Source organism: Rhinoderma darwinii, chromosome 3, assembly GCF_050947455.1.
Source record: "Rhinoderma darwinii isolate aRhiDar2 chromosome 3, aRhiDar2.hap1, whole genome shotgun sequence".
Classification (NCBI taxonomy): Eukaryota; Metazoa; Chordata; class Amphibia; order Anura; family Rhinodermatidae; genus Rhinoderma; species Rhinoderma darwinii.
Window position 1 is genome coordinate 384888749 of NC_134689.1, and position 140672 is coordinate 385029420.

At 43.7% G+C, this 140672-nt stretch overlaps 3 protein-coding genes across 4 annotated transcripts in view; 2 read left to right on the forward strand and 1 right to left on the reverse strand.

Moving 5' to 3' along the window:
* Window positions 1-60060: 60060 nt before the first annotated feature.
* CHMP7 (charged multivesicular body protein 7) lies at window positions 60061-83261 on the reverse strand. Its single transcript, XM_075858890.1, has 12 exons — window positions 83001-83261; window positions 81296-81572; window positions 80639-80807; window positions 77860-78045; window positions 76655-76788; window positions 76136-76184; window positions 73685-73804; window positions 73200-73298; window positions 72368-72428; window positions 70696-70818; window positions 69066-69164; window positions 60061-61942 (listed from the first exon to the last, which is right to left on the reverse strand). Exons 2-12 carry the CDS (start codon window positions 81544-81546, stop codon window positions 61905-61907), a joined length of 1329 nt encoding a protein of 442 aa, XP_075715005.1. The 5' UTR covers window positions 81547-81572; window positions 83001-83261; the 3' UTR covers window positions 60061-61904.
* GINS4 (GINS complex subunit 4) lies at window positions 83093-119424 on the forward strand. Of its 2 annotated transcripts, none has more exons than XM_075858892.1 (8): window positions 83093-83379; window positions 87072-87186; window positions 105529-105615; window positions 105698-105811; window positions 106620-106717; window positions 107458-107546; window positions 107630-107720; window positions 118846-119424. In XM_075858892.1, exons 2-8 carry the CDS (start codon window positions 87094-87096, stop codon window positions 118940-118942), a joined length of 669 nt encoding a protein of 222 aa, XP_075715007.1. In that variant the 5' UTR covers window positions 83093-83379; window positions 87072-87093; the 3' UTR covers window positions 118943-119424. The 2 variants fall into 2 exon arrangements, with proteins under 2 accessions (XP_075715007.1, XP_075715006.1); XM_075858891.1 differs by having other exon boundaries at window positions 83094-83386.
* A 19473-nt stretch (window positions 119425-138897) lies between these two features.
* The window catches only part of LOC142748331 (protein phosphatase 1 regulatory subunit 3C-like), a 4109-nt gene continuing 2334 nt past the window's right edge, over window positions 138898-140672 (forward strand). Inside the window, exon 1 of the mRNA XM_075855423.1 lies at window positions 138898-139131. The gene's annotated coding sequence lies outside the window, so the exon portion shown is untranslated. The remainder of the gene's footprint in view (window positions 139132-140672) is intronic.

Below are 140672 nucleotides of genomic sequence, written 5' to 3' on the forward strand. Positions count from 1 at the left end.
CGATAAAGTCTCATTCCATTCTTTCAGAAATTCTTCTGTATATACAAAGCTAGGCATTTTTCGGAGTCGTAACCCTCTAGGGATCATATTCTTTGTGATATAATTTTTAAGTGTGGTAAGATCCCACCAGATTTTTGCTTGTTGAGCTAAGTGTTTTTCAAGTTTGTGAAATAAATCCTCCATGTCTTGGTTGTTTTCTGTGTGGTCGTCATAGTTGCCAAATACTTTTTCGGCCAGTTCTATACGAGTGGATTGAATATCTTGCGTCATGGTTTGAATATACAATAACACATAGGGTAGTGTTGACCAAGGAAATTGTGCAACGTGCAAGTGAATTAAAATCAAAAATAGGTCAAATTCATCAACCAGCTCATTAGAAACAATGTATAGGTACTAATAGTAAACGATATTAGTTTGTTGATCAGTTGTGGCCACTTATATCACAGTAGTTAATGATGTTTTTAGCCTTACTTGTTACAAACTTGCTTATGACAGGACTTGTATGTTTGACATATGTATGGACTTGCTAGTGTTCCTCCTGGAATCACTAGAATGGAGGGAGCTCGAGAGGTAAAGTAGAACGAACTTGCAATACAATAGAAAGTGGGGAGGAGACCTCCAGCTCACCTAACACACTCCGGTGTGTTATGGATGGCACTCGGATCCTCGTGTCGGCACACGGCAGATAAACAACAGGGAAGGAGTAGGATCCAGCGCTACGTCAAGTTTTAAAATGGATTTTCTGTTCCAAGTTTAATGGCAAAGATGTTTAAAAGGAAGTCCAGTTGTGGAGAGTCCTGGGTTGGTAAGAAGTGAAGGTAATGTCCTCGGGGCCTACGCGTTTCGGACGACTGCCGCGTCCTTAAACTTGGCTGTAGTGGTTTTGAATAGCGCGCGCTGTCAGATTTTGTACTGAGTCAGTATGGTCAGCTGATTACTTTCTGCGTGTCATTGTTGGTGACGTGTTGGAACGCAAGCCGGAAGTAGTTATCCGGTCCTGTATTAGGATCGATGAGGCTTACAAGTAGGTATTGTTTTTATTGTTAACAGGCTATTCTTTATCTAGGTATATTTTTACATGTTTAAAACTAGTAAGTCTTAGATTAATTTGGTGTATGTCAGTGTGTTACGACGTTTCAGTTTTTCTTTTAGGGGTATCAGACAACGACCATGGCCGGCCCGGCCAATCACCCGAGCCTAGTATGTCTCCCAAGAAACATCATAAACGTTCAAGTTGAGGTAAGTAAGGACATATACGTTACTGTGTTAATTTTTATTTTTATTTTTATAACCTGTATTTATTAAACTTGTGAATATTCCATAAGACCTCTTGTTGAACTATCACAATGTAAAAATATTGTTAGGACTAGATTTAAGATGGCTGCGGATATTTTAGAATAAATATTTCATATGACTATCGCAATGTTTTTCTATTATTATATGGCGGCGCATTATAATAGAAAACGAGGATCTGGTGGGGAAAGTGCGGATAGGACACAACTGAAACTATATGGGGGTTCGGATACAGTTATTAAGACGAACGAGACTGGGTGGTGTGTGAATTAAAATGTGTGCATAGCAAACAGCAAATATTATGCATGCAACACTGGATACATCTGTATACCTTGGATGATTTGTGTTATGTAATTGGTCATATTTGAATGGATATGTATGTCATGTATAAATCTTGCGTTTTACTCGTGTATGGCTGGTATTGCTACTATGACATTAATATAGATACATTAATTCCTTTCTCAGGTTTAAGCCCTTTGGAAATCTTGTGTTTAATCTATAGATCCAATAGGCTTCACGAAGATGGGTTTTGTGTTTAATATCACCTCCTCTTTTGCATGGATGGATCTTTTCGATAGCATAACATCTAAACGATTTGATTGATCTATTATGTTGGGAGATAAAATGTTTAGATGCGTTTGAAGTGTTCAGAATATTTTCATTTCTCACGTAGCTGAGATGTTCCAGGATTCTTATTTTAAATTTTCGATTGATGCAGCCTACGTATTTTAATTTACATTCTATACACTCAATGATGTAGATGACTGATTCTGAATTGCAGTTGATATAGTTTTGTATATTGAACTTGTCAGTGTATGTGGAATCACTGAAGGTTTTGGTTATTTGGACGTATGAACAAGCTTTACAGGGATGTTGGCCACACTTATAGAAACCTGTGGTTTCTAACCATGTTGTATTTATTTTCTCATTAGCAGTAAATAACGATGGAGACAGAACATTGCCCAGAGAGGCGGCTTTCCTTGCCACTATTTTGCAACCCCCAGCTAGCACCGTGCGCAAAGTGTCGTCCTCCATGAGGATAGGTAAGTAGTTGGTTATTAATTTTTTGATTTGCGTAAACTGGTTACTTTGTTGTAAAATTAACGTGGGTTGGTTGTCGGTAAGCTGGGTGTTCTGTGGTGTGCTTCTTCGTTTATTTTGGTGACTCAAGAGTTGGATTCTGGATTTTTTGGTCATGATGTTACTGGCTCGGTTGAGTGACCATTGGGGATAGCCTCTTTCATGAAGTCTTGTTTTAATAGATTCTTGTTCTACCTCATATTGACTCTGGGATGTGCAGTTCCTTTTGGCACGGTGCATTTCACCTACTGGTATAGCTTTGATGGTGTGCCTGGTGTGATTGCTATTAGCATGTAATATATTATTTGTGGATGTAGGTTTGCGATACGTTTTGGTTGAAATGGTTTGGCCATTCACACCTATTAGCTCCAAATCAAGGAAAACAATGTTGGTGGGATCGGAATGATAAGTAAATTTGAGATTACAATTATTGATGTTGAGAGTTTCCACAAACTTAGAAATCATATCAGTGTCTCCTTTCCAAATAATCAATATGTCATCGATATATCTACCGTACCATTCAACATGCTGGCTGTATGTATTTTCGGTAGAGAAAATGTGAAATTGTTCCCACCATGCCATAACCAAGTTTGCTACTGAGGGGGAAAATTTTGCCCCCATAGACACACCTCTGAGTTGCAAATAATATTTTGTGTCGAATTGAAAGTAATTATTGGTTAAGAGAAACATGAGTACGTCCAGTATGTATGATTGGAATTTTTTGTCATATGTACTGTGTTTAGTCAAATGATAATTGAGAGCGGCATATGCTATGTGGTGTGGAATTGATGTATATAAAGCCACGACATCACATGTGAGCCAACTGTATTTTTTATCCCAAACTTTGTTATGTAACAAGTTTAGGACGTGTTTGGTATCTCTGAGGAAACCGGGTGTTATTTGTGCTAATGGTTGTAACAATGTATCCAGCCATTCTGATAATCTCTCAAGGATTGATCCAATGCCGGATACAATCGGTCTCATCGGAGGAGGGAATATCTGTTTGTGGATCTTGGGGAGTGCGTGAATAATTGGAGTGATTGGTTGGTCAATGTAAATAAAGTCCACTTGTTTTTGGCTAATGAAGCCTCCTTGGTGGCCCTCTTCAAGTAATCTCTTCATTGAATGTTTAATTATTTCTACAGGGTTTTTGTCCAGTTTCTTGTATGTTGTTTCATCCGATAACAAGTCAATGATAGAATGTTGGTAATCCTTTTTGTTCATGACTGTGACATTGCCTCCTTTGTCCGACATTTTTATAATGAGTTGTTTGTTTTCTTGTAGCGATTTTGTTGCTTCGTTAAGTTTTTTTGACATATTTTTTATTGGACGTTGGCCTTTAAGGCTGTCAGCAAGGTGATGGAGTTCTTTTTCCATAACCATTTGGAAACGATCCATTGACTCAGTACGTGAACTTAATGGATAAAATTTAGAATTTGATGTTTTGAAATTGGAAGCTGTGGTCACTATTTGATTTGGAGTTTCACTTCGCAAATGATCCAGACTTACTAAGGTTGTGAGCTCTTCAAATGAAAATTTGGACAGCTGGGAAGCTGTCTCTGGTGATATTGTGTTGATATTTTCTTCAGCTGCAGTTGTAGCTGGTGTCACTGTCTCAGTAACTCCTGGTGCTGTTTCTTCTTTGCGTAAAAAATGCTTTTTGACAGTCAAGTTTCGGATGAACTTGTTGATGTCAAGTATTGTGTTAAACAGATTGAAATTCTTTTTGGGGGCGAAATTGAGGCCTAAGGACAAAACCTCATTTTGTTCTGTAGTGAGGGGTGTAGATGAAAGATTGGTGACATTGGTAGTTAATGCTGCTGAAATTTTCTTGACCGGAGGCGACGGTTTTGTTCTATATTTGTTCGACTTGTGCTTTCTACCGCCCCTCCTTCCCCGTTTTTTGACTGAAATAGAATGTTTTCTGGTCTGTAGCTGGTATGAGGACGTGTTCGAATATTCTCGTCTTCTGATATGCCATCTGCGGAGTCTGGTTCCGTGGAGCTAAAACTTACTCTGTTTGGTAAGTCCCTGTATTGTTTGTAGGGCTGGTTTCTTCTTTTGAGAATAGGTCTTGGTTTATTGTAATTTCTTGTTTTTGAGCTCCAATTATAAACTTCGTTGTTAGTGTAGTCCTTGATGTCCCTTTGAAATTTATTTTTCTTTATATCTGCGATAGCATGGTCCAGCTTATCGGTAGCAGATGACATCCTGGTTTGGAGAAGAGTGAATGAAGGTGAGTTGGAGAAACTTTCTAATGATTTCTTTATGTCCAAGATGTTGGTGTCTAATTCTTTTAATTTGAGTTCTTCCTGTTTCGTGATCAATTTCATTAGACTGATAGAACAATTCGATAAAGTCTCATTCCATTCTTTCAGAAATTCTTCTGTATATACAAAGCTAGGCATTTTTCGGAGTCGTAACCCTCTAGGGATCATATTCTTTGTGATATAATTTTTAAGTGTGGTAAGATCCCACCAGATTTTTGCTTGTTGAGCTAAGTGTTTTTCAAGTTTGTGAAATAAATCCTCCATGTCTTGGTTGTTTTCTGTGTGGTCGTCATAGTTGCCAAATACTTTTTCGGCCAGTTCTATACGAGTGGATTGAATATCTTGCGTCATGGTTTGAATATACAATAACACATAGGGTAGTGTTGACCAAGGAAATTGTGCAACGTGCAAGTGAATTAAAATCAAAAATAGGTCAAATTCATCAACCAGCTCATTAGAAACAATGTATAGGTACTAATAGTAAACGATATTAGTTTGTTGATCAGTTGTGGCCACTTATATCACAGTAGTTAATGATGTTTTTAGCCTTACTTGTTACAAACTTGCTTATGACAGGACTTGTATGTTTGACATATGTATGGACTTGCTAGTGTTCCTCCTGGAATCACTAGAATGGAGGGAGCTCGAGAGGTAAAGTAGAACGAACTTGCAATACAATAGAAAGTGGGGAGGAGACCTCCAGCTCACCTAACACACTCCGGTGTGTTATGGATGGCACTCGGATCCTCGTGTCGGCACACGGCAGATAAACAACAGGGAAGGAGTAGGATCCAGCGCTACGTCAAGTTTTAAAATGGATTTTCTGTTCCAAGTTTAATGGCAAAGATGTTTAAAAGGAAGTCCAGTTGTGGAGAGTCCTGGGTTGGTAAGAAGTGAAGGTAATGTCCTCGGGGCCTACGCGTTTCGGACGACTGCCGCGTCCTTAAACTTGGCTGTAGTGGTTTTGAATAGCGCGCGCTGTCAGATTTTGTACTGAGTCAGTATGGTCAGCTGATTACTTTCTGCGTGTCATTGTTGGTGACGTGTTGGAACGCAAGCCGGAAGTAGTTATCCGGTCCTGTATTAGGATCGATGAGGCTTACAAGTAGGTATTGTTTTTATTGTTAACAGGCTATTCTTTATCTAGGTATATTTTTACATGTTTAAAACTAGTAAGTCTTAGATTAATTTGGTGTATGTCAGTGTGTTACGACGTTTCAGTTTTTCTTTTAGGGGTATCAGACAACGACCATGGCCGGCCCGGCCAATCACCCGAGCCTAGTATGTCTCCCAAGAAACATCATAAACGTTCAAGTTGAGGTAAGTAAGGACATATACGTTACTGTGTTAATTTTTATTTTTATTTTTATAACCTGTATTTATTAAACTTGTGAATATTCCATAAGACCTCTTGTTGAACTATCACAATGTAAAAATATTGTTAGGACTAGATTTAAGATGGCTGCGGATATTTTAGAATAAATATTTCATATGACTATCGCAATGTTTTTCTATTATTATATGGCGGCGCATTATAATAGAAAACGAGGATCTGGTGGGGAAAGTGCGGATAGGACACAACTGAAACTATATGGGGGTTCGGATACAGTTATTAAGACGAACGAGACTGGGTGGTGTGTGAATTAAAATGTGTGCATAGCAAACAGCAAATATTATGCATGCAACACTGGATACATCTGTATACCTTGGATGATTTGTGTTATGTAATTGGTCATATTTGAATGGATATGTATGTCATGTATAAATCTTGCGTTTTACTCGTGTATGGCTGGTATTGCTACTATGACATTAATATAGATACATTAATTCCTTTCTCAGGTTTAAGCCCTTTGGAAATCTTGTGTTTAATCTATAGATCCAATAGGCTTCACGAAGATGGGTTTTGTGTTTAATATCACCTCCTCTTTTGCATGGATGGATCTTTTCGATAGCATAACATCTAAACGATTTGATTGATCTATTATGTTGGGAGATAAAATGTTTAGATGCGTTTGAAGTGTTCAGAATATTTTCATTTCTCACGTAGCTGAGATGTTCCAGGATTCTTATTTTAAATTTTCGATTGATGCAGCCTACGTATTTTAATTTACATTCTATACACTCAATGATGTAGATGACTGATTCTGAATTGCAGTTGATATAGTTTTGTATATTGAACTTGTCAGTGTATGTGGAATCACTGAAGGTTTTGGTTATTTGGACGTATGAACAAGCTTTACAGGGATGTTGGCCACACTTATAGAAACCTGTGGTTTCTAACCATGTTGTATTTATTTTCTCATTAGCAGTAAATAACGATGGAGACAGAACATTGCCCAGAGAGGCGGCTTTCCTTGCCACTATTTTGCAACCCCCAGCTAGCACCGTGCGCAAAGTGTCGTCCTCCATGAGGATAGGTAAGTAGTTGGTTATTAATTTTTTGATTTGCGTAAACTGGTTACTTTGTTGTAAAATTAACGTGGGTTGGTTGTCGGTAAGCTGGGTGTTCTGTGGTGTGCTTCTTCGTTTATTTTGGTGACTCAAGAGTTGGATTCTGGATTTTTTGGTCATGATGTTACTGGCTCGGTTGAGTGACCATTGGGGATAGCCTCTTTCATGAAGTCTTGTTTTAATAGATTCTTGTTCTACCTCATATTGACTCTGGGATGTGCAGTTCCTTTTGGCACGGTGCATTTCACCTACTGGTATAGCTTTGATGGTGTGCCTGGTGTGATTGCTATTAGCATGTAATATATTATTTGTGGATGTAGGTTTGCGATACGTTTTGGTTGAAATGGTTTGGCCATTCACACCTATTAGCTCCAAATCAAGGAAAACAATGTTGGTGGGATCGGAATGATAAGTAAATTTGAGATTACAATTATTGATGTTGAGAGTTTCCACAAACTTAGAAATCATATCAGTGTCTCCTTTCCAAATAATCAATATGTCATCGATATATCTACCGTACCATTCAACATGCTGGCTGTATGTATTTTCGGTAGAGAAAATGTGAAATTGTTCCCACCATGCCATAACCAAGTTTGCTACTGAGGGGGAAAATTTTGCCCCCATAGACACACCTCTGAGTTGCAAATAATATTTTGTGTCGAATTGAAAGTAATTATTGGTTAAGAGAAACATGAGTACGTCCAGTATGTATGATTGGAATTTTTTGTCATATGTACTGTGTTTAGTCAAATGATAATTGAGAGCGGCATATGCTATGTGGTGTGGAATTGATGTATATAAAGCCACGACATCACATGTGAGCCAACTGTATTTTTTATCCCAAACTTTGTTATGTAACAAGTTTAGGACGTGTTTGGTATCTCTGAGGAAACCGGGTGTTATTTGTGCTAATGGTTGTAACAATGTATCCAGCCATTCTGATAATCTCTCAAGGATTGATCCAATGCCGGATACAATCGGTCTCATCGGAGGAGGGAATATCTGTTTGTGGATCTTGGGGAGTGCGTGAATAATTGGAGTGATTGGTTGGTCAATGTAAATAAAGTCCACTTGTTTTTGGCTAATGAAGCCTCCTTGGTGGCCCTCTTCAAGTAATCTCTTCATTGAATGTTTAATTATTTCTACAGGGTTTTTGTCCAGTTTCTTGTATGTTGTTTCATCCGATAACAAGTCAATGATAGAATGTTGGTAATCCTTTTTGTTCATGACTGTGACATTGCCTCCTTTGTCCGACATTTTTATAATGAGTTGTTTGTTTTCTTGTAGCGATTTTGTTGCTTCGTTAAGTTTTTTTGACATATTTTTTATTGGACAAATCATCCAAGGTATACAGATGTATCCAGTGTTGCATGCATAATATTTGCTGTTTGCTATGCACACATTTTAATTCACACACCACCCAGTCTCGTTTGTCTTAATAACTGTATCCGAACCCCCATATAGTTTCAGTTGTGTCCTATCCGCACTTTCCCCACCAGATCCTCGTTTTCTATTATAATGCGCCGCCATATAATAATAGAAAAACATTGCGATAGTCATATGAAATATTTATTCTAAAATATCCGCAGCCATCTTAAATCTAGTCCTAACAATATTTTTACATTGTGATAGTTCAACAAGAGGTCTTATGGAATATTCACAAGTTTAATAAATACAGGTTATAAAAATAAAAATAAAAATTAACACAGTAACGTATATGTCCTTACTTACCTCAACTTGAACGTTTATGATGTTTCTTGGGAGACATACTAGGCTCGGGTGATTGGCCGGGCCGGCCATGGTCGTTGTCTGATACCCCTAAAAGAAAAACTGAAACGTCGTAACACACTGACATACACCAAATTAATCTAAGACTTACTAGTTTTAAACATGTAAAAATATACCTAGATAAAGAATAGCCTGTTAACAATAAAAACAATACCTACTTGTAAGCCTCATCGATCCTAATACAGGACCGGATAACTACTTCCGGCTTGCGTTCCAACACGTCACCAACAATGACACGCAGAAAGTAATCAGCTGACCATACTGACTCAGTACAAAATCTGACAGCGCGCGCTATTCAAAACCACTACAGCCAAGTTTAAGGACGCGGCAGTCGTCCGAAACGCGTAGGCCCCGAGGACATTACCTTCACTTCTTACCAACCCAGGACTCTCCACAACTGGACTTCCTTTTAAACATCTTTGCCATTAAACTTGGAACAGAAAATCCATTTTAAAACTTGACGTAGCGCTGGATCCTACTCCTTCCCTGTTGAAACATTTGTGATTTGATAGCAAGAAAGTGTCTAGAGAAAAGCTTTAATGTTTATTGTAATCACACTTGAAAAGTGTCTATACACAGAACATGACCTGCAGCGGATTTCTGTGTTTCTGATAAACTCCTTACTCATAGCCTATAACAAACTGCGCGCCCCTCCCTTTATAAGACACCTGTATTAATCACCATTTCATACAGAGACATAAGAAAAAACAAATTGGAGATTTTAGAAAATGTAAAAACACACCAGTAATAAAGCGAATAGCAAGAAATGAGATCTTGTCTTAGGTTCAAGTGTTTTTCTTGTCTTGTCTATAGGATAAACATCTTATGAATGTCATCAATACGAATACTATGAACATCGCTGTCTCAGGTGCATGCTGGTGATATCAATGGATTCTCCTTTACTGGCATTGAAAGGGTGTTTAAGCATGTAGGGTAGGAGACTACAAAAGGAAACTTATGAATAGGGAAACTTTCTAGATATTTATTTAAGAGACAAGACAAGAAAAAGGCTTGAACTTATGTACACCTTTGGAAGAATTTTTTTTTTTTATACCAATATGTTATTTTTTTTTAAGCAGCTTTCAAATGTACTTTTTTTTTTACATTTCTTTTACTTTTTATGATACAGTTTCTATTTTTCCTGTATACATAGAAGCTGTATCGTTCCCTCATCCAAATCCGTCAGTTCAGCTGAACTGACGGCTCGGCTGATAACGGGTCCTGCGTGTCTCTGCCACACAGGATTCATCTAGTATCGATCTTATCTAAGATGAAACATTGAAGCTCTTATATTGACACCCCATTGTAGCTTGCTTTTTCATCTTGGCTGCTGTGTCTGTAGGTCCCTCCCTTTAGGTCATCCGTGCACAGGTGAATTGCCTAAGATGCCTGAGTTGATGTGTAGCAGTGAGCTAACTTTTTATTTATTTCTGACGTCATAGTAGCTTACATTACCTGAACAAAACCCACTTGTGGTGTCATAGCAGTGCACCTGAGTGAAACCCAGTTGTGATGTCACAAGAGCATATATGAGTGAGACCAACTTGTGTGTTACAACAGCTGACAGATGTTTACCTGACTAACAAAAATCTACTTGTAAAGTCACAATGGCTTACCTGACTAAAACCCACTTGTGATGTGTCACAATAGCTTACCTGACTCAAACAGTTGCGATGTCAAGGTAGCTTACCTTAACCAAACCAATTTTTGATGTCACAGCGAGGCACCTGAGTGAAACCCACTTGTGATATCACAGTAGCTTACCTGTAAGAAAAAAATGTGTCATCATGTAACAACGGCTTACCCGGGGCAGACATCAATAACATAGCGCAAAAACAGTATGTGTTCTCTATATGGATTACCAACTGCTAATGTGATCACAGCCGCGTACTAGCCATAGAACTCATCATTAAAGGGGTTTTCCCATCAGGGACATTTATGACATATCCACAGGATATGTCATAAATTTCAGATAGATGCGGGTCCCACCTCTGGGACCTGCACTTATCTCTAGAACGGGGCACCCTAAACCCCATTCTACCGCTCTGTGTTCCTGCTAAAGCGTTTGATTTCTGACCATCTTGAAAACAGAGTAACTCTTATAGTAGCGAATGGGAGTTACGGAAGCATGCGAGCTACCCTGTTTTCATAACTGGCATACACTTTTCATCTTACATGGTCGGAAATCACACGCTTCAGCAGGGACACAGAGCGGTAGAATGGGGTTTAGGGGGATCCGTTCTAGAGATAGGTGCAGGTCCCAGAGGTGGGACCCGCATCTATCTGAAATTTATGACATATCCTGTGGATAAATCATAAATGTCTCTATTTGGAAAACCCCTTTAAGTCTGTCCATATAATCCCTCGCCACTGTACCAATCAACTAGTAATTGTGACATATGAATAGGAAGGAGTGTAGCTGTTTACATGTGATCTAATAGAGAGTAGGGACCATTATTAATTTTTTTTGTTTGCGGGACCCACGTGCATCTGTGTAGATTTCTGCATATATCTGCCGCTGGCTGTTGAATCACCTGAATAGTACTAGTGCATGTGATGACATCATAGGGGTGGCCCTTTAAAAAGCCCATAATAGGGGGTGACATTACAGGTGATGCCAAGGGGTGCCCATCGAACCTATAAATTGAATGCAGGGGTGGCCCAAGCCATAGGGGTGGCAATGTCAAAGGGGCCAACATCACTACCTCGGTGACAACCACTTATGACATAATTGTGTGGGTGATCAGAGACATGGAAAGCTAGGCTGCCTGTAGAGCACAAGTGCATGTTATGACATTACTGGGGTGATGACATCATAATGAGCAATATCAATTACACTACCTGACATGTCACTTTTAAGACCCCAGAGCGGGTTGTGATATCATAGATGATGACATCACAGGGTAGCAGGCCTATAAATTGACCACTGGGACACTCAGCTGCTAAACAACCATGGTGGCTGCATCTGGGAGCATGGGTGGCCGTGCATCCCCTTTATGGTTCTTCTGTGGTTGACCCTGCGGGTTTGATGTTAAGAGGCATGTTTTCATTTAGGGAAAGGACTTGTCAGGGACATAGGCTGGTGAATCCCCTGTAGGGTACCAGATGCCAGACAGCGGTGATGGCTGACCCGGCAGTGGCACATGTGGAAGGTCTGATGATGCGGGTGTGTGAATTCACAGCGGTGACGTCACCAAGACAGTGAGGTCGTCCCCTGTGATGTCAAGCCTGCTGTGTTATCACCCGCTGTGAGTGGAAGAGGACAGAGAAAGCATCACATGTCCAGCATGGTCTACCCCTCTTCCGGGTTCACTCTCCATTTCTGATTACAGGTCAAGCTAAGCAGGTCTTCCACAGTAGTTGTGGAGTCAGGGTACAACCCAACCATGTAGACAGGAATAGATATCACCAGTACATTTTGCATTTGTTGGGTCCCAGGACTATTACCTAAGGCTGAAACTTCTCATTTTTTGTAAAAAAAAAAAAAGACTCCTGACTCTATAAGTGGCCTACTAAGACAAAAATCAGCAGGTAAAACACAGTTGTGATGGAGTGTATAACCCATTTCTGGGCCTTGCTATTATTTTTTGCTTTTTCTGGTAGTCAGAGTGGGCATTTAATGCAGGTAATCAGGACTGTAGCTGCAGGGGGTGAAGGGGCAGCAGCTGATCCCAGGCCCTGCTGCCTGAGGGGGCCTAAAGGCACCTTTGCCACATAAGCAGGACAGCATTATAAATGGCTCAATTTAGGCGGGGTTTACTGTGATACAGATTTTGCACTGGGGTTACACTTCTGCAGGCAATCTAATGTTTCTATTTATTGACATAGTTGAAATGCAGTGAATAGCCAGTTCAGGGTCCCAGAGGAGACCCTTATAGTACATTTCCTGTTCCTAAGTGGCAGAAGATCTGGTATATGACAAAATAGTTATGCTACTTTTTCCATTAGGCATTACAGTTTTCTGTCAACAGGTCAGGTCACATTCCTGTCTCTGCTATGCCAGCCCTTGAATCACTTCCGCACCTTAACTATTTTAAAATTGTAATTTAAAGTTTTGATGTTGTAGGTTTCTGATTACATGTGACTCAAAGACTCTACACTATAACTAATACACAAAAAAAAAAAGAGTGTAATCAGTTAGACACAGTGGTCATGGGTTTCTTGGCCCAAAACAAAATTTTTTTTTTCACGTTTTACATACTCTGAGTGCTAGAATAGGCAACTACTAAAGGGAACGCGATTTGTTTTAACCTGGAGAAATGGATCCCTGGCATTGTGAATGACGAAACAATAGTACCAGGTAAAACATGGATATCAAGACATTTATGGCTAACTCCTAATCCCAGAAGAGGAAATGCAAAAATCTGGAAATTATTTTAATGCTGTGTCAAATCACAAAATAAAAATGTAGCGTGCGATAATGTAAAAAGTTAAAGCCGATTTAGTGCTGATATTTATTTATATAGGAACACAGGGCAAACATACGGCCAACTCTGACAGCTATAATGCATAAGTCTAATGTATGAATGGCATCTGTGTGTGACATGTGTCCAGTATATGAGTGATGTGTCCAGTGTGTGACATGTGTCCAGTGTGTGAGTGATGTGTCCAGTGTGTGACATGTGTCCAGTGTGTGAGTGATGTGTCCAGTGTGTGAGTGATGTGTCCAGCGTGTGAGTGATGTGTCCAGTGTGTGAGTGATGTGTCCAGTGTGTGAGTGATGTGTTCAGTGTGTGTGATGTGTCCAGTGTGTGTGATGTGTCCAGTGTGTGAGTGATGTGTTCAGTGTGTGTGATGTGTCCAGTGTGTGAGTGATGTGTCCAGTGTGTGAGTGATGTGTCCAGTGTGTGAGTGATGTGTCCAGTGTGTGAGTGATGTGTTCAGTGTGTGAGTGATGTGTCCAGTGTGTGAGTGATGTGTCCAGTGTGTGGGTGATGTGTCCAGTGTGTGATTGATGTGTCCAGTGTGTGAATGATGTGTCCAGTGTGTGAGTGATGTGTCCAGTGTGTGAGTGATGTGTTCAGTGTGTGTGATGTGTCCAGTGTGTGTGATGTGTCCAGTGTGTGATGTGTCCAGTGTGTGTGATGTGTCCAGTGTGTGAGTGATGTGTTCAGTGTGTGTGATGTGTCCAGTGTGTGAGTGATCTGTCCAGTGTGTGAGTGATGTGTCCAGTGTGTGAGTGATGTGTTCAGTGTGTGAGTGATGTGTCCAGTGTGTGAGTGATGTGTCCAGTGTGTGAGTGATGTGTCCAGTGTGCGAGTGATGTGTCCAGTGTGTGATTGATGTGTCCAGTGTGTGAATGATGTGTCCAGTGTGTGAGTGATGTGTCCAGTGTGTGATTGATGCGTCCAGTGTGTGAATGATGTGTCCAGTGTGTGAGTGATGTGTTCAGTGTGTGAGTGAAGCGTCCAGAGTGTGAGTGATGTGTCCAGTGTGTGAGTGATGTGTCCAGTGTGTGAGTGATGTGTCCAGTGTGTGAGGGATGTGTCCAGTGTGTGAGGGATGTGTCCAGTGTGTAAGTGACATCTGTGCGGAATGTGTCTAGTGTGTAAGTGGTGTGTGAGGCATGCATCCAGTATGTAAGTGGCATCTGTGTGGCATGTGTCTAGTGTGTAAGTGACATGTATGTGGCATGTGTCCAGTGTGTAAGTGGCATTAGGGATCTCAGGCTGTCTAAGCAGGGGAGCCACTGACTGGATGTCAGGTCTCCTTTAAGTATCCCATAAAGCACACTGAGTGGGTTCCTGATATGAGTGGTCGAGGGAATCACATGGGAGGGAGGGTTTACGATTATATAAGTGAGGTTACTTCCTGTAGTGAGCCTCTTTCCCGCTTTCCAGACAGAGTTAAGGAACGCCCGCCCGCCCTTCTTTTTTATTGAGAAGTTAGAAGTATTTATGGCTTTGTGTTGTATGACTTTGTATTGATAAGATTTAGTCTCCATTTGTCACAGCTGGCGTGTTCGGAGGCTCTTGTTCCGTTTCGTTGAAGGGAATGTGTAAGACGGCTCACCTGGCAAAACAACAAAGACATGCCCACCGCGGGGGCGGTGGCACGGCATGCGAGGTGATCGTCATCCAGAACATCAAGTTAATGAATGTCAATGAACGGACAAGGTTTCCTTTTGTTATATTGTTAATAAAAGCTGTGGCCACCCCCACTTTATTCCACAAAGATGACTATGTGTGTTTTTCTATAGTAAGTATTTAAAGGGAATGTGTTGCCAGAAAAACATGTGTTTTTTTTTTTTAATTAAACATTTAGTGTGTGGGTGATTAAACATTGTTCAAATTTTTTTTATTTTTTTCACGAGTCAGGAAATATTATAAATTAATTCTAATTTATAATATTTCCCATTTCTGGTCACTAGATGGAGCTATTCCCAAAATTGCAGCATTGCAAAATTGGGTAAAAAGCCCTCGCTCTAGTGAGCTCTCAGCATCCCCCCCCCCTCCTTTATCCTGGCTAGTGCCGGGATAAACGAGGGGTTTGAACGGTGTAACCTCCTACACTGTGTGTCGCCATTTTTTGAGCTAACACACAGTGTAGTAGGTTTACATACAGTAGTAAACAAACACGAACATACATTGAAATCTCTTACCTGCTCCTGCCGCCGCGGCTCCCTCCGGCCCGTCCGCTCCGTCTGCTGCCGCTGGTCCAAGTGCACAAGTCCGGAAGCCGCGACCGGAAGTAGTAATATTACTGTCCGGCCGCGACTTCCGGTCCACAGGAAAATGGCGCCGGACGGCGCCAATTTCAAATTGGACTGTGTGGGAGCGGCGCATGCGCAGTTCCCACACAGACGCCGTACACACAAGTGAATGGGACGGGAGCCGTTCGCAGTCCCTATGGGACTGTGGCTGCCGTATTCCATGTCTGTATGTGTCGTTAATCGACACATACAGAAATGGAACAAAAAATGGCAGCCCCCATAGGGAAGAAAAAGTGTAAAAATAAGAAAAAGTAAAACACAAACACACAAATAAATATAAACGTTTTTAATAAAGCACTAACATCTTTAACATATAAAAAAATAATTTGTGATGACACTGTTCCTTTAAGTAACACTCAGTAGCACGGGAAGGTACATACAGTCTCTGTGTGGCATGTGTCCAGTGTGTGAAGGGTGGGGAGGTATGTGCATCTTGTGTCTAGTGTGAGTGGCCTGTGTGCAGAACGTTCTGTAGGTACGGTGTATGTCCAATGTGGCATGTATGTACTATGAATTATATATACTGTATATATATTTGTGTATCGTTTTTGACATTGAATGTAGAGTAACTCAGACACACTTCATGCACAAGGGCCCTTTGCTGTCAGCGTCGGCCCCTGGAAGCATAGAACCTCCTAGAATGGGTTGTCTACTTATCCCAGGTTGTCCTGCTGCTGGGTCTCTATATAAATCTCCCTCGTTGTTCTGCAAGAATATGCTCCCTTGAAAAGAGCTGGCTGTTCCCTGACACCGGCCTGTACCCTGTACTAGTAAGATAAACATGTAGCAGAGAGGCCATATCACCATATTCCCTGATAGCAGCTCAAAGTACACAAATGGGCTCTGAGATAAGCGTTGCCCCCACACCCCATTCACACTACATTTTTCTGGTGTAAATAAATTAGCATTTAGGAAAGGGACATCTTAAAAGAGTATATTGAGAGCAAACTTATGGCAAATCCATAGACTGTTCAGAATACCCCTTTAAAATATCTAAAGTTCAACACGTCATCAGAGACCCGAGCAGGGAGGTGCACAGACTCATATACTTTATATGAGTGAGTAGGCCGCTCTGAGCCAAGAAAAGCAATCAGAGCTGATGGCACTCAGCTGAACCCTTCTGCCCCTTCGTTTCAGCAATCTTTGACGGTCTCAGGAAATGTCATAAGTTTTATCAAAGTAAGACAGTTACCCTTTAAGTGATACATTACATGAGTATATATTTTCCTGACATTCTGACCAAACAATGTAAAAAAAATGTGGTGAAAATGCAGCAAAAACACCACGTGTGAACATACCCTAAGAGAGAGACAAGCAGCTAAATGTCATAGAGTTTGTAATTTAACCCTTTCACTATAGGAAATGTGGCTGCTATATTTGCTCAGCTGGTCGGAAAATATTTATGTTTTGCCTTCCCACATACCGACAGGCATAATTTTTTTATTTTGTACACAGACGTAGCTGTATGAGGTCTTGATTTTTGTTAGACAAGTATACATTTTTTTAGGCAACAGTTTGCAATACACCTAGGAAAGCGTTAAGTTTATATGAACTTTTATTATGGGGATAATTCAATTCCGACATTTTTTTTACACTATTTACTGGTCACAATAAATGTATTTATACACAATAAGTCCCTTGAGATACAAGAAAAAAAATCTTAAGCGCCCTATGAGAAATATTAAAACGTAGCTTTTTTTATTATATATATTAAATACTGTCTTTACATTCTTTATTAACTGAATGAAAAATATATTTTTTTAAAACACGGTCTCTGTCTACATATGAAGTAGTTGAAATTCGAACAAAGTCTTAGGCCCTGTGCACAAATTACATTTATGAGCTACGTATATTGTGTACGTCAGGAAAACTCTCGACGCACTCGATAAACATGCCCATAGGGCAGGGCCGGCCAGGTGCTGACGCTGCCAGCATGGCTGCTCCAAGAGTGGAATCTCCGGCCAGAGTGTTGCCAATGGGATTCTGCTTCTAGACAGAGCTCCTGTCTAGGAGGCGCCGTAACTTTGACTGTAGCAGCCGTAGCACCCCTCCCCATATATGGACAGTGATGTCAGGGGCTTCCCCAGAGCCGGAGTACCGGAACAGAGCCTTTACAGCCTCTGCCCGGGTCCTCAGCTCTGCTCCGGAGATCACTATCCATAATTATGGGCAGTAATGTCAAGGAGCAGAGCAGGAGTCCCAGGCAGAGTGCTCCTCCTGGGGCTCCTCCTGAAGCGGAATCCCCGGCCAGAGCGTCGGCAATGCTCTTGTTGGGGATTCCACTCCTAGAAGGAGCCCCAAAGGTGCTACCTACAGGAAGGGAGGCTGTGTGGCACTACCAGGGAGGGGGGGCTGTGTGGCACTACCAGGGTGGGAGGCTGTTTGGCACTACCTGGGAGGGGGCTGTGTGGCACTACCTGGGAGGGGGCTGGGTGACACTACCTGGAAGGGGGCTGTGTGGCACTACCTGGGAGGGGGCTGTGTGGCACTACCAGGGAGGGGGGATGTGTGGCGCAACCTGGGGCAGGGGCTGTGTGGCACTACCTGGGACGGGTCTGTGTGGCACTACCTGGGAAGGGGGCTGTGCGGCACTACCTGTGGGGGCTGTGTGGCACTACCTGGGAGGGGGGTGTAAAAGGGGCTGGAGTAATACCGGGGTCACTGGCATAATCCTAGTGACCCTGATTATAAAGGAGGAAGGAATAGTGGGCGACACTAGCAGGTGAACCCCGGTATTACTCCAGCCCCTTTTACACCCCCCTCCCAGGTAGTGCCACACAGCCCCCCCAGGTAGTGCCGCACAGCCCCCTGCCCAGGTAGTTCCCCTACCTTTTTCCTGTATTAACGTTAGTCTAATTGCTTTTGCTACTAATTAAGGGAATATGATTGTAAGAAAATAAAGGTAATATTTATTAATACAAACAGTAATCACACTTAGATAAAATACACCAAACACAGTTCACCGTAAATAATCACAGTATAGTATCAGTGTATTCCAATACACATAACAACTTAATATGTATTGAATACACTGACACTACACGGCACAGTATAAACAAGCAATGGTGGATTATCATTAGGGCGGTTCGGATGGCCGCCCGAACCGCACATGATCACACGGGCCCCCTCATGCCCGGTGGCGTCGCTAGCACCGGAGGGGGCTCCGGTGCTAGCGACAGTCACATTCATTTGTATCTGAGTCCTCAGGACTTAGATACAAATGAATACTATAGGCTGCGAGTCACATTCGGCTTGCAGCCTATAAGGCGCTGGGAAGGCTCCCTGCACAGGCCGGCATGATGAGGTACTGAATCACGCCGGTCTGCGCATGCGTGTAGTCCGGAGGATTCACATGCGTCCAGCTGGAGCGGCCGCCACGCGGTAAGGTAAGTAAACTGCATATTTTTTTTTAGGTGGGGACTATCGCTGTGTATATATTCAAGGAGGGGGGATTGCTCCATTACACTATATACAAGGGGGAGTGCTGGGTGGCCCTATATACAAGGGGGAGGGTAGCGCTGTGTGGGCCTGTAAACAAAGGGGGGAGTGCTGTGTGGCACTAAATACAAAGTCGGGAGCGCTGTGTGCACTATATACAAGGTGGGAGCGCTATGTGGCCCTATATGCAAGGGGGAGCGCTGTGTGGCCCTATATACAAAGGGGGAGCGCTGTGTGACACTATATACAAAGGGGGGAGCGCTGTGTGACACTATATACAAGGGGGGAGTGCTGTGTGACACTATGTACAAAGGGGGAGGGCTGTGTAGCACTATATACAAGGGGGGGCTGTGTAGCGCTATTCACAGCGGTATGTGTGTGGCGTTCTTTATTGTGGGGGCTTTTTGGCTCTATTTACAAGAGGGGGAGTGCTGTGTGGCGCTCTCTACAGGGGGGCTGTATGGCACTATCTATAGGGGCGGTGTGTAATGCTCCCTACCGGGGGGATGTGTGATATCTACAGGGGGCTGTGTGTGGCGCTATATATGGGGGTGTGTAATATCTACAGGGGCTGTGTGTGGCACTATGTACAGGGGGCTGTGTGTATGTGGTGTTTTACAGTTTGTGGTATTATTATATTCAGTAGCGCAGTGTTTGGTGCTATTCTATTTAGGGGCACAGTATGTGGCACCATGATAACTTTATTTTCGTTTATAGGTGTGGAAATGTTGGAAAAGTGAGGAGCCGAAGACATCTGAGTGGCAAATTCTGCAGAAATGAGTCATGGCCGGGAGAAGTCGTCATGAGCTCTGGAGCGGATGGAGACGAAAAGAGTAAAAAAACTACTAGAATCTGTCGTCACCTGTGAGTCACTAGATTTATAGAGAATCTGTCACCTTCCTGTTTATTATAGGAAATGCTTGTATTTCACAAAAAGTCTTTCTGCAGTCCAGGACTGATAGTCAATTCCCCTTGTCAGGAGGATGTGTCCCAGCACAGTGTGATACTGTCAGTATGTAGGGACACAGCCCTGTGACAAGGGGAATCGTAACACCCTTTTGTTAATGCTTGCCCAAAAAGGTAGTGTTAAAAATAGTTACGGCACGGCAGGGCGGCAATGCGGAAGGGGGACCCAAGTTTTGGTAACAGCCCAGGGCCCATGGTCTACTTAATCCGCCACTGTAAACAAGGTATACAATCCTAATCTATACCACCACCCCAGTGGCGTAGCTAAAGTCTCATGGGCCCCGATGCAAAGGTTCTTCTTGGGCCCCGCCCCCAAACTTCTCATGTCCGATGGCCCGCAGCTTTCAGCAGCATCGCTGGGTCTCCTAAGTGATCCAACAATGCAGACCTAGCAGCCAGGGGTGTCACTAAGGATTTAAAACATCAGGGGGAATAGCCCCAATACATATGTGCCCCCCCCCCCCCCCCCAAAAAAAATGTGTGCGTGTATGAATATGTGCATATATATATATATATGAGACAGCATATCTATAGCACTACGACCCTATAGCTATGGATAGGATTAGCTACAGCGGTTTAGCAGACAGTAGCACACGTTATAGGATTAGATACAGTGTCTCAACAGACAGTATCACACATGATAGGATTAGACACAGTGGCTCAACAGACAGTATCACACATGATAGGATTAGATATAGGGCACAGCAGACAGTATCACACATAATAGGATTAGATACATGGCTCAGCAGACAGTATCATACATGATAGGATTAGATACACTGCTCAACAGACAGTATCACACATGATAGGATTAGATACAGTGGCTCAGCAGACAGTATCACACATGATAGGATTAGATATAGGGCACAGCAGACAGTATCATACATGATAGGATTAGATAAACTGCTAAACAGACAGTATTACACATGATAGGATTAGATATAGGGCCCAGCAGACTGTATCACACGTGATAGGATTAGATACAGTAGCTCAGCAGACAGTAGCACACATTATAGGATTAGATACAGTGGCTCAGCAGACAGTATCACACATGATAGGATTAAATACAGTGGCTCAGCAGACAGTATCACACATGATAGGATTAGATACAGTAGCTGAGGAGACAGTATCACACATGATAGGATTAGATGCAGTGGCCCAACAGACAGTATCACACATGATAGGATTAGATACAGGGCTTAGCAGACAGTATCACACATTATAGGATTGGATACAGTGCCCAGCTCGCTGACATTGCGGCACCAGCGCTGGACCCAGGAAAGGTAAGAATAAGAATTGTTTTGCTTTTTTATGTTTTACTAATAATTTTTGTGGGTGTTTGTGTTATTTTACAGGTTCGGTCGTTGGACTACGTTGGATTCGAGGACTTCAATAACAGCGTTTTTTTTATTCTCAATAAAATGGATGAGGGTTGTGTGTGTTTTTTTTTTTATTTCAATTAAATATTTTTTCGTTGTCCTTGTATTTTTTTAAACTTTATTATTACCGACTTAGTAATGGCCGCTGGCTGATTGACAACCTCCATTACTAAGACGGGGCTTACTGTTAGCAGGTGCAGAGGCTAACACGAACCCCCATTATTACCCCGGTACCCACCCCCACCAGGGGTACTGGGAAGAGCCAGGTACGAACCAGTACCCAACCATCTGTAGTGATGGTCAGGCACTGGGGCAGGCTGGTATTAATAGGCTGGGTAAGGCCAAAAACAGTGGCCCTTCCCACCCTGCTAATGCCAGGCTGCTGCTGCTGCTGCTGCTGCTGTGTTGTATCTGGCTGGTTATGAAAATTGGGGGAGAACCCACATAGTTCTGTAAAGGATCTGCCAGGCACAGCTTCTGTGTCAACGCCCATAGGTAATCAGTCTGCATCTGCTTCTATGTCTGTGAGACTGACTCCATCTTCCACCACTCAGGATGGCAGGCTTAGGAGTGGGAGAGCCTATCACAGCCTGGCCAGACGGAGCTAGCTCCCGCCCTCTGTCTATTTATACCTGCCTTCCCTGTTCCTCCTTGCTTGTGATTCTTCTAATTTGGTTTCCTGGCCCTGCTGCAGCTTCTTGAACTATTTGTCCCTGCTTCTTACTGACCCTGGCTTACTGACTACTCTCCTGCTCTGCGTTTGGTACCTCGTACACTCCTGGTTTGACTCGGCTTGTTCACTACTCTCCTGCTCTGCGTTTGGTAGCTCGTACACTCCTGGTTTGACTCGGCTCGTTCACCACTCTTGTTGCTCACGGTGTTGCCCTTGGCAACTGCCCCATTTCCCTTAGCTTCTTGTACCCTTGTCTGTTTGTCCGTCGTGCACTTATTGAGCGTAGGGACTGTCGCCCAGTTGTGCCCCGTCGCCTAGGGCGGGTCGTTGCAAGTAGGCAGGGACTGAGTGGCGGGTAGATTAGGGCTCACTTGTCTGTTTCCCTACCCCCATCATTACAAGTTCTTTCCATATTTATAATTTTTTTTTTTAAATGACGTGGGGTCCCCCCCCATTTTTTATAAACAGCCAGATACAATAAAGCAGCAGCAGGCTAGCATTACCAGGGGGGGCTATTTCTGGCCTTTCCCAGCCTGATAGTACCCGCCTGCGGCCGCACCATTGCCCGACCATCACTGCAGATTGTCAAGTACTGGATCGTACCCAGCTCTTCCCAGCACCCCTGGTGGCGGTGGGTATCGGTGTAATAATAGGGGTTAGTGTTAGCCTCTGCACCGGCTAGCACTAAGCCCCGCCTTAGTAATGGATGCTGTCAATCAGCCGGCGGCCATTACTAAGGCGGTAGTAATATAGTTTAAAAAAAACAGACATAGAAAAAATATTTTATTGAAATAAAAAGAAATCAAAAACATCCCCCATTAACCATTTTATTGATAATAAAAAAAAAACGTCATCGAAGTAGTCCTGGAATCCGACGTAGTCCAGCGTCCAAACCTGTAATAAAACACAAAAAAACGATTAGTAACACGTGTTAGGCTTAGATACAGGGCCCATATGTGATACTGTCTGTGGGACACTGTATCTAAGCCTACCACAAGGTAGGCTTAGATACAGGGTCCAGCAGACAGTAATATTATACAGTATAAGTATGTGGTAGGCTTAGATACAGGGTCCAACAGACAGTATCACAGGTGAGCCCTGTATCTAAGCTTACCATGTGGTTATGGTAAGATGCTTACATACTTGGCCCCCGCAGACTGTAATATTATACTGTATAAGATTACTGTGTGCTAGGGCCCTGTGTCTAAACCTACTGTGTTATAGGCTTATATACAGGGTCCATCAGACAGGATCACACATAGGCCCTGTATCTAAGCATACCATGTGATTGGCTTAGATACAGGGGCCAGCATCACACAATCTGTGATCCTGTCTCATGGGCCCTCTAAGCCTGCTACATCGTAGGCTTAAAGGGGTTGTCCAGTCCATAACATAGGCCATCAATAGCTGATAGGTCAGGGTCCGACTACCGGACCCCCGCCAATCAGCTGTTTTGAGGGGCCGCATCGCTCGTACGAGAGCTGCTTCACCTTCATTTCATTCACTTACTCACGCTGGGAGTCGCCGACACGGATTCACAGCGTGAGCTAGTGACTGGAATGAAGGGGAAGCAGCTCTCGTACAAGCGCTGCTGCCCCTTCAAAACAGCTGATTGGCGGGGACCCGGGAGTCGGACCCCACCAATCAGCTTCAGCAGACAGGGATATTAATCTTACCCTCCTCTTCAGGCGCAGCGGAGCACCTGTCCTGACTCTATCCAGGGTCACGAACGATGTTTAAGGCGTTAAATTTTCTATTGTAAAAGTTTGTACGTTTTCAGACGTGGCAGTACCCATTGTGTTTATTCTTTACATTAATTTTTAATGGAAAATAAGAAATTTTTTTTTTATATATATTTGTTGTTTTTTATGTACATTACTAAAAACTATATTTAACACGTCATTTTTTGAAATATTTTTTGTACGTTACTAAAAACTTTTTAATTTTCTCCTTACTAGGGAACTTGAACAAGCGGTCATTTAATCGCTGGCACAACGCGCAGAAATTTTTACCAATTACTATTAAGCTCTGCCCCCAGGTTGCTGACAAACATTGGTGCCCCACGATCGCGTAGCTGTGGGGGGGCAATGGGATGACGGATGGGGACCCATCCTCTTTCTAGCGGCTTAGATGCTGCGGTTGCAAAGTTGTTAAATGGCCGGGATCAGAGTTATCTTCCATCCCATCCGTTACAGTGACGTGTCGGCTGTAACAAACTCCCCGTTTCTGACCATGATGTACAGTTACATCAAATGTCGTGTAGCGGTAAAGAAAAATATATAATTCAAGGTTGTTTGAAAATACTATTTGATAAAAGCTGTGGTCGACCGCAGCGACACCCTATCCATTGTCTCCCGCATTTTGTTTATAGTGGTTATGTATAAGGAGTTCAACTACGGGACTACCTCTTATTTCGAAATGTTCTGTATTATGCTGACAGTCTCCTCAAATCTTCAGAATCGAAACCTCCATAGTTTATTTCGTTTCAAAGCCAACCGGGAAAAAAGTAGAATCTGTGAGAACATATATACACGAACAATTTGACATTAACTCACCTGCAGGGCATTTCAGACAAAGGATGTTTTTATTCATATAATACGAGACATTAGTTTTCGTGGTCTGTAGTTGACAGCTTATGCTTGTCATCTGTGAAGGGGGAAATCTAATCATGAACATAGCAAATATGGAATCCCACTGTGTTTTAATTGTTTTTTTAAGGGTTCTATTGGTCACATGTAAGGTTCTCAATAGTTTGCTATTCACTTTTAAAGCGTACCTAACTTTTCAGATGACTTTACAGAATAAGCTGTCATATACGTGTGCATGAAGGAGAACACTATGTATGGACATTATATGAATTGTATTCTGATTTTTTTTTTAGCAGTTTTACCCTCTGCAGGCTCAATCTCTAATTCCCAGTTGCCTCTGAGCTAGTGGCAAGGCCTGACTGCTATTATGTCTGCCATACACTGCACACAGAGAAGAGAACATCCTCTTCTCCTATCCTTATCCATTACATATATAGAAGCTTCCGTAGCATGAAGGAGATTATACAGCAGTAATGAGAAGTGTAGCTGTGTATCCAGCACTGGGGTGAAATATACCTTTGGTACCATTTACATACAGATACTCATGCCTTCTCATATTTCTCAACTTAATATTACTTGTTTTCCGGAATCGATCTGGTATTGATTGATCGAAGGGTACTCCCCCAGGTTCTGGAAGCCAAACACCTGTCACATTTTATCCCTGACGATGCTCCCCTGGTGGCAACTATAGATTGTAAAGATCACTAGCTATATGCTTTTTGGCTAACTCTCTTACTTCCAGCCCCATAATTTTTGATTAAATGGATATGTTAAATGGATATGTTTTTCTCTGATCAGGGCCCAGAAGTCCCTCAGCTGGGACCATTTTAAAGCCCATAAGAGAGGTGTGCTATCACAGGCGATATATTCTCTTAAAAGAGACCCATGTTCTGATTAGATACCCTGGAGCGGCATACTAGGGAGGCTGAGCTGAATTCTATTAGATCCCCCTCTCATTAGACATTAAACAAGACCGGCTCTTGAAAAATAAGAGGTTTGTGCCCTTCTAAGGCTCTGTTCACATCTGCGTTGTGGTCCCATTCTGATGTTCCATCGGAGGTTTCCGTCAGAACGGGACCCTGAGCAGACACAAACTGACACAGACGGAAACCAGAGGTTTCCGTTTCCATCACCATTGATTTCAATGGCGATTGTGCCGGTGCCCGTGGTTTCCGTTTGTCTCTTTTGTGCATTGGATACGTAGTTTTGCCGGAAGCAATAGTGTAGTCGACTACGCTATTGCTTACTGCAAAACGACGGATCTGGTCCGACAAGGCACAGTGTAGACAATTTTCCTTAAGATAAAGGTTTTATGAACACGGGGACAGATGTGCATCTCTAATGGCTCACTGCCTTTTCTGATAAGGCCCCCTAGTAGCCAAAGTACAGTGTATAATAGTGCTGACCAATTACTTAACAACCTTCGCTTGGTCCCCACGGAAATTTGGCATTTTCTCTATAAAACATTATATTCTCCTTCCACGGAGGTTTCCAATCAGAATATCAGGAAATACTAAGTATTATCTCCCTTCCTTCCTTGGATAGTCGCTATAGAGAATACTTATTGGAACCAATATCAGTGGAGGAAGTCGAGGAAACTATATCATCCTTACACAGTTTCAAATGCATACTTTATAAATGTCATATGATTAGGTACATGCTCTGTCATTACGAATCTAATAATGGCCTAAAATCTCTCTAATATCCTTGCTCCTCTTTCCCTCTTATTCCATAAGCCATTACTTTACTCCAGTGACTTACTACATGCTATTTTATGTACCCTTGGACTCTCTTGTTCTCAAATTAGTCTGTTACGAGGTAATTGAATGTTACCTTATAAGAAGTTTGGTGGAAGGACAATTTTATGGAATGGACTTTGTACCCGCTTCATTTCTACCCTGTTTTACCATGTGTACTATGTAATGTATCTCTTTGACTGTTTCTTGTTTGTTTGATACAAAAAGAAGACTGAGACTGAATTTGATTCTCCAAAGTCTAATAAAAGTTTATTGGTTATTTAAAAATAAAATAAAAGAAGTAGATAAATGAAAGATTCTTCATCTGGGATTAATTATCCACAGGTACCTTATGTCCTGGGGGAGTGCAACAGCGAGAGTCGCGTGTTGAGAAGGATCTGGGTTTACTTGTAAATAATAGACTAAATAGCATGCAATGCCAATCAGCTGCTTTTAAGGCCAGCAGAATACTGTTGTGTACTAAAAGAGGTATGGACTCGCGGGACAGGGATATAATATTCCAAATTTACAAAGCATTAGTGTGTCCTTATCTAGAATATGCAGTTCAGTAATAGTTGCGAGTGCATAGAAAGGTTGCCCTGAAGAACGGAAAAGGTACAAATAAGAGCGGCGAAAATAATAAGGGGCATGGAGAATCTTAGTTATGAGGAAAAAATAAAATAATTAAATCTATTTAGTCTTGAAAAGAGATATCTAAGGGGGAAAATTATGAATTTAAAGTATATAAATGGCCCGTAAAAAGATATAGTGAAAAGCGGTTCCAAAAAAGATTTAGGTCTCCAGAGCCAACAAATCTTCTTTACTGTAAAGTGCAGTGAATCTGTGAAAGTCACCACAGGAGCTCGTCTCTGCAGAAACGGTTAAAGGCTTCAAGAAATGTCTAAATCAGGGGTCTCAAGCACGCAGCCCGCGGGCTGCATGCAGCCCCTTGGGCTGTCATCTGCGGCCCGCGGGACACAGAGCCTCTAGTATAGGCTCTGCTCCGAGACTCTGGAATTCCTGGACATCGCTGTCCACATATGAACAGCGATGTCTGGGGCTTCCCATGCAGAGCGCTAGTATAGGCTCTGCTCCGGGACTCTGTGGAATTCCCTGACATCGATGTCCTGTCCATGTATGGACAGTGTGTCAGGGTCTTCCCCAGTGCGGATTCCCGGGCAGAGCACTAGTATCGGCTCTGCTCCGGGACTCTGTGGAATTCCCTGACATCGGTGTCCATATATGGACAGTGTGTCAGGGTCTTCCCCAGAGCGGAGTCCCGGGCAGAGCGCTAGTATCGGCTCTGCTCCGGGACTCTGTGGAATTCCCTGACATCGGTGTTCATGTTTGGACACACGATGTCTGGGGCTTCCCCAGAGCCAGAGTCCTGGGCAAAGCGCTAGTATAGGCTCTGCTCTGGGACTCTGTGGAATTCCCTGACATCGGTATCCATACATCGACAATGATGTCAGGGTCTTCCCCAGAGCAGGAGTCCCAGTGATGTCAGGAGCACAGCTGGAATCCCAGGCAGAGTGCTAGAAGCATGGACACTGATGTTAATGGCTTCCCCAGAGTTTCGGCGCAGAGCCTATACTAGTGCTCTGCTCCGGGACTCCGGCTCTGGGGTTGCCCCTGATATCACATTCCGGTCCAGGAGGATCCCCTGACGTCACTTTGTATGGACAGTGACGTCAGGGGCTCCAACAGTAGAGGAATCCCCAGCCAAAGTGTCGGCAACGCTCTGGCTTGGGATTCCACTCCTTGAGGGAGCCCCAATGGAGCTATCTACTTGGGGTGTGTGTGGCATTATCTGTAAAGGGCACTGTGGCAGCATCTGCGGAGGGCACCGTGGCAGGCAGCATTTGCGGAGAGCACCGTGGCAGCATCTACAGAGGGCACCGTGGCAGCATCTACAGAGGGCACCGTGGCAGCATCTACAGAGGGCACCGTGGCAGCATCTACAGAGGGCACCGTGGCAGCATCTACAGAGGGCACCGTGGCAGCATCTACAGAGGGCACCGTGGCAGCATCTACAGAGGGCACCGTGGCAGCATCTACAGAGGGCACCGTGGCAGCATCTACAGAGTGCACCGTGGCAGCATCTACAGAGGGCACCGTGGCAGCATCTCCAGAGGGCACTGTGGCATTATCTAGGGGTGTGTTGCATTATCTACAGAGGGCACTGTGGCAGCATCTACAGAGGACACCGTGGCAGCATCTACAGAGGACACCGTGGCAGCATCTACAGAGGACACCATGGCAGCATCTACAGAGGACACCGTGGCAGCATCTACAGAGGACACCGTGGCAGCATCTACAGAGGACACCGTGGCAGCATCTACAGAGGACACCGTGGCAGCATCTACAGAGGACACCGTGGCAGCATCTACAGAGGACACCGTGGCAGCATCTACAGAGGACACCGTGGAAGCATCTACAGAGGGCACTGTGGCAGAATCTACAGAGGGCACTGTGGCATTATCTATGGGTGTGTTGCATTATCTACAGAGGGCACTGTGGCATTATCTACAGAGGGCACTGTGGCATTATCTAAGGGTGTGCTGCATTATCTACAGAGGGCACTGTGGCATTATCTACAGAGGGCACTATGGCAGCATCTACAGAGGACTCTGTGGCAGCATCTACAGGGGGCACTGTGGCAGCATCTACAGGGGACACTGTGGCAGCATCTACAGAGGGCACTGTGGCAGCATCTACAGAGGGCACTGTGGCAGCATCTACAGAGGGCACTGTGGCAGCATCTACAGAGGGCACTGTGGCAGCATCTACAGAGGGCACTGTGGCAGCATCTACAGAGGGCACTGTGGCAGCATCTACAGAGGGCACTGTGGCAGCATCTACAGAGGGCACTGTGGCAGCATCTACAGAGGGCACTGTGGCAGCATCTACAGAGGGCACTGTGGCAGCATCTACAGAGGGCACTGTGGCAGCATCTACAGAGGGCACTGTGGCAGCATCTACAGAGGGCACTGTGGCAGCATCTACAGAGGGCACTGTGGCAGCATCTACAGAGGGCACTGTGGCAGCATCTACAGAGGGCACTGTGGCAGCATCTACAGAGGGCACTGTGGCAGCATCTACAGAGGGCACTGTGGCAGCACCTACAGAGGGCACTGTGGCAGCATCTACAGAGGGCACTGTGGCAGCATCTACAGAGGGCACTGTGGCAGCATCTACAGAGGGCACTGTGGCAGCATCTACAGAGGGCACTGTGGCAGCATCTACAGAGGGCACTGTGGCAGCATCTACAGAGGGCAGTGTGGCAGCATCTACAGAGGGCACTGTGGCATTATCTAGGGGTGTGTTGCATTATCTACAGAGGGCACTGTGGCATTATCTACAGAGGGCACTGTGGCATTATCTACAGAGGGCACTGTGGCATTATCTACAGAGGGCACTGTGGCATTATCTACAGAGGGCACTGTGGCAGCATCTACAGAGGGCACTGTGGCAGCATCTACAGAGGGCACTGTGGCAGCATCTACAGAGGGCACTGTGGCAGCATCTACAGAGGGCACTGTGGCAGCATCTACAGAGGGCACTGTGGCAGCATCTACAGAGGGCACTGTGGCAGCATCTACAGAGGGCACTGTGGCAGCATCTACAGAGGGCACTGTGGCAGCATCTACAGAGGGCACTGTGGCAGCATCTACAGAGGGCACTGTGGCAGCATCTACAGAGGGCACTGTGGCAGCATCTACAGAGGGCACTGTGGCAGCATCTACAGAGGGCACTGTGGCAGCATCTACAGAGGGCACTGTGGCAGCATCTACAGAGGGCACTGTGGCAGCATCTACAGAGGGCACTGTGGCAGCATCTACAGAGGGCACTGTGGCAGCATCTACAGAGGGCACTGTGGCAGCATCTACAGAGGGCACTGTGGCAGCATCTACAGAGGGCACTGTGGCAGCATCTACAGAGGGCACTGTGGCAGCATCTACAGAGGGCACTGTGGCAGCATCTACAGAGGGCACTGTGGCAGCATCTACAGAGGGCACTGTGGCAGCATCTACAGAGGGCACTGTGGCAGCATCTACAGAGGGCACTGTGGCAGCATCTACAGAGGGCACTGTGGCAGCATCTACAGAGGGCACTGTGGCAGCATCTACAGAGGGCACTGTGGCAGCATCTACAGAAGACTCTGTGGCAGCATCTACAGAAGACTCTGTGGCAGAATCTACAGAAGACTCTGTGGCAGCATCTACAGAAGACTCTGTGGCAGCATCTACAGAAGACTCTGTGGCAGCATCTACAGAAGACTCTGTGGCAGCATCTACAGAAGACTCTGTGGCAGCATCTACAGAAGACTCTGTGGCAGCATCTACAGAAGACTCTGTGGCAGCATCTACAGAAGACTCTGTGGCAGCATCTACAGAAGACTCTGTGGCAGCATCTACAGAAGACTCTGTGGCAGCATCTACAGAAGACTCTGTGGCAGCATCTACAGAAGACTCTGTGGCAGCATCTACAGAAGACTCTGTGGCAGCATCTACAGAAGACTCTGTGGCAGCATCTACAGAAGACTCTGTGGCAGCATCTACAGAAGACTCTGTGGCAGCATCTACAGAAGACTCTGTGGCAGCATCTACAGAAGACTCTGTGGCAGCATCTACAGAAGACTCTGTGGCAGCATCTACGGAGGACTCTGTGGCAGCATCCACGGAGGACTCTGTGGCAGCATCTACAGAGGGAACTGTGGCAGCATCTACAGAGGGCACTGTGGCAGCATCTACAGAGGGCACTGTGGCAGCATCTACAGAGGGCACTGTGGCAGCAATTCTCAGGACTGTGATACAAATGCGGCAAAGTTGGATAACAACCAACATTGCCGTGATTAAAGATCCCACAGGGAAATCCCTCTGCTTTTCTAAATTCCGCAAATACGAATTTTCCCAGTTTTGCAGTGAAATTGCAGCACGGAATGTATAACTTCATGACATAACACAATGAAGAAGTGCTGGATGACAGACTCTGTTAGAGTCGTAATACAATAAAAAAAACAGTACACTTTGAATGTCCTACTCACCAGACACAGTATAATGGAACATTGGAAGGTCAGTGCGGATCCCTGGTCACATGTCCAGAGATAACTCCTATGGAACTGCATAGTGACATGTGAGCACATACAAGGGTTTGACTTTTGTGTCGTGACTGCCCTTATATATCTATGAACCCGGAAAGCTTTAGGTTACTCACCACAAGGACGTTTTCTGAGAGTAAAAGATGAACGTGCAAAGATAAAAGAAGATCTCTATCAATGACAATAGCAAACAACAAACAGCACTCCAAATCCAGTGCAAACAAAAAAAAGGCCATTGTATTTTAGCAGTATGTGTGACGTTTTAGCTCAGGGGTCTCTCTCAAACCTTGCCTATTGTTTGCTATATTTGGATTTATTAGACACGAGGTCGGGCTCATGAGGTGTGCTATTGTGCGTAGTGCTGCTTTCTTTTGAAATTTTACCAAGCATAATAATAATTTCAAGAGTAAAGATTCTGCCCAAAAAAATATCCTGCATACAGTATATTAATTGTACTGAACCAAATGCCATCAAAATCTCCTTACTTGACATGGGCTAGCCACATCATCAAAAAAAGTGAGTGGTGGGATGGGTGGCTGCATATTTACAAACTCTTGTGTTAGCCATTGTGCACTAATAACAGAGCTAGCAACAGTTCCATCATAACATTCGCCACGTGCAATCGTAGCAAAGGAAGCCACAGTGGTGTCATAACAGAGCCAGGCGCAGTAGAAGAGCCAGTCACCATAATAGAGCAAGCCATAGTGCTACAATAATTGAACTATAGTCAGCTACAGTGTCATCATAACAGAGCCGCCAAGTGTTGTCATAATAGAGTCAGTCGCAGTTGAAGAGCCAGTCACTGTAATAGAATAAAGCAAGCCACAGTGCTGACGTGAGAGAGCCAGCCACAGTGCCGACGTGAGAGAGCCAGCCAGAGTGCCGACGTGAGAGAGCCAGCCACAGTGCCGACGTGAGAGAGCCAGCCACAGTGCCGACGTGAGAGAGCCAGCCACAGTGCCGACGTGAGAGAGCCAGCCACAGTGCCGACGTGAGAGAGCCAGCCACAGTGCCGACGTGAGAGAGCCAGCCACAGTGCCGACGTGAGAGAGCCAGCCACAGTGCTGACGTGACAGATCCAGCCACAGTGCCGACGTGAGAAAGCCAGCCACAGTGCCGACGTGAGAAAGCCAGCCACAGTGCCAATGCGAAAGAGCCAGCCACAGTGCCGACGCGAGAGAGCCAGCCACAGTGCCGACGCGAGAGATACAGCCACAGTGCCGACGCGACAGGGCCAGCCACAGTGCCGACGCGACAGAGATAGCCACAGTGCCGGCGCGACAGGGCCAGCCACAGTGCCGACGCGACAGAGCCAGCCACAGTGCCGACGCGACAGAGCCAGCCACAGTGCCGACGCGACAGAGCCAGCCACAGTGCCGACGCGACAGAGCCAGCCACAGTGCCGACGCGACAGAGCCAGCCACAGTGCCGAAGCGACAGAGCCAGCCACAGTGCCGAAGCGACAGAGCCAGCCACAGTGCCGAAGCGACAGAGCCAGCCACAGTGCCGAAGCGACAGAGCCAGCCACAGTGCCGACTCGACAGAGCCAGCCACAGAGCCGACGTAACAGAGCCAGCCACAGAGCCGACGTAACAGAGCCAGCCACATCTTCTCTATTGTGGAGTCTAGGGCAAAAGGCATGAACTTCTAAACCACCCTAGGCTAAGACAAACCCTCCTGATCTGGTCGGCAAACAGGTCACTATGCTAAAACTCGGAATTTGAAGCATATACTTTTCTATGGGACAATTACTTCCTCTCTGAATGACAACCACTACACAATCGAAAAATATATAATTTCCTTATACAAGAGAAGTGTTGTTTAGTAATTTTGTACGATCTTTTCAACAGCTGAAATCTGAAAGAGATTTAAAAGACTCATAATTTGCCTTACCTTTAACTACGCCATGCTGTTCCGAGGGCCTTCTTGTCATGCCCATGGCCGCGACCCGTCAGGCTCACTCACCTCCTGACGGCCGCAGCCATGGATCTGCGAGAGCTGGCCCCAGTCTCACCCCCAGTCTCACCCACTTCCGCTCACCTCTGCCGGGTCCCGTAAGGTGCACGCGCACGCTCGTGCCCGCTCTTAAAGGGGCTGCGCGCGCACCGGACTTTTATGTTTAATTAGCCCATGAGCACCCTGGACTATAAAAAGGGCCCAGCCCCTTCCTCCCATGCCTGAGCATTGTTGTTGTACTCCAGGTTTGTCTATGCAAATGGTCTCTTAGTGTCTTCCAGTTCCCAGTGTTTCCCGTACCTGTATCCTGTATCCCGTGCTATCCTGGTCAAGTGCCGTGCTGAGCTGTAGTCATGCTGTGATGTATAATACGCCTGTCCTGCTACACCACGCCTGACGTCTGCCTGCTGCCTAGTCCCAGCCGAGCATGCCTTGCTACTGTCCAAGCTGCCACAGGTACCCTATATGAACTATTGACTGTTACCTGCGCCCTGTTGGCCAGCTACCATACCGCCAAGGCGGTACGGCCCAGTGGATCCACGAACACAACGTGATACTTCTTTTATCTCTAATGACTTCTTTATACCCCGCTTTCTCCTTGAATCTCATGGTAGGTTAACAATATATGTTCTATATATACTAGTAGATCCTTGAACGTAAGATGACAGAGAGTAGTATTATTAGCTTGGAAACAATGGGATAGAGATCTAAAAGGAGTGATGGAGGAAGAACAGAAATTGTAGTATATTCAGTCTATGGAAGATGTTCATAAATGTATAAGCCGACTTGGACACATTGAGTGTTTGGGCATACAGTTGGCAAATGCGGTACAATGTGGATAAATGTAAAGTTATTCATCGGGGTACTAATAATCTGTATGCATTATATGTACTAGGGGGAGTTAAACTGGGAGAGTCACTTGTAGATCATAGACTAAATAACCGCATGCAATATCAATCAGCTGCTTCTAAGGCCAGCAGGATATTGTTGTGTATTAAAAGCGGCATGGACTCACATGACAGGGACATGCAATGGCGTTTCATCAGCAGGGTGTTTTGTGCGGCCGTCCGGGGCCCAAGGCTTCAGGGAGGCCCATGGCCGTCCAAAGTAAATTGCAATTTTGTGATGTTTTTGCTATCGCGGCAAAACTGCATTGTGTATGTTCTGTTATAGTATTGTAGTATTATAGTAATGTAGTATTATAGTAATATAATGTAGTATTATTATAGTAACATAGTATTGTTATAGTAATGTAGTATTGTTATAGTATTGTAGTATTATAGTAATGTAGTATTATTATAGTAATGTAATATTGTTATAGTAATGTAGTATTATTATAGTAATGTAGTATTATAGTAATCTAGTATTGTTATAGTATTTCAAATAGCTAATTCATTAACAATAACTTTGTATCGCATCAAATTTGAAAGTAATGCGCCCCGTCAACTTCCCATTTTTTCTATGTGAGGCCCATTTACCCGGCCGAGTTTGAGACCCCTGCTCTAGATCGGTCTGGGCAGTTACCTTTTGCTTTCATCCACATTACCTCCCTTACCCTGGTGAATTTGATGGACATGTTTTTTTTTCTTCAAATGTGTGTAACTATGAGGAATTAAGCAGTTGCCTATCATTTTCCAGGTTGAATTTTGTTTAAAAGCTCCTTTTGAAAATGAAAAAAGGAATCAGATTAGTTGCTATAGGCAATTTCTCCACTTTTTCCACGGTGCCGACATTAAAACTGGTCTGGAGTCTGAATAAATTAAGGAATTTTTTTGGGGTCTGAACTCATTTGAGGGTCTGAATTAAATTTAGTTGTCTGGGGTCCAGATTAATTTAGGGGTCTTATAAGAGGTCAAAATGATTTTAGTGGTCTGCTTTAGGGTATGAATTTATTTAGGGGTCTGGTCTGGGGTCTGCATAAATATAGGTACCTGGTCTGAGGTCTTAATGGATTTAGGTTTCTGGTCTCGCAATTTATTTGAGGGTAGAACCAAGGGGCTGAAGAGGTCCTCATTACTCTAAGGCCAGGTTTAAAAATTTGGGGGCAAGGCCAGGAGTGGATTCTGCAAAGGAAAATTAATAAAAACACCGAAAAAGGCCATACTTACAAATGGACACAGCCAGGTCAGAAACGCTGATGAAAGGGCGAGCAGGTGCTTTAAATAATAATAGCCACTCCCACTAGTCTTGAGGGGAGTGGTGTGTGGTGCATGGGATGTGTAGTAAGAAATAATAAATGAATAGTGTGTGTGCAAGTGTAATACTATAAGTGAAATATAGGGGGCAGTAATGAGTGAAGTGCCTCAATAGAAATAAATGGATAATGGGGTGCAAGTGAGTGAAACATGGAGGGATAGTGTGTACGTCATGAGGCACAACGTGTATAGCCAGGTAGAAGCCTATTTGTGACGCCTTGATAATTCATAGAGCGGGCTACCCTGCTTGCTATGCCAAACAACAACACACCATGCTCTCCCAGCATCAAAGACCCGGCTGTGTCCAAGAGAAGCGAATATACATAATAATGAAAAATACCTGGGGTATTGGTAATCATTTTGGCCAAAAGGACGCAAGCTCGCAATCCACGACAAGGATCCCCAGACTTGCGAGTCCCTAACTCCTAAACTGGAACAGAACGTTCCTGATGCACAAACAGAACCGATAAAAACAAGGGGACATATACAAAAACACCGAAAAAGGCCATACTTACAAATGGACACAGCCAGGTCAGAAACGCTGATGAAAGGGCGAGCAGGTGCTTTAAATAATAATAGCCACTCCCACTAGTCTTGAGGGGAGTGGTGTGTGGTGCATGGGATGTGTAGTAAGAAATAATAAATGAATAGTGTGTGTGCAAGTGTAATACTATAAGTGAAATATAGGGGGCAGTAATGAGTGAAGTGCCTCAATAGAAATAAATGGATAATGGGGTGCAAGTGAGTGAAACATGGAGGGATAGTGTGTACGTCATGAGGCACAACGTGTATAGCCAGGTAGAAGCCTATTTGTGACGCCTTGATAATTCATAGAGCGGGCTACCCTGCTTGCTATGCCAAACAACAACACACCATGCTCTCCCAGCATCAAAGACCCGGCTGTGTCCAAGAGAAGCGAATATACATAATAATGAAAAATACCTGGGGTATTGGTAATCATTTTGGCCAAAAGGACGCAAGCTCGCAATCCACGACAAGGATCCCCAGACTTGCGAGTCCCTAACTCCTAAACTGGAACAGAACGTTCCTGATGCACAAACAGAACCGATAAAAACAAGGGGACATATACAAAAACACCGAAAAAGGCCATACTTACAAATGGACACAGCCAGGTCAGAAACGCTGATGAAAGGGCGAGCAGGTGCTTTAAATAATAATAGCCACTCCCACTAGTCTTGAGGGGAGTGGTGTGTGGTGCATGGGATGTGTAGTAAGAAATAATAAATGAATAGTGTGTGTGCAAGTGTAATACTATAAGTGAAATATAGGGGGCAGTAATGAGTGAAGTGCCTCAATAGAAATAAATGGATAATGGGGTGCAAGTGAGTGAAACATGGAGGGATAGTGTGTACGTCATGAGGCACAACGTGTATAGCCAGGTAGAAGCCTATTTGTGACGCCTTGATAATTCATAGAGCGGGCTACCCTGCTTGCTATGCCAAACAACAACACACCATGCTCTCCCAGCATCAAAGACCCGGCTGTGTCCAAGAGAAGCGAATATACATAATAATGAAAAATACCTGGGGTATTGGTAATCATTTTGGCCAAAAGGACGCAAGCTCGCAATCCACGACAAGGATCCCCAGACTTGCGAGTCCCTAACTCCTAAACTGGAACAGAACGTTCCTGATGCACAAACAGAACCGATAAAAACAAGGGGACATATACAAAAACACCGAAAAAGGCCATACTTACAAATGGACACAGCCAGGTCAGAAACGCTGATGAAAGGGCGAGCAGGTGCTTTAAATAATAATAGCCACTCCCACTAGTCTTGAGGGGAGTGGTGTGTGGTGCATGGGATGTGTAGTAAGAAATAATAAATGAATAGTGTGTGTGCAAGTGTAATACTATAAGTGAAATATAGGGGGCAGTAATGAGTGAAGTGCCTCAATAGAAATAAATGGATAATGGGGTGCAAGTGAGTGAAACATGGAGGGATAGTGTGTACGTCATGAGGCACAACGTGTATAGCCAGGTAGAAGCCTATTTGTGACGCCTTGATAATTCATAGAGCGGGCTACCCTGCTTGCTATGCCAAACAACAACACACCATGCTCTCCCAGCATCAAAGACCCGGCTGTGTCCAAGAGAAGCGAATATACATAATAATGAAAAATACCTGGGGTATTGGTAATCATTTTGGCCAAAAGGACGCAAGCTCGCAATCCACGACAAGGATCCCCAGACTTGCGAGTCCCTAACTCCTAAACTGGAACAGAACGTTCCTGATGCACAAACAGAACCGATAAAAACAAGGGGACATATACAAAAACACCGAAAAAGGCCATACTTACAAATGGACACAGCCAGGTCAGAAACGCTGATGAAAGGGCGAGCAGGTGCTTTAAATAATAATAGCCACTCCCACTAGTCTTGAGGGGAGTGGTGTGTGGTGCATGGGATGTGTAGTAAGAAATAATAAATGAATAGTGTGTGTGCAAGTGTAATACTATAAGTGAAATATAGGGGGCAGTAATGAGTGAAGTGCCTCAATAGAAATAAATGGATAATGGGGTGCAAGTGAGTGAAACATGGAGGGATAGTGTGTACGTCATGAGACACTACGTGTATAGCCAGGTAGAAGCCTATTTGTGACGCCTTGATAATTCATAGAGCGGGCTACCCTGCTTGCTATGCCAAACAACAACACACCATGCTCTCCCAGCATCAAAGACCCGGCTGTGTCCAAGAGAAGCGAATATACATAATAATGAAAAATACCTGGGGTATTGGTAATCATTTTGGCCAAAAGGACGCAAGCTCGCAATCCACGACAAGGATCCCCAGACTTGCGAGTCCCTAACTCCTAAACTGGAACAGAACGTTCCTGATGCACAAACAGAACCGATAAAAACAAGGGGACATATACAAAAACACCGAAAAAGGCCATACTTACAAATGGACACAGCCAGGTCAGAAACGCTGATGAAAGGGCGAGCAGGTGCTTTAAATAATAATAGCCACTCCCACTAGTCTTGAGGGGAGTGGTGTGTGGTGCATGGGATGTGTAGTAAGAAATAATAAATGAATAGTGTGTGTGCAAGTGTAATACTATAAGTGAAATATAGGGGGCAGTAATGAGTGAAGTGCCTCAATAGAAATAAATGGATAATGGGGTGCAAGTGAGTGAAACATGGAGGGATAGTGTGTACGTCATGAGGCACAACGTGTATAGCCAGGTAGAAGCCTATTTGTGACGCCTTGATAATTCATAGAGCGGGCTACCCTGCTTGCTATGCCAAACAACAACACACCATGCTCTCCCAGCATCAAAGACCCGGCTGTGTCCAAGAGAAGCGAATATACATAATAATGAAAAATACCTGGGGTATTGGTAATCATTTTGGCCAAAAGGACGCAAGCTCGCAATCCACGACAAGGATCCCCAGACTTGCGAGTCCCTAACTCCTAAACTGGAACAGAACGTTCCTGATGCACAAACAGAACCGATAAAAACAAGGGGACATATACAAAAACACCGAAAAAGGCCATACTTACAAATGGACACAGCCAGGTCAGAAACGCTGATGAAAGGGCGAGCAGGTGCTTTAAATAATAATAGCCACTCCCACTAGTCTTGAGGGGAGTGGTGTGTGGTGCATGGGATGTGTAGTAAGAAATAATAAATGAATAGTGTGTGTGCAAGTGTAATACTATAAGTGAAATATAGGGGGCAGTAATGAGTGAAGTGCCTCAATAGAAATAAATGGATAATGGGGTGCAAGTGAGTGAAACATGGAGGGATAGTGTGTACGTCATGAGGCACAACGTGTATAGCCAGGTAGAAGCCTATTTGTGACGCCTTGATAATTCATAGAGCGGGCTACCCTGCTTGCTATGCCAAACAACAACACACCATGCTCTCCCAGCATCAAAGACCCGGCTGTGTCCAAGAGAAGCGAATATACATAATAATGAAAAATACCTGGGGTATTGGTAATCATTTTGGCCAAAAGGACGCAAGCTCGCAATCCACGACAAGGATCCCCAGACTTGCGAGTCCCTAACTCCTAAACTGGAACAGAACGTTCCTGATGCACAAACAGAACCGATAAAAACAAGGGGACATATACAAAAACACCGAAAAAGGCCATACTTACAAATGGACACAGCCAGGTCAGAAACGCTGATGAAAGGGCGAGCAGGTGCTTTAAATAATAATAGCCACTCCCACTAGTCTTGAGGGGAGTGGTGTGTGGTGCATGGGATGTGTAGTAAGAAATAATAAATGAATAGTGTGTGTGCAAGTGTAATACTATAAGTGAAATATAGGGGGCAGTAATGAGTGAAGTGCCTCAATAGAAATAAATGGATAATGGGGTGCAAGTGAGTGAAACATGGAGGGATAGTGTGTACGTCATGAGGCACAACGTGTATAGCCAGGTAGAAGCCTATTTGTGACGCCTTGATAATTCATAGAGCGGGCTACCCTGCTTGCTATGCCAAACAACAACACACCATGCTCTCCCAGCATCAAAGACCCGGCTGTGTCCAAGAGAAGCGAATATACATAATAATGAAAAATACCTGGGGTATTGGTAATCATTTTGGCCAAAAGGACGCAAGCTCGCAATCCACGACAAGGATCCCCAGACTTGCGAGTCCCTAACTCCTAAACTGGAACAGAACGTTCCTGATGCACAAACAGAACCGATAAAAACAAGGGGACATATACAAAAACACCGAAAAAGGCCATACTTACAAATGGACACAGCCAGGTCAGAAACGCTGATGAAAGGGCGAGCAGGTGCTTTAAATAATAATAGCCACTCCCACTAGTCTTGAGGGGAGTGGTGTGTGGTGCATGGGATGTGTAGTAAGAAATAATAAATGAATAGTGTGTGTGCAAGTGTAATACTATAAGTGAAATATAGGGGGCAGTAATGAGTGAAGTGCCTCAATAGAAATAAATGGATAATGGGGTGCAAGTGAGTGAAACATGGAGGGATAGTGTGTACGTCATGAGGCACAACGTGTATAGCCAGGTAGAAGCCTATTTGTGACGCCTTGATAATTCATAGAGCGGGCTACCCTGCTTGCTATGCCAAACAACAACACACCATGCTCTCCCAGCATCAAAGACCCGGCTGTGTCCAAGAGAAGCGAATATACATAATAATGAAAAATACCTGGGGTATTGGTAATCATTTTGGCCAAAAGGACGCAAGCTCGCAATCCACGACAAGGATCCCCAGACTTGCGAGTCCCTAACTCCTAAACTGGAACAGAACGTTCCTGATGCACAAACAGAACCGATAAAAACAAGGGGACATATACAAAAACACCGAAAAAGGCCATACTTACAAATGGACACAGCCAGGTCAGAAACGCTGATGAAAGGGCGAGCAGGTGCTTTAAATAATAATAGCCACTCCCACTAGTCTTGAGGGGAGTGGTGTGTGGTGCATGGGATGTGTAGTAAGAAATAATAAATGAATAGTGTGTGTGCAAGTGTAATACTATAAGTGAAATATAGGGGGCAGTAATGAGTGAAGTGCCTCAATAGAAATAAATGGATAATGGGGTGCAAGTGAGTGAAACATGGAGGGATAGTGTGTACGTCATGAGGCACAACGTGTATAGCCAGGTAGAAGCCTATTTGTGACGCCTTGATAATTCATAGAGCGGGCTACCCTGCTTGCTATGCCAAACAACAACACACCATGCTCTCCCAGCATCAAAGACCCGGCTGTGTCCAAGAGAAGCGAATATACATAATAATGAAAAATACCTGGGGTATTGGTAATCATTTTGGCCAAAAGGACGCAAGCTCGCAATCCACGACAAGGATCCCCAGACTTGCGAGTCCCTAACTCCTAAACTGGAACAGAACGTTCCTGATGCACAAACAGAACCGATAAAAACAAGGGGACATATACAAAAACACCGAAAAAGGCCATACTTACAAATGGACACAGCCAGGTCAGAAACGCTGATGAAAGGGCGAGCAGGTGCTTTAAATAATAATAGCCACTCCCACTAGTCTTGAGGGGAGTGGTGTGTGGTGCATGGGATGTGTAGTAAGAAATAATAAATGAATAGTGTGTGTGCAAGTGTAATACTATAAGTGAAATATAGGGGGCAGTAATGAGTGAAGTGCCTCAATAGAAATAAATGGATAATGGGGTGCAAGTGAGTGAAACATGGAGGGATAGTGTGTACGTCATGAGGCACAACGTGTATAGCCAGGTAGAAGCCTATTTGTGACGCCTTGATAATTCATAGAGCGGGCTACCCTGCTTGCTATGCCAAACAACAACACACCATGCTCTCCCAGCATCAAAGACCCGGCTGTGTCCAAGAGAAGCGAATATACATAATAATGAAAAATACCTGGGGTATTGGTAATCATTTTGGCCAAAAGGACGCAAGCTCGCAATCCACGACAAGGATCCCCAGACTTGCGAGTCCCTAACTCCTAAACTGGAACAGAACGTTCCTGATGCACAAACAGAACCGATAAAAACAAGGGGACATATACAAAAACACCGAAAAAGGCCATACTTACAAATGGACACAGCCAGGTCAGAAACGCTGATGAAAGGGCGAGCAGGTGCTTTAAATAATAATAGCCACTCCCACTAGTCTTGAGGGGAGTGGTGTGTGGTGCATGGGATGTGTAGTAAGAAATAATAAATGAATAGTGTGTGTGCAAGTGTAATACTATAAGTGAAATATAGGGGGCAGTAATGAGTGAAGTGCCTCAATAGAAATAAATGGATAATGGGGTGCAAGTGAGTGAAACATGGAGGGATAGTGTGTACGTCATGAGGCACAACGTGTATAGCCAGGTAGAAGCCTATTTGTGACGCCTTGATAATTCATAGAGCGGGCTACCCTGCTTGCTATGCCAAACAACAACACACCATGCTCTCCCAGCATCAAAGACCCGGCTGTGTCCAAGAGAAGCGAATATACATAATAATGAAAAATACCTGGGGTATTGGTAATCATTTTGGCCAAAAGGACGCAAGCTCGCAATCCACGACAAGGATCCCCAGACTTGCGAGTCCCTAACTCCTAAACTGGAACAGAACGTTCCTGATGCACAAACAGAACCGATAAAAACAAGGGGACATATACAAAAACACCGAAAAAGGCCATACTTACAAATGGACACAGCCAGGTCAGAAACGCTGATGAAAGGGCGAGCAGGTGCTTTAAATAATAATAGCCACTCCCACTAGTCTTGAGGGGAGTGGTGTGTGGTGCATGGGATGTGTAGTAAGAAATAATAAATGAATAGTGTGTGTGCAAGTGTAATACTATAAGTGAAATATAGGGGGCAGTAATGAGTGAAGTGCCTCAATAGAAATAAATGGATAATGGGGTGCAAGTGAGTGAAACATGGAGGGATAGTGTGTACGTCATGAGGCACAACGTGTATAGCCAGGTAGAAGCCTATTTGTGACGCCTTGATAATTCATAGAGCGGGCTACCCTGCTTGCTATGCCAAACAACAACACACCATGCTCTCCCAGCATCAAAGACCCGGCTGTGTCCAAGAGAAGCGAATATACATAATAATGAAAAATACCTGGGGTATTGGTAATCATTTTGGCCAAAAGGACGCAAGCTCGCAATCCACGACAAGGATCCCCAGACTTGCGAGTCCCTAACTCCTAAACTGGAACAGAACGTTCCTGATGCACAAACAGAACCGATAAAAACAAGGGGACATATACAAAAACACCGAAAAAGGCCATACTTACAAATGGACACAGCCAGGTCAGAAACGCTGATGAAAGGGCGAGCAGGTGCTTTAAATAATAATAGCCACTCCCACTAGTCTTGAGGGGAGTGGTGTGTGGTGCATGGGATGTGTAGTAAGAAATAATAAATGAATAGTGTGTGTGCAAGTGTAATACTATAAGTGAAATATAGGGGGCAGTAATGAGTGAAGTGCCTCAATAGAAATAAATGGATAATGGGGTGCAAGTGAGTGAAACATGGAGGGATAGTGTGTACGTCATGAGGCACAACGTGTATAGCCAGGTAGAAGCCTATTTGTGACGCCTTGATAATTCATAGAGCGGGCTACCCTGCTTGCTATGCCAAACAACAACACACCATGCTCTCCCAGCATCAAAGACCCGGCTGTGTCCAAGAGAAGCGAATATACATAATAATGAAAAATACCTGGGGTATTGGTAATCATTTTGGCCAAAAGGACGCAAGCTCGCAATCCACGACAAGGATCCCCAGACTTGCGAGTCCCTAACTCCTAAACTGGAACAGAACGTTCCTGATGCACAAACAGAACCGATAAAAACAAGGGGACATATACAAAAACACCGAAAAAGGCCATACTTACAAATGGACACAGCCAGGTCAGAAACGCTGATGAAAGGGCGAGCAGGTGCTTTAAATAATAATAGCCACTCCCACTAGTCTTGAGGGGAGTGGTGTGTGGTGCATGGGATGTGTAGTAAGAAATAATAAATGAATAGTGTGTGTGCAAGTGTAATACTATAAGTGAAATATAGGGGGCAGTAATGAGTGAAGTGCCTCAATAGAAATAAATGGATAATGGGGTGCAAGTGAGTGAAACATGGAGGGATAGTGTGTACGTCATGAGGCACAACGTGTATAGCCAGGTAGAAGCCTATTTGTGACGCCTTGATAATTCATAGAGCGGGCTACCCTGCTTGCTATGCCAAACAACAACACACCATGCTCTCCCAGCATCAAAGACCCGGCTGTGTCCAAGAGAAGCGAATATACATAATAATGAAAAATACCTGGGGTATTGGTAATCATTTTGGCCAAAAGGACGCAAGCTCGCAATCCACGACAAGGATCCCCAGACTTGCGAGTCCCTAACTCCTAAACTGGAACAGAACGTTCCTGATGCACAAACAGAACCGATAAAAACAAGGGGACATATACAAAAACACCGAAAAAGGCCATACTTACAAATGGACACAGCCAGGTCAGAAACGCTGATGAAAGGGCGAGCAGGTGCTTTAAATAATAATAGCCACTCCCACTAGTCTTGAGGGGAGTGGTGTGTGGTGCATGGGATGTGTAGTAAGAAATAATAAATGAATAGTGTGTGTGCAAGTGTAATACTATAAGTGAAATATAGGGGGCAGTAATGAGTGAAGTGCCTCAATAGAAATAAATGGATAATGGGGTGCAAGTGAGTGAAACATGGAGGGATAGTGTGTACGTCATGAGGCACAACGTGTATAGCCAGGTAGAAGCCTATTTGTGACGCCTTGATAATTCATAGAGCGGGCTACCCTGCTTGCTATGCCAAACAACAACACACCATGCTCTCCCAGCATCAAAGACCCGGCTGTGTCCAAGAGAAGCGAATATACATAATAATGAAAAATACCTGGGGTATTGGTAATCATTTTGGCCAAAAGGACGCAAGCTCGCAATCCACGACAAGGATCCCCAGACTTGCGAGTCCCTAACTCCTAAACTGGAACAGAACGTTCCTGATGCACAAACAGAACCGATAAAAACAAGGGGACATATACAAAAACACCGAAAAAGGCCATACTTACAAATGGACACAGCCAGGTCAGAAACGCTGATGAAAGGGCGAGCAGGTGCTTTAAATAATAATAGCCACTCCCACTAGTCTTGAGGGGAGTGGTGTGTGGTGCATGGGATGTGTAGTAAGAAATAATAAATGAATAGTGTGTGTGCAAGTGTAATACTATAAGTGAAATATAGGGGGCAGTAATGAGTGAAGTGCCTCAATAGAAATAAATGGATAATGGGGTGCAAGTGAGTGAAACATGGAGGGATAGTGTGTACGTCATGAGGCACAACGTGTATAGCCAGGTAGAAGCCTATTTGTGACGCCTTGATAATTCATAGAGCGGGCTACCCTGCTTGCTATGCCAAACAACAACACACCATGCTCTCCCAGCATCAAAGACCCGGCTGTGTCCAAGAGAAGCGAATATACATAATAATGAAAAATACCTGGGGTATTGGTAATCATTTTGGCCAAAAGGACGCAAGCTCGCAATCCACGACAAGGATCCCCAGACTTGCGAGTCCCTAACTCCTAAACTGGAACAGAACGTTCCTGATGCACAAACAGAACCGATAAAAACAAGGGGACATATACAAAAACACCGAAAAAGGCCATACTTACAAATGGACACAGCCAGGTCAGAAACGCTGATGAAAGGGCGAGCAGGTGCTTTAAATAATAATAGCCACTCCCACTAGTCTTGAGGGGAGTGGTGTGTGGTGCATGGGATGTGTAGTAAGAAATAATAAATGAATAGTGTGTGTGCAAGTGTAATACTATAAGTGAAATATAGGGGGCAGTAATGAGTGAAGTGCCTCAATAGAAATAAATGGATAATGGGGTGCAAGTGAGTGAAACATGGAGGGATAGTGTGTACGTCATGAGGCACAACGTGTATAGCCAGGTAGAAGCCTATTTGTGACGCCTTGATAATTCATAGAGCGGGCTACCCTGCTTGCTATGCCAAACAACAACACACCATGCTCTCCCAGCATCAAAGACCCGGCTGTGTCCAAGAGAAGCGAATATACATAATAATGAAAAATACCTGGGGTATTGGTAATCATTTTGGCCAAAAGGACGCAAGCTCGCAATCCACGACAAGGATCCCCAGACTTGCGAGTCCCTAACTCCTAAACTGGAACAGAACGTTCCTGATGCACAAACAGAACCGATAAAAACAAGGGGACATATACAAAAACACCGAAAAAGGCCATACTTACAAATGGACACAGCCAGGTCAGAAACGCTGATGAAAGGGCGAGCAGGTGCTTTAAATAATAATAGCCACTCCCACTAGTCTTGAGGGGAGTGGTGTGTGGTGCATGGGATGTGTAGTAAGAAATAATAAATGAATAGTGTGTGTGCAAGTGTAATACTATAAGTGAAATATAGGGGGCAGTAATGAGTGAAGTGCCTCAATAGAAATAAATGGATAATGGGGTGCAAGTGAGTGAAACATGGAGGGATAGTGTGTACGTCATGAGGCACAACGTGTATAGCCAGGTAGAAGCCTATTTGTGACGCCTTGATAATTCATAGAGCGGGCTACCCTGCTTGCTATGCCAAACAACAACACACCATGCTCTCCCAGCATCAAAGACCCGGCTGTGTCCAAGAGAAGCGAATATACATAATAATGAAAAATACCTGGGGTATTGGTAATCATTTTGGCCAAAAGGACGCAAGCTCGCAATCCACGACAAGGATCCCCAGACTTGCGAGTCCCTAACTCCTAAACTGGAACAGAACGTTCCTGATGCACAAACAGAACCGATAAAAACAAGGGGACATATACAAAAACACCGAAAAAGGCCATACTTACAAATGGACACAGCCAGGTCAGAAACGCTGATGAAAGGGCGAGCAGGTGCTTTAAATAATAATAGCCACTCCCACTAGTCTTGAGGGGAGTGGTGTGTGGTGCATGGGATGTGTAGTAAGAAATAATAAATGAATAGTGTGTGTGCAAGTGTAATACTATAAGTGAAATATAGGGGGCAGTAATGAGTGAAGTGCCTCAATAGAAATAAATGGATAATGGGGTGCAAGTGAGTGAAACATGGAGGGATAGTGTGTACGTCATGAGGCACAACGTGTATAGCCAGGTAGAAGCCTATTTGTGACGCCTTGATAATTCATAGAGCGGGCTACCCTGCTTGCTATGCCAAACAACAACACACCATGCTCTCCCAGCATCAAAGACCCGGCTGTGTCCAAGAGAAGCGAATATACATAATAATGAAAAATACCTGGGGTATTGGTAATCATTTTGGCCAAAAGGACGCAAGCTCGCAATCCACGACAAGGATCCCCAGACTTGCGAGTCCCTAACTCCTAAACTGGAACAGAACGTTCCTGATGCACAAACAGAACCGATAAAAACAAGGGGACATATACAAAAACACCGAAAAAGGCCATACTTACAAATGGACACAGCCAGGTCAGAAACGCTGATGAAAGGGCGAGCAGGTGCTTTAAATAATAATAGCCACTCCCACTAGTCTTGAGGGGAGTGGTGTGTGGTGCATGGGATGTGTAGTAAGAAATAATAAATGAATAGTGTGTGTGCAAGTGTAATACTATAAGTGAAATATAGGGGGCAGTAATGAGTGAAGTGCCTCAATAGAAATAAATGGATAATGGGGTGCAAGTGAGTGAAACATGGAGGGATAGTGTGTACGTCATGAGGCACAACGTGTATAGCCAGGTAGAAGCCTATTTGTGACGCCTTGATAATTCATAGAGCGGGCTACCCTGCTTGCTATGCCAAACAACAACACACCATGCTCTCCCAGCATCAAAGACCCGGCTGTGTCCAAGAGAAGCGAATATACATAATAATGAAAAATACCTGGGGTATTGGTAATCATTTTGGCCAAAAGGACGCAAGCTCGCAATCCACGACAAGGATCCCCAGACTTGCGAGTCCCTAACTCCTAAACTGGAACAGAACGTTCCTGATGCACAAACAGAACCGATAAAAACAAGGGGACATATACAAAAACACCGAAAAAGGCCATACTTACAAATGGACACAGCCAGGTCAGAAACGCTGATGAAAGGGCGAGCAGGTGCTTTAAATAATAATAGCCACTCCCACTAGTCTTGAGGGGAGTGGTGTGTGGTGCATGGGATGTGTAGTAAGAAATAATAAATGAATAGTGTGTGTGCAAGTGTAATACTATAAGTGAAATATAGGGGGCAGTAATGAGTGAAGTGCCTCAATAGAAATAAATGGATAATGGGGTGCAAGTGAGTGAAACATGGAGGGATAGTGTGTACGTCATGAGGCACAACGTGTATAGCCAGGTAGAAGCCTATTTGTGACGCCTTGATAATTCATAGAGCGGGCTACCCTGCTTGCTATGCCAAACAACAACACACCATGCTCTCCCAGCATCAAAGACCCGGCTGTGTCCAAGAGAAGCGAATATACATAATAATGAAAAATACCTGGGGTATTGGTAATCATTTTGGCCAAAAGGACGCAAGCTCGCAATCCACGACAAGGATCCCCAGACTTGCGAGTCCCTAACTCCTAAACTGGAACAGAACGTTCCTGATGCACAAACAGAACCGATAAAAACAAGGGGACATATACAAAAACACCGAAAAAGGCCATACTTACAAATGGACACAGCCAGGTCAGAAACGCTGATGAAAGGGCGAGCAGGTGCTTTAAATAATAATAGCCACTCCCACTAGTCTTGAGGGGAGTGGTGTGTGGTGCATGGGATGTGTAGTAAGAAATAATAAATGAATAGTGTGTGTGCAAGTGTAATACTATAAGTGAAATATAGGGGGCAGTAATGAGTGAAGTGCCTCAATAGAAATCAATGGATAATGGGGTGCAAGTGAGTGAAACATGGAGGGATAGTGTGTACGTCATGAGGCACAACGTGTATAGCCAGGTAGAAGCCTATTTGTGACGCCTTGATAATTCATAGAGCGGGCTACCCTGCTTGCTATGCCAAACAACAACACACCATGCTCTCCCAGCATCAAAGACCCGGCTGTGTCCAAGAGAAGCGAATATACATAATAATGAAAAATACCTGGGGTATTGGTAATCATTTTGGCCAAAAGGACGCAAGCTCGCAATCCACGACAAGGATCCCCAGACTTGCGAGTCCCTAACTCCTAAACTGGAACAGAACGTTCCTGATGCACAAACAGAACCGATAAAAACAAGGGGACATATACAAAAACACCGAAAAAGGCCATACTTACAAATGGACACAGCCAGGTCAGAAACGCTGATGAAAGGGCGAGCAGGTGCTTTAAATAATAATAGCCACTCCCACTAGTCTTGAGGGGAGTGGTGTGTGGTGCATGGGATGTGTAGTAAGAAATAATAAATGAATAGTGTGTGTGCAAGTGTAATACTATAAGTGAAATATAGGGGGCAGTAATGAGTGAAGTGCCTCAATAGAAATAAATGGATAATGGGGTGCAAGTGAGTGAAACATGGAGGGATAGTGTGTACGTCATGAGGCACAACGTGTATAGCCAGGTAGAAGCCTATTTGTGACGCCTTGATAATTCATAGAGCGGGCTACCCTGCTTGCTATGCCAAACAACAACACACCATGCTCTCCCAGCATCAAAGACCCGGCTGTGTCCAAGAGAAGCGAATATACATAATAATGAAAAATACCTGGGGTATTGGTAATCATTTTGGCCAAAAGGACGCAAGCTCGCAATCCACGACAAGGATCCCCAGACTTGCGAGTCCCTAACTCCTAAACTGGAACAGAACGTTCCTGATGCACAAACAGAACCGATAAAAACAAGGGGACATATACAAAAACACCGAAAAAGGCCATACTTACAAATGGACACAGCCAGGTCAGAAACGCTGATGAAAGGGCGAGCAGGTGCTTTAAATAATAATAGCCACTCCCACTAGTCTTGAGGGGAGTGGTGTGTGGTGCATGGGATGTGTAGTAAGAAATAATAAATGAATAGTGTGTGTGCAAGTGTAATACTATAAGTGAAATATAGGGGGCAGTAATGAGTGAAGTGCCTCAATAGAAATAAATGGATAATGGGGTGCAAGTGAGTGAAACATGGAGGGATAGTGTGTACGTCATGAGGCACAACGTGTATAGCCAGGTAGAAGCCTATTTGTGACGCCTTGATAATTCATAGAGCGGGCTACCCTGCTTGCTATGCCAAACAACAACACACCATGCTCTCCCAGCATCAAAGACCCGGCTGTGTCCAAGAGAAGCGAATATACATAATAATGAAAAATACCTGGGGTATTGGTAATCATTTTGGCCAAAAGGACGCAAGCTCGCAATCCACGACAAGGATCCCCAGACTTGCGAGTCCCTAACTCCTAAACTGGAACAGAACGTTCCTGATGCACAAACAGAACCGATAAAAACAAGGGGACATATACAAAAACACCGAAAAAGGCCATACTTACAAATGGACACAGCCAGGTCAGAAACGCTGATGAAAGGGCGAGCAGGTGCTTTAAATAATAATAGCCACTCCCACTAGTCTTGAGGGGAGTGGTGTGTGGTGCATGGGATGTGTAGTAAGAAATAATAAATGAATAGTGTGTGTGCAAGTGTAATACTATAAGTGAAATATAGGGGGCAGTAATGAGTGAAGTGCCTCAATAGAAATAAATGGATAATGGGGTGCAAGTGAGTGAAACATGGAGGGATAGTGTGTACGTCATGAGGCACAACGTGTATAGCCAGGTAGAAGCCTATTTGTGACGCCTTGATAATTCATAGAGCGGGCTACCCTGCTTGCTATGCCAAACAACAACACACCATGCTCTCCCAGCATCAAAGACCCGGCTGTGTCCAAGAGAAGCGAATATACATAATAATGAAAAATACCTGGGGTATTGGTAATCATTTTGGCCAAAAGGACGCAAGCTCGCAATCCACGACAAGGATCCCCAGACTTGCGAGTCCCTAACTCCTAAACTGGAACAGAACGTTCCTGATGCACAAACAGAACCGATAAAAACAAGGGGACATATACAAAAACACCGAAAAAGGCCATACTTACAAATGGACACAGCCAGGTCAGAAACGCTGATGAAAGGGCGAGCAGGTGCTTTAAATAATAATAGCCACTCCCACTAGTCTTGAGGGGAGTGGTGTGTGGTGCATGGGATGTGTAGTAAGAAATAATAAATGAATAGTGTGTGTGCAAGTGTAATACTATAAGTGAAATATAGGGGGCAGTAATGAGTGAAGTGCCTCAATAGAAATAAATGGATAATGGGGTGCAAGTGAGTGAAACATGGAGGGATAGTGTGTACGTCATGAGGCACAACGTGTATAGCCAGGTAGAAGCCTATTTGTGACGCCTTGATAATTCATAGAGCGGGCTACCCTGCTTGCTATGCCAAACAACAACACACCATGCTCTCCCAGCATCAAAGACCCGGCTGTGTCCAAGAGAAGCGAATATACATAATAATGAAAAATACCTGGGGTATTGGTAATCATTTTGGCCAAAAGGACGCAAGCTCGCAATCCACGACAAGGATCCCCAGACTTGCGAGTCCCTAACTCCTAAACTGGAACAGAACGTTCCTGATGCACAAACAGAACCGATAAAAACAAGGGGACATATACAAAAACACCGAAAAAGGCCATACTTACAAATGGACACAGCCAGGTCAGAAACGCTGATGAAAGGGCGAGCAGGTGCTTTAAATAATAATAGCCACTCCCACTAGTCTTGAGGGGAGTGGTGTGTGGTGCATGGGATGTGTAGTAAGAAATAATAAATGAATAGTGTGTGTGCAAGTGTAATACTATAAGTGAAATATAGGGGGCAGTAATGAGTGAAGTGCCTCAATAGAAATAAATGGATAATGGGGTGCAAGTGAGTGAAACATGGAGGGATAGTGTGTACGTCATGAGGCACAACGTGTATAGCCAGGTAGAAGCCTATTTGTGACGCCTTGATAATTCATAGAGCGGGCTACCCTGCTTGCTATGCCAAACAACAACACACCATGCTCTCCCAGCATCAAAGACCCGGCTGTGTCCAAGAGAAGCGAATATACATAATAATGAAAAATACCTGGGGTATTGGTAATCATTTTGGCCAAAAGGACGCAAGCTCGCAATCCACGACAAGGATCCCCAGACTTGCGAGTCCCTAACTCCTAAACTGGAACAGAACGTTCCTGATGCACAAACAGAACCGATAAAAACAAGGGGACATATACAAAAACACCGAAAAAGGCCATACTTACAAATGGACACAGCCAGGTCAGAAACGCTGATGAAAGGGCGAGCAGGTGCTTTAAATAATAATAGCCACTCCCACTAGTCTTGAGGGGAGTGGTGTGTGGTGCATGGGATGTGTAGTAAGAAATAATAAATGAATAGTGTGTGTGCAAGTGTAATACTATAAGTGAAATATAGGGGGCAGTAATGAGTGAAGTGCCTCAATAGAAATAAATGGATAATGGGGTGCAAGTGAGTGAAACATGGAGGGATAGTGTGTACGTCATGAGGCACAACGTGTATAGCCAGGTAGAAGCCTATTTGTGACGCCTTGATAATTCATAGAGCGGGCTACCCTGCTTGCTATGCCAAACAACAACACACCATGCTCTCCCAGCATCAAAGACCCGGCTGTGTCCAAGAGAAGCGAATATACATAATAATGAAAAATACCTGGGGTATTGGTAATCATTTTGGCCAAAAGGACGCAAGCTCGCAATCCACGACAAGGATCCCCAGACTTGCGAGTCCCTAACTCCTAAACTGGAACAGAACGTTCCTGATGCACAAACAGAACCGATAAAAACAAGGGGACATATACAAAAACACCGAAAATTAATACGGCACCCATAGAAGTCTACAGGGCCCTACTGTGCCTCAAATTTGGCATGATGCAAATTTGACAATCCACAACATGCCTTTAAATCTGGAGCAGAAAAAAACACGCTATGTTTGAATGGAATTTTAAAAACCCCATTCCCCCTTTCCTGTCCTTTACACGGTTTGGGATTTTAGACGCAGAATACACAGAGAAAATCCCCCAACAAATCCACTACATCCGAATGTGTACTAAAGCACAAATCCTCCTCTAGATAAGAACGGGCCACTTTGTAATAAATCTTAATTACTTAGTCATGTTTTATTACAGGGTGTTTTGCTACTGGCGTACAGAAAGGTGTGCATGCGGACTAAACAGTCTCCTGCATAGTTGGGTTCTAACCATGGGTTCGATCTTCAACCACTTGAGGGACGAACCAATTTTGGCCTGGAGGATAAGATAATTTTTTTGATTTTGCCTCTTTGCAGTCCAACATTTATAACTTTTACAAATTTTTGTTCGACGCAGCTGTAGTAGACTTGTTTTTTTTGCGGGATGTGTTGTACTTTATATCGTGTCTATTTTGGTACATATATATTAGAGTTTAAATGATATTCATTTTTATTTTGGGAAAAAATTCAGAAAGAAAAAGCAATTCAGATCAAGTTTTTACTATTTTATTTTTTACGCCATACACCAATCATAAATGATGTTATCATTGGTTGTACAGGTTGATACAATCGTGAGAATACCAAATATGTTTATATTATTTTATGTCTTTTATTAAAACTTGTATTATTGGAAATAAAATGTAATAATGTAGACTAAATGACAGAGCCCCATTTTTTTTAAATCTGACATGTGTCGCTTTATGTGGTAATAACATTGTAATGCTTTCAGCTAACCAAGCAATTCTGAGATTAAATTTTACCCCTGACAAAAAGTACAATTTGTCACAGAAAAACTGTCCATAATAACTTGTTAGTGTCAGTGTGCGAGAGTAGACACACTGGTAATTAAAGAATTTGTGAATAAAAATATCTTTATTTTCTTTTATTTGTATTACGTAAGATAAAACTGAATAAAAATATATTTGAAACAAAATTACTTCTATAAATTCATTGCTTATTTGTGGAAAAACGCCAAAATTGCAAAAATTTGCATTTTTCTAAATTTGAATGTATCGGCTTTAAAGGCAGATTACTAAATACCACACAAAATAGTTACTAATTACCATTTCCCATATGTCTACTTTATGTTGGCATCATTTTTTTAACATCATTTTATTTTTCTAGGATGTTACGTATAAGTTTAGCAGCAATTTCTCACATATTCAATAAAATTTCAAAAGCCTCTTTTTATAGGGTCCAGTTCAGTTCTAAAGTGACTTTGAGGGGCTTATATTTTGGGAAACCCCCATAAATCACCACATTTTAAAAACTGCACCCCTCATAGTATTCAAAACAGCATTTAGAACGTTTGTTAACCCTTTAGGCGTTTCACAGGAATTGAAGAGATGTGGAGGTGAAATGTACAAATTTATTTTTTTCCAGAAATTCAAATTGAATCCAGTTTTTCTGTCACACAGAAGGTTTTACCAGAGAAACGCAACTCAATATTTATTGCCCAGATTCTGCAGCTTCTAGAAATATCTCAGAAGTTGCCCTAGTGTGCTTATGGACTGAAACACCGGCCTCAGAAGCAAAGGTGCACCTAGTGGACTTTGGGGCCCTCTTTTTATTAGATTACATTTTAGGCACCATGTCAGGTTAAAAGGGGTCTTGTGATGCCAAAACAAAAGGAAACTCCTCAAAAAAAAAAAAACATTTTGGAAACTACACCCCATAAGGAATTCATCTAGGGGTGTAGTGAGCCTTTAGAGGCATATACATAGAAAAAGAGAAAAATAAAATCATAGCGGTAAGCGATCGTGCTGGGCTATATCATAACAGCAGGATACTCTGCATCTATAATTTCAAAATTCTTCAAGAAAACCGTGAATGTTAGTCAGGTGAAAATCAATGCAGCAGTCAATCTAGAACAAAAGGATAGAGCTCCATGAAGCAACTTTAATGTGAAAGCCCCGACGTCTGGAGATCCATTCTTCTATTTTCTTTACATCTCCAACCAAAGCAGCAGTCACTTCCACAACACGAGCAGGATACGCCATTGAGTATGGTATGGTATGTTATTCTCTTGCAGACTTCTATTATTTTCGATGATAGTCGCTCTTTTTCGGAGAAATCCGGGAATATAGACCGTAGAGCATTATCGTAGCTTACATCTTTAGCATGACGGGCCAGCTGAAGGATCTGATCCCTATCTTTGCAATTAAAAGAGTTATTCCCACCTGGCCACATTTTTTTTGGGCCAGCACACATGCATGATCAAAAATAACCCTATTGAACTTATCCATTCAGATTTCCTACCAGGATTTGATCCTCAATCTTCTTCTTTTCCCTGCTGCTCGTGAAGATTTGCGGGCGGTATGCTGTGAGACACATGCTGCAGAAGCAGTGGACTGCGCTATTGATCCCATCAAAACAACGGAACCGTCACAACGGTGACAAACGGAAACCATTAGCAAAGTTTCCGTCACCATTGAGATCAATGGTGATGCAAACGGAAGATAAGGTTTCCATTTGCCTTTCCGTTGAAGGGTTCCCCAGACTGAAACCTCCGAAGGAACCCCCTCAACAGAAAGACAACGCTGATGTGAACAGGCCCTATGACGGCTCCAGGGCTCTTGCGCACGCCCGGGAGCCGTACTATTCACCTTCATTAGAGTAGGAGTGAGGTGGCCGGACTGAGAGCTACTGCGCATGCTCAATGCGCACACCAGAGAACCAGCGTATTAGGGAAATACACAGTAGAAACTGTGCAAGCGCGGCTACCGCTGCAGGACGCTAGCGGTGGCAGTAATTATTAGAAACCAGTTACAAGCAAAAGAGATGGGGTGGACCGGATGGATTATCTTCTGAATGCCACAAAACTTAAAAAAGAAGGTATTTACAAATATGCATATATTTCCATATGCAACAACTTAAAGGGGTATTCCCATCTCAATGATCCTAATTTTAAGGAATCTGGCAGAAGTCCCGGCGGGACTCCAGGCAGTCTGACTGGGACCCTTTCCACCACATAGGCCTTGGAGAAACAGGTATTGGGAAATAATCCCTAATCCACAAGAGTCGGGGTGTTGGCTTTCCGCACGTTCAGGCATACCATGTATCCAAATATTGTTTCGGTGCAGCCCATTTTCAAAGTCATCAGACTTTTGTTGCCAGAGATGAGCGTTGCAATGTAGCAAAGCAAGGTCATCCGACATAGTGTGCGTGCGCTCCTCTAGTTGTGCTATGCAGCATTTCATTTGATGGACATGTTCTCTCAAGGCCTGCATATCCTGCTGGCCTGGGCCACCACCGTATCTGACCTCCTCCATCTTATTGGTGAGAGTAGTATGACAAGCATGGTTGGCATAGAGGAGCTGGTTGGATACCTTTTGAAGTGCAAATTCCTTTTCAGAATCTGTGCGCCATCCCAATAGCGATGCAGAGAGGGAGTGTGATTGCTGCATGGAGGACGTAGCGGCCTCGGTGCTATCTTGTTCTGAGATGCAGCAAAGTCTTTCAGGCACTCTGCCAAGGCTTTGTAAAGAACCATCTCAGCGGCAGGGAGAACAAAGGGGACATTACAATCTAGTGTCGTGAGAGGGGGTAGGAAGATGTGTAAGAGAACAATATCACACAGAAGGGGGACATAGGATGTGTAATATGTACCACAATGCAGTTTGCTGCGATGAGACAATGATCCCACAGCAGGGAATGGGGGAATTTGTGGAACGTATCACTGAATGGGAACGCCTACTCCGATTTTGAGTTTTTAAGAAAGTTGAAGTCAGAGCAACATGAAAAAGATGTAAGCCTACAAAAAACACAAATGTATCTTGTAAAAAGTTAAGGTACTCTAACATATCCAAAAATCAAACACTCAATTTTTCCAAGTGAAATGTTGTGTTAATGAATTTCTTAAAGAGGTTATCCCACCATAACAACTTATCACCAGACCACGGGATAGTTGATATTGTTTGATCGCTGGTGGTCCTACCTAGAGCTCTGGATCAGAAAAACGCTACCAAGATATTAAGAAATTGATCAGCACAGAATTTAGGAAGTGAACGTACGTTTTCATCATTGCGATCCCGCGGATGCGGATCATCGGCATGAGTGAGGCTGTATTAGAGCGGCGATGTCCCAGCCAATTAACCCTTTAAATGACGGTCAATAGCGACATTTAAGTAGTTTGACTCGTCAATGGCCCACGACAGCAGTCCGACAGCATTTGCCATGGCGGCAGTGGAATTAACAAAAGCCACAACCTAATAGATTCCCTTCTGACCGGCAATAACGCTTTGGTATATTGAATATACCAAAAGCAATATAAAAATAACCAAAAGGATCGTATTGTGAAGTCCCTAGTGGGGCTAAAAAAAAAAAAGCAAGGTTTAATAGAGTTTAACAAAAAAATAAATAAATAATAAATTGACAGTAAAAAAAAAAATATTCCATAAAAAGTGGGTTTAAAAAATAAATAAATATATATATATTTATTAAAAGAAATTATACATACAGTGAAAGAAATAAGTATCTGATCCCTTGCTGATTTTGTAAGTTTGCCCACTGTCAAAGACATGAACAGTCTAGAAATTTTAGGATAGGTTAATTTTACCAGTGAGAGATAGATTATATATAAAAAAAAGAAAATCACATAGTCAAAATTATATATATTTATTTGCATTGTGCACAGAGAAATAAGTATTTGATCCCCTACCAACCATTAAGAGTTCAGCCTCCTCCAGACCAGTTACACGCTCCAAATCAACTTGGTGCCTGCATTAAAGACAGCTCTTACATGGTCACCTGTATAAAAGACTCCTGTCCACAGACTCAATGAATCAGTCTGACTCGAACCTCTACAACATGGGCAAGACCAAAGAGCTTTCGAAGGATGTCAGGGACAAGATCATAGACCTGCACAAGGCTGGAATGGGATACAAAACCATAAGTAAGATCCTGGGTGAGAAGGAGACAACTGTTGGTGCAATAGTAAGAAAATGTAAGACATACAAAATGACTGTCAATCGACATCGATCTGGGGCTCCATGCAAAATCTCACCTCGTGGGGTATCCTTGATCCTGAGGAAGGTGAGAGCTCAGCCGAAAACTACACGGGGGGAACTTGTTAATGATCTCAAGGCAGCTGGGACCACAGTCACCAAGAAAACCATTGGTAACACATTACGCCGTAATGGATTAAAATCCTGCAGTGCGCGCAAGGTCCCCCTCCTCAAGAAGGCACATGTACAGGCCCGTCTGAAGTTTGCAAATGAACATCTGGATGATTCTGAGAGTGTTTGGAAGAAGGTGCTGAGGTCAGATGAGACTAAAATTGAGCTCTTTGGCATTAACTCAACTCGCCGTGTTTGGAGGAAGACACCGTCCCCACTGTCAAGCATGGAGGTGGAAACATTATGTTTTGGGGGTGTTTCTCTGCTAAGGGCACAGGACTACTTCACCGCATCAATGGGAAAATGGATGGAGCCATGTACCGTCAAATCCTGAGTGACAACCTCCTTCCCTCCACCAGGACATTAAAAATGGCTCGTGGCTGGGTCTTCCAGCACGACAATGACCCAAAACATACAGCCAAGGCAACAAAGGAGTGGCTCAAAAAGAAGCACATTAAGGTCATGGAGTGGCCTAGCCAGTCTCCAGACCTTAATCCCATCGAAAACTTATGGAGGGAGCTGAAGATCCGAGTTGCCAAGCGACAGCCTCGAAATCTTAATGATTTACAGATGATCTGCAGAGAGGAGTGGGCCAAAATTCCATCTAACATGTGTGCAAACCTCATCATCAACTACAAAAAACGTCTGACTGCTGTGCTTGCCAACAAGGGTTTTGCCACCAAGTATTAAGTCTTGTTTGCCAAAGGGATCAAATACTTATTTCTCTGTGCACAATGCAAATAAATATATATAATTTTGACAATGTGATTTTCAGTTTGTTTTTTTTATATAATCTCTCACTGGTAAAATTAACCTAGCCTAAAAATTCTAGACTGTTCATGACTTGGACAGTGGGCAAACTTACAAAATCAGCACGTGATCAAATACTTATTTCCTTCACTGTATATGTTATTGCCAAAATAATAATGATCCATATAATAAAGTTAACATCAATTTAACCACATGGTGAACCACGTTTAGTAAAAAAAACGCAACACCACAACGGCTTATTTTTCCATTTCTCCACCGAAAACAAAATTCTTAAAAGTAAAACAATAATCTATATGTATCTCTTAATGGATCTATTAAAACATAAAATTCACACACAAAAAACATACGACTCCATTGAGCGAAAATAAAAAGTAATGGCTCACGGAACGGGACAACATAAAAATAGTGTTTTACAACTAAATGTGCTATGATTGTGCAAAGGTAGTAAAACATAAATAAGTCATTGAGCCAATGCTCAACTCACGGATCCCCGTCGTTCCAGCGCCGCTACTGCCGTTCCTCGTCGCTGCTCTGTATGGACATAGCTGTAGCGATGATGTGTTAGTATACCCACATAATCGCTGAAGCCAATCACTGGTCTCAGTGGGTATACGGCACAGGATCGCTAAGGCCACTGCTTTGCACAACGATCACGTTGGTATATGGACACGTCATCGCTGGAGGTATATCAATACAGAGCGGCAGGGAGGAAAGGAGCGGCTGGAACGACTGGGATCTTTGTGGTAAGTAATTGCTCTTAATTTTTTTTTTTTTGGAACCCTGCTGCATTGGCCAATTTTTTTAAATAACTCTGGAAAACCCATTTAAGGCCCAAATAGACTGGGTCCTTTAGGGGTTAAACTAAACATATATCAGCTTATCCTGGAGACTGTTAAAAAAAAAAATTAATATATTTAAATGAGTAGCTGTGCAAACCTGGGGGATGTGAATCTCAGAATAGGCATACATATAATGCAGAATTAAACGATATCATATGCAGCATGTGAACATAAAGATAACCCATGACAACAGACATAAACAAATATCTTTTATTAGAGTATGTCATTACATTGGCCTTATTATAAAAAAAAGTTACAGGGGTTGTATGAGATTAGGAAAAAGGATCTGCCTCCCCCTCCATCCAGAAACCGCGCCATTCACTTAAACAGAGCTGAGCTTTCATACCACAAGACAGGAGTGGCGCTGTTTTTGGAAAAAATAAATCAGACTTTTTATCGTAATCTCATACAACCCCTTTAAGACACATTTTGAAAGATTAAAGTTTAGGCAGCACACCCCTCTAGAAGACCATGCAACTTCGGGTGGTCGCCTTAAAGAGGTTTTAATGCATAATGGCAATTTAAACATTTTTTTTTTTTTATACATGTCCCCCATAGTCTTCATCTTATAAGTCGGACTTGTTCTGGACAGCAGAAAACCTGTCTAAGAGAATGAGAACCATTTTGGCAGCGCAGCACCTAAACTAACTTTTCATTAATAACGGTCACTGCCGTTTATCCTCTAAAGGAGAACTCCACCCCAAATTTAAAACTTGCCAGGGGCCCTGCTTTGGAGATGGGCAGGAACTCTTGCCCCATAGACAGTAAAGGAGGACTGCATATCGGCCTTGCCAGCTGTTAAGGATAGCTGATAGGTATCTGGGGGCCCCACCGCTAGGACCATCATCCATCGTGAGAACAGGGGCCCCAATCACCGTTTCTCCTCATTGCTTCACCGCAGTGAGGAGGATTTTAAAACGGAGCGGCAGTGGAGCACGTGTGCTGCCACTCCAAAGTCTATGAGACTAACTGAAACAGAAGAGAGTGGTACTCAGTTGTATCAGTCAGTCCCATAACACGCCACTCCATTCAGGCTCTTCCTCACTGCAAGGTATGCAGTAAGGAGCAATGGGTGGGGGTCAGGACCCTCATTCTCTTCAATGGTGTGGGTCCCTGCGATCAGACACAAATCACCATGAGGATTTTTTCTTTTCAGGCCAATCCCATTTATACCCAGAATGGTCTGGTAGCAGCTCATACGCGCGCTCTCCAATAGAAGTAACACGCTGGAAGTTATCTAAGGTCTATGTACAGCTTTACAGCTGGCTATCAGATCAGTCCCTGGTGCAGTAGTGGAGACCACCAGAAACTCTATGAAAAGCGGAATCTCTAAAGTTTGGAAGGAGTTCTCCTTTAAAGTAAGTTTTTAACCATGAACTATTAACAGAATAAGTAGATCATAACCCACAAGTACCCCGATTCAACAGTTTGGTAGATAATGATTGAATAACGTTATAACCTAACGTTTAACTCCACGCAAATGATCATAATCCGTAAAATAAAGATTGTAGGGTCAAGTAACAGACCAGGGCCGATAATTCTCTCAATTGCAAGTTTCCAAAGTACTCTGTGCACAATATAGGCAACAGCAACCTCTGCTGCATGTTACTGCGCTGTTCAGTAGATGTAGTCAAAAAAGCCCCCCTACTCTGACATCATTCAGTGCTCTGCAACGATTGGCTGAAGATATTCCAGACTAAATGCCCTCCAGAGAAGTGCAGCCTCAGCCACTAGCTGCAGAGCAATCTCAGAGAGTGGGCGTGGTTTTGGAAGCTTCTGCTGTACCGCCCAGTAACATCCAGCAGAAGTTGTTACTTCCAAGTGTATAGAGCCCTCTGGAAACTTGCATTTGAGGGATCAGAGTGAAAGAATTAATGGCCCTGGTAGATTACATGATACTCGTAGCTCCATTTTTACCAAGAATGAAAATTGGCTGGCGTTTTAAGTTAAGAAGTGGCATTACTTAGTTCTTCAGGGAAACTATAATAAACAGGTGTCCCATTGGATGAGAAAGCCTTCATGTCACCAATCACCCCAAGATCATTGGAAAAGTGCACGATGGGTTTGTAGAGCAGCGTCTGGAGAGCAAAACAAGATTTTTATTATATTAAAATGTAAATAAACAAATTAAAAAGAGAGAAAATACTCAAAAATGTTTTAACCCCTTAATGACCGGGTCGGAAAAGACATTAATGACCAGCTAAATTTTTCTGTTTTTGCCTCTCAGCAGCCATAACTTTTTTTTATTTTTTCATTGACGCGGCTGTATGAGGCCGTGTTTTTTTTACAGCGTGAATATAGGAAAAAGCGATTCTTGGCATGGTTTTTCTTTTTTTATCCCGTTCACGTTTCACGCTAAATAACCCATTAGATTAATTCTTCAGGTTATTACGGTCGGGTTTTTTGTTTTTATTTAGTGTAGGAGCAATAAAATATATTTTATGCTAAATAATGCCGTTTTTGTTATTTTTTTTTTAATCCCGTTAAGGGAGAACTTTTTTTTTTTAATTTGTAATGTATTCAAATACCCCTCTATGCTAATACATTACACTGTGTCACTATGACACAGGCTGCTGATCGGGCAGCACATAGTGTGCCCGAACAGCAGGCAAATTGAACAGAGAGCCTTAGGGTCCTTTCTAGGTCCCTAGGGCTGACTGCAGAGGGATTCCCCGGTGTTTGATCGCATCACCGGAGTTCCGCCGGGGGGGGAACAATTGCCACTCTCTGCTTGGAGTGACAGATCAAGCATCCAATCAAGAGACCGCTAAAGCCATCAGTCAGAGCAGAGGGGCAGGGCCGGCGGTGTTCTCTGAGGAGAGCAAGGAGCACTTGTACATTAACCCCTTCAGGACGCAGCCACTTTTGGACCAAATGACAGAGCCTCATTTTTTAAATCTGACATGTGTCACTTTATGTGGTAATAATTCCAGAATGCTTTTACCTTTGGTTTTCTCGTGACATATTGTACTTTATGTTAGTGAAAAAATTGGTCGATAAATTCAATATTTTTTGTGAAAAACACCAAAATTTGGAGAAAATTTGCAAAATGAAGCATTTTTCTAAATTCAAATGTATCTGCTTGTAAGACAGATAGTAATACCACACAAAATAGTGACTAGTTAACATCCCCCATATGTCTTACTTTAGATTGGCATCATTTTTTGAACATCCTTTTATTTTTCTAGGACGTTACAAGGCTTATAAGTTTAGCAGCAATTTCTCATATTTTCAAGAAAATTTCAAAAGGCTATTTTTTTAGGGACCAGTTCAGATCTGAAGTAGCCTTGAGGGTCTTTATATATTAGAAACCCCCACAAATCACCCCATTTTAAAAACTGCAGCCCTTAAAGTATTCAAAAGTATTAAAGTTGGGGTGGTTTTCAACTAATGGATATAGGGCTTGTGATTATTCTCCTTGATGTGCCGTATGTGGTCTGTGATCGTTGTCAACTGTTGTACATGAATCTGCAAACACACTTAATAGGACGATATTTCATTGCAATATAAAATTATTTTTATCTCAATCAAATATTTATAGATTGTCTATTTTTGTCATTTCCAGATTCCGACAATGGGCTGGATTGTTTTCTCTGGTTTCCGGAGTCCGTATAGAACTGTTCTAATTATTCACGTGTAAGGCCATTCTTATTCATATACATTTTTGGTCCAATATTGACACCCTGTGTGGAGAGCGGTCAGAACAGCATGGGATATTTGTTCATTCTATTTAAGGTTAGCATTTACATTAGCGGGTATACACCATTTTATATGGGGATCAATTGTAGTTTGACATTTATAAGGACACTATCATAGGTCTTATCTATGGATAATTGGAGGCAGAATGCCTTTGATATCTATACATGTAGGCAGGTATATTATACCTATTCATTGTATAGGAGGATCATTACACATACATACAATGGACCCTATACTAAGTGTTCCTAGCTAGTAATTGTAGTTCCCAACGATAGAACCTTTTTTAGACTATTTGTCCTATTGGATCTCGTTCCTGTTAGATAGATTTTCTTCCAGGCAGTAAAATGGGAGTTACACAGTGTAGTATACACTGCGCATGCGCAAAATTAACAGTCGTTTTTTTGCCAAGATGGCCACCACGCTATGCGCGATCTAGTACACATGCGTGGGAATAGCTGCCTGCGATCTCACGGGATTTGGCGATGTATCGCAAGCAGCGATTGCAGTTATCACACATGTGTTATACGTAGTATACACACATGAACAGCTGAGACGAAGGCCTGATTTACACGAGCGTGTGCGTTTTGCGCACGCAAAAAAAAACGCAGCGTTTTGCGTGCGCAAAAGGCACTTGACAGCTCCGTGTCTCATCAGTGTATGATGCGCGGCTGCGTGATTTTCGCGCAGCCGCCATCATAGAGATTAGGCTAGTCGACGTCAGTCACTGTCCGTGGTGCTGAAAGAGTTAACTGATCGGCAGTAACTTTTTCAGCACCCTCGACAGTGAATTCCGATCCCCATATCGAGTAACCTGTTTAAAAAAAAAGGAGGTTCGTACTTACCGAGAACTTCCCGGCCGTTGCCTTGGTGACGCGCCTCTCTTGACATCTGGCCCCACCTCCCTGGATGACGCGGCAGTCCATGTGACCGCTGCAGCCTGTGCTTGGCCTGTGATTGGCTGCAGCGGTCACTTGGACTGAATTGTCATCCCGGGAGGTCAGACTGGAGGAAGAAGCCGAGAGTTATCGGTAAGTCAGAACTTTTTATTTTTTTCCACGTTCACGTATATTGGGATCGGAAGTCACTGTCCAGGGTGCTGAACCAGTTTAACTCTTTCAGCACCCTGGACAGTGACTGTCTCCTGCCGGGTTCGGTCAAAACGAGTTCGGCCGAACCCGGTGAAGTTCGGTTCGCTCATCTCTAAGACACTCCGTTTGGATGTTTGTAAACAGAAAAGCACGTGGTGCTTTTTGGTTTACATTCAGTTTGACAGCTCTTGCGCGAATAACGCAGTTCGCACGGAAGTGCTTCCGTGTGACCTTCGTGGTTTTCACGCACCCATTGACTTCAATGGGTGCGTGATGCGCGAAAAACGCAGAATTTTAGAACATGTCATGAGTTTTTTTCAGCGCACTCACGCTGAGCAAAACTCACGGACTGTCTGCATGCCCCCATAGACTTGTATAGGTCCATGCGACCCGCGTGAAAAGCACGCGAGTCGCACGGACGTATATCACGTTCGTGTAAATGAGGCCTAAGAGGAATGAGCCATTCCAGTTTCTGCAATTGACATTTTTGAACGATTTTTATTATATACAACTGGGTGAGTTATGTCATTAACACTATTGAATCTAGGACTGTTTTCTTCTGTATCAGTCCCTTAACCCCTTAATGACCGCCGATTAGCCTTTTCACGGCGGTCATTAATGGGCTTTATTCTACAGCACCGCTATTCCACTGCGCTGCTGTAGTATAAAGTAAACAGAGCAGGGAGCCGTCAAATCTAACTGCTCTCAGCTGCTAGAGGCAGCTGAGGGCTGGGGGCGTCCCTGCTCTGCCGGGTGAGATCGATATTAGTATAGATCTCACCCGTTTAACCCTTCAGATGCGGTGCTCAATAGCATGCACCGCATCTGAGTGGTTTTGGAGAGAGGGAGGGAGCTCCCTCTCTCTCCCACCGACACCCGGCGATAAAATCGCCGAGTGTCTGTGTCTTCTATGGCAGCCGGGGGTCTAATAAAGGCCCCCAGGTCTGCCTGGAGCGAATGCCTGCTAGATCATGCCGCAGGCATGACCTAGCGGATGCCTATCCGTTTTAAACGGACAGGCAGTAATACACTGCAATACAAAAGTATTGCAGTGTATTATAATAGCGATCGGAGGATAGTGAAGTCCCCTAGTGGGACTAGTATAAAAGTAAAAAAAGTTTAATAAAGTTAATAAAAAAAAAAAAAAAAAAAAAGTGAAAAAAAAAAAAAGAAAAACCCACTTTTTCCCTTTACAAAATGCTTTACTATTAAAAAAAAATACAATAAAGCAAAAAAGTTACACATATTTGGTATCGCCGCGTCCGTAACGACCCCGACTATAAAGCTGTTACATTATTTAACCCGCACTGTGAACGCCGTAAAAAATAAAATAACAAACAATGGAAAAATTGCTGTTTTCTGTTGATCCTGACCTAAAAAAAAAATGTGATAAAGGTGATAAAAAGTCGCAACTACTCTCAAATGGTACCAATAAAAACTGCAAGTCGTCCCGCAAAAAACAAGACCTTATACAGCTATGCCGACGCAAAAATAAAAAAAAGTTACAGCTCTTCGAATGTGACAATGGAAAAATGTAAAAAATGGCTTGGACATTAGGGCCCAGAATGCAAGCAGGGGGAAGGGGTTAACCACCATTATGTATGTTTACATTTTCATGTCTGTATCTTCACATTGCATTTTGTCTTTGTGCAATCAGTTTTATATTGTATTTGGTCTGTTTTATCTTAATTGGGCTTTGTGAGCCTTTATATACTTATGACCTGATGTGTGGTTTTATGCTTGAAAAAAGTCCTGTTGGACTGAAACGTCGCACGGGTGAATAAACTGCTGTTGCCTTTTTGGAAGTGCTGCCTCTGTCCATTTCTTGTTTACTTCCAAATTCTGGCCCCATAAACTTTCCCACACGTGGCAGGAGGCAGGACGGAGACACACTGTGTGCTTCTTGTAACATACCGGTACTGAGCTGCCAGCACAGGACAATAATACTTCAGAGGTCAATGGAAGTCGCTCCGCAGCCACGTGCTGACAGCTTAGTACAAGTGAATAGCAAGCGGCAACTACAGCTAAAATTGTAGTCATCATTTGGAGCCCTGCGTACTGTAACATAGAAGACAGGGAGCAAGAAAGTTTTTACAATTTGAAGCTAGAGAACATGCAAAACAGTATGGGGGGAGATTTAGTAAGAATGGCGTTCCTTACGCCAGTCTTAATATGCAGATCGCTGGAGTAAGATACACCTAATTTATTAAGAGGTAGCCGCATCTCTGGCCATCCGTGCGCCAGTCAAATCTACACCCGTTACGAGCATTTTTTTGGCGTAAATTTGTTGGGCTGAGGGTGGCCCGTCCCTTCAGTTAAACGCTGATGCTACTTTTGCGCCATTTGCGACTCTTCTACGTCAGAAATGTGGTGTAGAAAAGTTATTAAATATCATCCTCTGTGCTAGATGAGGTTTTATTGTTCAGTGTTTTTTTTCCCGTAACCTTCTTACTGCCGGCAGTTATATCTTCACGTCCTAGACTTCCTGGGACCAGACTGCCAGTAGTTGTTTTTTATGACCAGAACTAAAATCCCAACAACTAGGGACTGCAGGGAACATTTAGGACGATCTGAAAGCTTTCTGCAGCCTCTGAATGGAGAAACCGTCTGGTTGGGGTTACGTTATGTCGGTTAATGGTTAATCTTGGAATAGAACATTTTTCTATAATTATATCAGTTTTATGACCAGATACAAGGTCAGGCCTCATGCACACGACCGTATTTTTTCCCACCCGTAAATACTGGCGTAACTATGGGTCCGGTGTCACCCGTATTCCACCCGTATTTACGGGCACGTTTTTGGCGGCAAAATAGCACTGCACTAATCGGCAGCCCCTTCTCTCTATCAGTGCAGGATAGAGAGAAGGGACAGCCTTTTCTGTAATAAAAGTTAAAGAAATTCATACTTACCCGGCCGTTGTCTTGGTGACCCGTCCCTCTCTTCACATCCAGCCCGACATCCCTGGATGACGCGGCAGTCCATGTGACCGCTGCAGCCTGTGATTGACCTGTGATTGGCTGCAGCGATCACATGGCCTGAAACGTCATCCAGGACGTCGGGCCGGATGTCGAGAGGGACGCGTCACCAAGGCAACGGGCCGGAGACCGGACTGGAGGAAGCAGGAAGTTGTCGGTAAGTATGAACGTCTTTGATTTTTATTTTTTACAGGTTTATTCTGATCGGTAGTCACTGTCCAGGGTGCTGAAAGAGTTACTGCCGATCAGTTAACTCTTTCAGCTCCCTGGACAGTGACTATTTACTGACGTTTCTTAGCAACGCTGCCGTAATGACGGGTGCACACATGTAGCCACCCGTCATTACGAGAGCTCCATAGACTTCTATGGACTGTCCGTGCCGTTATTACGGCCTGAAATAGGACATGTTCTATCTTTTTCAACGGCACGGGCACCTTCCCGTGAGAAAACGGGAAGGCACCCGTCGCCAATAGAAGTCTATGAGCCCGTTATTAGGGGTCGTAATTACGACCCGTAATAACGGGAGTTTTTACGGTCGTGTGCATGAGGCCTTAGTCTGGTCCCAAATCAAAGATCAATATGCAAATACAAAGAAGGAAATAACCCCGGTTAGCTCCAGGCAAAAATACTGGTGGCTTAAGTCCATACACATAAGATAGCTGGACGTTCGGCAGGCAGCTCTCTCCCCTGACCTCCCTATATACAAGCACATTCAGCCTGGCCAGGCGTTTTGATAGCCAAGTCTAATGTTTATTAGGTGAAAGACAATCCGCCCCCTACACCTCTGGCAGCACTTATCTCCCGGAGAAACAAAGTATTGGCCATGTCCAAATTCAACATGTCCGTCCCCCCCCCCCCTCCCTGTCTCTGGAGGGATCGTGTTTCACATGCTGGGCAGTGCAGAATATAGCCGCAGAACAGTGCTGTGAGTAATTGCGGTACTATCTTACACCTTGTAAGAGGGGGAAGCAGGCAGCTGTAAATCGAAGAACTGTCGGTTAGAGAAGAGAGGAATCATGGGTACTGTAGTCCTTTACATTGGCAATCCCACCCAGAGCAAGCTCTAGCAAAATGAAAACAATAGTGCTGCACAGAGCTGGGCAAAATCAGGAAAATAAAAAACAAACTACTTCTATGGTACTTTTCAGGTTTTTTTTTTTTTTTTATAAGCCCGAAAAACCCTTTTAAATTTCCTACATAAGAAACTTTACGAACACGGACTATGGAATTTCTTGAGGGCATCAGCTGTTTATTCCATTCATATTCCGTTATATTTGACCTTGATCTGCCATTTTATTCATGAAAGATGAAGAGCAAGAGAATCTTGACAGTAATGCGCTGTGGAATATATTGCAGCTAAAGGAGGATTATGTACAAATAGAAGACACCACAATATACATGTATGTTCAATGACACTCCAGTCTTTGCAAAAACTCACCTCCATTACTTTGCAAGAATCCGGCGTGTACTGGAGAACCAGTGATGGCAGCACTAGGGACGTCTGGGAGGGCAGACAGGAGCCCACTCATGTCCAGAGCTACAAAGAATAGAAACGTTTGTAGGAAAACACTACAGGAGATACATTTTGTTGAATAAAACACATGGGTCACTGATCGCTGAAACTATGGAGACGTATGTGGAGTCATTTACAGAGCAATGCCCGATTCCTACACCCAGTCCCGCACGTATCCTATTTATGGGTCATGGTTTTCTCTACATTTACGAGGATTGACTAGTAGAAGGTACTGTGATATTTAACCCTTTTACTGCCTTGACAATATACACTTTTGACATACACAAATAAAATCAGAATAAAAAAAATAATCACATTATACCCCAGTATCCATATACTCAGTAAAAGTAGACACCTGACACAAAGTAAGAATGCTACCCAGCACTTTACACTCATAGGCGACAACCGGACCCCGAACGGATCAGCTGTCCTGGCTGCCACTGGGCGCCAGAAGCTATGCAGGTGTCGGAAGCAGAAGGCTCTGTACACTGTATAGTGACTGTGCTGCAGCTCTACTCCTATTCAAGTGAATAGCAGCAGAGCTGCAGCATGGTCGCTATACAGGTTATGGAGCCTTCTGTTTCCGGCACCGACCACTGCATAATCAATATGCGCAGAATAGGTGATAAATATCTAATCAGTGGGGGTTTGACCGCTGGGACCCCCACCGAACACGAGTATGGGCTCCTGGGAGCCCTATATGAATAAAGCGTCACTGTGCATATTTGGCTACCACTCCGTTCAATCTTTGGGGCCGTCGAGCGCAATCTTCGTATGGGTCTCCCAGGAAGGGCAAAGTAAGCCCGTTCTCGTGATAGGGGAGGTTGCCTGCGGTCAAACCCTCACCGATCAGAGATTTATAACCGGTCCTGTGGATAGGTGATAAATACGGATGATGGTAAGACCCTCTTTAGTTCCTGGCCCCTCCATAGGAATGGGACCATTGGAAACAGCCAAGCACTTGAATTTGAAATTACAAAAGTTTTAGTCCACAACCATTTACTACCTATATAACTGAAAAGGGATATAGTAGTGATCCCCCGCCAATTGTAGATAATTGATATTATATTGCTATGTACCACTCCTGCTAGAGAGCGGTACATAGCATGTATAAAGGGGTCAGAAATAGGGAATAGAATATCACCCTACTGACCCATAAGCTGCTATGGGAAACGTGATGGACGACCACCCTAATGGGTCAGTAGGGTGATATTCTATTCCCTATTTCTGACCCCTTTATACATGCTTTGTACCGCTCTCTAGCAAGACTTTATATGAAGTCCGTCTTTCTGTGGACCTTTTTTCATGTTCAATAATAAAATATATATTTTTTAGATCTTGATAAAAATTCTCATGCGTCATTGCATCCTTGTTCTTTTTTGGTCTAGAAATCATTTACTAGCTGTAGCGCCTCCGCGTACTCGCCCCAGCCATAACTTACCTTCGCACCAGTAAGAAAGGAATGGTGAGGATGAGGCACTGCATTGCCCTACAGTTTTTATTTTCTCCAGTGTTGGTTTAGGGTTATGCATTACAAATATTAGAAGTTGCTCACCTCCGCTATCAACACGACGACCAGGAGAGGTTATTAATGGGCCGGTGGGAACCTCTGGGAGGTCCACCTTTTCCTTCTGAAGAATCTCATCCAGCTCTCTTTCTAACTCATCCGTGTCAATATCTGGGATGAGGAGAAGAATTTATTAAAAAAAGTCACAATTAACGGTCATGACTTTAAAGGCAATGACCTGTACAGCGTTCACTGGTAGCACATGTCTCATATACATTCGTTTTCATGGTTTTGCATGCAGTACCAGAAAAAAAATAAAAAAATATATGAGCATACACTCACAGCAGTTAAAAGGGTTTTCATTAAAGGAATATTCCAATCTCGGACATTTAAGGTATATCCACAGGAAACGCCACAAATGTCCGATAGATGCGGTCCCACACCTAGCTCTCGTACAGGGCTCCCTGACCCCATCCTACCTTCTAGCACTGTCGTGGGGCTCCGGTTACTGCTATACAAAAGGTAGCCAGGTATTCCGGAAACAGCTAGCTATGCTGTTTACAGAACTCCAAATTCCAGAAAGAGTAGCTCGCGGTGCTATGCTTTTTCCGTTCACGTCTACGGGAGTTCCAGAAACAGCATAGCAAAACGTGTTTGGCTGTTTCCAGAAAACCATGCCACCTTGTAAGGCAGGAGCTGGAACCCAGCAACAGAAGGTAGGTCATGGGTCCCCTTTCTAGAGAAAGGTGCGTGTCCCAGCCCGGAGACCGTGAATCACACATTTATGGCATCTGCCGTGGAGATGCCATAAATGGCCTAGGTGGGAATAAACCTTTAAAGCTCATTCATGGTATAAGAAGTTAATCAACTCTCCAATATACTTTTTGTTTGAATGCTTTACCATTCAGGATCTCTGATTGCGGTCAGTGAATTAAATCATTTGCATTTACACAGATGAAACCTTGTAATTTACAGTATGTTAAAAATACCAAGTATAAACCGTTATTTTTATATAGACGAGTGAGTCTCGGAGTTTAAAGAGACCTGGTCTGCAGACAAAGTCCCACAAGGCATTGCCGGCCTGTGTTATTTCCCTGTCTGTACTCTCCGGGGAAGAAGCTGGGCAAGACAAGTACCGCTTCTACAGTGCTTGCCTAGTAGAATGTGGCCCCCAGCCCACGACAATCATAAACCCTAATCAGGAATATGGACAGGGGTTGTCGTGATGGGAACACACCTGTAAGATAAGGAAGATGAAGGGCTCCTTTTAGGGTTATTAAGTGCACAGTTTGTTACAAGAGAAAGCCTTATGTCAGCTTCTGGATATAAAAGAAGAATATTTCCATTCACTGACAGCAAGCAGAAATCTGAAACATTGTGAAGAACTGAAATGCAAGGTATGTTAGAAGTTTTCTGAACTATATTATTCTATAGTAAATAAGCTTTATTTGCATTAGTCTATGTTCACACCTGCGTTGCGTCGTCCGTTCATAACAGAAGTAGTGTGAAGATAAGGCTATGCACGTTCGGGGTGTACATTTGGCTTTTGCACCGGAAAATGCTCCCAACGCATGTGCTGAATTGGTCCATAGACCCCCTATGGGTCTAACGAATGCCATAAAAACGTACTTTTGGCACCCGCCAGGCTGGTTATATGTTGAAAAAAAAAAAACAAAAAAAAAAACACCCGACCCCTCACAATACCATGCACCTTACTTACCAAGATCACTGGCTCCTACTCCCGACAGGGTCTGGTTGAGGTCATCCTGTAGGTCACAGAACTACAAGAAAATAATCTCTTTATAAAACCAATAAGGACAAAACAGATTTTAGAAACAGAGAAAAAAAAAAAAAAAGGGTAAGCAGCAATGATCCAACAGTACCTAATATAGGCCTTGTTGGGGTTGGACCCAATTATCGAGTCAGAACCTAGGCTCACCAAAGGACCCTCCCTAGACCATTGCTCCTGGCGCTACATTTGGGAACTATGGCGGATATGTGTAGCTGGTAGTGTCTTTTGGGACTATGACAAACATTGGGCAGCATGACTGGCACCATACTTGGGGACGGTGACAGATAATGGGCAGTGTGGCTACATTTGGACACTAAGACCGCTACGGCTGCGCACTGTGGCTGACATTATTAAGCAGTAAATAAGCCATTAACAGGCGTTTTTGCATCCAGTAGCCGAGCAGGACAAGCAGCAGGAAGGAGACAGCAGAAAGACTGTGGTCGCTGGCAAAGAGCTGGCTTCAGATTAAGAAGTTCCTGAACCTGAACGGCTCCTGACTGCAGAACGACTACTAATAGTAAAATCGGTATGTTCTTTAATCCAAATTTAGGTTTTAACATAACGGATTCATTTTGTGTTCCTTTTAATATTATAGTAAGTTCCACAATGTTTGCTCCGACCCGGCGACACCTTGTTCTGGATGGGGAGACCCCAGTATAAAGAGTCCTGCTCTAGTCCTCTGCCTGGACAGTCTGACCCAACTTATATCTGTGAGCAAAATCTTAAACATAAAAGGCCATAAATGAGGTGTTCTTCTTACCTCTTGTATCTGGTCTACTAAACGCTCCGTTTTCTCCAGACTGACGTCTTTCAGGGCTGAACGCAGAGCGGAGACTCCTACCTGGTATGCAGACACCACCTAAAAGTAAACAAAGAATTACATTTCTTTACAAATTAAATTAGAGTATCAAAAATATCAAACGATTATTGAAAACTATTCAAAATAACATATTCCTGGCTGCGCCAGCCCTCGGTTATTCCTCCTGGAAACATATGAAAAAAATTGAAAACTGTTCCGATCGTCAATAGCGTGTCCATACATGCCCTGACACCGTCCAATCAGTGCTCATAGTGTCAGACTGTGTAAAGACACATCCTATTGACAGGGTAATGGCAACACAAAGTGGTCCATTTATTCATACATTTCCAGGAGGAATATCAGAGCAACAGCACAGCATTCTAAAAAAGATGCTCCAATATGGTCATGGAATTTAAATCCATGTCATGTGCTGTGACTACCATCACCTTGCGGTCAGTCTCTGCCATGGATATTCTCTCTAAGATGCTCTGCACGGTGTCCAACTTGCTCTGCAGCGCAGATATTCGTTTTTCTGCAAGTTTCCTGCGACGCAGACATCGTAGTGCCTAGGACACAAAAGAGATTCAAGAACATACGTAGTGAAAGGACAAAACGGAGTAATAAAAGAAATTAAAGTTCGATCATCAGTACATGGGTCTATATAGCGCATGAAACATTAGGTCAATGTATAGAATTCCTGCTTGAATGTTGATCCAGTCTGATCACCACTTGGGATCAAGCAGGACATTTTTCCTTTATAGGGCAGATTGGTTCATGCCTTATGTTTTTTTTTACCTTCCTCTGGATCAATAGGGGTAGAACAAAGTTCTCCCATCCGCCGTAGACCAGTGCCGGGAATTACGGAGCACGTCCTACTTTTCGTTTTTTACTGCCCGTGTTCCCATGCTTTGTAGGGGAGCAGGGCACGAAAATGCGATCCACGGCCGTCGGCTGTGCCCGCAATCGTGGGCCGTGATAGGGGCACGCCGTGTGCATGAGGCCCAGGTAGGCAGGGGAAATACCCTTTTTTTTTCCCCAAAATGTTTTTTTATTAAAGATTTTGACAAGTATGTAAAATAGAAGGAAAATAAACTGACAATTCAATACCTATGTGAGAAATGGCAATGGATAACATATTGGACCATTCGTGACGCTTGCTCGGTTCAGTATTCAAGTCCATATAATTATTAACTGCGCACCCATTATGTGATGCTGAAACGGGTAATGAAGGAATAGAAAGACAGGGGGGAGGGGGAGGGGGGGCATCACAAATCAAAAGGTCAACAAAAACCTCCCAAGTCTAAATTGTGCAAATCGAAGCCAGCCACGCGCTCCATGCTTTCCAATGTATGACCAGCCTCTCGTCATTGTGCATCCCAACACCCCACAGGACTTTAAGAGGCTCTGTCACCAGATTTTGCAACCCCTATCTCCTATTGCAGCAGATAGGCGCTGCAATGTAGATTACAGTAACGTTTTTATTTTTAAAAAACGAGCATTTTTGGCCAAGTTATGACCATTTTTGTAGTTATGCAAATGAGGCTTGCAAAAGTCCAAGTGGGCGTGTTTAAAAGTAAAAGTCCAAGTGGGCGTGTATTATGTGCGTACATCGGGGCGTTTTTACTACTTTTACTAGCTGGGCGTTGTGTATAGAAGTATCATCCACTTCTCTTCCGAACGCCCAGCTTCTGGCAGTGCAGATCTGTGACGTCACTCACAGGTCCTGCATCGTGTCGGCCACATCGGCACCAGAGGCTACAGTTGATTCTGCAGCAGCATCAGCGTTTGCAGGTAAGTAGCTACATGGACTTACCTGCAAACACCGATGCTGCTGCAGAATCATCTGTAGCCTCTGGTGCCGATGTGTCCTCGCTCGTCCGACACGATGCAGGACCTGTGAGTGATGTCACAGCGTGATCTGGCAGAAGCTGGGCGTTCAGAAGAGAAGTGGATGATACTTCTATACACAACGCCCAGCTAGTAAAAGTAGTAAAAACGCCCCGATGTACGCACATAATACACGCCCACTTGGACTTTTACTTTTAAACACGCCCACTTGGACTTTTGCGAGCCTCATTTGCATAACTACAAAAATGGTCATAACTTGGCCAAAAATGCTCGTTTTTTAAAAATAAAAACGTTACTGTAATCTACATTGCAGCGCCGATCTGCTGCAATAGCAGATAGGGGCTGCAAAATCTGGTGACAGAGCCTCTTTTACATTAGAAATGACCAGTAGCTTCGGATTTAAGGGCCTGTGGACCTGCCAACTGGGCTCTAGACAATATCCCCCTAATAGCATTACCTCACTAGTATAATCGTGCAGAATGTTTTAAAGAACTGTCATAACGTCCAGTACGTGTTGAAATACCCATTAAAATGAGTGTCGTCAAAAAAGAAAAAAAGCCAGTGGGTGGCTCTGCACCTACTCCCAAATTTCCATATTAAGCACCCCACTAAGACTGATTGGCCAAGAGAGACCACATGACCGCATCCATGGCATGTATCAGACTAAAAAGCCGTGAATGTCTCCGAATGGCCCCGGATGACATATCAACCCAGCCGTGTACTAAATTTACATAGAGGAAGCGCGCTTTCTAACTATGCCCAAGCGGTCTTCTTTCTATCCTAGCACCGGACTCCGTATAAAGGAGCGCTTTAGAGCTCTGTATAAATAAAAAGGGTTATCCGGGTTCTTGCCCTTTTTTCCTAAGACTAGGTTCACATGGTGCGTTTTGAGCATGCATTTTGGTTGATGAACTCCCATTGAGGGACATGACAGTTTATCTACAAACCCCCCAAAAAAACCTGCTAAAAATGCAACAAAAAAAAAGTACCATGTGAACCGAGCCGAATAGCTGCCACTGACCTGTATTAACAAAACACACAGCTCTCACCTGATTCTTATTTCCGGCCTTATTGAAGCTTTTTGCCTCTTCCGTCAGCCTACAGAGAAAGAAGACCTAACATTTCAGTACGGCCGGATAACAGCATTCGACATACTGGCCATAAATGGGAAAATACGCCCCAGGTCCGACATGTGTCCTGATAGATCTCACTTGCAGGAAGATGGTTGGTAAAGGATATGTATGGTATTGGTTTACTGTTAAGTTGTTAAAGGGTGATTATGGTTTCATCAGTTACTCATTGTATAATGAAAAGTAATGTCATTTTCTGTGTATCGAATGCTCACAATGTTCAAGATCTCTGCTAGCTGTCATTGAATAGAAAGCTTTGTCTACTACCAGAAAATGAATACCTGTCCTATACGAGACAATCACACAGGCGGTATCATTTTTAACAGAATCCATGAAGCTTTCTAGTCAAACGCTGCAAGCACATATATTGAAAACCATAAAGAATTGATACACAAAGTATATCAGAAAATTCCAGGTGCCATCACTTGTGCTACTCACCTATCGGATTCCTCACACGCACTCTGCAGTCTCTCCGATAGCAGCTTTTCACTTTTCTGTAATTCGTAAATGCCCAGATCTGTGTCCCCTATGGGAGTTACTTGACTATTTCCTCCCTGGACAAACTTGACAAGCTGTGGGGTAAGAGAATGATCTGCACAGGGTTAGGGGATTAAAAATGGCAGGGAAACACGAATAAAGTAATTGGGGTGGGGGTTATAAGGACTTTTACTGTGAACAATGGACCTCTATAGTAAAAGAAGGGTATATGGGATATAAGTGTCGGGCTGGAAATCCTTTGGCCCACCAGAAGACAATGATCCTGAGGACCACCCTCCATCCATACAGAACATGAGCACGTCCACTATTAATTACAATCGTTGTGATCATTGTACACAGGGGACATTTCATCAATAGGATATAGACAATATCGGTAATGATTGGCACCAAAGTCCGCTAAACGGGGCTGCCGTCTCCTGGACCTTTAGGGCCCATTATCTGGTACTCTGGTGGGCCAATCCAATCTTGTATGGGGATTATGGGTGATGTGGCAAAAAGGGTATTCCAACAACAGCATCTTCTGATAGGTCAATCACATCCGTGGTGGTCTGGGACACCCCATAGAGGTCTGAAATGTATGGATCCCAGCACCTACATAGTCTGAATCTTACACGGATGCCCAGTAAGCAGACTGATAAGGGCAGCCTGGCATAGATGCTTTCCCTACAGTACCTAGGTATTTAACCAGGCTGGTATAGCTATATCTTCAGGAAAATAAACTAGCTATAGCGGCCTGTTAAAACGTGTAGGGACAGCACTTAATTCGGGCTGCCCATATCAGAGTAGGGTGAGCGGTCAAGGGTGTTTTCTATTGGAGACACATGAAAGCAGTTCGGCTCCGTTCACATTGGCGTCATTGTTCAGTTTCATCAGATTTCCATTACCCCTTACGGGCAGATTAGCAAAGCCTGGCCTGTAGAGCAAAAAAACAGAAACCTGACAAATTTGGAAAGTCAATGGGATCCGGTCAACATCCTAAAAAAGTAAATAGGTAGAAATTGGACCTATGATGCCAGCGTGAACAGGCCTGAAACTTGATCTAGTAGATTGTGAACACCAGTGGATCACACAAATGTCACAAGGCTGCCCTAAAGGAGGCTCTATTGTTACAGGTGAACATCTCCATTCATACTCGGACCACTTACCCTCTCACCGTCTTTCTGTAGAAGACAAATCTTCTTGTCTCTCAGCAGTTGTAAGAGAACCAGCTGAAGGGCCGGCTGACCTGGAATCAGGTCTTTGCAGAGTCCGTGGACATCATCCTCACACAGTAGAGGGACACTGCTCAGAGGGGAGGACTGGTACTTCTGTAACACCACATTGGCCTGATCCTGGGGGGGTGACAGAACACACAGGGCATTAGAATATCAGTGAACACCATCAACACTCGGCAGTTCCTTCTTTTTTAGCTTTATATAACCTGTGGCTCTGTTGCAAAACGACAACTCCCGCCATGTCCTTACTGTGGCTGGCATGCTAGGAGTTGTAGTTTTGAAACAGATGGCAATCAACCGGTGGGAAACCTATGCTGTAAACACAAGACACATCGGACCGGTCACGTTATATTGTTTCTAACCTTTAAAAAAAGTTTTAAAGTTTTACATAAATAATGAGATGATAAAAAAAAAAAAAAAAGTTCTCCAACTTTCTAACATACTTTGGGTTTCAATTCCTCTCCACTTTAAAGACCTTTGCTTGCTTTCAGCAGATGGAGACATTCTTGTTTATATCCTGTGGCGGAAAACGCGTACAGGCATAATATTTCTCACAGCGGAGAGTTTGTTACAGTTGTGTTTAGTCAAATCCTAGATCCCCGCATAGGATCCAATGATCTGTATTGCTCACTAGAAACTATAGAAAAGCGGAGAAGATAGGAGTATTGGTGCGACTGGGAGCAGCACTCTCCATTATAGCCTACGGGACGATGTGGAGACATCAGAGAGAGCACGTTCTTGTGATCATGGGTGTTTGGGTAATCGAACCCTCCGCAGTCAGATATTTATGGCATTACCTATGGATATGCCATAAGTGTCATTTGTCAGAATAGAAACTTTACAGAACAAATCTATCCCATATCCATATAACCCATAAGAAAATATAACCCTCATCTTTACCGTCAAGATCTTCAACATTCACCTCCAATAATCTGATATCAGTCTTTTGTATTAAACCAAACCATGAAAAAGAAGTAGTTAAAGGGGTATTTTTCAGAGGACCTGGAACTCCCCAAATTAAAGGTAAAGCAAATATCTCCAAATAAAGAAGAATCAAAACAGTGGTGAAAAAATAACTACAAAAAAACCAGCAACTACTACTCCAGCATCCAAAGCAATGCATACCCCCATTAGTCAAAGTCAGAGCTCATGACTCCACACACCACAGGATGTGCCTCAGGTATAGGTGAACTGTCCTCGAAAAGGGATATTCCCACCACAAAAAGTGACAGCATATCGCTGAGATAAAGGATAGGATAATGGGTGGGGTTCTGACTGCCGGGGCCACTCCGATCCTGATATAGAGGGGTTGCAGCACTGTAGCAGTAGTGCGGCCCCTTCAATATCAGAAACGTGGTAGTTTCGGCAGTCAGACCCCCCCTGATCATAAAGTGATGTCAAGTGATATGAATAACCCTTTAAGCCTGGTCTGAAGCAAATCTAGCATGTCACAGTAAGATCATCACACTAACCTGATAGAGGTAGCGCCCATCTAGAGCGGTAAGCCGCCCAGTACTCACTATAGCAGCGCTACATACGCATTATATTTTGCACCGATCCAGTCCCCAGCACGGCTCAGTGCCCCGACGAAGGTCTTATCGACCGAAACGTCGACGTCGCACATGTAGCCTCTGGCATCCATCCAATAAAGATATATATTTTTGTAACACAAGCAAGGTGTGCCGACTACAAATTCTTAACCTATACCCGGGTTGGGACCCTACCTCGAGCACCCAAAAGAAACCAGTGCCATCTGAACACAACCACACTGATAGAGGTAGCGTCCGGCTGAGATCACACAATGTTCATTTTTTCCGACACGACTTTCAATGCAAATCTACATGTGGATTTTGATTTTGATTTCCCCCGCAAACGATTTGACATGCTTCGGATTAGAAAGTAAGCTGAATGCTGCACAGATTTTTTTCCGCTACATGTGAATAGGGTTTCCAAAAACTTCCCTGTACTGTAAATTGCTGCGGATTTTCAGTGCAGAATAAATAAAAATCTGCAGCAGTTCGGCATAGTGTGAATTCACCCTTATGCGGTGTGGATGATCTGTTGTCTCTGGATCTGGACAACTTGACATTACTGAAGAAACTAGGATTCCTGCACTGTACTAGAAAACCCTTAACAACTAGGTCTACTTTTGCTACCATTTTATGGATACAATGCATTAAAAATAAATGACACCCCATCTCCAACCGGTTTGTGCTCCTTTGCAGACCTACATTTCGCCATGGTTACAGACTACAAGAAAGCCCTGTGTAGTCTGATCCTGTAGTCCCTAGTTAAGGCCCTTTTACACGGGCCAATTATCGGGCACACGAGTCCATGGAACGCTCGTTGCCGATAATTTCCCTGTGTAAACAGGGCGGCGATCAGCAGATAAACCAGCAAACGCTTGTTCATTTGCTGACCGGATAGTTTTAAAAATTAAAAATATTATCGTTGGCAGCAGCACATCTCGCTGCCAACATGATAATAACGTATGGGGACGAGTGATCGGAGTAACGAATGCTCAACCCCATACATAGCCCCTTGTGAAAGGAGCAAATGAGCGGCGATCAACGAGCTGTCTCATTGATCGGAGCTCGTTACACGGACCAGGACGGGCCGCGTAAGAGAACCTTTACGCCCTCATATCTTGGTGTTCGCCTGCCTCCCCGCAGCAGTGTTGATAAATTGCCCAGCATGCTACTTCACTAACCTTTATTACTTCAGGAACCACAAATGGCTCATCGGGGTTTAACGGTCCACCTAGAACGGAGCCCAGTGTCCAGCGTAGAGGTTTGATGACCAGCTGTCTCACGCCCCACGAAACCCAGCCACTAGTGATACCCGTCACAAAATCCGACTCTCTCTGCAGGGAACCGCGACTGCCAAAAACGAACAGGAAATGTAAAACGGAAATCGTCTCTCCTGTCATCTCAGTAACAGTTGTTAATCCAGAAATATCATTATATAAACGAACGTTACGCAACTTTCTAATATACTTTATCTTACGATTCATGCGTTTTCAACATCTCTGTTTGCTGACAACCAAAGCGGACATTCGCACACTCTGAAAACTTGTCCTGAAAATATGCTGCTCACATAGGTGAAGAGCTGGTTACAGGGTATTAAAAGAAGGTTTACATTCACTGGCAGAAAGCAGAGATCTTGAAAATGGTGAAGAATTAAAACATGGGGTCTATTAGAACGTTGTATAGCTTTTAATTATACAACGAATAAGATTTATTTACAGAACAATGGAAACCCCCTTCTCTGCATAGAAATACCAGCAAGTACCTGCGGTTCACATAAAACGGATTATAGTTTGGGTTTAATTAAACCTACCACAGGAACGTCGTCACCCAGTCCTCACCTCAGCATTTCCTGGATGACTGTTCCCAGACCCAGGGGCATACTGCCCTTGCGGGTAAAGTCTGTTTGCAATTGGCGAAATGTGACGCTTACAAGATCCTGAGCTTTTGCGTATTTTACAATTAAGGGCATCCAGAACGCCATTTTACTGTCCCAATCTACACTGTCCACATCCCGGGATTGTCTGACGGCAGAAAACAAGAAGGACATCCGTTCATCATCATCCCAGTCCGATGGGAAATACCGGGCCATGGTAATACCTAGATCAACGGGTAGACCTGAAATACAGAAGAAATATCATCATCTTTACTTCTGATCAGTGTGTCAGGTAATACTGCACATACTATAATAGGATGGATAGATAGATAGATAGATAGATAGATAGATAGATTTATACAAGTGCGGTGCTTCCCCAACAGAGACGGAACTGCGGAGTAACGCGAAGTATCACCATCATCTTCTAGCGCTCCCATCTTTCTCCATTTCATCAGTCCAAAGCCAACTATGCCATAAATCTACGCCGTATGGCCCAGTGCTGTACATTTACAATGGAGTGGGACTGAATCGTCTATTTCTACAGAACAGGACAGGTGCCCAGACTTCTTAATGAGAACTATGTATTGACTACTGACAGTGGTAACGTCACCTTCTCTACTGAACCTTGTGATCATGTGACCAATTCAATGTACGACCATTTGTCCAGTTTTAAAAACGTAATGATATTTCTTTTGTATGATTAAAAATTAATAAACAATTTTCCAATGTACTTTCTGTATTCATTTCTGGCAGTTTTCAAGATCTCTGTTTGTTGTTATTCAGTAGGAACATTCTTTGTTTACTTCCAGTGGATACAATTCTGTCCATGATCATGTGATGGACACAGGTGCTAGGATCGTTAGAAGACACAGCTTTGATACACATACTGTAACGAGCCGTGCACCTGTGTCCATCATATGACCATGGACAGAATTGTATCCACCGGAAGTAAACAATGAATGTTCCTACTGAATAACAGCAAGCAGAGATCTTGAAAACGGTCAGGAATGAACACAAAGTATATTGGAAAGCTCTATAACTTTTAATTATGTAAAAATTAACATTAAGTTAGTTGTAACCGGACAACCCCTATAATAGAAAATGGCATAAAGGTCAGATCACTGGTGTTTGTCCGGCCATTATACCCAATAATGAATGGGAGATCCCTAGACATCGGACTCGGCTGATATTTCCTACAGATTATAATGGAGATGGACAGAGCATGTGCGGTCATGATTTGGGGTCCAATAATCAGAACCAAATGATCACATCCAGTGGTTTAGAGCTTCCAATAATCAGTCAGTACCAAAGATACCAGCCTATAGGAATCTTTATGCAAATCTTTATACACCCGCCCTGGCTCTGATCATCTTCTTCAAAGGCAATTAATGATTTGTTAATTAATATATTATAAATGACTAATCACAGGGCTGACCGCTATAGCATGCAGGTATTCAGTAAAGGCCATGTCATATTTTGGGGAATTTGGGCACAAGTCGACAACCCACACCCCAGTACTACAGCTAAGTATATAATACAACAAAGGAAAGTGAAGGACAGAAAAGAAAGTAACAGCTATCATTATATATCACATAATGTTCAGTGAAGCGGCAGGCAGCACTTTATAACAGCAGCCAGCGCCATACACAACACACTATGGTAGTACACACCGTAACCCACGACAGCCGGCTGTCACACTAGATTTGGACTTCCTCGGACACCGTCACTGGCTAATCCATAGAGACGATACAATGATAGAGCGTCTCCATCGGGACGTCCCATACATATGCGCGTCTCTTACATGCCACCTGCTGGTAGTTACATGGTATTGCCTCTATAAACCTACAGTGCTCCAGAGTCGGGAATTATACTTTCGTTTTTAATCATTCCGCTCTACACGGTGATTACGAGCGGTATCAGTGTGTGTGAAGGAAACGGGCGAACAAAAGGCGTGTGTATGAGCTCCCGCCCACCCAGTGACGTCATATTGGCGGGAAAAGCGGAATTGAAGTGCAGAAATCGGAGCCTTGTGTCGGGTGACAAGTCTTGGTAAAGTGTACGTGCCTTGTGTGTTATGACACACACACCCACACCACACCACACCACACCACACCACACCACACCACACCACACCACACCACACCACACCACACCACACCACACCACACCACACACACACTCTCTCTCATATCCTGTGGCACTGCTGAGGTGTCATCAATGCTGCGTGGCATGGAGGCGATCAGCCTGTGGCACTGCTGAGGTGTTATCAATGCTGCGTGGCATGGAGGCGGTCAGCCTGTGGCACTGCTGAGGTGTCATCAATGTGGTGTGGCATGGGGGCGATCAGCCTGTGGCACTGCTGAGGTGTCATCAATGCTGCGTGGCATGGAGGCGATCAGCCTGGGGCACTGCTGAGGTTTCATCAATGCTGAGTGGCATGGGGGCGGTCAGCCTGTGGCACTGCTGAGGTGTCATCAATGCGGCGTGGCATGGAGGCAATCAGCCTGTGGCACTGCTGAGGTGTCATCAATGCTGCGTGGCATGGAGGCGGTCAGCCTGTGGCCCTGCTGAGGTGTCATCAATGCTGCGTGGCATGGAGGCGGTCAGCCTGTGGCCCTGCTGAGGTGTCATCAATGCGGTGTGGCATGGAGGCGATCAGCCTGGGGCACTGCTGAGGTTTCATCAATGCTGAGTGGCATGGGGGCGGTCAGCCTGTGGCACTGCTGAGGTGTCATCAATGCGGCGTGGCATGGAGGCAATCAGCCTGTGGCACTGCTGAGGTGTCATCAATGCTGCGTGGCATGGAGGCGGTCAGCCTGTGGCCCTGCTGAGGTGTCATCAATGCTGCGTGGCATGGAGGCGGTCAGCCTGTGGCCCTGCTGAGGTGTCATCAATGCGGTGTGGCATGGAGGCGGTCAGCCTGTGGCACTGCTGAGGTGTCATCAATGCGGTGTGGCATGGAGGCGATCAGCCTGGGGCACTGCTGAGGTTTCATCAATGCGGCGTGGCATGGGGGCGGTCAGCCTGTGGCACTGCTGAGGTGTTATCAATGCTGTGTGGCATGGGGGCGATCAGCCTGTGGCACTGCTGAGGTGTCATCAATGCTGCGTGGCATGGAGGCGATCAGCCTGTGGTCCTGCTGAGGTGTCATCAATGCGGTGTGGCATGGGGGCGGTCAGCCTGTGGCACTGCTGAGGTGTCATCAATGCGGCGTGGCATGGAGGCGATCAGCCTGTGGCACTGCTGAGGTGTTATCAATGCTGCGTGGCATGGAGGCGATCAGCCTGTGGGACTGCTGAGGTGTTATCAATGCTGCGTGGCATGGGGGCGGTCAGCCTGTGGCACTGCTGAGGTGTCATCAATGCTGCGTGGCATGGAGGCGATCAGCCTGTGGCACTGCTGAGGTGTTCTCAATGCTGCGTGGCATGGAGGCGATCAGCCTGTGGCACTGCTGAGGTGTCATCAATGCGGCGTGGCATTGAGGCGGTCAGCCTGTGGCCCTGCTGAGGTGTTATCAATGCTGCGTGGCATGTAGGCGATCAGCCTGTGGCCCTGCTGAGGTGTTATCAATGCGGTGTGGCATGGAGGCGATCAGCCTGTGGCACTGCTGAGGTGTTATCAATGCGGTGTGGCATGGAGGCGATCAGCCTGTGGCACTGCTGAGGTGTCATCAATGCGGTGTGGCATGGGGGCGGTCAGCCTGTGGCACTGCTGAGGTGTCATCAATGCGGCGTGGCATGGAGGCGATCAGCCTGTGGCACTGCTGAGGTGTTATCAATGCTGTGTGGCATGGAGGCGATTAGCCTGTGGCCCTGCTGAGGTGTCATCAATGCGGCGTGGCATGGAGGCGATCAGCCTGTGGCACTGCTGAGGTGTCATCAATGTGGCGTGGCATGGGGGCGATCATCCTGTGGCACTGCTGAGGTGTTATGGAGGCCCGGGTTGCTTTGATAGCGGCCTTCAGCTCGTCTGCATTGTTGGGTCTGGGGTCTCATCTTCCTCATGACAATATCCGGTAGATTCTCTATGGGGTTTAGATCAGGCGAGTTTGCTGGCCAATCAAGCACAGTGATACTGTGGTTATAAAACCAGGTATTGGTACTTTTGGCAGTGCGGCAGGTGCCAAGTCCTGCTGGAAAATGAAATCGGTATTCTCATAAAGCTGTCAGCAGAGGGAAGCATGAAGTGCTGGACAATGTCCTAGACGCTGCGCTGACTCTGGACTTGATATAACACATGAGCTTCACTTTTTGAATTACTGAAATAAATTAACTTTTTGATATTCCAATTCATTGAGAAGGACGTGTGTGTGTGTGTGTGTGTGTGTGTGTGTGTGTGTGTGTGTGTGTGTGTGTGTGTGTGTGTGTGTGTGTGTGTGTGTGTGTGTGTTGGCCATTTTTAGCATATGTTAGTTAAACAGCCATAACTTTTCACTTTTTGGGCTAGTAACGTGATTTTTGTAAACATTTTTTTTAACAATGCCGATTTAATTTCTTAGAATTTTTAGACACTATTTCTGCATTTTTAGGCTTCTAGTTTGAAAGATTAGAACCTATCCACAGAGTATATACATGTGTCATTTTACATAGTCATTTCCCCATGTAACACGACTGTGCTCCTTATATCTATTACACTTAAAAAGAGAACATGGAGTCTATAAGTCAAGAGATAAAACGTAGATTTTATTTCACAAATTCTAAAAAATCAGTACATAAACTGTTTAAAAATAAATAATCACAGATGACAGAAAAGGACTGCCAAAAAATTAGACAATTATCGTGAGAGGGTTCACATAACAATCATATTTCCACATATACGTTGGTATACAATATCATGAAAAAGTGCAAAGTGAATATTTGACCATTTAAATGTCTAGTTGTTGAGATAGAACTGCCCTGTTACCAGCCTCCACAGGAAATCTAATAGAAACCCCCCTACCACTATTCCATTATACTCCATATACTATTTATAAAGTGCTAAGTGCAAAAAAGAGGAGTATACGGAGAGTACACAGGCAGTTGTTAGGACATACCTAAGTATGCCCTAACAGGAAATATGATAAGACAGCCCTGGGGTCCTTCAATGGACCCTGGGCTGTCTGCCCATATATGGTCTGGCCCTCAATCGTGTCACAGGGATTCCTGTGATGCGATCCAAGGGGCATCCCCCCTTCTCACTTCCTCTTGAATGCTGCGTTCAGCTTTGATCGCAGCATTCAGGGGAATAACGGCAGAGATGAGAGGTTTCTCTGATCTCCGCCATTATAGAGCAGGGCTGCAGCTGTGTAATATAACCATTGCCCCGCTCCTGACATTAGACGCGCGCAGTCAGCATGAGGTGATCCGGCCGGCGCTGCACTAATGAGCGGCGGTTCATGCACGGAGGACAGAACATGGCGGTGTTTTGCACAGCGCCCGCCATGTTCTGTCTTCAGTGCCGTCGCTCATTAGTGCAGCGCCAGCCACATCACCTCATCCTGACCGCGCGCACATGTCAGGACTCAGGAGCGGGGCAGTGGCTGAATTACACAGCCGCAGCCCCGCTCTCATACATTCATGTGTTACTATACTGAGCTGGGCGGCCGCACAGCTCCGTATCGAAATACATGAAATAACGGTATCGAACCGTTTGGGGATGCAGAGTAACGAAACAGTATCGACAGTCAGGTTACACTGTCTCAGGGAATGATTTTTTTTTTCATCATGTTTTTAAATTGTCACATTATTTGCTCACATCCTCAGGTGACCGGCTGTGCTGTGCATCATGGAAGACGTGCCAGGACACTCAGACCAGGACTCTGATGCCGGGAGTGAAGAGGTCCTGACTCCTGCAGAGCTCATTAGCAAGCTGGAGGAGGTGAGAATATAGAGAAATATTGGAAGATGAGGGTTAGGATACAAAAGGCGTCCTGGCCACCCTATCGTGCTCGGTCTGTCTTTTCTGCATGCACTGTACGGAGTAATACCATCTGCTTTAGTATAGGTGTGATCTAAAACTACAAACACGCCTCAATCAGGTGAATCTGTAGGAGGGATCACCACTGTAGGTAACGCAATGCAAAAGGCACAACTTCTTGATTCAACTTCTTTACTGTAAATAACACGTACAGGAACTTCTCTTCTGTGGAGCAGACAGGAATTCTTAGGTTGGAGACTTCGATCCCGCTGGAAGTCCCCCAGAGAGAGGTCGTGCCTGAACCCACGTTGCCAGGCTTGGCTACGATCACGCCGCTGTCAGTCACGGTGGGAGCTACCCACTACTGTCAGCCTACCCTTGGGTAAGAGTCACACTCTCGGCCCGTGGGTCGCGTCGTGGGAATCAGTGGACTATCCGTACCTACTGGCACCGCCACGGGTCCTTGCGGAGCTATCCGCTACCTTTCGTGACAAACCCTCTCTCTCCTCAGTCGGCGGTCCGAACGTCGGACACACCTAAGACGCAACTGAACAGGTGAGGTTGACACTACCATTTGCACAAGTCCATTTAATAGGCCAATAAGTCCCGTCAACCCGACCGTTCCTTCTGTCTGCACCTCTTCCAACAATATTCTCCAATAACCGTTCAAAACATTTCTTACAGGTGGTGATTACAGAAGTTATACACTCTTGGGGTAAACGCAGGGACACCGGCACGGGTAATGAGATAGCGTGACTGATCTTGGGCCTAGCTCAGGCTAAGTCGTCTGTCACTTTAACCCCTTCCCAACATTTGCCGTATGGGTACGCCATGGAAAGCCATGACTTACCGCAAATTGCCGTATCCATACGCCAAATGTTTGGAACCGGCTCAGAAGCTGAGCCGGTGCCATCATCGCCGGATCTCAGCGGTATCTTACAGCTGACATCCAGCTGTAATGGCGGGGACCGAAATTAGCTTCGATCCCCGCCATTAACCCCTTAAGTGCAGCGCTCAAACGCGATCGCTGCACTTAAGGTGTTTGCAGCTCATCAGAAGCTTCCGGTGGCTGCAATGGCAACTGGAGGCCTAATACTGGCCTCCCGGTCTGCCTAGCACGGAAGCCGTTCCAGATCCACCCGGCGGCGGAGCCTGATCGGCTTCCGTAGCCGCCAGCAAGATGGCTCAGGAGATGATCCAGCGTCATCCACGGTGGAAGTCAGCTGTATGCTACAGCTGACATCCACCTGTAACGGCAGGAACCGGAGCTAGCTCCGATCCCTGCAATTAACCCCTTCGATGCAGCAATCGAAAGCGATTGCTGCATCTTCGCGGTTGTTAGCAGATCGCCAGCCCTGACAGGCAATCAGGACTGGTGACTGCTGCTATGGCAACAGGAGACACAATGGCCTCCTGCTCTGGCATTACAGAAGCCGATTAGGCCCCGTCGGAAGGCGAAGCCTAATCAGCTTGCTGTCAGTGAATAACTGACAGATCTAATACATTGCACTACGTAGGTAGTGCAATGTATCAGAAAAAACCATCAGACAGCTGGTCCTTCAAGTCCCCTAGTGGGACTTGGAAAAAAGTGTAAAAAAACATAAGTTTGAAAACAATAAAAGTTTCAAGTAATAAAATAAAACACAATCCCCCTTTTTCTCTTATCAAGTCCTTTTTTATACGTATTTGGTATCGCCGCGACCGTAACGACCTGAGGTATCAAAATTGTATATTTATTGCACGCAGTGAACAGCGTAAAAAAAAAAAACTGTAAAAAACTATACCAGAATTTCTGTTTTTTAGTCACTTTGCCCTACAAATATTGGACTAAAAAGTGATCAAAAAGTCGCACGTATCCAAAAATGGTACCTATAAAAACTATAGCTCGTCTCGCAAAAAACAAGCCCTCATACAGCTCCGTGAACGAAAAAATGAAAAAGTTATGGTTCTCACAACTTGGCGACGGAAAAAAATACATTCTTTTTACAAAAGTAATTTTATTGTGCAAAAAGTTGTAAAACTTAAAAAAGTCCTATAAATTAGGTATCGCCGGAATCGTACTGACCCGCAGAATAAAGTTAACATATAATTTATAACGCATGGTGAACGCTGTATAAAAAAAACGAAAAAACCTATGCCAGAATTGCGTTTTTTTGTTTACCTGGCCTCCCAAAAAATAGGATGTAAGGTGAGCAAAAAGTTGCATGTACCCCAAAATGGTACCGATAATTACAACTCGTCCCGCAAAAACCAGCCCTCATACCGCTACGTCTATGAAAAAATAAAATTCGTTATGGCTCCAATAAGTCAGGAAATAAAAAATATGCAGTTGTGCCCGAGGGGAACATTTCTTCTGTTTCAAGAGGCGATTTATCAAGGACCTAAAATTAGGGAACCAGGAAGGGGAGAGCCCAAACATATCCGCTGGAAGCGAGGGTGCCCGTATTATACCAGGACAACAATTTCCCAGCAAAATTCCCCAAACTGCAAAGGTGCGCAGTGTGGACCAAAATGGGGAATAAGGAAGGACCATTTATTAGTGAGACACCGGCCTGTGCAGAAAGGATTCCACATCTATGGATTATTTCTTTTTTTACCCCATTATTATACCACCTGACTATGCCCCTGATATACTCCACCCCGCTTACATGTACCCCCACATTATAAATGGAAACACCAGCAATACTCAAACAAAACTACCAAGCCAAATCCGCTCTCCAAAAGTCAAATGGCGCTCCCTCCGCTCTGAACCCTACAATGTGCACAAACCGCAGTTTCCTTCCAGATATATGGCATCGTGATACCCGGGAGAACCCTTTTAACAATTTTTGGGGTGTGTGTCTCCAGTGGCTTAAGCTGGGCACGACATATTTGCCACTGAAATGGCATATCTGGGGAAAAATAGACATTTTTAATTTGCACCATCCGCAGTGCATTCATTTATGGAAAAGTCCTGTGGGGTGAAAATGCTCACTACACCCCTTAATAAATGCCTTGAGGGGTGCAGTTTCCATAATGGGGTCACTTCTCAGGGGTTTCTTTTATTATTTCACATCTGAGCCTCTGCAGTTGTGAACCAATACTTTGTAAATCGCCAAATTAGGCCTCAATTTTACATGGTACGCTTTCACTCCAGAGCCTGGTCGAATGTCCAGGCAAGAGATTAGTGCCCCATGTAGGGTGATTCTAAAACCGGGAAACACCGCATAATAATTAGATAGCTGTCTTGTTATTGTGGCACAAGCTGGGCACCACATATTGCTATATCTATGGAAAAAAAATCCCATTTTCACTCTGCAACATCGAGTGCACACTAATTTCTACAAAACACCTGTGGGGTTAACATGCTCACTACACCCCTAGGTAAATGCATTGAGGGGTGTAGTTTCCAAAATGGGGTCACTTCTGGGGGGTTTCGACTGTTTTGGTCCCACAGGCGCCCAGAAACCAATCCAGCAACATCTGCACTCCAAATGGCGCTCCTTCCCTTCTGAGCCCTGCCGTGTGCCCAAACAGCTGTTTATGACCACATATGGGGTATTGCCGTACTCGGGAGAAATTGCTTTACAAATGCTGGGGTTCTTTTTTTTTTTTTTTTCCTTTATTTGTGGAGAAAATGAAAAATTTGCGCTAAAGCTACGTCTTATTGAAGAAAAAGGATTGTTTTTATTTTCACTGCCCAATTCTAATAAATTCTATGAAACCTCTATGGGGTCAAAATGCTCACTACACCCCTAGATGAATTCCTCAAGAGGTGTAGTTTCCTAAATGGAGTCCCTTTTTGGGCGTTTTCGTTGTATTGTCCTCTCAGGGGCTTTGCAAATGTGACATGGCCTCCGCAAACCATTCCTGCTAAATGTGATCTCCAAAAGCCAAATAGCGCTCTTTTCCTTCTAAGGCTGGGTTCACACACACTATTTATGGACGTAATTCGGGCGTTTTGTCCCCGAATTACGTGCGAAAATGCGGCTCAAAAGCGTCGGCAAACATCTGTCCATTAATTTGAATGGGTCTTGCGATGTTCTGTGCCGACGGTCATTTTTTTTAAGACGCCCGCGTCAAAGAACTGCCTGTCACTTCTTCAGACTTAAATGGAGCCGTTTTCCATGGAAAAACAGCTCCAATTACGTCCGTAATGGACGCAGCGAAAGACGCCTGCACATGCCATTACGGCTGAAATTACGGAGCTGTTTTCTCCTGAAAACAGCACCGTAATTTCAGCCGTAACGGACGCTGCCGTGTGAACATACCCTAAGCCCTGCCGTATGTCCAAACAGCCGTTTATGACCACATGTGGGGTGTTGTTTTACTCGGGAGAAATTGCTCTACAAATTTTGCGGTGCTTTTTCTCCTTCAGTCCTTGTGGAAATGAGAAAAAAAAACGCTAAATCTACATTTTCTTTGAAAAAATGTAGAATTTAATTTTCACGGCCTACTTCCAATAATTTCTGTAAAAAAACCTGTGCGGTCAAAATGCTCACTACACCCCTAGATAATTTCCTTGAGGTGTGTAGATTCCTAAATGCGGTCACTTTTGGGGGATTTCCACTGTTTTGGCACCGCAAGAGCCCTTCAAAGCTGACATGGTGCCTAAAATATAGTGTAATAAAAATAAGGCCCCAAAATCCTCTAGGGGCTCTTTTGCTTCTGAGGCCGGTGCTTGAGTCCAGTAGCACGCTACGGCCACATGTGGGATATTTCCTAAAACTGCAGAACCTGGGCAATAAATATTGAGTTGCATTTCTCTGGTAAAACTTTCCGTGTTTATAAAGAAAATTGGATAAAAAATTTATTTCTGCAAAAAAATATGAAATTTGTAAATTTCACCTCTACTTTGCTTTAATTCCTGTGAAAAGTCTAAAGGGTTAAGACCTTTTCTAAATACTGTTTTGAATACTTTGAGGGGTGAAGTTTTTAAAATGGGGTGACTTTTTGGGGGTTTCTAATATATAAGGACCTCAAAGCCACTTCACAACTGAACTGGCCCCTGTAAAAATAGCCTTTTGAAATTTTCTTGAAAATGTGAGAAATTGCTGCTAAAGTTCTAAGCCTTGTAACGTCCTAGAAAAATAAAAGGATGTTCAAAAAATGATGGCAATCTAAAGTAGACATATGGGGGATGTTAATTAGCAACATTTTTGTGTGTTATAACTGCCTGTCTTACAAGCAGATACATTTAAGTTGAGAAAAATGCAAATCTTTGCAATTTTTCGCTAAATTTTGGTGTTTTTCACAATTAAATACTGAACATATCGAGCAAATTTTGCCAGTAACATAAAATCCAATGTGTCAAGAGAAAACAATCTCCGAATCGCTTGGATAGGTAAAAGCATTCCGGAGTTATTACCACATAAAGTGACACATGTCAGATTTGAAAAATGAGGCTCTGTCAGGAAGGTCAAAAGTGGCTAAAGGGAGAAGGGATTACGGATTAATCTATGCGCACTGTGGCTGTGTGTAATGAGGGACGTCCCTTCTGGGAAGAGTCACTGGTTATAACAAGGGCACAGGCACTTTCTCTAGGAAGGGATCTAGGATCCTGGTCAGGGGGGTTTATGTTGGCACACTCCGCTCGCGCTCCGGATGGTCCTCTGTCCTTTTGGATGGCTGCGGTGGACACACTCCGCTTCTGTCCTTCTGGGCTGCTATAGGGGCACACATGTTCTGGCAGACTCCTGCTTCACTGTGCATGCCAGCCAGCCCTCACGGTGGACCTCAATCACTTTCCGTCCGGACACCGGCTCTGCTGGCCTCTCTCTTCCCTGTACACTCCTGTGTACACTCTCTGCACAATGCTGCTCGTTCTCTCTCCCTCCAACCTTTCCCGCGCGCCTCTCACTCTTTCTTCCTCTCCGCTCTCACTCTCCCTGACTTCCGGTCCTCCTCCTCCTTTGCCATGTGTCGGCATCTCTTCACTTCCTCCTTCAACTCTCGCATCGCAAGCGTTTTCCTGCTTCCCCGCCAGAGAGCCTGTATCGTGGCTGTCGGCAGAGCAGCCGTTGTCATGACTACCAGGACGCTCCTCCCGGTTCAGGAACCACAGACCGGCCTGTGACCCTGCGTTGTCCCCCGGCAGGCAGGTAAGTCCACCACTTACAAATCACGGAGAACTCCTTAACCCCTTCCCGACCACCCAACGTAGATTAACGGGCTGCAGAGCTGGTCCTTGTGCCTGCAGCCCGTACATCTACGTGTGCGCCTAACAGAGCACACAGGCGCTCCCCGCAGCCCGGCATCTTCCAGTACAGGCTGCTACTAGTAGCCTTAGTACTGGGGAAAAACATTGGGTCGGATCACAGCGGTGATCCGATCCGATTAACCCCTTAATTGCGGCAGTCAATAGTGACCGCCGCATTTAAGTTGTTATAGCAACATCGGCACCCTGCTACGCGATTGCGGGGGCCGATTGCTATGGCAACCGGAAGCCTAACAAAGGCTTCGGGTCTGCCGTCTATTGAAGGCGATTGCGTCCTGCTAGAGGCAGGACCTAATATGCCTACTGTCAGTGTGAAACTGACAGGTATAATACCCTGCAATACATAAGTATTGCAGGGAATTATAACAACGATCCAACAATTGGATCTTCAAGTCCCTAGAAGGACTAAAAAAAAAAAAGTTACAAAAAATTTACAAAAGTAAAATGTCAAAATAATAAAATTTAAAAATTGCCTTTTTTCTCTTTTATAAAGTCTTTTATTATTAGAAAAAAATAAACTATGAATAATTGGTATCGCTGCATCCGTAACGGTGTGAACTATAAACATATAATGTAATTTATCCTGCACGGTGACCGCCATAAAAAAATAATTAAAAACTATACCAGAATCGCTATTTTTAGTCACTTCAGCTCTCAAATAATTTTCATAAATAGGGATCAAACAGTCGCTTGTACCCAAAAATTGTACCAATAGAAACTACAGTTTGTTCCGCAAACAACAAGCCCTCACACAGCTCTCTTGATAGAAAAATAAAAAAGTATTGGCTATTCGAATATGGCGACACAAAAACTAAATCATTTTTTTAAAAACGTGATTTTATCGTGCGAACACCATAAAACATTAAAAAAACCTTTATACATATGGTATCGCCGTAATCACATCGACCCGCAGAATAAATTAAATATGTAATTTATAGCGCACGGTGAACGCCGTAAATAAAAAGAATAAAAAACAATAGAAGTTTTGACGGCCTAATTACACTAAATTCAGCAAAAACCTATGGGATCAAAATGCTCACTATACCCCTAGACAAATTATTTTCAGGGCTGTAGTTTCCCAAATGGGGTCACGTCTGGGGGGTGTCCACTGTCTTGGTCCCTCAGGGGCTTTGCAAATGCGACATGACACCCGTAAACATGAGCTCCAAAAGCCAAATAGCGCTCCTTCGCTTCTGAGCCCTGCTGTGCGTCCAAACAGCCGTTTATTACCACATATGGGGTACTGCCGTAATCAGGAGAAATTGCTTTACAAATCTTGGGGTACTTTTTCTTCTTTATTGCTTGTAAAAATTTATAATTTCTAAGTTTTATTGTAAAAAATTTAGATTTTCATTTTTACGGACTAATTCCACAAAATTCAGCAGAAAAACCTGTGGGGTTAAAATGCTCACTATACCCCTTGATGAATTCTTTGAGGTGTGTAGTTTGCCAAATAGTGTCCTTTTGGGGGTGTTTCCACTGTTTTGGCCCCCCAAGACCTCTTCAAACCTGACAAGGTGCCTAAAATACACTCTAATAAAAAGGAGGCTCCAAAATCCACTAGGTGCTCCTTTGCTTCTGAGGCCGGTGCTTCAGTCCATTACCACACTAGGGCCACATGTTGGATATTTCTAAAAACTGCACAATCCGGGTAATATATATTGAGTTGCGTTTTTCAGGTAAAACCTTTTGTGTTACAGAAAAAAATGGATTAAAATGGATTTTCCGACAAAAAATTTTTTGTAAATGTCCCCTCTACTTTGCTTTAATTCCTGTGAAATACCTAAAGGGTTAAGAAACTTTCTAAATGCTGTATTGAATACTTTGAGGAGTGCAGTTTTTAGAATTGGGTGACTTATGGGGGTTTCTATATATAAAGCCCTCAAAGCTGCTTCAGATCTGAACTGTTCCCTATAAAAATAGGTTTTGGAAATTTTCTTGAAAATGTGAGAAATTGCAGCTAAAGTTCTAAGCCTTGTAACGTCCAAGAAAAATAAAATAATGTTCAAAAAACGATGCAAACATAAAGGAATATGGGAAATAATAACCATTTTGTGTGGTATTACTATCTGTCTTATAAGCAGATAAATTTAAAATTAGAAAAATCATAAATTTTGGTGTTTTTCACAAATAAGAAATGAATTTATTGACCAACTTTTTCCACTAGCCTAAAGTACAATCTCAGAATCGCTTGGATAGGCAAAAGCATTCCCACAAAAGCATTACCACATAAAGTGACACATGTCAGATTTGAAAAAAATGGGGCTGGTCCTGAAGGCCAAAATGAGCTTGGTCCTGAAAGGGTTAAAGGGAATGTGTCTCTAGAAAAACATTTTTTTTTTTAGTTAAACAATTATTTAAGTGATTACACATTGTTACATTGTTTTAATTTTTTCATAAGTCAGGAAATATAAATTAGAATCTAATTTATAATAACATTTCCATGTGCTGGCCACTAGAGGGAGCAGTTCCCAAAATTGCAGCATTGGCATGTGGTAAAGCAACCTCATTGCTTTATGCTGCAAATTTAGGGTAGACACACTCTCTCTAGGGTCCTTACACAATCCCCCCTCCCTTATTCTGGCTAGTGCCAGGAGAAGGAGGGGGTTGAATCTTCAAACCTCCTACACTGTGTGCCGCCATTTTCTGAGCACAGTGTAGGAGGATTAGATAAAGTGCTAATCAGACAGTATAACACGAACATAATGCACACATCACATACACGAACATAAATTACCTTCTGCCGCCTCCGCTCCTATTCCTTGCGCCTTCGCTTCCTTGAACATATGTCCGGAAGCCGCCATCTTACTGTCTGGCAGCGGCTTCCGGGCCACAAGAAAATGGCGCCAGATTTCGCTCTACGAACGAGCTTCGTTTTGGTCTGTGTGGGAGATGCATGCAGAGATGAAAAAAAAATGGCAGCCCCCATAGAGAAGTAAAAGTAAGAACAAAGAAAAAAAGCAATATGATAAAGGGAAGGTGTCATGATTTTTTTTTTTTTTTTTAACCCCTTAATGACCAGCCTATTTTAGACCTTAATGACCAGGCCATTTTTTAAGTTTTTCCATCGTCGCATTCCAAGATCTATAACCTTTTTATTTTTGCGTCGACATAGCTGTATGAGGTCTTTTTTTTTTGCGGGACAAGTTGTACTTTTTAATAGCACCATTTTGGGGGACATATTATTTATTGATTAACTTTTCCGAACTTTTATTTGGGGGGAAATAGAAAAAAACCTGAAATTTCGCCATTCTTTTTCGCATCTTAAATCTACGCCGTTTACCGTGTGATATAAATAACACAATAACTTTATTCAGCGGGTTGTTACGATTGCAATGATACTAAACTTGTATAGATTTTGTATGTTTTACTACTTTTACACAGTAAAAACGCTTTTTTTCAAAATTATTTGTTTTTGGGTCTCCATATTTGAAGAACCGTAACGTTTTTATTTTTTCGCCGATGCGGTTGTATGAGGGCTTTTTTTTTGCGGGACGACTTGTAGTTTTTATTGGTAGAATTTTGGAGTAGATGCGACTTTTTGATCACTTTTTATCACATTTTTTTAAAGTCAGGATTCACAGAAAACAGCAATTTTTCCATAGTTTTTTATTAAATTTTTTACGACGTTCACCGTGCGGGTTAAATAATGTAATAGATTTATAGTCGGGGTCGTTACGGACGCGGCGATACCAAATATGTGTAACTTTTTAACTTTATTTTGTTTTTTTAATAGTAAAGCATTTTGTAAGGGGAAAAAGTGGGTTTTTCATTTTTTCTCACATTTTTTTTTAAATTAACTTTATTAAACTTTTTTTTCACTTTTTTACTAGTCCCACTAGGGGACTATAATATGCGATTCTGCGATCGCATTTATAATACACTGCAATACTTTTGTATTGCAGTGTATTACTGCCTGTCCGTTTAACACGGACAGGCATCTGCTAGGTCATGCCTGCGGCATGATCTAGCAGGCATTCACTCCAGGCAGACCTGGGGGCCTTTATTAGACCCCCGGCTGCCATTGGAGACACAGACACTCGGCGATCGTGTCGGTGGGGGAGAGAGGGAGCTCCCTCCCTCTCTCCAAAACCACTCAGATGCGGTGCACGCTATTGAGCACCGCATCTGAGGGGTTAAACGGGTGAGATCGATACTAATATCGATCTCACCCGGCAGAGCAGGGACGCCCTCAGCTACCTCTGGCAGCTGAGAGCAGGGAGATTTGACAGTTCCCTGCTCTGTTTACTTATTCCGATGCCGCGACGTAAAAAGTCTATGGCATCGGAATAAGGCCCGTTAGTGACCGACGTAGAAACACGATGGGCCGGTCACTAACGGGTTAACCCGACATATGACATACAGTTACGTCATAGCCGGGAAGGGGAAGTATAGAGCGGGCTCACGCAGTAAACCCGCTCCATACGATGCCGGTGTCGGCTGTATGTTACAGCCGACACTTCAGAGTAACTAGCGGCATCGCGCTCGAGCGCGATCCCGCTAGTTTAACTAGTTAAATGCCGCGGTCAATACCGACCGCAGCATTTAAATCGTGAGAACGAGGGGGGCGACCCCCTCTAAAAGCTCATCGCGCCCCCCGCAAGGCAATCGCAGTGGGTGGGGCGATAGTTGCTATGAAGACCCCCAGGTCTTAAAAAAAAAAAATATATATATATTAAAAGTTCAAAAAACCCCCATTTTCCCCCTAGAGCATAGTAAATAAATAAATAAACATAATTGGTATCACCGCGTCCGTAAAAGTCTGAACTATTACAATAAATCATTATTTAACCCGCACGGTGAACACCATAAAAAAAATAATTTGTAAACGCCAGAATGTATATTTTTTGGTCACCTCATCTCCCACAAAAAATGAAATAAAAAGTGATCAAAACGTCACATGTACCCCAAAATGGTATTATTAAAAACTACAGCGTATCCCGCAAAAAATAAGCCCTCATACCACTTCATCGACGGAAAAATAAAAAAGTTGTGGCTCTCGGGAATTTGGCGACGCAAAATAAATTTTCTTTTTACACTTAGGTTTTTACATGTAAAAGTAGTAAAATATAGAAAAAACTCTATATATTTGGTATCGGCGTAATCGTATTGACCCGCAGAATAAAATTAACATGTTTTAATTTCACAGTGAATTCCGTAAAAACAGCGCGCAAAAAACCATGGAGGAATCGCTGTTTTTTTTTCATTTTCTACCCCACAAATAATTTTTTTCCCGTCTCCTAGTACATTATACGGCAAAATAAATGCTACGAAAAACTACAACTCGTCCTGCGAAAATCAAGCCCTCATAGGACTATATCGACGGAAAAATAAAGACGTTATGGTTTCTGGAATGTGGGGAGGAAAAAACGAAAATGAAAATCTGAAAGTTGTTTACGACGGAAAGGGGTTAAAGGGAATGAGTCGCGAATTAAACCTTTTTTTTTTTTTAGTAAGTTACTTATTTTTATTATTTAAGTTTTTTGCTGTATTTTTTCTTTTCTTCCACATGGTGGAAAGTATTCAAAATGAAATTATAATTTGACATGTTATCCTATGTTGGCCACTAGAGGGAGCACTACCCAGAATTACAGCAAGGTGAATAAGGCAAAGCAACCTGACTCACAGCTGCAGTATATGTGGGAGGGAATCTCACCCCCCCCCCCCCCCTACAAACCAGGAAAAGTGTCCGGCTGTCGTTTTGGGAGTGATTTTACAAATGGCAGCTGGCAGAAGCTATAGGACACACCGAAAGGCTAAGGGTATGTTCACACGCTTACTAAACAAAGGGAAAACGGCTCCTGATTTTCAGCCATTTTTTAATCAAACTCGCATTTTTGGCCACGTTTTTTATGGCCGTTTTTGGCCTCGTTTTTCTATTGTCAATGAAAAACGGCTCCAAAAACGGGCCAAGAAGTGACATGCACTTCTTTTTGGCGGGCGTCTTTTTATGTGCTATTTTTGGAAAACGGCCGCATAAAAAACGCCCGGTCGGAACAGAATGGCGTATTTCCCATTGAATCCAATGGCCAGATGTTTGTAGGCGTTCTGCTTCCGATTTTTCAGACATTTTTCGGGACGTTTACGGCCCGAAAAACGTCTGAAAACACTGCGTGTGAACATACCCTTAGAATGATGAAAGTGAAATGAATGACTTTTCAGTTGACCGGTTCACATGGCGTATATTTGACACGTTTTTTGCGCATTTTACGTGCAAAAAACCGCATGAAAAACGCTTGATTACGCTTTTTATTTACATAATTGGTAAAGTGCACGGTTAGTACATACAACGCACTTTTTTACACACACGTTTTTATAAACCACATTGTGTAAATAAAGAAATGTTGAGTCAATTCCTTACACACACGCTCAGCCCTGCTGCGCACAGACGGCAGGGGTCGCGAGGTGGGGGCATCTGTGTGAGAGAGGGACAGACAGAGACACACACACCTTACCTGCAGTGCAGCCGGTCTTCATAATGGTGCCTGCTATCTCCCTACAAATCAGCTTCTCTGCTGGGTGGCTCTGAACTGCGCCTGTGCAGTACAGCGCTAGATGGCAAATGCAATGAACGGCTCCCGTTCATTGTGTCCTATGCACTGTGCTGCCGTATTCCATCTGTGTATGTGTCGTTAAGAGACACACACACAGATGAAATAAAACATGGCAGCCCCTAGTAAAGTAAGAAAGTGTTAATTAAAAAAAACTTTGTATCTGAAAAATTAAAGTCAATATAATATTTTATTTTATAAAAACACAAATTAATTAAAAAAATAAATAAAATCCTGACACTCCCTTTTAAAGGGAGCCTGTGATCTAGGTTGAGGGCAGCATAAGGTAGTGATAGATGCAGATTTCAGCGGTTGTCACTTATGTCCTAATGTAATGTAGGTTTGCAGAGCTCTCACTCTAATCCATTCAGCGCAGTGACTGTCAAAAGCCTAACGTATTTTTGTGGCCATTGAGGACCGAGGGCAAAAACCGCGATCTCTGCCCCCCATTGATGTCAATGGGTGGTCAGAGATTAAGACACATGAGGAAAGGGCGAGTCGCTTCTTTTTCCTGCTTGTGGGGAAAAAAGCGCCTCCACCTCCCATTGAAATCAATGGGAGACGATTTTGGGCTGTTTTTGGCACAGTTTTCGACGCGGTTTCCGTGTCAAACCAAGCCAAAATACTCAGTGTGAACTGGCCCTAAAGGGTATGTACAGTTTTGCCACTAATTTGTATTCTCCCTATGCATCTATATAAATGAAGTAACTTTGGTAATAATCTTGATTAAAAAAATCATGTAAGATGATGATAAAATGTTTATTTTATTTTTTTTTCCCTTCTGTATATCCTGCATCACTGCCAAATAATCAATAGAGAGAACTTGTATCATGTCTTATTTAATGAAATAACGATCACATTATCCTGTGGCAGCGAGCTCCATAGTGTGACTGCTCTTACAGGAACCCTTCCTTCCTCTACACATACTAGATTCCCTTTTGTTATTGTTACAGTCCTGGATATTAGTAGATCATTAGACAGATCTTCTACTGATATTTTATATGTTTATATAGTAGTAATGTCAACCCAAGCCATATTTTCTCTACACTAAATAACCCATTCACTTTGTGTGTGATCCTGGTCTAAGGCCTCATGCACACTTCCGCCACAGTTTTTACGGCCGTTTGTGACGGATCCGTGTGACCGTTTTGTGCACTCCGTGTTTCCGTTTCCGTGCGCAGAGCATGGTACTGTCCAGGGTGCACCTTTCCTGCCATGACTAAGAACGCAGACCGCGTTCGAAACGCGTAGGCTTGGGCATTTACCCCTACTACTCCTACCTTCTGCCTTGGGACTGCGTCTCCCTTCCAATTTTAATATTTTCTGCAATAAATATGGGACCTGCTTTTACCTTTTAAATCAACACCAGCGCTGGATCATTTTCCTCTCCACCCTACTGCTACACACCGCGGGCCGTCGCGGGGATCCGATTGACGCTACCTGAAGACACAGACCGGTGAGCTGGAGGTTTCTCCTTGTTCCTATACTGCTGAAAGAGTTAATGGGCTGCACTGATCGGAGGTAACTCTTTCAGCACCCTGGACAGTACATGTTCGGCGCGCGGAAAATACAATTTTAATGTAATAAAAAAAAATAGGTTCATACTTACTTTCCTCCTGTCCGGCCTCCAGCGATGACGTTTCATCCATGTCAGCCTGTGATTGGCTGCAGCGGTGGTCACGCACATCAGGATGAAGTCAGAAGGCCGGCCTCCAGGGATGACGCTTCATCCCACGTGACCGCCTGTGCAGCCAATCACAGGCTGCAGCGGCCTCTGCAGCCAATCACAGGCTGCCGCGTCATACAGGAAGGTCGGACTGGAGGAAGAAGAGGGACTCGTCACCAAGACAACGACCGGGTACGTATGAACTGATTTTTATTTTATTTTTAATCAGCAGCCTCTTTTCTCTATCAGTGATTGATAGAGACAAGTGGCTGCCGATTAGTGTAATATTTTTGTAATGTTTTTCTGCCCGCCCGTTGCTAGGCAATGGCTCCGTCACACACGGACGCCTTCCGTGTGCCTTCAGTTTTTTTGACGGCCCCATTGACTTGCATGGGCCTCACGGTCACAGATTCTCGGACCAAAGTAGGACATGCTCTACTTTGGATCGGAACGGAATAACGGACCGTCAAAAAAACTGAAGGGTGCATGGCCCCATTGAAATGAATGGGTTCAGGATGCTATCAGTGACAAAAACGGATAGCACCCTCAAGGAAAAAACTGAAGTGTGCATGGGGCCTATGGGTTTATTCAGACCGTGCCTGTAAGGTGCGGTTCTTAGTGCATGGTTAGGAACCAGCATAGCAAAAAAAAAACAATGCACACGGTTTGACACTGAATTACTGTCGTTTTGCCGTTTGCTAAGCTTCACCAGTGCTAATGTGGTTTTTGCTGCACGGCAACAACAATACCGTCTGATTAAAGGGCATTCAGGGTATATTCACATGGCTCAGTTAAGTCACTTTTATTTTTTTCCACAACTGCAATTTTGCTGCGATTTTCAAGGCAGTTGCAGTACAAAAGCGCAGTTTGACCTCGCCTGTCTGAATATTTTCTAAGGGAACATTTACACATGGCGGCAGAAAACCGCACCTAAAAAGCCTAGTGTAACGCATTGCAAAACTACATGCGTTTATTAAATTGCTGCGGCTTTAATAACTGCACTTAATTGTATACATTTTTTTTGTGCCGTTTTTTTTTTTTTTATCACGTTGCAGAAATGCAAAAGGAAAAATAATAAAATAAAAAAACTGCACGTTTAGTGTCTGTCCTTTTACACTTTCTCGCCCTTTTATGATCCACATCTGGTTTTTGCTTCAAAACGTGTGAACACACCCTGTGGGGATAAGGCAGCTATTGTTATATTGCAAATGTCTAATTCCCAATTTAGGAAAAGAGTGAAACCACTTTACAACATGAAGGACTTGGTGAGAACACACAGCGGCAGCGCACGTTTTTACCAGTGCCACTTCAGTTTAACGGCAAAATTGTGCGCCATTCACCACCGCATGTGGGTGCGGATTCAGCCGTGTGCGCTGCTGCTCCTTGTGTTCTCGCCATCAGACCTGAGTACAGGAGCCATCTGAGATCTGCTGCCGGTATCATTCTGTTCTCCTTTGCTAGCAGGTATTTTTTCAGCTTCCAAATCAAGTAGGTCCATGTTTTTTTTTAAAGGGGATTTTTACCCAAAATTTACATTCTTTTTATTAGTCAATCAGAGCAGATAAGTTTGGTAATTGTGTTTTATTTACTTACAAACATATTAGCATTTTTCTATTCAGTTGTGGCGGACAATTTGCAAGAGTGACCACCGTGAATTGGCTCCTGAGAAAATGATGGTAAAACGGTCGTTGTCATCACAAAAGCAACACCGCAACTAAATAGCTTTCTGATGACATCAATTGGGGTTCTCCGGGTTTATATAAATAAAGGAAAGGCTGTGTTCATGTCAGCGTTGCCCTTCCGTTGAGGGGTTCCATCAAAGGTTTCCGTCGGGTTAACCCCTCCATGGAAAGGCAAACTGAAACCTAAGCTTCCGTTTGCATCACCGTTGATATCAATGGTGATGGAAACGTTGCTATAGATTTCCGTTTGTCACCGTCGTGACAGGGCTCCGTTGTTTTGACGGAATCAATAGCGCTATTGATTTAGTCAAGAACAACTGAACCCTGTCCCGACGGAACACCTCATTGGAAGGGCAACGCTGATGTGAACAGGCCCTAAAAGAACCTAGTGTATCTAGGGCTCTGTTTCTTTAACCAGTTCAGGACCGGGCTATTTTGAGCCTTCAGGACCAGACACCATTTAGCCATTTTTAGCACGTGTTCGTTAAACGGCTAGCGACGTGATTTTTGTGATTGTTTGTTTTTTTCGTAGACAATGCAGGTTTCTTTTTTTTTTTTTATCATTTTTATATAAATCCTTTTTGCTATTTTAGAATTTTTATTGTTCAAGTTTGAAAATAATAGTAAAAAAATAAGCTTTTTTTACATTTCAACTATTTTTTATTTTTTTTTGGTAACATAGTTTTACCCTAAAATAGACCTTTTATTTGTGATCGTCATTGTCTACCGTAAATTTAGATAAATTACATGTCCATATTAGGGTAATTGGGTCAGCGCTAGCGTTACAACATTGATTGGCGGGGGGGGGGGGGGGAGTTTTTTTTTTATGTGTTTATTATTAATTTTCTTTGCACTTTACTTTACTTTTATTTTTTTTATTATGGTCTGTCTCCCAAAGATCAAAAAAGACCTTTGGGGAACTTTATGTATTTATTTTTTCTTTGACACCATGTTTCTGCACAGCAGCCCCAGTTACAGGGGAAATCAGCCCTCTCATAGTGACTATTGTCACTAATAGGGCTGTGCTGGGTCTAGTAAGATGCAGCAGCAGTCTGTCAGTAACTGCACCCGACGATCATGTGACCAGTCACATGATCACCGGGAGGTATAGAGACAGCGCCGCTGCTGCTGTCTATTCCTGTACACAGCGTTCATTGAGCGCTGTGTAAAAGAGATCAGAGATGACAGAAGCAGCGAAAGCTGCTTCTATCCTCTCCTCAGTGTCCCCGGCAGTCACTGACAGCCGGAGACCCGACATTCAGCTGCCCGATCGCTCGGGCAGCAAGTTAAAACTCGAGCCGTAAAAAAAAGTCTATGGTGCGGGTTTTAAGGATCCTGACCGCTGGCCGTAAAAATACAGCCAGCGGTCGGGAACCAGTTAAACACTTCCAGTCTAATATACAATACGTTCCATTGCATAGCAGCTTGTGCCCATGTGATCACCTGCGGGGCTGCTGCTGTACTGGCTGGCATCAAAGACTTAACCCATTGAACTTTGCCATTTTATAGCGACATCCTGGGGCCTTCGTAAGGCTGCCAGGGCTGTCCTGTGATAATGGCTGTTAAGGCATACCTTACAGATGCCCGTAATATGTACCGGCATAAAGATTACATTTATAGTTCGTTAAAAAAATAATAATAATTACTAAAGTCCGCTATTGAGGAAAAAGTTATTACTGCCGTGTTTACAACGCCACTTGGCCAGTCTGCACTTTGTGTCCATGGAACGCATGCATGTATCCCATCTATGGAGAGCAGCCCGGTAAATCAATCAACTGCACCGCCTAACCCAGCCATCGCCAACCTTTTATACCCTGCGAGCGGCATTTAATTTAGATTACTGGAGATCGGTCATTGATCCGGGGATTTGTTCTGATTGCCATGTTTTGAGTCAGGAAAGAATAATTTTTCCCTCGTGGGGGGGATTAAGGTCTTCCTCTGGATCAACAACGCAGGCGAATAGGTTTACCTGGATGGACTTATGTCTTTTTTGCAGCCTTACATACATCTATATATATATATATTCTTTGTGAAAACAGAAGGCTGAATGCAATGCAAAGGGTGAAATCCACAGCAAATGTATCCCCATGTTCAGAAGAAATGCTTGCCAGTAGTTTTCCAATATCTGCGGCTCCGTTGCCTACTTCTAGAATGTGATTATCTTTCGGATATGTCAGTCTCCGCACTGTCCTTTTCCTTCCACTGCAGGCCTGGCTGAATGAGAAGTTTGCACCAGAACTGTTGGAGAGTAAATCTGAGATTGTGGAGTGTGTGATGGAGCAGCTGAATCATATGGTGAGCCTACAGATCTGTGATTATTACTGTACACTTCTACATTACTGCTGCGGCATTGATAATTGCCTGTTTATCTCTTCAGGAACAAAACTTGCAGCGAGCTCGACAAGGTGACCTGAAGATAAGTTTCCATCACATGGAGATCGAAAGGGTCAGGTTCATGCTCAGCAGCTACCTGCGCAGTCGCTTGCTCAAGGTACCTATACACAATGCATACCTTTCAAATGTATGAATAAAGTGACACTGGATTTTCAGCATTTGCTCTAAATAGAGGAGCATACTCAAAGTCTCACCTACGTGGTGTTCGCCAATAGGGAGATCCAGGGATGTCTCCTTGCAGGCTTCACCAACTGACTGGTTCCTGTGCAGGTTATGATGGCTGCTGCCTGAAATCTCAGCGTGCATAACTAGTGTTGAAGTAGCATATAATGAGGTTCAGATTTGTAGGACTCTTTCTATATTTAAAGGGGGTCATCCCATGATTAAATATAAAAATTTCACCAGCACTGGGCTCATTAGTTGGACGGTCTGTATATAGACAGTTCAGTAGGGTATGTTTGCTTTATGGCAGCTGCAACGAATGGGAGTTAATTGACAGAAATGTTTCATAAACTATCACAGGCTCCAGGAAGTACAGCCCCCAGAGACAAGCTAGAAATGGGAGACGCTTACAGAGTCACATCTGTGTGTATACTTTTACTCACCTGCTTATTTAGGCCTCCAGCAGTACAAAAAAACTGTCATTAAATACTCTGGCCCCTGCTGACTCTGTCACAGTCTACACAGCAAAGCTAACAAATAAGCTGCAGAAGATTGGTAGTATAAGATTACTGTGTCTGCTCTAATGGCTAGTGTGAAAACCAGAATATTTCAAATTTCTATGGGTAGAAGGCCACGGTTATAATACCATCAAAAGATGTGCAATGTGAACGTGGCCTGATACTGTTTGTAGTTGTAAAAATGTACATGTAGGATGCAAACCAATTCTTCTTTCTTTGTGTCAGATTGAGAAGTTTTTTCCACATGTCTTGGAAAAGGAGAAGTCACGAGGAGAAGGAGAGCCGCCGCACCTGTCGCCAGAGGAGTTTGCCTTTGCCAAAGAGTGAGTTCTGCTGTTTCCTCACATTCTTGTAGCACGGCTTGACCACGTATGATTCAGTAAAGCCCTGTTCACATCTAGTTTTGTTTTCCTTCCTTCGGATTATACGATGGGGAGCAGTAGTGCTACAGATTCGCTGGCCAGGGACACCGTAGTAAAAAGCCCCTGACCTCATTGTCCATATATAGACCAGGACGTCAGGGGCTTCCCCCAGGGCTGGAATCCATGGGCCGAGTGCTACCTGAAGCTCATCCCGGTGATTCCAGCACTGGGAAAGCTCCCCCAGGTTTATGTTTAACAGTGGCATTCGTCACTCCTAGGCTCCCATGAAAAAGAAAATTATACTGCAAGGTATACGTTTTGTGTTTTGTTTTTTTTTTTGCAGGATCCCGTAGTATGAAAAAGCGTAGTATGCTTCGTTATTCCATCCTTCAAAAAAAAAAAGTATACTATACCTGCCCGACCACTCTTTTGGACTCTGTTAGGCTAATGGAGCCCTATGGACATGTTTAGCATGTACGAAGGGAGCTTTCCCAACATGCATGCTAAACGTAGGGCCAAAAACTGAGATTGTGACTGGAGCATTTAGTAAATACCGTTTCGTGTACATGTGTAACCATATGAATGGGCTCCACTGATGTCCCCATTGGATTTCAGTTTTCTAGCCACAATTGATTGTACATGCACATACTTGGTTGAGAAAAAAGTATAATGTAACATGATGTTTTGCTATGTCATTGCAGGTATATGACAAACACAGAGACTTTACTGAAGAGTGTTGCCCTTCGTCACATGCCCCCAAATCTGCAGACAGTGGACCTGCTGAAATGTGGTAAGTAGTGTCACCAGACATTACAGAAAAGACAAACATTTGATGACCTGTATAAGTTTGGTAATATGATATTATTCTTGTAGTCCCCAAACCAAACCTGGACTCGTTCGTGTTCCTGAAGGTAAAACAGGCCCAGGAGAGCATCCTAGTGGAACCAGAGACAGATGATCAGAGGTGAGGAAGAACAATCTGCAGAACTATAATCCTAATACATATCCCTTTATAGTGTACCTATTATTTCATGTAACTTGACAGGTCAAGGAAGTCTGTCAGCAGTTTCAAGCCCTCAAAACTGCTGACCGCACTATATACAGGGTGGTGAGTGTAGCATAACTATACGGTGGTGTCAGTCATGCAAGTTGCATGACTGAGAAATTGACATTTTAATGCTCCCAGTGCTGTGACTGCAGGTACTAGGATGGTGTCCCCTTGTTAAAGTGCGGCATGCTCTCCTCACTAAATGCTGCCAGACCAGTAATGGCTCTAGCGGTCTCCTGATTGTACACTATAGCCGTCACGCAGAAGGGGGAGCCCGGCAGCGTTCAGCGAGGAGAGCCCGGCAGCGCTTTATCAGCACGGTGTAGCAATTTTTGCACACATGGTTGTGTAAAGTGGCTTGATTGGTGCCGAAAAGTTTTTTTTCTGCGACCATAGTGCACTGTTTTTTTGGGGTTTTTTTTAAACATGAATTTCACATTTTTACCAAATATTTAACTATTTGTGGATTCAAGGTTTTTCTGTAATTGACTCCTATAACATCTGATCCAGACCAGTAATAATAGTCAGGTTAGTGAAGATCCACCAGCTGTGATCCCAACTGAACTTTAAATGAGGCCTTGTTCACACACACTGGTTTTTTTTAAGTGGTTTTGCACCACGTGTGTTTTTTGCTGCAATTTTTTTTTTATGTATTTTTTTTATTTAACTGGTTGCCGACACAGGACGAGTATGCTCATCCTGAGCGGCGAGTACTTCGCGCATTAGGACGAGCATTCTCGTCCTGTGTGCCAGCCACGGCCCGCTCTGACAGCGGAGAGGAGAGAAACATCCTCTTTCCGCTGTTAACCCCTTGAACACCGCGATGAAAGCTGATCGCGGCGTTCAAGGAGAGGGGATTGCACATTGATCGCGTCACAGAAAATAACTGTGACGTGATCAAAGCCCACAACTCGTATGGCCAGACAGCCCAGGGTCCATTGATGGACCCCAGGGCTGTCTGAACATATTTCCTGTTGTTAGGGCATACTGAGGTCTGCCCTAATAACTGCCTGTGTACGATCAGTACTGGCATATAGATCTATGCCAGTACATTACAGTTAAAAAAATAAAAATAAAAAATCCCTTTATGGGATTTAAAAAAAAAAAGTTAAATGAATGTAAAAAAAAAATTTATGATAAATAAATAAAAAGTTAAAAAAATACACAAACACACTTTTTATAATTAATAAACTTTTTAAAATATAAGTCCCAAAACATGAAATAATATAGACATATTTGGTATCGCCACAACCGTAACAACCTGTACAACAAAAGTATAACCTTATTTATGATCGGTGTATGGTGTAAAAAAATAAATATTAAAACTGCTGCGGAACTGCTTTTTTTTTTTTTCTGCATTTTCGCCAAAATAAAAATGTATAGAAATTAAACTATAATGTATTTGTACCAAAAAATGGTACCTACATAAAGTACAGCTCGTCCCGCAAAAAACAAAGTCTCATACAACTACGTCGTACAAAAAATAAAAGGGTTATGAGCGTCGGGATGCAAAGAGGGAAATATAAAAAAATTGCTCTGTCCTCAAGGCCAAAATTGGCCGTGTCCTTAACCCCTTCCCGCATTTTCACGTACATGCACGTCGGGGAATGCAGCCTATTCGCGCATTCACACGTGCATGTACGTGATGGAGATCGCGCGAGCACAGAAGCTGTGGCCGCCCGATCGCCGCGGGAGCCCGGCTGTGACTGACAGCTGGGCTACCGCTGCAACTGCCGAGATTGAGGAAATCTTCAATCTCAGCCGTTTAACCCGTTAAATGCCGCAGTCAATAGCGACCACGGCATTTAAATCTATTGACAGAGGGAGGGAGCTCCCTCTGTCACCCATCGGCGGCCCACGAATGCGATCTCAGGCTGCCAACGGGTTGCCATGGCAGCCGGGTGTCTAACAAAGACACCCAGGCCTGCCCTGGCTGCATGCCTATTATGTCGTGCCAGAGGCATAGCATAATAGATTGCCTGTCAGTTTTAGGCCTCATTTACACGAGCGTGTGCGTTTTGCGCACGCAAAAAAATGCAGCGTTTTGCGTGCGCAAAAGGCACTTGACAGCTCCGTGTGTCATCAGTGTATGATGCGCGGCTGCGTGATTTTCGCGCAGCCGCCATCATAGAGATGAGGCTAGTCGACGTCAGTCACTGTCCAGGGTGCTGAAAGAGTTAACTGATCGGCAGTAACTCTTTCAGCACCCTCGACAGTGAATTCCGATCACAATATACACCAACCTGTGAATAAAAAAAAGACGTTCATACTTACCAAGAACTTCCTGCTTCCTCCAGTCCGGTCTCCCGGCCGTTGCCTTGGTGACGCGTCCCTCTCTTAACATCCGGCCCCACCTCCCTGGATGACGCGGCAGTCCATGTGACCGCTGCAGCCTGTGATTGGCTGCAGCCTGTGCTTGGCCTGTGATTGGCTGGAGCTGTCACTTGGACTGAATTGTCATCCCGGGAGGTCAGACTGGAGGAAGAAGCCGGGAGTTTTATCGGTAAGTCAGAACTTCTTTTTTTTTTTTTTACACGTTCATGTATATTGTGGTCGGAAGTCACTGTCCAGGGTGCTGAAACAGTTTAACTCTTTCAGCACAATGGACAGTGACTATCTCCTGACGTCGCGTACCGGTAATTTTTTTGCCGGGTTCGGTCAAAACGAGTTCGGCCGAACCCGGTGAAGTTCGGTGCGCTCATCTCTAAATTCTGACACTCCGTTTGGATGTTTGTAAACAGAAAAGCACGTGGTGCTTTTCTGTTTACATTCAGTTTGACAGCTCTTGCGCGAATCACGCAGTTCGCACGGAAGTGCTTCCGTGCGGCATGCGTGGTTTTCACGCACCCATTGACTTCAATGGGTGCGTGATGCGCGAAAAACGCACGTTTATAGAACATGTCGTGAGTTTTACGCAACGCACTCGCGCTGCGCAAAATTCACGCTTTGTCTGCACTGCCCCATAGAGTAATATAGGTGCGTACGACACGCGTGAAAAGCCTGCGCGTCGCACGCGCGTATATTACGCTCGTGTAAATGAGGCCTTACACTGACAGGCAATAATGCTTCGGTATACTAAGTATACCAAAGCATTATATATGTGATCAACAGATCGCATAGTGAAGTCCCCTGGTGGGACTAAAAAAAAAATGTAAATCAGTTAAATAAAGTTTGTGAAAAAAAAATAAAAAATAAATTACAGTCAAAATCAAATAAAACTACTTTTTTTGCCCAAAAAGTGGTTTTATTTAGTAAAAGTGCCAAAACAAGTCACACATACACATATATGGTATCCCCGCGATCGTAACAACTTGACCAATAAAATGAACACATTAATTAAACCGCCGGATGAACGGCGTCCAAAAAAAACGCAAAAAACAACGGCAAAATTCTCTTCTCCCATTCCCCCCATAAAAAATTAAATAAAAGTTCATCTATAAGTCCTATGTACCCCAAAATAGTACTAATGAAAACTACACATTGTCCCGCAAAAATCAATCCCACGTACGGCCACATCGACGGAAAAATAAAAACGTTACGGCTCTTGGAATGCGGCGATGCAAAAACAAGTAATTTTTTTCTAAAAGGCTTTTTATTGTGCAAACGTAGAAAAAACATATAAAACCTTTACATATTTGGTATCCCCGTAATCGTGCCGACTCATAGAATAAAGGTAACATGTTATTTACGCTGCATAGTAAACGGCGTACATTTATAACGTGAAAATCAATGCTGGAATAGCTGCTTATTTTCAATTCTCTCCTAAAATAAAGTTAATAAAAGTTAATCAATATATTATATGCATCTAAAAATGGTACAATTACAAAATACAACTCGTCCCGCAAAAAACAAGCCCTTATACGGCTATGTCGACGGAATTAAAAAAAAGTTACGACTCTTGGAATGCGACTGTGAAAAAACAAAAATAATCCTTGGTCATTAACGTGCAAAATGGCCCGGTCATTAAGGGGTTAAGCCCTTAACGCTCCATGGCCTACTATTAGGTCATGCTAACTGTAGCGTTCGTAGGTCATGTTCGTAGGTTAGTAGGTCATGGAGTAAACACGGCGCCGTTCGCGCGGGGCGCGTTCATGAGCTGTGATAGCTGCTGTTTCCGACAGCAGCTATCACAGCTCAATGTGCAGGGACCGATCGCGGTTGTTCCCGCAGATTAACCCCTCAGAAGCCGCGTTCAATAGCGATCGCGGCTTCTTAGGGGTTAATCCGCCATCGCCGGCCTGCTACACGATAGCGGCCGGCGATGGTGACTATGGCAACCGGACACCAAACAATGGCGTCCGGCTATGCCATCGACGGAAGCCTAGTGGGTCCTGACCGAGTCAGGACCCACTATGCTTGCTGTCATTGAGTAGCTGACAGTTCTAATACACTGCACTACGCATGTAGTGCAGTGTATTAGAATAGCGATCAAAGCCTCCTGCCCTCAAGTCCCCTAGTGGGACAAAGTAAAAAAGTTGTGTGAAAATAAAAGTTTTAAAAGTAAAAATCACCCCTTTTCCCTTATCAGTCTTTATTATTAAAACAAATAAACTATACATAATTGGTATCGCCGCGTCCGTAACGGCCTGAGCTACAAAATGATTTCGTTATTTATCCCGCACGGTGAACGCCGTAAAAGAAAATAATAATAAACCGAACCACAATCACAATTCTTTGGTCACTTCACCTCCCAAAAAATGGAATAAAAACAGATCAAAAAGTCGCATGTACCGAAAAATGGTACTGATCGAAACTACAGTTCGTTACGCAAAAAATAAGTCCTCGCACGGCTTTATTGATGGAAAAATAAAAAAGTTCTGGCTCTTAGAATATGGCAATACAAAAAGTGAATGATTGTTTACAAAACGTATTTTATTGTGAAAACGCCATAAGACATAAAAAAAAAGCTATAAACATCTGGTATCGCCGTAATCGTATCGCCCCGCAGAATAAAGTGAATATGTCATTTATAGCGCACGGTGAACGCTGTAAAAAAAATAGAATAAAAAACAATAGTAGAATTGCTGTTTATTAGTCACCACGCCACCTAAAAATAGAATAAAAACTGATCAAAAAGCCGCATGCACCCCATGAAAACTACAATGAATTCCTCAAGGGGTCTAGTTTCCAAATTGGGGTCACTTTTGGGGGGTTTCCACTGTTTTGGCACCACAAGACCTCTTCAAACCGGACATGGTGCCTAATAAAAAAGGAGGCCTCAAAATCCACTAGGTGCTCCTTTGCTTCGGAGGCCGGTGCTTCAGTCCATTACAACACTAGGACCACATGTGGGATATTTCTCAAAACTGCAGAATCTGGGCAATACGTATTGAGCTGCGTTTCTCTGATAAATCCTTTTGTTTTACAGAAAAAAGTGTAATAAGGATTTTCTGACAAAAAAAAAGTACATTTCACCTCTGTTGCTCTAAATTCCTGTGAAACACCTAAAGGGTTAATAAACTTTCTAAATGCTGTTGTGAATACTTTGAGGGGTCTATTTTCTAAAATGGGGTATTTGATAGGGGTTTCTAATATATGGGCCCCTCAAAGCAACTTCAGAACTGAACTGGAACCTAAAAAAATAAATAAATGAGGCAATACTTCGCTTCTTACATTATACTGATAATGAGCTGTGCCCACCCCGAGATGACCCCAGTTTTGGCCGTTTGTATAAATGGAGACCCCTATTAGACTGTTTCAGTGTCCGGTTTTCCCAAGCATTCACCCCCGAGAAGTGTATTTCTATTGATGAGTCCCTGGTACATTTTAAACGGAGGGTTCAATTCCGCCAGTACCTGCCGGGTAAGAGGGCAAGGTATGGCGTGAAGATGTATAAGCTGCGAGAGTGCATCAGGGTATACCTACAGGTTTAGGATATGAAGGGAAGGACACCAGTATTCAGCCCCCAGCACCACCTCTACCTGGATAATATTTATACCAGCGTCCCACTCTTCAACTGCCTCGCTTCCAGAAGTCCTGCGGCATGCGGCACTGCTAGAAGAAATCTGAGAGGCCTCCCTAAGACACTGCAGGGCAAACACTCAGAAGGGGTGAGAGCAGGGCACAATCTAGCAGCAACATATTGTGTGTCAAGTACAAGACCAGGGAGATGCCACACCAGTACCCATGTACCTGTACGAGGTACCAGTACAGAGACCCCCAAACCAGACTGCATCTTGGACTACTATAGGTACATGAGAGGGGTGGACTTGTCAGATCAAGTCCTGAAGCCCTACAGCGCCATGCGGTGTGATATAAGAAGCTGGCCGGGCACATCATACCATGAATTTCCCCAAACTGGCAAGAAGGGAAAACGTCAAAAGAGGTGCAAAGTCTGCTATAAGAGGGGGATAAGGGAGGACACAATATATCAATGTGACACGTGTCCCGAATAACCAGAGCTCTGTATGAAAGAGTGTTTTAAAATGTATCATACATCCCTTGATTTTTAATCTACGCCAGTTTCTTACCCTGATGCACTCCGCACAGCTTATCCCCCCTCGTCTTTCCCCTCTGAGCCCTGATGCATGCCTAGGCAGCTGATTACAGCCACATGTAGGGTATTGCAGTACCCAGGTGAACCCACATTACAGTTTATGGGATGTATGTCTCCGGTCAAAATGCTCACTACACCTCTAGATGAATGCCTTAAGGGTGTAGTTTTTAAAATGGGGTCACTTCTTGGGGGTTTCAACTGTACTGGTACCTCAGGGGCTTCTGCATACATGACTTCGCACCATGAAATCCCCAGTAGGCCAAATGGTGGTCCTTTCCTTTTGAGTCCCCCCATGGGTTCAAACGGCAGTTTATCACCACAAATGGGGTATTGCGGTACTCAGAACAAATTGGGCAACAAAATGGGGTATTTTATTCCTTGTGAAAATAATAAATTTTGAGCCAAAACGACATCTTATTGGAAAAAATTACATTTTATTTAATTCACAGCCCAATTCAAATAAATTCTGTGTAGAAACTGTGGGGTCTAAATGGTCACAACACCCATAAATGAATTCCTTGAGGGGTGTAGTTTCCAAAATTGGGTCACTTCTGGTGGCTTTCCATTGCTTTGATACCTCTGGGACTCTGCAAATGCGACATGGCACCCGAAAACCAATCCAGCAAAATCTGAACTCCAAAGAACACATACCGCTCCTTCCCTTCTGAGTCCTCCCATGGGTCCAAACGGCAGTTTATCACCACAAATGGGGTATTGATGCACTCAGGACAAATTGGGCAACAAAATGGGGTATTTTGTTCCCTGTGAAAATAAGAAATGTTGATGAAAAATTACATTTTATTGGAAAAATTTATTTTTTTAATTTCACAGCCCAATTCAAATACGTGCTGAGTAAAAACCATAGGGTCACAATGGTAACAACAACAACCATAAATGAATTCCTTGAGGGGTGTAGTTTCCAAAATGGGGTCACTATTGGGGGATTCCTACTGTTTTGGCATCTCAACGCCTCTTCAAACCTGGCATGCTGCCTAAAATATATTCTAATAAAAAAGAGGACTCAAAATGCACTAGGTGCTTCTTTGCTTCTAGGGCTTGTGTTTTATTCCACGAGCGCACTAGAGCCACATGTGGGACATTTCTAAAAACTGCAGAATCTGGACAATACATATTTAGTAGTATTTCTCTGGTAAAACCTTCTGTGTTACAGAAAAAAAAATGAATAAAATGGAAATTCAGCAAGAAAAATGAAATTTGCAAATTTCACATCCACTTTGATTTCATTCCTGTGAAATGCATAAAGGGTTAAAAAAAACTTCTAAATGCTGTTTTGAATCCTCTGAGGGGTCTAGTTTTTAAAATGGGGTGTTTTATGGGGGTTTCTAATACACAGGCCCCTCAAAGCCACTTCAGAACTGAACTGGTACCTTAAAAAAAAAGGCTTTTGAAATTTTCTTAAAAATATGAGAAATTGCTGTTTATGTTCTAAGCCTTGCAACGTCCAAGAAAAATAAAAGAATGTTCAAAAAACGATGCCAATCTAAAGTAGACATATGGGAAATGTGAACTAGTAACTATTTTGGGTGGTATAACCGTCTGTTTTACAAGCAGATGCATTTAAATTCTGGAAAATGCTATTTTTTCAACATTTTCTCCAAATTTTGCAATTTTCACTAATAAACACTGAATATATCGACCAAATTTTACCACTAACATTAAGCCCAATGTGTCACGAGAAAACAATCTCAGAATCGCTTGGGTAGGTTTAAGCATTCCAACGTTATTACCACATAAAGTGAAATATGTCAGATTTGAAAAATGAGCTCTGAGCCTTAAGGCCAAAACTAGGCTGCGTCCTTAAGGGGTTAAATCAAATGTTTATTGATTTTCATGTTTTACAGTACAAAACCAAAACTGAACATACAAATCCCCCATCAGGAAAACAGTCCACGAGAGAAAATTTACAGTACATTTTCGAGACACTCAATCACCCAGTCTTATCCTACACCGTATACATGATTGAGCAGGACACCGTAATGATAAGCTTCACTTATGGAATACATGAGATCGTATCTATCATCTCATGAACATTAAAGGCGCAAGTCCTGACCAGCTTCGCCGTGGACCCCCATATGGATTCAAATTGTTTGACATATACAGTTTTTCCAATATAATTTATTCTCTTTAGCAATGAACTCCCTCCTAGTCTGCCGAGCGCCTTGTATCCAGTGTAGTGCAATAAGTGTTCATGCTATGTAAAGCGATCTGGAGACGGCAAGTCTGCCCAAAATATGTATCTGTACGTGCGTAACACACCCAAAAACACTTTTGCCACAAATTTTGTTGCGTTTATTTTACCCCTTTCTTCAACAAGCAAAGAAAAAAACGAAAGCGTTTTTTGTCCTAAAACGCCACGGCCATTCATGGCGTTTTTTTCCATCTCCCATTGATTTCAGTGGGGTTTTTGAGGCGCCTCAAGATAAGGCATGTCGCTTTTTCCCACGAGTGGGGAAAAAAAAACTCCTCACCTCCCATTGAAATCAATGGGAGGTGATTTCGGCCTTTTTTGCCACGGTTTCCGCCTCAAAACTCTGTGTGAACAGGGCCTAAGAATAACAAGTCAGTGTAAGATTTCATTGGAAAGACGGCCATTTTTATGGGTAGATCCTCTCCAGTGAAGTCCATTTGGTCTTGATTTCTGACCATGCTATTTTTTTTATTTTTCCATCGTCTCGTTCAAAGAGCTCTAACTTTTCTATTTTTCCGTCTACATAGGTGTATAAGGACTTCCTTTTTAAGTTGTATTTTTTAATAGCACTATATTGGGGTACATAATTTATTAACTTTTTTGGAGGGGATAGAAAAAAACAACTTCTGCACTTCTTTTGTGTCCTAAATTTGCTTTTTTTTTTTTTTGCAGGACTGTTTTTTCATAATAAAGCATTTTGTAAGGGGGAGAAAAGTGGTTGTTTTTTTAGGTTTTTTTAAATTTATTTATTAACATATTAAACGTTTTAACTTTGTTAGGCCCTCGGCTGTCATAGAAACCATCGGCACCATGCGATCGCATTGTGGGCGTGCCGATGGGGTGAGAGGGAGCCACATCCCTCTAAAACCAGTTCGATGCGGCACTCGCTATTGAGTGCCACATCTAAGGTGCTAAACAGGCGGGATCGATGCCAATATCGATCCCACCCGCTCCAGCAGGTCTGCTCCCAGCCCTCCGCTACCTGAGAGTCCATGACTTAATTAGACAAGAATAGGACGTTCTATATTTTACGGATCATTTTTATGGAACGGACACTCATCCGTAAATATAAGGAAAGGTGTCTGTAGCCCCTAGAAATGAATGGGTCTGTAATTACAGATGAAAAATACGGTCGTGTGCATTGCTCTTAGTTTAAAAAAAACAAAAACTTTAGCCAATTGTTATGTGAATTCATCCTATTTCAATAGGCTCTTAAAGGGAATGTGTCGCTAGAAATTTTTTTTTTTTTTAAAGTTAAACAGTTAGTGTATAAGTGATTAAACATTGTTCTAACTTTTTTAATTTTTTCACGAGTCAGGAAATATTATAAATTAGATTCTAATTTATAACATTTCCCAGTGCTGGTCACTAGATGGAGCAATTCCCAAAATTGCAGCATTGCATGTGGTAAAGCAACCACATTGCTTTATGCTGCAAAATTTGAGAATACACACTCGCTCTAGTGTCCTCAAACAATCACCCCTCCTTTATCCTTGCTAGGGATTGAACGGTCAAACCTCCTACACTGTGTGTCGCCATTTTTTGAGCGAACACACAGTGTAGTAGGTTTACATACAGTAGTAAACACAAAGTAAAACACGTACATACACAGACCTAACTTACCTGCTCCTGTCGCCGCCGCTCCCTCCGGTCCGTCCGCTCCGTCTGCTGCCTCCGCTCCAAGTGCACAAGTCCGGAAGCCGCGACCGGAAGTAGTAATCTTACTGTCCGGCCGCGACTTCCGGTCCACAAGAAAATGGCGCCGGACGTCGCTCGGCCGAAGACCTTCAATTTGGACTGTGTGGGAGCGGCGCATGCGCTGTTCCCACACAGACGGCGTACAGCATAGTGGATGGAACGGCCCCCGTTCGCATTCTCTATGGGGCTGTAGCTGCCGTATTCCATGTCTGTATGTGTCGTTAATCGACAAATACAGAGATGGGAAAAAAAATAGCAGCCCCCATAGAGAGGAAAAAGTTAAAAAATTAAAAAAAGTAAAACACAAACACACAAATAAAAAATGTTTTAATAAAACACTAAAAGCAAATTGATATAAAAAAAATATTTCGCGACACTCGTCCTTTAAAGCAAATGTTTTAACCACAATAATTCATAATTTTTTGCTACAAAAATCCTAATAAACTTTAGTGATGACCCTCATTCCTAGTGGTTTACTGCATCGTGATTATTGGCTCAATGGACATCATTTGTCTCTCTATAATCAATACCAAGTTGCTCCATCATTTTATTATAGCTAGGTCTTTTGTGAATATCCAGAAAAATGACCTGCAATTATGAAATGTACTTTTTTTCTAACACTTTGTGTTTGCCAACAGTGAGTACACCATAGACATGGACATAGGATCTCAGCATCTCATTAGATATCGCACTATAGCACCACTCGTGGCTTCCGGAGCCGTGGATCTCATCTGAGCAATCATTCGTCAAGCAGTGCGACGCTGACGTAGTCTTCTGTAATTCCTGAACATCGCATAGTGCAATACGAAGTGTGACCAGTAGGTGGCAGGTGTCGTCTAATGACTGATATTACCATCCATGAAATGCTCCGCTTTCTACATGCTGCGTTCCTCAGGCGACTGTACAGTATATAGTATGTACTATTTTTTTGTGGACATTTCACCTAAGACATTGAGCGGTTTTCCATGTACATGCCACTATTCACACTCTACTTAAAGCTGGAATTTGGGACATGCTTTCTATTTAATGACTGCTCTAGAGACTGAATAAAACGAACACAAGCGTGAAAAGGTGATAAATGGCAGTAATTACAGGCCATTCAGATCTAATGAGCGGCTGTAATAGCCAGTATCCCAGCATGCTCCTCCAGCCAGCTACATGATATACATACAACGGATTGTATGGCCGGTTATCTAGTGCAGATTACTATGTGTTAAGGATAAAAAAATAAAATCTATTTTTACACTTTGTACATTATTTATTGTCCATATTCGTGATTGGGACAATGTGATGACCTCCAGTCACTGGCTGAATATCTCTTATGATAAAGTGTAGCTCTGCTGGGAAGGATGGTCAGGGCGATGCTATCAGTGTGTACATGCCAGATATAAACACAAGGAAGATGCAGCCTATAGATTTATGGGAGAACGTAGGTCCCTTCCCACCGGTCATACGTAAATTGATGGGCTAAGATGGCCATCCCCTGCGCCTTTTATCCTGTTAATTTCGGTTTTTTGTTGGATGACCTTGCTGGATACGGCTGTCATAATATCAGCCTGACCCTGTATTGTTACAGGTAACTCAATGAATACTTTACTATTCAGTAATACCACTGAATACAGCGCAAATATTGACCGCTTTCTTCCTAAGTGCCAAGCCGTTGCTTCAGTATTTGGATAACTACCATGAAAGTGTTTGAGGTTGGTGATCTGTATATGGGGACGTGCTGGGAACACATCTTGTGTCTTCTGCCAACGTGAGCCTCAATAATAAATGAATTACACGAGGGAGCCCATACCATGTGGCGTTAGTGTGAAGTTTTGCAATGCGGTTTTTGACGGTGCGGCTTTTACAGATAAAGTACTGGGTTTCGGTGTGCTTCATCTGCACAAGTCGTGCGGAAAAGAAAGAAGAAAATAAAATGTACCCCTAAATGAAAGCGCACACCTATACGTGCTAGTATTGGCCATTCTGTGTGACCTGAACACCTTTTTGCCTGAGCGTCAGGAGCTCATACTAGAATATGGTCAAATGATATAGAATGACTTCAAACTTTTCATCCTGCTCCCCGACGTAAAAATAAGTGCTGCGTCCCCAATTTTGCACCAAGATCCTGTTATCGTTCTAAAACGAAGAGTCTGCGCTATAATACAAAACCAAGTGTTCGCCTTTATATTTTAGTCGCGGCAAGCGTTTAAAGTCCTGACTTATTACGTGTGTCCTTGGCAGTGAAATGGTTAATCAAGAATTTATTTTAGATGCATTGGGCAGGGCTCCAGGTGACTGACATGGTCACAAAATTGACCATAAAAAAAAAATATATAAATATTTATATATTTAAAAAAAAAAAATGTAATGTTCTATTTTAACCTGGAAGCCTGATTGAAGCAATAAATACCCTTTAAATCCAGGGCCGGCCTTAGGATAGATTGCGCCCTGTGCGAAATTATCGTTCGGTGCCTTACCCCATCATAAAAAAATGCCCCCCACAGTATAATCCCCCTTTAGTGCCCCCCATACAGTATAATATTAAATATAATAAAACTCCTGCACGGACACAGTATTTTGTCCTCTAATTGTGCCCACACAGTAATGCCCCCCTGTAGTGCCCCTACACAGTATAATGTCCGCTTCATAGCCTCTATACCGTATAATGCCCCCCCTCTAGATTGTGCATAATCCCCCACCTGCAATGTACACAGTGCCATACAGGCCCCCACCTCCCCCATGTAGACGGTGCCCCCCAAACAAACAAAAATTTTACTCCCCTAGGCCCCGTTCCCACGGCGAACTGAGCTGCTCCACGACGCAGACGACTGGATCCTTGCGTAGGCCGGCATGATCCTGTAGCCTAGTATAGAGCTTACCAACCCTTGAGCTTCCCAACCTTTTCGAACTCGGGGGACCACAGGAAAATAAAATTTCCTCAGTGCACCCCTACCAAAAGTTGACAGAAAACTGATAAAAACAAGCACTACACTCTTCCTTCAGGAATTTTGAGGCAGATTTTGAATTGACAGTTATTTGACTCTTTTTTTATTTTTATTTTTTTAAGCCGTTGAAGCCAATGCATAAGCCGCAGGCAAAAAAAAAAGCACCAATCGAGCGCCGCAGGTATTTTCTGGCACCTATTAATTTCAATTTGAGGTCAGAGGTGGAAAACACTTGACCATCAGCCCGCCACTTGCAAATGCCCCGTGTAGGCAGTGCCACACAGCCCCCGTGTAGGCAGTGCCACACAGCCCCCTTGTAATGTTCAATAGTATCTGTTTCCTAAGGATGCAGATACTATTGAATGTGATGTCGCAACCACCGCCGGCAATTGGAGGGGCCATCCCGATGGGCACAGTCATGCCCGGTGTCGCCACTTGCAGCTGCTATGGCTGCTACAGCGGTAGTGACGCCACTGAGCGAACCGCCCGTTTAGAAAGGCAGCTGCTGAGTCAGCAGGCCCGGGCACTTCTGAAACAAGCATGGGAAGGGAGCCAGCGCAGCGCCCCTTCCCCCTGCTGGAGTGATGCGCCCTGTGCAATGACACAGGTTGCACACACCTAAGGCTGGCCCTGCTTTAATCAATGGGGTTGCCCAGTGCTGTGCCATTTCTGGATTTTATGCCCTTTGGCAGCTGCTAGCAGCATATGGTAACATTTCTGGTTATCCAGTTTGACCAGGCCTGCTCCAAGTAAGACCAGTTCATCTTTTTTTAACTTCATTTCAGGGCACAGTATGCAGGGTATGCGCCGGGCCAGAATTCCTCCGCCTCAGCACATTTTAACTGAAATAACCTTTCTTCCGAGTTTTGTCTTCTAACTGTGTTGTCAGCATGCCATGCTAATCTGAGGCAGATTCCGAAGTCAGGTTTGGTTACAATAGTTACATGATGCCAGGTCCCCTAGGGGTTAAGAGTCAGACAGCTGGATTTCACATGGAGTGTTGGTCTGCAATAACTAAAACCAGCATGCCGAAGAAAAGGAAGGGGGGGGGGGCGGTCGTCAGGGCTGGATTTAATGTAAATTACGGCCCATGTAATGGGGTGTGGGTAGTAACATGAGGCAGAGGAGGGGGCATGTAGACGTCTTGGGCCTGAGGAATGTGATCCTTGAATGTCATGGAGTTCACAGGCGTGTAATATGCATAGAGGCCTTGCATCAGCCAAACCCTCTATATACAGACGACCAACTGTCTGTCTCCTATATCATACCTACAATATACCCATGGGCCGTATATGAGCCTATTGCATTAGATCGGTCTCTCAGCACTATGTATATAATCACATGACTAAAGAGAGGTGTTCAAAAGAAGTGAATATTCCAAGTTAGGGTCCTGCTTTTCATTTTTGGGCTATCCCACTAGCTATGTATCACATCCCATTGTTCCTGCAGTAGTCCCGTTCTGATGTATGCTATGTAGTTGGGCATCTGTGGTATCACACATAACCCTGAGTGGTCATAAATCTGTCATACCTCCACTAAAGGTCTATCCTTAGTATAATAAGAATACTCTTTATAGTGTAATATATCCTGCAGCACTTGACAATTCAGAGGGTACATGTACAAACAATATCCGAGTGACCAGTAACTCAACAGGAGTGAGAACTATGCTTACAATCTCTACTATAGGCCACCAATGTCTGCTAGGCGGGCATCCAACCCTGAGAACTCCATCAATGAGCTGGAGCAGACACTCTACTTTAATGTTTAGCCAGGGACAGCAGCTTGTCATTGGGCATGGTTATTTATTTTTATATATATAATTTTTGTTTGGGGGGGGGGGGGGTCTAACCTCCACCGATTAACAGTCTATTCAGAAAGAGCTGGTGGTAGTTCCTCATTTGTACCTTCAAGCACTACTGTGGTCTGGAAGACTCTAAGGATTCCTTGTACGGAGAACGTTTCTGCTTTTTACCACTGAAGTCTCCGTTTACGACAGATCATTGCTAAAAAATAAATTAAAAAAAACTTCCATTGCTGTGTATATGGCAGATGTTTTTTCTATTGCAAGATTCAGAAAATTACTAATCTATGGCAGCCATTTTTTAGCAGCTGTGAAACCATGATTCTGTCACTGGGTCACAAGTTCTTTATAGAAAAAAGCCCCTCTTCTTGTGGCTCTTGTCCTAGGAGTTCTAGGTGTCGCCATACAAGCTCCATGCGCAAGTCTCCATTGTCACTTGTAAACAACTTGTTTGCTGCCTCCATTGCCTCCCACTGACTTTCTGTCTACTGCAGTATAAAGACATAATTGTTTTGCACAGAGTAATCTACAAAGCAAACAGTGTTAGTGCAGCTACTTTCAGTCTATTTGCAAATAAATAGTAACAGAAACTGTCTCCTGCTTTATGAAAACCACAATACGTAGTAATCCGGACTGAGACAAAAACAAAGGAATTTACTTAATGCACAATTCTTGGGTATCCAGATATAGACGGTGAAATTCCGATACTTGTGTCTTAGGCTGGGTTCACACGAGCACATTAACGTCCGTAATGGACGGACGTATTTCGGCCGGAAGTCCCGGACCGAACTCAGTGCAGGGAGCCGGGCTCCTAGCATCATAGAAAACATGATTACAGTACGGGACAGTTGTCCCGCAGCAAGGCAGCGACACCTAGCGTCATAGATAACTATGATGCTAGGAGCCCGGCTCCCTGCACTGAGTTCGGTCCGGGACTTCCGGCCGAAATACGTCTGTCCGTTACGGACGTTAATGTGCTCGTGTGAACCCAGCCTAAGACACAAGTATCGGAATTTCACCGTCTATATCTGGATACCCAAGAACTGTGCAGTAAGTAAATTCCTTTATTTTGAGGGCCTGGTGCTTTTAACCCACTACCCCTTTTCAATGTAGGAGAAAAAGACTGATCCTTTGGTCAGTCTCCTTATTTGCAAACATTAGAGTGTAGGTTTACACCACCCATGATCCAGAGTGGTTGTCACTACCCTTTCCTGATATGGCAGTGAGATCTAGCTGGGGTGCAAGGCTCACCGTGGATAGAAGTAATTTAATTATACCCCTTTAACGCCCACAATACTTATGATGAAACAGATCTGAGAAAAAAAATTGAGGCATGCTCCATTAGATGCCATACTACAGGAGAATAGGGGTCCTGTATAGAGCCACCATATGGAGTTCCTATGGTTTTGTAATATGATATAGTAGGAACTGCATGTGCTTCCATACAAGGTTCAAGCCCCGATAGGAACAATCTGAGTTTGGTACCTAGTAACTATAGAGGTGTCTCTATGATATGAATGTCCTAGTTATTAAAGGGTTTGTCCAGTATTAAAAATCCATTTTCATATACCCTATAAGGGGATTTTGAGTTAATAGAGGGGGGAGGTCCTCTATTCCGCATCCTCATAGCTTGGCCAGGGTAGAGAATGATCACAATGAGTGCCTCGCTCTGGAGGGATCTGTCCTGTATTACACAAACAACCCATTGATTTGGGCACTGTGTAATGCTTCATTTCCCCTCTGGTGGCGCTGCAGGGATATTGAATACTTACTGCCAGGTTTCCTCACAGGTTACAGCTGATCGCTGCGGGTCATTTTGTGACTTGTATATTGTCACTTTTAACAAATGTAGAATGTCTAAAATGGAGTCATCAAGGCAGTCTTCCCTCCTGGTGACCGTGGGTAGGGTTTCTCCAAAACTCCCTGCCTTGTATTTGGGTCTACAGACTTCTCTGACATTATCATCATTCCTTTTTGTAAAAAAATTGGAACAGGAACAGCACCAGATGATGAGGTGTGTGGTCAAATCCAGTTTAGCATGCAATAGTCCATCCCAATGGGTTTGTTTTTACCCATACAATGAATATAGCAGAAAAAGGAGAAATGGAAGTCAGCATTGCTGCAAAAATGTCAAATTTATTCTGTGCAAAGTAAACCTAGCGCCATTGAAGCCTCTCTCACGTTTGTGATCGCATCCATATTGTTGTTGCCTTCAGCTCTCCCAAGTATAATTGTCTTTCCAATGAGCTGAATATTCACAATAGGAAATCCTATAATTCTCTTCTGGGAACGAGTAAAATGCATGGTGTTGTGTCCGTGATTTCCCGGAGCGCAGCGATCGTTATCTGGTTGTTGGAAATTGAGCTGGTCATTCTCTGTAGTTTGGATAAAGACCCTCGTTTCCCACCCCTGCCATTATTTATTGGTCTCGTCAATGTGTGACAATGGTGGACTTGTATTGACGCAGCTGTTCTGGGAGTTAAGGAGCACAGGATTTAGCACATGCTGTATGTAAATGTCGGAATAACAGAGTGGTCAAATGGGGCCAGATCATCTACCACGGCGTCAGGTCTACTGTAGAAACCTCATGAATATCTCCTCATACCTTCCTGCTCTCCACTATTTCGTCATGTGTTTTACAGATTGACATACTGTTTGTAGCTTGTCGGCGTTGACTACGGTATTAGCGTTGGGGCCTATTGTGTGCGAGCTTCATAAGGAGACTGGTCATGGTCTGCTTTGTTGTAGACCAGGGACAATAACATGGTACTTTGCACATGAATGACTGCTGCTGTTACATGGCTTATCCCCTGCGGCCCGCTCTCCTAATAGCCGGTGATCCCTATTAATCACTATTGTTCCAGACTCTTTGCTAAATGGATACAACGTCCTCTAAAACGTGCAGACACCAGGATACTACAGAAGTGCCATAAGTGACAAAAGAATATGACAGCTCATTCATTGACTATTGGTTGTAGGGTGGGGTGAAGCAGAGATCTAGGGGTGTAGTTCAAGTATATTCACTGTTCAGGAGTCTTGGCTGCTATCGGCAAGGAGACATTTTAAGGCCAAAAAATAATTTGGCCTTTAATAGGCCGAAATCTGCAAACCATTTCCTATTGACTTTAATGTGAAATCCGCGTGCCGTAGACATTTTCCACAAGGATATGTAATAAAAATAAAAAAAAGTAAACCGATTTTCACACACGAATTAGCACCATTGAATGGGGCTAATCTCCGTGCGGATCCAAGGCACAAGAAACTGATAATCTGCGTTGGATATTTCCATCTAAATTACAATCCATGTGAACATACCTTTATAGCGACTGTCCGGTGGCTATGATGAATATAGCAACGCGCGCCGATATCCGACATCAGCAAAGGCCCCATCCACTCGACCGTAGATTTCATCCATCCGTAAATCCAGATCCATAGTCATTTAGTCCTCTGTTTATACGGAACAGTGTCCGTAAACACGGTCTGTAGTTCATCCGTAATGCATCTGTATTTACGGATGCAAAAAGAAAACCACAAATGATATGTAACATCTGAAAACCTGGCGACGTCTAGCAACGCTTCCGTCGTTACGGAAGGCAACGGGTGCTCATCTGTAGCCATTTGTAATTACGAAGCGCCCATAGACTTCTAGGGGGAGTCTGTGCTGTAATTACGGACAAAAAAAAGGACGTGTTCTATTATTCCCATGGCACGCAAGCAAAAGAAAATAACCCAAGCGCTCAAATATGCAAATATATTCAAAAAAAATCTCTCGTTGATGGAAGGTTTCCAAAGATTTTAATTTTTTCTTTGAAATCAATTTTATAAAGATATGTATTATCTTATCTTGGTGCAATCAATAATAGTAATAGCTTGCGATGTTACATCGCAAGCCATTACGGTTATTACTATTATTGATTGCACCAAGATAATACATATCTTCATAATACATATCTTTATAAAATTGATTTGAAAGAAAAAATTTAAATCTTTGTAAACCTTCCAACAACGAGAGATTTTTTTGAATAAATTTGCATATTTGAGTGCTTGGGTTATTTTCTTTTGCTTATATGGTGGGTTGACCCGACCCGAACCCTCAAAGCACCTATACATTCTAGCAAGGAGTGCAATCCATCATTTTATTGTATTATTTCTACGGCACGGACACCCATCCGTCAAAATACGGAAAGGTGTCCGTAGCCCATAGAAATGAATGGGTCCGCAATTACGAACAAAATCCACGGTCGTGTGCATAGGGCCTAAGTGGATGGAGCGCTGGGCCCAGCTGGTGACGTCATGCCATTCAGAAGCAGAGCTGCGAGTAAAGGAGACAAGATGAGTAGATGACTAGACAATCGCTTTAAATAGGATGTCAGGTCTGAATAGCTATAATAAGCTGACATCTTTTCTACTGTAGGAATATCTACTACTGCTTCTCTGAGGGGTATGTACCTGGACGAGTCACATATGTCCATTCAGCCCGGTCCTGTCAGTGAAGCTTCTTGGGCAGGAGATACTGTAGATACTGCGGCCTGTATCCTGACTCTTGTGACGGGGTCACGCTATATAACAATGGTCGTTTTTTTTTACCAGTGCTGACCCTTTTATTACACTCTCGGGGCTTATTTACTGACACTTGTACGCAATTTAGCATATTTGGTGCAATGAGCTTTTATAGATCTGGTGTAAATGACCCTCGTTTTTCCTGTAGGTTACACTTCGATCAGGACTATGTTCTTGTAGCTGGACTATGTGCAGAGAGACTTACGTGTAAAGGGTTTATGTGTAAAATGATCTTTTCATTACAGTTGTAGATAATATTACTTGTCTAGTCTCAGTCTTTTCTCATAATGGTCAGAGCACTTTCTCCGGCCACCCCATCGAAAATGTATAGAGTGGTGGCCGAGCATGCGCAGTCCTACTCCATTTACATAGGGCACTCCGGGATCAGGAAAGGTCCCAGCAGTCGGACCCCCATCAATCAGACATTTATCGCCTATCCTGTGGGTAGATGATAAATGATTAGTATGAGAATACCCCTTTAACCTGTCTGATCCTTTGTTTCCCCAGAGAGAAGTGTGACAAGTGGTGTCCGGCAGCCACTTATCCCACCCATAAATAAAATGCATGTTCAAGCGTATGACCAGCATAAGGCCTCATTTACACCCCAATATTTTAGGCCCCATACGACCATGCCTGTAATCGTGGTCCGTGATTACGGGCACGGCCAGCTGCGGATAGCCGTCTGCATTTGCGGGCTGTGCTCCTATTATAAAGTATGGGAGCACGGTCCGTAAAATAATAATAAAATAGACATGTCGTATATTTTGTTAGGGAAGGTTTACACGGCACGGGCAACTTCCCGTAAATATACAGAAGGTGTCCTTCGGCCATAGAAATGAATGGGTCCGTAATTACGGACAAAAACTACGGTCGTGTGTATGGGGCCTTAGTCAGTATTTTGCATCAGAAGCCAAAACCAGGAGTGGAACCTACACAGAGAAAGTGTAATGGAAAGATATGCAGGTCTTCTGTGAGGGTCCCACTCCTGGTTTCGGCTTACAAATACTGACCAAAATATGCAAGTGTGAAAGAGGCCTAAGGCCATTCTTGTAAGTTAATGCGTTTTTGGAGTGCGGGAGGAAGCTGGAACTGGAGACGGAGAGAATATGTATGCGTGAATATCACTAGTAATGTCTTTCGTCTGTTCAATCCCCCCCTCCCCCCCCCACTGCCTTACATATGCAGAAGTCTCTGTACAGGTCTTTCCTACAGCGGTCACATGACCACTATGTATAATACAGATGCCGCTGGTCGATGCGGTTATGAGAGTGTTGTACAAAATCCATGGACAAGAATGTCGCTGTTTCTGGATAAAAAAACAGGCCCTTTTTTTCTAATCTGAGACAATCTCTTTAAGGCTGGGTTCACATGGAGTTTTTTGGCGCGGAAACTGCTCCGCAAAAAATGGCCGAAAATGCCTCCCATTCATTTCAATGGGAGGCGGGGGCGGTTTTCTCCCACGAGCGGAAAAAAAGGGAGAAAGAAGGGACAAGCCCTATCTTCGCGCGATTACGCCTCTGATCTCCCATTGCCATCAATGGGAGGCAGAGAGCGTATTTTGCGCCGTTTTATGCCCGTGGCGCTCAATGGCCAAGGGCAAAAAATGCTGCGAAAATCGGCGTGCAGGCAGAGGAAAATCTGCCTCGAACTTCCAAATGGAATTTTGAGGCAGATTTTCCGCCTGCAAAAAACTCTGCGTGAACCCAGCCTAAGGCTATGTTCACACGGGGTCTTTTGCCGAGTTTTTTGACGCGGAAACCGCGTCGCAAAACTCGGCAGAAACGGCCCGAGAACGCCTCCCATTGATTTCAATGGGAGGCGTCGGCGTCTTTTTCCCGCGAGCAGTAAAACTGCCTCGCGGGAAAAAGAAGCGACATGCCCTATCTTCGGGCGCTTCCGCCTCCGACCTCCCATTGACTTCAATGGGAGGCAGGAGAAAGCGTGTTTTCTGCCCGCGGCGCTCAATGGCCGCGGGCGAAAAACGGCGCGATCATTGCTATTCACACGGAGTATTTTGGGGGAGGAATATCTGCCTCAAAATTCCGTTTGGAGCTTTGAGGCAGATATTCCTCCCCCAAAATACTCCGTGTGAACATAGCCTAAAGGTGCATTCACATGAGATGTTTTTGGCGGTAAAAATGGCTTTAAAAAAATTGTGGCTGCAGTTTTGTGATGCGGCTTTCAAAAAAATATAAATAAATAAATAAAAAAATCGCACGTCAAAAACAGCATCATAAAAGCGCTCCTGCTCTTTTTTAGGCTGGGTTCACACGACCACATTAACGTCCGTAATGGACGGACGCATTTCGGGTGGAAGTCCCGGACCGAACTCAGTGCAGGGAGCCGGGCTCCTAGCATCATAGTTAGGGTATGTGCACACACACTAATTACGTCCGTAATTGACGGACGTATTTCGGCCGCAAGTCCCGGACCGAACACAGTGCAGGGAGCCGGGCTCCTAGCATCATACTCATGTACGATGCTAGGAGTCCCTGCCTCTCCGTGGAACTACTGTCCCGTACTGAAAACATGATTACAGTACGGGACAGTTGTCCGGCAGTGAGGCAGGGACTCCTAGCGTCGTACATCACTATGATGCTAGGAGCCCGGCTCCCTGCACTGTGTTCGGTCCGGGACTTCCGGCCAAAATACGTCCGTCAATTACGGACGTTAATGTGGTCATCTGAACCCAGCCTGACCGTGATTTTTTATTTTTTTATTTAAATCAAGTAATTTTTTATTTTTTCAGCAAAAAGAAAACATTTGTGATACAACACAACACCCCAAATACACATTCCCCCTCCCCTCCCCCCATCTTCCAGAGCAAATATGATTTATACCGTGATTTTTAATGCTGTTCTTACCGCACAGCCAAAAACTTCTCAGGTAAATGCACCCTACGATCTACCCTATGGCCGGTTTCCCACGTAGGATAAACACTGCAGAATTTCTGTCTGGAATCTCCATGTGAAAATTCTGCAGTGTTTTCGCAAAATAAATTGACGTTACAGATTGAAAATTCACACCGCAGATAAATTGGCGCACGTCTTTTCTGCAGATTTTTTTTTTTGCAGCGTACGGGTGAGATTTGTTCTAATCACAACCACTCCGCTTTTACTGTAATACACTGTGGAATTTCCACACAGAAATGCTGCAGTGTTAACGCTACGTGTGGACTGGGCCTAGAGGAGCAACACCCTCGCCCTGCTCCACTGTATGACACGTGAATGTTGGGGCATTGTGTGACCTCTAGTCTTCTTGCTATGATTCCTACATTTCCCTGTAAGGGCTCGTCCGCATGTAATGGAATTGCTGCGTGTTTTCCATCCAGAATTGTGGACGGAAAATACCCGATCATTATTCTTGGGAATTCTCTCGAATGCCAAGCTACCAATAAGGCAAGGGCTACACGGTGACAATAAATTGTTATAAATCTCCAATTGTGGAATTTCAACACAATTTTACAACAATTGACCATAATTTTCTGTGCCCATGTAGCCTCAATATGAACATGTGATGACACGCAGTACCACAGGGCCCTTATAATAGTGACAACCATAGGACCCCATAACAGTGATCATGGAAATATAGCTTGAGGGGTGCTATCCCTTGGGTGACAGTGCATTATCTCCTCCCCTCACCCCCCGAAGATGCGGCACATGCCAGGAAAATTCTCGCGAGTACCAAAATTCCATTGGAGATGGCTGCCACTTCATCAAATAAACTACAACTCCCTTTCTCACTATCAATAGAGAATGTTCCTTGCCTTGGAAAAACATGTAAAAGAGAGATAAAGAAAGCTCCCCCCCCCCCCCCCCATTTCACACGTTGGCTTTAGTAACTGAGCCTGTTTTTAGTTCCATCATCCTCCCCTCCCCCACCTTTTCACTACCTGTTCGCTTGTGTAACTGGTCCAACATCTCATTTTGCTGGCCTCTCTTTGGGGCAATCGCTTCTTCTAGAATATGTTTGTGAAGCAACATATAAAATCTACACAATGACGTCATCATTTACTCATTTTGCCCGGTAATGTAACAGAGGACCGTCCGCCGGCTCATGGATGACGGGTCCTGGAGACATAGGATGCTCTGCCATTGAAGTTGGTCTTCGGCATGTCCTTTCTTGCTGCGGTTTCCGCCTCTGACCAGGAGTGGATTCAAATTAGAGGAGTTGTATCTGTCCTTTATATGTTCTCTCCCTTTATGATCCACTCCTGGCTCTGGCTTAAAAAATGGCAAAAAAAACAAAACCTGAAGGTATGTATGCACCCTTAGGTCCTGTTCACACAGAGTTTTATGCAGGCAGAACAAATCTGCCTCAGTAATCCTTCAGGAATTTTGTGGCAGATTTTGAACTGCTTGTGCTTTTTTTTTTCGCAGCGTTTTATTGCCCTCGGCCATTGAAGCTAATGCAAGGAGTGGACCATGGGCGAAAAACACTCAGAAATGAGCTCCATAGGTTTTTTTCTGACTCCCATTGATTTCAATGGGAGGTCAGAGGCGGAAAACGTGGAAAGGATATGCTGGGTTTTATTTCCCTGCGAGCGGCCAAAAGCTGCCCAGGAAAAAAAAACACTTCTGCCTCCCATTGAAATCAGGCACGGATTCCAACACGATTTCCGCGTAAAAATCTGCACAAAAAAAACTCTGTGTGAACTGACCCTAAGGGCAGATTCAGACGAACGTTGCGTTTTTGCACGCGCAAACAACGCTGCGTTTTGCGCGCGCAAAAACCATTTGACAGCTGCGTGTCATCCGTGTCTGATGCGCGGCTGCGTGATTTTCGCGCAGCCGCCATCATAGAGATGAGGCTAGTTGACGGCCGTCACTGTCCAAGGTGCTGAAAGAGCTAACTCTTTCAGCACCCTCGACAGTGAATGCCGAACACAATATCGCAAAACCTGTAGAAAAAAAAGAAAAAGTTCGTACTTACCGAGAACTTCCCGGCCGTTGCCTTGGTGACGCGTCCTTGGTGACGCGCCTCTCTTGACATCGGGCCCCACCTCCCTGGATGACGCGGCAGTCCATGTGACCGCTGCAGCCTGTGCTTGGCCTGTGATTGGCTGGAGCTGTCACTTGGACTTAATTGTCATCCCGGGAGGTCAGACTGGAGGAAGACACCGGGAGTTAGCGGTAAGTCAGAACTTCGTTTTTTTTTCATGTATATTGGGATCAGAAGTCACGGTCCATGGTGCTGAAACAGTTTAACTCTTTCAGCACCATGGACAGTGACTATCTCCTGACGTCGCGTACCGATAATTTTTTTGCCGGGTTCGGCCGAACCCGGTGAAGTTCGGTTCGCTTGTCCGGCTTCGCTCATCGCAAAGACACTCTGTTTGGATGTTCGGAAACAGAAAAGCACGTGGTGCTTTTCTGTTTTCATTCATCCTTTTCACTGCTGTTGTGCGAATCACGCTCGTCCCAAGGAAGTGCTTCCGTGTGGTGCGCGTGATTTTCACGCACCCATTGACTTCAATGGGTGCGTGATGCGCGAAATACGCAGTTATTGAACCTGTCGCGCTTTTTGCGCAGCAGACAAACGCTGCGCAAAAAGCACGGACTGTCTGTACTGCCCCATAGACTTGTATTGTTCCATGCGGCCCGCACGGACCGAATGCACGCTCGTGTGAATCCCCCCTTATAGTGTTCAGAGCAACACTATTTATGGGGGGCAGTGTTTATAGATACACTGTTTAACCCCTTACCGACATTTGCCGTATAGGTACGTCATGGAAAGCATTGACTTCCCGCATCTTGACGTACCCATACGCCGAATGTTTGGGACCGGCTCAGAAGCTGAGCCGGTGCCTTCCATCACCGGATCTCAGCTGTATCTTACAGCTGACATCCGGCTGTAACGGCGGGGACCGAAATTAGCTTCGATCCCCGCCATTAACCCCTTAAGTGCAGCGCTCAAACGCGATCGCTGCACTTAAGGTGTTTGCAGCTCATAGGAACCCCAGCAATGAAATTGCTGGGGTTCCGGTGGCTGCAATGGCAACCAGAGGCCTAATACTGGCCTCCCGGTCTGCCTAGCACCGAAGCCGGTCAAGATCCGCCCGGCGGCGGAGCCTGATCGGCTTCCGTAGCTGCCGGCAAGATGGCGCCGGGTCAGGAGCTGATCCGGCGTCATCAGCGGTGGAAGTCAGCTGTACTGTACAGCTGACATCCACCTGTAACGGCAGGAACTGGAGCTAGCTCCGATCCCTGCCATTAACCCCTTCGATGCAGCAATCGAAAGCGATTGCTGCATCGTAGCGGTTACTAGCAGATCGCCAGCCCTGTCAGGCAATCAGGACTGGCGACTGCTGTTATGGCAACAGGAGACACAATTATGGAAGCCGATTTAGGCCCCGCCGGGAGGCGAAGCCTAATCGGCTTGCTGTCAGTGAATGACTGACAGATCTAATACATTGCACTACATAGGTAGTGCAATGTATTAGAAAAAAAAAAATCTGACCGTTGGACCTTCAAGTCCCCTAGTGGGACTTGAGAAAAAGTGTAAAAAAAGTATAAAAAAAGTGTAAAAAAAAGTGCAAAAAATAAAAGTTTGAAAACAATAAAAGTTTCAAGTAATCAAATAAAACACAATCCCCCTTTTACTCTTATCAAGTCCTTTATTATTGAAAAATAATAATAAACCATATGTATTTGGTATCGCCACGACCGTGACGACCGGAGGTATCAAAATATTATAGTATTTATTGCACGCGGTGAACAGCGTAAAAAAAACAAAAACGTAAAAAACTTTACCAGAGTTTCTGTTTTTTGGTCACTTTGCCCTACAAATATTAGAATAAAAAGTGATCAAAAAGTCGCACGTATCCAAAAATGGTACCTATAAAAACTATAGCTCGTCCCGCAAAAAAGAAGCCCTCATACACCTCCGTCGACAAAAAAATTAAAACGTTATGGTTCTCACAACTTGGCGACAGAAAAAATACATTCTTTTTACAAAAGTAATTTTATTGTGCAAAAAGTTGTAAAACATGAAAAAGTTCTATAAATTTGGTATCGCCGGAATCGTACTGACCCGCAGAATAAAGTTAACATGTAATTTATAATGCGTGGTGAACGCTGTATAAAAAAAAACGAAAAAAGCTGTGCCAGAATTGCGTTTTTTTGTTTATCTGGCATCCCAAAAAATAGGATCAAAAGTGATCAAAAAGTTGCATGTACCCCAAAATGGTACCAATAATAACTACAGCTCGTCCCGCAACAAACCAGCCCTCATAGCGCTACGTCTATGAAAAATAAAATTAGTTATGGCTCCAATAAGTCAGGAAATAAAAAAATATGCAGTTAAGCCCGAGGGGAACATTTCTTCTGTTTGAAGAGGCGATTTATCAAGGACCTAAAATTAGGGAACCAGGAAAGGGAGGGCCCAAACATATCCGCTGGAAGCGACGGTGCCCGTATTATACCAGGACAACACTTTCCCAGCAAAATTCCCCAAACTACAAAGGCGCGGAGTGTGGATCAAAAGGGGGATAATAAAGTACGCTATATATCAGTGCGACACCGGCCTGTGCAGAAAGGATTGCTTCACAGCGTAACACACATCTATGGATCATTTTATTGTTTTTTTTTACCCCATTATTATACCACCTGACTATGCCCCTTATATACTCCGCCCGGCTTACATGTACCCCCACATTATAAATGGAAACACCAGTAAGAATCCAAACAGAACTACTACCAAACAAAATCCACGCTCCAAAAGCCAAATGGCGTTTCCTCCCATCTGAACCCTACAGCGTCCCCAAACAGCAGTTTCCTTCCACATATATGGCATCGTCATACCCGGGAGAACCCTTTTAGCAATTTTTGGGGTGTGTGTCTCCAGTGGCATAAGCTGGGCATGACATATTTGCCACTGAATGGCATATCTAGGGAAAAATATAAATTTTGAATTTGCACCATCCGCAGCGCATTCATTTATGGAAAAGACCTGTGGGGTGAAAATGCTCACTACACCCCTTAATAAATGCCTTGAGGGGTGCAGTTTCCATAATGGGGTCACTTCTCAGGGCTTTCTTTTTATTATTTCACATCAGAGCCTCTGCAGTTGTGAACCAATACTTTGTAAATCGCCAAATTAGGCCTCAATTTTACATGGTACGCTTTCACTCCTGAGCCTGGTCGACTGTCCAGGCAAGAGATTAGGGCCACATGTAGGGTGTTTCTAAAACCAGGAAACCCAGCATAATAATTAGAGAGCTGTCTTGTTATGGTGGCACAAGCCGGGCACCACATATTGGCATATCTACGGAAAAAAATCCCATTTTCACTCTGCAACATCGAGTACACACCAATTTCTGCCAATCACCTGCAGGGTTAAAATGCTTACTACACCCCTAGGTAAATGCATTGAGGGGTGTAGTTTCCAAAATTGGGTCACTTCTGGGGGGTTTCCACTGTTTTGGGCCCACAGGCGCCCAGAAACCAATCCAGCAACATCTGCACTCCAAATGGCGGTCCTTCCCTTCTGAGCCCTGCCGTGTGCCCAAACAGCAGTTTATGACCACATATGGGGTATTGCCGTACTCGGGAGAAATTGCTTTACAAATGTTGGGTTCTTTTTTTTCCTTTATTTGTTGCGAAAATGAAAAAATTTGAGCTAAAGCTACGGCTTATTGAAGAAAAAGGATTGTTTTTATTTTCACTGCCCAATTCTAATAAATTCTATGAAACATCTGTGGGGTCAAAATGCTCACTACACCCCTAGATGAATTCCTCAAGAGGTGTAGTTTCCTAAATGGTGTCACTTTTTGGGCGTTTTCATTGTTTTTTCCCCTCAGGGGCTTTGCAAATGTGACATGGCCGCCGCAAACCATTCCTGCTCAATGTGATCTCCAAAAGCCAAATAGCGCTCTTTCCCTTCTAAGCCACGCCGTGTCTCCAAACAGCCGTTTATTACCACATGTGGGGCATTGTTTTACTCGGGAGAAATTGCTTTACAAATTTTGGGGTGCTTTTTCTCCTTCAGTCCTTGTGGAAATGAGAAAAAATAAGCTAAACCTACATTTTCTTTGAAAAAATGTAGATTTTTATTTTCAGGGCCTACTTCCAATAATTTTTGCAAAAAAACTGTTGGGTCAAATCGCTCACTATACCCCTAGATAATTTCCTCAATGGGTGTAGTCTCCAAAATGGGGTCACTTGTGGGGGGTTTCCACTGTTTTGTCTCCTCAGGGACTTCGTAAATGTGACATGGCCTCCGCAAACCATTCCTGCTAAATGTAATCTCCAAATGGCACTCCATCCCTTCGAAGCCCTGCCGTGTGTCCAAACAGCCGTTTATTACCACATGTGGGGTATTGTTTTACTCGGGAGAAATTGCTTTACAAATTTTACGGTGCTTTTTCTCCTTCAGTCCTTGTCGAAATGAGAAAAAATTAGCTAAACCTACATTTTCTTTGAAAAAATTTAGATTGTCATTTTCAGGGCCTACTTCGAATAATTTATGCAAAAAACCTGTTGGGTCAAAACGCTCACTATACCCCTAGATAATTTCCTCAATGGGTGTAGTTTCCGAAATGGGGTCACTTGTGTTTCCACTGTTTTGTCCCCTCAGGGGCTTTGTAAATGTGACATGGCCTCCGCAAACCATTCCTGCAAAATTTGAGCTCCAAAAGCCAAATAGCGCTCTTTCCCTTCTAAGCCCTGCCGTGTCTCCAAACAACCGTTTATTACCACATGTGGGGTATCGTTTTACTCGGGAGAAATTGCTTTACAAATTTTACGGTGCTTTTTCTCCTTTAGTCCTTGTAGAAATGAGAATAAAAAAATCGCTAAACCTACATTTTCTTTGAAAAAAATGTCGATATTAATTTTCACAGCCTACTTCCAATAATTTCTGTAAAAAACCTGTGCGGTCAAAATGCTCACTATACCCCTAGATAATTTCCTTGAGGTGTGTAGTTTCCCAGATGGGGTCACTTTTGGGGGATTTTGACTGTTTTGGCACCGCAAGAGCCCTTCAAACCTGACATGGTGCCTAAAATTTATTCTAACAAAAATAAGGCCCCAAAATCCACTAGGTGCTCCTTTGCTTCTGAGGCCGATGCTTCAGTCCAGTAGCACGCTACAGCCACATGTGGGATATTTCCTAAAACTGCAGAAACTGGGCAACAAATATTGAGTTGCATTTCTCTGGTAAAACCTTCTGTGTTATAAAAAAAATGTTTTATTAAAAATGTATTTCTGCAAAAAAATATGAAATTTGTAAATTTCACCTCTACTTTGCTTTAATTCCTGTGAAATGTGTAAAGGGTTAAGACATTTTCTAAATGCTGTTTTGAATACTTTGAGGGGTGAAGTTTTTAAAATGGGGTGACTTTTTGGGGGTTTCTAATATAGAAGGCCCTCAAAACCACTTCACAACTGAACTGGCCCCTGTAAAAATAGCCTTTTGAAATTTTCTTGAAAATGTGAGAAATTGCTGCTAAAGTTCTAAGCCTTGTGAGGTCATAGAAAAATAAAAGGATGTTCAAAAAACGATGCCAATCTAAAGTAGACATATGGGGGATGTTAATTAGCAACAATTTTGTGTGGTATAACTGCCTGTCTTACAAGCAGATACATTTAAATTGAGAAAAATGCTAATTTTTGCAATTTTTCGCTAAATTTGGGGGTTTTTCACAATTAAATACTGAACATATCGAGCAAATTTTGCCAGTAACTTAAAGTCCAATGTGTCACGAGAAAACAATCTCAGAATCGCTTGGATAGGTGAAAGCATTCCGGAGTTATTACCACATAAAGTGACACATGTCAGATTTGAAAAATGAGGCTCGGTCAGGAAGGTCAAAAGTGGCTAAAGAGGGAAGGGGTTAAGGGGGTACTCTAATGCTCTGAATGTTTATGGGGCTTAATGTTTATGGGGTAATCGAATACCATTTATTGGATTGACGTTTATGGGGTTATCTAGTTATTGCTATTCATAGGATTAAGGTCTATACTATATAGGAACAATGTTTAAGGGGCACTCTAGTGTTTTATATCTATCTATCTATAGGTCCTGGTGCAGAACTTTCTAGTTGGACTACAATATATTATTACTAGATCATAAAACGGGATTGTAAACATTCAAGAATTGCTTTCAGATAATCTTTTTGCACGTGAGCCCCGCCATCAAGAACTGTTCATACCCCCTTATCAGTCACAGGGTGCCCCATATGCAGTGTCCTGTGGGCACGCGGACCTGTAGCCCCCCGCGCCCGGGTGAGATTACTGCCCATCAGAGGTCACATCAGCCGGACACGTGGAGATCACTGATGACGCACAACTACTACGTGAACGCTCCGGGCTCCCAGGTGGCTCATTACCGTTAACTCCGCCCCTAGACTGCATCCCACTGTTCATTGGTCGCAGAAATAACTAGCCGGCCGTGATTAGTTACAATCCCCTAAATCACGTGATGCCACAGAAAGGCTTTAGCCGGTGTTCGGGAATCCGGCTGCTCAGTTGGCGCAGGTCGCCGGTGGGAGTTTGCTGCTCGGCTCTGCGTGAACTGTAACGCTGTATATCCCCCCCGAACCATCCATCTCTCCCCCGGTGTAGCCCTATCCACAACCGGCTGCTCTTCTCCGGATCTAGTGAAGCGAACACAGACATTCCCAACTACAGGTGAGATCCATGTCTGTAGTTGTGTCTTGGCCATTTCTACCAGTGTTTTAATAAGTTGGGAGCTGCGTCACTTCTATAATTTAGAGATCACTTTGTGTTTACCGAGGTTCTAGAACTATTTTGGTGTAGCCACATGTTGAGGTGCGATTAGAACCATGTTGAATAAGGCCCTGTTCACACGGAGTTTTTTGCAGGAGGAAAATTCCTCCTGTAAAAACTGACCCTGGAGGTTTTCATGTTTGACGTGGTTTTTGACGTGGTTTTTGACGTGGTTTTTGAGGCGGTTTTCCAGGCGGTTTTTCAGGCTGTTTTTGCCGAGGTTTTCACACGCATGAGGCTGGGTTCACACAACCATGTTACGTCCATAATGTACGGAACGTATTTCGGCCGGAAGACCCGGACCGAAGACAGTGCAGGGAGCCGGGCTCCTAGCATCATAGTGATGTACGACACTAGGAGTCCCTGCCTCTGCGTGGAACTACTGTCCCGTACTGTAATCATGATTACAGTACGGGACAGTTGTCCTGCAGCGAGGCAGGGACTCCTAGCGTCGTACATAACTATGATGCTAGGAGCCCGGCCCCCTGCAGTGTGTTCGGTCCGGGTCTTCCGGCTGAAATACGTTCCGTACATTACGGACGTAACATGGTCGTGTGAACCCAGCCTGACATCCTTCTGTCAACGGATCTGTCACCATTGAAATGAATGGTGATGCAAACGGAACTTACTTCACACTTGCCTTTCCGTTGAGGGGTTCCCCTGACTGAAAGCACCGACGGAACCCCTGAGCAGAAACCACGCTGATGTGAACAGGCCCACATTAAAAAAAACATTGTTTTCTGTTTGCATCATCATTGACTTCAATGCTGATGGATCCGTTGCTAATGGGATTCCCTACACTGCGGTATTGGTTCCGTCGAAACGACAGAACCCTTTGCACAACGGGGACAAACAGAAACCATTAGCAACGGATCTGTCACCACTTCACACTTGCCTTTCCGTTGAGGGGTTCCCCTGAGTGAAAGCACCGACGGAACCCCTCAGCGGAAACCACGCTGATGTGAACAGGCCCACATTAAAAAAAAAAAAGTATACTTACTTCTTGAATCAATTTCCCAACATCAATGTCCATTCGGTGGTACACCTCTGCTGTCGTCATTTCTGTTCCTGAAATGTTAAAAAAAAATAAAAAAGAGATGACATACATGAACAACTGCATAACAAAATTAAAAAATTAAAAATAAAAAAATTGAAAAAAAAAATCGAAAAAAAAAATCGAAAAAAAAAATCGAAAAAAAAAATCAGAAAAAAAAATAAAAAAAAAAATTCTAAAAAAAAAAATGCACAGCTCCATACATGTATAGCATGTATGGAACATAGGAGCAAGTGCACTTACTTGTATTTGGATGCAGGACTTCGGTTTTCTGTATCCCTGAGTTCTGTCCACGATGTTTTTCAGCCTCCACGAGCAGACAGGAAATGACAGCCACTTGCTGGGCTGGACTAGCAGCAGGAGACGACTCCTGCAAAACACTCGGCAA

Coding starts and splice junctions, on each gene's coding strand:
- GINS4 (XM_075858892.1), top strand. CDS start 87,094: ATGGAAGACGTGCCAGGACACTCAGACCAGGACTCTGATGCCGGGAGT. Junction 105,616..105,697: donor TGGAGCAGCTGAATCATATG/GTGAGCCTACAG, acceptor TTATCTCTTCAG/GAACAAAACTTGCAGCGAGC. Junction 106,718..107,457: donor GAGTTTGCCTTTGCCAAAGA/GTGAGTTCTGCT, acceptor ATGTCATTGCAG/GTATATGACAAACACAGAGA.
- CHMP7 (XM_075858890.1), bottom strand. CDS start 81,546: ATGGCCCGGTATTTCCCATCGGACTGGGATGATGATGAACGGATGTCC. Junction 76,185..76,654: donor GCGTGTGAGGAATCCGATAG/GTGAGTAGCACA, acceptor CTTTCTCTGTAG/GCTGACGGAAGAGGCAAAAA. Junction 69,165..70,695: donor TCGTCGTGTTGATAGCGGAG/GTGAGCAACTTC, acceptor TATTCTTTGTAG/CTCTGGACATGAGTGGGCTC.